Source organism: Equus asinus, chromosome 11 (genome assembly GCF_041296235.1).
Source record: "Equus asinus isolate D_3611 breed Donkey chromosome 11, EquAss-T2T_v2, whole genome shotgun sequence".
In the NCBI taxonomy this organism is placed as follows: Eukaryota; Metazoa; Chordata; class Mammalia; order Perissodactyla; family Equidae; genus Equus; species Equus asinus.
Window position 1 is genome coordinate 18,335,513 of NC_091800.1, and position 144,179 is coordinate 18,479,691.

Sequence of the window (144,179 nt, forward strand, 5' to 3'; positions counted from 1 at the left end):
TGAAGTCCCAGAGAACCTCTTCTTGGATTCAGTATCTTACAGAATCTTTCACCAAAAGAGTTTAATCTTTTTTGGATCCCAATCCACTAATCATAGAGGTTTAAACATGGAACAAAAGGTCTATTTGGAACAGACACCATAGCATCCTTGCCATCCTTCGCCTATCTTAGTATTAGACTCCAACAACAAACTCCCCTCTCCTATTTTACTTACATAACAGAAGCTCCCATGCATATAACTTACTGAAAATGGGTAACGGGGGTGTGGGTGCTGAAGTGAGGGTTGAGGGACGCTGGCCTGGTGATGTAACAAATGAGTTCCATTTTACCCATGTTAAACCATAGATTATGTATTTTTTGTTGTTTCTTTTTAGTGTTCCTCTAAATGCTATTAGATGTTTACTACTATTATATAGAGGAGCAATATCACTATAACTTTATATATATTTTTATTAATGGATACAAAGAAGCATGTCAGTAATTTGATTTTCTATATTTACTCTTTCTTAGCTTGTGTATTTCCATGAAAATTGTCCTATTAAAATGATAACATGTATTTCCTTAACAGATACTTGATTAGAGAACCACAAAGCACATTCTTGCTCTCCCAGGTACAGGTGTTGGGGGCAGCCCAAGCCTCAGATGTTGAGCTCCAGAAAGAATCAGAGACGTAACATTGCCTCCTCTTTTTCCAGTTGGCTGACTTCCTCTAATTCATAAAATTGGTCTCCTGTGAGTCTGAGAACTTGTTTCAAGGTGGAGTGTGTATGCACATGGGAATTAAGGGTGGGAGACAGGAGCAGAGCAATGAAGACATAATGTGACATAAATGGAAACTAGTTTCTAATCCTTGAGTTTTTCTTATCTACAAAAAATAGCTAAAATCGCCATTACAAATTAACCTTACCTCAACCCTCAGCTGCATAAGAATAAAGTAATTTTCAAGTAAAATGAAAAACATAAGAGAGAAAAATCTCACCCTAAAGCATGTCCACATTTTCCAATAGATTTTACGATGGCAACTAAAAGTAGTCTTTTGCAATTGCTTCCACATTTTACGTTGAAAATATGCTGGAAAACAAAATTACTAGAAATAAAAAATACACTAATATGTACTTTAACACATATATAAATAAAACTTCATGGGTCTAACATTTATTTAGCCTTCTCCCATTTTTGGGGGGCCTTGATTTCAGTAGGGACAGTGAAAAGCCCATAGAAATAGAAGTCAGAATATCTCCAGTATTGGAGAGGGGGGAAAAGGCAAACAGCAGTTGATAAATAGGGTTTTGAAGTGATTCTCCCATAAAGTGTCATAAACCAAGTTAGAAATATATCAACACACTATTGATTTTTATTCAGCTGATGTTTGAACTAGTAAATAGGAATTAAATCCCTATTATGAGCAAGTTATTCTGCTGAGCACCATGGTAGATACAAAGATGTTAAAAAGCAGTCCATGTCTGTAAGAAGATCACAATGTAGAACAGATTGTCATGAGTGAGCAGTAAAGATATGCATGTAAGCTGTATTCTATTCTATTATAGACGTATAAGAGTTATTTCAAAGTAGCACATTAGAAATGACAAATAAATAGTGAAGATAACAAGTGCTTAAGAGGAGATTTAAGGAAGAAAGACACCACTGCTTTTTAGAGTGAGTTAAGATAATTCTAATAAGAGCCAACATTATTCAGTACTTAATATGTGCCAGGTAATGTTCTAAGGACTTTACAAGTGTTAACTCATTTTATCCATATGATAACCCTAGAAGGTGGAAGCAATTGTTATCATTCCATTTTGCACATGAGAAAATTGAGGCCAGAGAGGTTGAATAACTTGCCTAATGTAGTGGAGGAGATAGAATTTGAACTCCACTGCCTCGATCCAGATTCTGTGTCCTTCATTATGGCTCAAGACTCTGTATGAGGGATTTTGGTTGCTGATCCTTCAAATTCATGTGACCTGGATACATACAAGCAGCTTGCTTCTAAAACAACTATGAATATGAAATGCATAGGACAAGTCATACATTATCTAAATTGGTTTTAAATATACATTTCTTTTAAAATCAATGGCCAACCAGGGTCATTTGGTCATTTATGACTATTGCCCCCTTCCTTTTCCCTTTATAGTTAAGAGCTTTTAGGGGATAGTGAGACCTTAAGAACATCTCAACAACAAAAGATAATCATGAAATTGTTAAACTTGAGACAAGAAAAAAAAATTTGCTTTTCCTGAGAGGGAAGGGTAAGAAAATGAGAAGAAAATGAGGTCAGTGAGAAGCAAGAGCATCTAGCAGGCAGGTGAGGGGTTGGAGACTAGATGAGGCGCAGGCTAGAGAAGGGACCAAGAAAAGATTCCCCAAATCCCATTCTTGTCAGACAAATTTTGAGAAAAAGGGGCATCTGAAAGATGAATCTTAAAATTTGAGCTATGCACATCCTTCTAATCTTCTGAAATCGTTAAGAAAATTTCGATTTGCTCATAACGACCTGTGCGAGTATGATTTATAAAAACGTAATATTTGTTTTAATTTTTTTGAAACCAGTAAAAGATGTGAGTTCACAATTTGGTTGACACAGTGACCGCTGAGACAGCACATGTGGAAGTAGAAGATGAAGTCAGAAGGGAATCGTGGGAATGTTTAACGCTCCCACAGGCCGTGGGAATTGGGAGTTCACGTCTCATTCACATCTAATAGGGCAGGAAAGTTGCCAGTAATGTCAACTGACACAGTTGGCACAGTTACAAGAGATTATCAGTTGAGGTTGGTTAATGATTCTCTTTTCAGTTACAATCAATTTTCAGATTGTGAGTTTTATTCCCAGATCTTTTTTTGCAGCGCCTGTCAGAACCTCTGTTTTAGCATTGTTTAGTACTAATGATAAAGTGGTTCTCATTTTCTAGTGAATTCCTCAGAGGTTGAAATGATCACTTTTGTGTCCCAGTTCTCCTTTCTCTATCAAAAAATTTCTCTCACAGTTCTAGTTGGAATTGCTAAGTATCTTTTCATGCTCTGTAAGTATCCTTTTAAATCATGTATCTTCTTTTATCATCTCACCAAGAGGAAGGCGTTCTGAGCAGCCTCATCTCTTTCTGTCATGAATTCAGAGCAGCTGTGGTCAAGAGGAAAAAGCTTTGTGATGAGGATCAGAGGCTCAGATTCAGGTTCTGGCTTCAGTCTCTGCATCTACAAAATAGTGGTCTGAACACCTCTTCTGCTGAGGATTAAACAAAATAAAGTAGGCTGGTACTTTGTAAACCATAAGCGGCCATGTAAGTTTTAGGAATTATTATAAAAGAAAAAGATAAAAATATTTCAGTCAAACATTTTCTGGATTGAACACAATAACCTCTCTCTTCCATCTTAAACCTTTTGCCATTGGAAAATGGATATTGGGGGAAATCTTAGCTTCTTGGCAAGTGAATTGACTTGGGGTGCAGTCTTTCATTCACCCTTCTTTGCCACTTGTGAGAAGGATTGGAATCTTTGAGTTTTTGCTGAGATGACTGAAAAAATAGAGTTGCAAAGTGGGATGAGGTAGAATTTCGAGAAAGCATGGAGAAACACAGCAGAAGATAAGTGATCTTTTCTAGAGTTATCAGCTTGTTCTTTGCACAATGAAATGTAAATAAACTGTCATCTTATTTAAATGAATGTGAATATGTTTATTTGTAAAAACTATGCTTATTTATAATTATTATTATTAAGTTACAAGAATTGATCTATCAGGAAATATGTATCTTTTTGGAAATTGGATATTAATAGCCATTGTTAGTCATAGAAATATTAGTGCATGTGATAGAATTAATCTGATTTATATTTCTGCACAATCCTTTGAAGTTCACAGAACTTTAAAAATAAATCTTTCATTCCACATTTAGGAATCTTCTGACATCTTCAACTGCTCTGTGAAATCTACTGTAAAATGCTGTGAGTAAAGTGATTTCCTACCTTATTTGGGAGAATATTTTGTTCCACATTTGCCACATACATGCAGCTCTGTGCTTTCTAGTTTTAGACGTAATGGGTAAATGTCACATACTTTCAAAGTGAATACACAAACAACTCTCAATTATTCGTGCCAATGAAGAGAAGTCATATGGAAGTTGTGGCAAGTGAAGGTTTATTAGCTATGATGGGTCAATTTGTCCTCTTCTTAATGAAAGTTTTCTTATTGGAGGCACAATGTCAAGAGGTGCCACCACAGCACTTTCTAAAGATTTTAAAATAAATTAATAAAAGTAGATGTAGTGATTACATCTGTGAATAAGTAGTCAATAGTTTGAGTTAGGAATAGTCTACTTGTCATGATGCAAGATGTATAGAAACACTGTTCCTAACTAGTGAATTGCAGTTAAGGAATAAAAAAGTTGAAGAGAGATGGCAGAATCTAGTAAGATATATTTGTGATTTAAGCAAAGTTTTCTCTCTCTTTTAAATTTTTTTCACTTCGTAGAGATGTGAAAACAAGATTTCTTCTCTCTTAGCATCAAAATGAAAATATTTAGACATATGGGTCACAGAAGCCATTTATACTCAAAATATTTCCTCAAAGCCATGATCAAAATATCTCTGGCATTATGAGGTCCTCCTGGAAAAACTCAGAGAGTAGTCTTTGAATTAGGCCTGGGACAGTGTCCCAGTGGCCCTGTCATCTTCCCCACCTGGCCAAGGCACGCTCTCTGTACAGTACGTGCGGTACTGTTTGGCTGCTGCTCCATTACTAACTAGAGTCAGTTGCTCATGTGGGCTGGCTGCAGGGGGCCTGGGCCCAAGGAACACCGTCTGAGGGGAGTTTTCCACTGGATGTTTGGTTTGGCCTGGTCCATGTGATGTCTTGCCAGACCTGCAAACTCCCGTCAGAAGTCACTCATGCCTGGATGGGAAATATTCCTCATACTGTTGTCAGAGAACTCCAATCTTCCACTCTAAACCTGGCGGGATGTCCTTTGGCCAGAACAAAGTATCAAGAAGCCAGATTTTTCCCTGTGAACAACGTGTCTGCAGAGGATGGTACTTATACTAGTAAAAATATTTAGAGTTGTGGTGTTGGCCAGGTTTAGCCACTTAAAAAATGAGAAACTCATAAATGTAGCACTGAAAAGTTCTCCATTTAAAAATATTGGAGACAATGACTATTCCAGTTCGGCAGCCAAAGTAAAACATAAGGTATGGTACAGGATGTTATCTTAGAAACAGAATTTTGTGTTTATGTCTACAGCCTTAGAGAGTTAGCAAAATGTTCTTGTATAAAGCAAGCATGGCACATGAGCATACACAGCTGTGCCAAGGGTGTGGTGATCTTGGCACAGTCATCAGGGCCTGACTCTCCATTCCCTTCCCTTGCACCTGTGAGGATGGAGTGGTTTGTGCATTTTATTTCTGTGCCCAGATCTTCCATTCATTTGATGCACTGTGTATATGGAAAGTGAAGCTCACCAATGAAATCGATAGATATCTAAGTTTCCTTTTATGTAGCATTGTACAGGGCATGTAACTTATTATTGCTTAAAGTAGGTACACAGATCATATATATACAGCTCAATAAATTTTCACTGAGTGAACACACTACTACCCATGTCAAGAAATAGAACAATTATCAATATCCCAGAAACTCCTCTTGTGCCCCTCACAGTCATTACCCGCTCCTCCTCACTACCCACTCCTCCTCTCCTTAATAAGCTCCATTCAGACTTTCGAAGTTTATGTAAACGGAATCATATGGTATGATGATTTCTTTGGGGGTCTAGTTTTGTTCAAAATTAAGTTTCTGGGATGGATCCATTTTATTGTAAATACTAGTAGTTTGTCATGTTTCATCATTGATAGCCTTCCATTGTATACATCTAGCAACATTATTGATCCATTCCACTGTAAAGGGATATTTGGATTGTCCCAGTTTTGAACTACTAAACTAATGCTGCTGTGATCACGTGTGTATAGTTTTTTAGTGAACATTTATGTTAGGTATCAAACTAAAAGTATAATTACTGGGTCATAGGATACGTGTTTTTCAGCTGTGGAAGATATTACTGAAAAGTTTTCCAAAGTGGTTGTATTACTTTGTGCTAATCAGAACTATATGAAAATTCCAGTTTCTCTAGGTCCTTGCTTACACTTACTATTATCAGTCTTCCCAATTTTAGCCATTCCTAGTTGTGAATGATGTATTGTTGTATTTCCCTAATGATTAATGTGGTTGTACACTTTTTCGTATGTTTAGTGGTCGTTTGTATGTGCCCTCATCTCCTTTTTAATGATTTTTCAAGTTTTCTATGGGTTTGTCTTTTCTTATTGATTTATAGATATTCTTTGATTATTTGGAATCAAATATTTTGTTGATTATATCTTCTCCCACTCTGTGCATTTCTACTGTCATAATTGTATCTTTTGATGAAGAGATGATTAGGGGTGTGTATGTGTGTTTGTGTGTGTATGTGTATGCATCTTGTTTAAGAAATCTTTGCCTGTTCCAAGGTCATAAATATATTCTTCTATATTATCTTCTAGAAGCTTTACTCTCTTATCTTTTATATTTATATCTATAGGCCACTTAGTATTGATTTTTAAACATGAGATGAGATAGGTGTTAAGATGAATTTTTTTCCATATGGAATCCAATCGATTCAAAACCATATATTGAGATGACCTTCCTTTCCTCCACTGCTGTTCAGCATCACCTTGTCATAAATCAAGCATTTACACATGCATTTTTGAATTCTATTCTATTCCATTGGTCTATTTTTTTTTTTTTGCCATTACTGCATTCTCTTAATTACTGTGGCTTTATAATTTACGATTTCCTGAATTATGGTTCTCCACATTTGTTCTTCTTCATTTTGAGGGGGCTGTTTTTGTCCTTTTGAATTTTCTTATAAATGTTAGAATCAACTTGTCAATTTTCACAAATAAAACTTGCTGAGATATTTGTTGGAATTGCATTACATTTATGGATCAAGTAGGAAAGAACGGACATCTGTCCAAAATTGACTTTTAATCCATGAACATGAATTATTCCTCCACTTATTTAATCTTCCTTACTTTATTTTAATAACATTTTTTTATTTTCTGCAAAGTCACACATCTTTTGTTAGAATTATTCCTGGATATATGGTGTTTTTTGATGATTGCCATAGATTGGGTCTTTCAGAAGCAGACAAAAAAAAGTTTGGTGCACAGGCTATTTATAGAGGATCAACACCCCCGTGGAAGGGAGGAAAATGAAGAAGGATTGGGCAGAGAAAGAAATCAAACTGCAATGCAAGCCTGCCAAAGCCTTGGCCACCCCGACAAGGTGCTCAGGAGCAAATATTGCCTATCACAGATGTCTCTCGGTGGGCAGAAATGTTCAGACCTTTACACTCTTGCGCAATCAGTCACTGGGTGTGGACTGCCCCAGGAAGGTATACCCTTGTGTGAAGTGGCTCTTTGCAGCTGAGGCAAACTGAAGGAGCTCACAAAACTACAAAAAGCTGGAGCAATAAATTCTTCCTTGGAGCAGGATCTGGGTGGTGCAGCTCTATGTCCGTCTCAGTCTACCCGCTGTTGCGTGCCTGTCACAGACTACCTCTTATGCTGCTCAGATCCACTTCTTCATGTACATTTCAGCAGCAGGTCTTCCAGGACTGGGGTTTACCTGTCTTCCTGGGAAAACTTAGCAGAGGAATGTTAGTAGGAAGATATATGGCCCCCATCACTGCAGGTTATATTGGGCTGCAAATGATAGTCATTGTCTCTCTCTTCCACTGTCTGTTCTAGATTTCCCTCAATATCAGTACTACTTCAGCTCACTTTAATGACTTACCCTGAGGGGTTTGAGCTCCTAGTCTCCATGCTCTTGTCAGGCCAAGGTTGCTATACGCGTCACAATTGGGCAAGAGAGTACCAGAGGTACCCAGAAGCATCCAACATTGCCACTGTAACATAGCAGTGCTACTTCTTTCTGATGATCAGGACCAATTATTTCTGTCAAGATGGTGACTCCTCTTGTCTGATAGTCCCTGTTACTGCTATCGTTTGGAGTTGAAAGGGACTATTGTTTTGTTCTGTGGCAAAAGTGTGCTCTCTTTAGTGATCAGAACCTCTCACCCTGCAGAGCTCAGAGTTGTGGAGATGGGAATTCCAAAGTCCTCCGGTGGGTCATGGGGAGTGATGATAAGCAGGCCATCACATGCTTTGGTTCCCATACTCATGTGTTCTTCCTATTAAGTGCACGTTACCGTATAAAGTTCTTTAGTTCAATATATATACTGCTTCACAGAACATAGAATTCTATCCTCGTAGAGGATTGCCTTTAAACTGGCATATCGATTGTGACCTTTAGCAACAATAGCAGTCTTTTTGATGGTATAATATGTAATCCTACCTGTGGCTCCTAGCTATCTATTGTCATTGGCCCACTTTTATACCTCCTTTGCTGTAAAAATGGGTCTTCTGGTCTGATACAATATTACGTGGGTCCCATGCTGGTGGAGTAAACATTGCGTAAGCACTTAGATAGTGGTATTAACTGAGGCCCGAAGGGCAGGAAAAACAAACCCATACATAGAATATGTGTCTATTTCTCTGAGATCAAGTTTTTGGTCCTCTTAGGATATACAAGGCCCATGTAGTAAACTTGGCCCCATACTGTCGGCAGAACTTGAGGAAGAGTGCTGCATTAGGGGCTCAGCCTTGGTCTCTGCTGCTGTCAGGTTGGGCATTCAGTGGTAGCAGTAGCTAAATCAGCCTCAGTCAGTGGGAGCTCCCGCTGTTGGCCCCATGTACAGCCTCCATATCTTTCACCTTGGCCTCTCCATTCATGTGCCAAGTGTGGCTCTGGGGTGACTGATGACTGAGACTGGCTGATGTCAACAGACTGGATCATTTTTTTATTTGGTTGTTTAGTGCTTCTCCTGTAGTAGATGCTATTTGATATGCTTTAATATGTGACACAAAGATCTTCACACTTTGTGCCTGCTCTCTGGAGAATTTGAAATGTTCTGCTTCTACTGGAGAAGTAGAACAGTGTAACATATTTTGTTAGGGCCACATACTACCACAAGCACTATCCTAATTCCTCCACTTGCTAGATCTATAAACGTGGGAGAGTGACTTAATCTTTTTCTGTCTCAGTTTCTTCATGTGAAAATTGGGATAACAATGGTATGTTGGAATTGGCTTATTATGAAGATTAAATGAGATAATATCTGTAAAATAATTACCACATTATCTGTCATATATTAAGCATGTAACAGATCTCAACAAATTAGGAAAAAAATTGGAAATTAAATCTAAATAGAAGGAAAGAAATAGTAAATACAATAGCATTTCTGCTCTTGCTTTAGTGATTGCTATAGAGATTATACATATATCCTTGACATATTAGATCTACTCTAAAATAGTACTTTTATCATTTCCTGGACCATGCCGGGACCATGCATCTTCATCCTTTCTTCTCTGCTTCTAGGATATATATTTTAAACCCCAAGAAATTCATGTCTTTGTTTTATATATTTATTATATTACTTATATAGTAAATAATTGTTTAGGTTTATTCATATATTTATCCATTTTACTGTTATTTATTTCTCTCTCAATTTCTATGCTTTCATCTGGGATATTTTTCCTTCTGCCTGAAGAATTCTCTTTAGTATATTTTTTAGTACAGTTCTATGGGAGACAGATTTTTTCTCAGTGTTTGTTCCTCTGAAGACATCTTTATGTTATTTTCCTTTTTGAAAAATATTTTCTTCGGGTATAGAATTTTAGCTTATCAGTTACTTCAAGCATGTCATTCTATCGTCTTATGGTTTCCATTGTTTCTGTCGAAGGTTAACCCAGTTATTTGAAGGTGCTAAATCTTTTTTTCTGGAAGCTTAAAAAATTTTCTTTTGGTCTTTGTCTTTTAGCAGTTTTACTATGATTTTTATTTAGCCTGCTTGGGTTTCATAGAGCTTCTTGAATTTGTGGATTAATGTCATTGTTGTTTCTGTAATGTTCTCAGGCAACATCATATAAGATACTCATTTTGTCTCTCTATCTCCTCTCCTTCTAGTCTTCAATAACTTGTCCGATAGATCTTTTACACAGCTTTTCTTTATTTTTCATCTTTCTTCCCCTCTGTTATTTAGTCTGGATGACTTAACTTCCAGTTCTAACACTCTCTTCTCCTGTTTAATCTGCCTATAAATTTCTTATTGGTAGTAATTGTTTTTTTCAGTCTAGAATCTTTGATTGACTTCAGTTTCTGGTCAATTTCTCCACTTTCCCTTCTATTTTCTGAAAAAATTAATCACAGTTATTTTAACATCCTTGTGTGAGAACTTCAAAGTCTACATCATCTGAAGTCTGTTTCTAATTTTTAAATTTTTTTTTCTTGATTTCTGAGCCTTTAATTCTCCCTCTTGATATGCCTAAGAATTTTTTAAAAAAATTAAATGACGGATATTTTGTGTGAAACCTTAGAGAGATAATTTGTGAAGTTCTACCTGATGCTATCTTTCTCCAGAGAGGATTTGATATTAACTTATCCTGCAACTTAGATTAGGAACAGATCACCTTTACCAGGTCTTGGGTTGAGCTGGTTCAACACTGGATTTTTATGAGAGTTTTGCCCTTTAATCCTAAAGTCAGGTCCTTTCAAATTCTTTTCTGGAGGTCTGGGTTGTTTATCAGGGGCTGTCTTCTTTGGGGGCCTTTGAACTCTAACTTTTGTCTCTCCAGTCTCCTTAGACTGGTCAAAACTCAACTCAGGTTCCCAGCATTTCGGCCATTGTTTTCTACTTTGTTTCTCAGCCTCTTAATCCTGTCCTTCATATAACCTAACAAATATCTTGAAAGAAAAAGCATTACAACGTACTTTCCTCCTCCTCAGGATCTTGGATACTCAAATTATTCTATCTTTAAACAAATACATTTTTTATTCTCTCCAGCTTTTCTAACTGTTTCAGACTAACCCTGTGAAAATATTACTCTGCCACAAGCCGCTCTACCAACACCAGGAGCAGGAAATCCTGTAGGCTTTTTCAATGAGAGGAATGTGCTAGGTTTATTGTTGCATTCCCAATGCCTTCCACAATCCTTGATACATGAAGGCGCTCAGAAATTTTTTCAATGAATAAAAATATGCAAGAGAAGCATAAAACAAGCCTATAGTCAAGGACATTTTTGATCTAATGAAATAGCTGAGACAGTCAAGAATTCTTTAATGCTTAGTGTAATTCCAACATATTTCATAGAATTTTTCTTCGTGGTTCAAATTCTCTTTTATCTTTTTCTTCCTCTGTGAAACATTTGGAACCCGTTCTACAATTTATCCCTTAGTCTTATGTGTCTTAATAGTATGTTTGATGTTATAAGCTTGGAAATACATTTGTGATATTAGCATAAGGTAAGCTCTAGGAGACAGGCTCTGTTATATTTCTGCTACATTCTTCAAGATATCTCAAGCAGTGCTAAGTACATCGATGACATGTGCTAATTCCTTCTTTAAAATATCAGGCACTCAAAATTGAAGCGGTCTATATTCTAAACTTGAGGGATTCAAACAAAGTATATGCCAGAACATATTTTTTAAGTTAAAAAATTTTTTTGATGTGTATATTCTGATGTATACTAGATTTTGATGTGTAGTTTTTTGGGATAAGCTGCATGCAAAACAACACATTTATGAGAAAGTATCCCAATACTCCATCAGTGTCATTCATAGTTGCCACCACGGCCTGGTGAGAGGAGGGCAGAATCGTTGTGATTAAAAGGTAAGGAGATCTGTTTATTTTATATTTAATATATGACAGATACCATGGTAAATATTTTATATAGATTATCTCATTTAATCTTCATAACAACCCAATTCCAACATGCTATTGTTATCCCAAGTTTTAGGTGAAGAAATTAAGGCAGAAAAAGGTTAAGTCACTTTCCCAAGTTTATAGAGCTAGCAAGTGGAATAACTGGGATAGTGGTTGTGGCAGTATGTGGCCCTAACAAAATATGTTACAATGTTCTACTTCTCTGGTAGAACATTTAAAATTCTCCAGTTCCTGGTCCCAGTAATGAAGGGGAAGCAGAGAGAGATGTATGATTCAATTTATTGTCTTGTTGCCCTCAGCATAGCAACACTGAGAGGAAGGGAAGGAATGCTTATTTGAAAGTTTTCTTTCACCTTAGGCATATACAGTTATCTGTAGGAAAAGATGTTTTACAATAAACATGAGAATTTAGTTCAACAATTATTTTTTCATTTCTCGGTTCGTTTCTTCATTTTTCACTGGAAAATTTAGTTATACTCAAGAAATATATAACACAATGTTGAAAGTGACAAAAAAGAACTAAAAGTATTAAATGGGATAAAAATATTGTTCTGTAAGGACAGACTGAAACATTAGGCTTCTTTAGTTGGGAAGAATAAATGCTAAGTGGATATCTTCAAAGTCTAGAAAATCACAAAGATTATTTTTTGGACAAAAAGAGAACAGAATATCTGAAAGAATAATGTTGGTAATATTTGAACTGTTTAGAGAGGGAAAAAAATCATGGGTTTTCCTTAGGAAGAATTGAGAACCAGTGAGCCAGACGGAGGTGACAGAGAAGTCTGTTTTCACAGAAATTTGAAATTGGAAAAATGAAGATTATGATGGTTCTGTTTTTGTTGGATTAGTTATGAGAAGAGGGGGAGAGAGAGTGGAAGGACATCTCTCTTTCAGAATTTTGAGATTAGTAATGTCTTGAGGATAACTGGGAACGTAAAAGCAAATTAAATTATTGCATACAGAATTTGGGTGTTGCAACTAGGAAAAGAGGTTTTTTTTGTGCTCCAAATAGGGTAATGCACACATTCATGCTATTGCTGGTTATGAAGTCTGGGAATTTCAGGAGCATGGATTCTAAGAGAAGATTCTGGGTTGATGTGCTTAAGCTAGGATAACACTGGTATTCAGTTAAATCAAGTGATGGTGAATGGCAGGTTAGGACAGTGAAGAGGAACAGAAAACCATGCTGGGGGATTATTATATCTGTTAACTTTCCTTTATTCTATATGTGAACATAAGTATATGGCAGAACATATTTTTTAAGTTAAAAAATTTTTTTGATGTGTATATTCTGATGTATACTAGATTTTGATGTGTAGTAAATTTTGCAAATGATTACTTGTCAAAAGGAAATTTTAGAATTTCACTTTAATGAAATTTACTGACACACACACATTTTTTTTTATTATTTATTTATTGTTTTAAAGATTTTATTTTTTCCTTTTTCTCCCCAAAGCCCCCCGTACATAGTTGTTTTGTATATTCTTCGTTGTGGGTCCTTCTAGTTGTGGCATGTGGGATGCTGCCTCAGCGTGGTCTGATGAGCAGTGCCATGTCCGCGCCCAGGATTCGAACCAACGAAACACTGGGCCGCCTGCAGCGGAGCGCGCGAACTTAACCACTCGGCCACGGGGCCAGCCCCCACACACACATTTTTATTCAACAAAACTTTTGTTTTTGTTGTCAACAAAATTTTTTCCAGAGTACTACATGAGATGAGTTCAAGCATTATAGAATACTGGAGGGAGAAGAAGGGAGCAAGATAGATAAAAACAATTAAAAACCTTCCAGTTGTCATAATTACTTAGAACAAAGCTACACAGTTTTAAAAATTACTGCATTTTACTAGTCACATAATTCATTAGTAAAACTCACATCCTTACTTTTCAGTCCTTTATTTTTTAGTCATTGCTTTACCTCTTTTTTTTTTTTTTTGAGGAAGATTAGCTGTGAGCTAACTGCTGCCAATCCTCCTCTTTTTGCTGAGGAAGACTGGCCCTGAGCTAACATCCATGCCCATCTTCCTCTACTTTTTTGTACATGGGACGCCTGCCACAGCATGGCTTGCCAAGCGGTGCCATGTCCGCACCCAGGATCCGAACCAGTGAACACAGGCCGCCAAAGTGGAACGTGTGCACTTAACCACTGCACCACCAGGCCGGGCCCTGCTTTACCTCTTTTAATTGCAACAGCATTTGCCAGGTGATGTGTATTTCCTCATGGTTAAATTTGGTATTAATATAAAGCGAATGAAATTTGTTAGCCTTCTGCTGTTTCAAGAATATGATTCAGTATGTACTGTAACTATTATACTTTATTTGAAATATTTTATTAATAAAGCAATTTTTGATATATGCTTAATAATTCTTATGTTTTGGTGATTTACTTATTTTTACTTATAGATCATATTTTTAAGATAAGTAATAGCACAGACTGAAGCATTTGAAATATCCTATTCTTCATGGTCACACTAGATTTTAGTCTAAGTGCTCAGAAATAGGAGTAATTATTTGTCAGAGACACAGATAACTCTTGGAATGACTACCAGTAGGAAGAGAGAAAAACTCTTGACAGTCTAAAATTCTTTGAAGACTATACTGTGGTGTTCATCATGTTACAAATGTATTCTACTCTGACTCGCTTTCCCTCTATCAACACTGTAATTTTATTTCTGGGTTTAATATGGAACATGTAGGAAGATATTACTTAGAGATCAAGAGAGATGTTAATGAGAGAAAAATCACACTGTTCCACCATTGCTCTTTCCCTCTTTTCTCTCCTTGGCATGGGGCACACATGCTAGTTTATTTCTCTCTTTAGCAAGAGACTCATTCGGAGCCTCTCTCCTGGTCTTTCATCCTGTAATTTGGTTCTCTCGTGTCACAGCACTTCTCTCAAACTGCCCATCCAGTATTTTGGTTTTCGTCCAGAGTTTATAATCTCTATCTTGTTCTCATTACTTTAGTTCATCAGAGAGGGAGATAGGGACATTTCTGAGTTATCAATGGAAGCTTAGTTTATGTATGGGTGAATACTATCATGATTATTAATCATAAAATTTGGAATATCAAGGATGTGCACTTATATTTATTGCTACAGATTAAGTAAACTGGCCAGAAATTGTAGGCATCCAGTATTGCTTTTCTGTACTTGCACACACAGTTCCTTTTTTCTCTTCCTTCTAACTTCTCTTAACAAGTGTCAACCTTCAATGACTTTGCATATCCTTTACTCCCATAATCTCTTAATTAATTTAGCCCAATAAATAATGTTGGTGTATTGGTGATGACTGGAGTGATGTTACATAAAAATCTCAGAGTTTTGAGTTTGAGGTAACTTTAGAAGTGTAGCAGTTAAGTCTCTCAAACTAAGATAGAGTTTTACAACAACTTGACAGATGGCCACCCCATTCTCTTTGAAAACTTCCACATTATTCGATTTTCTAAAGGCTTTTGTATTTTGAACTATATTCCATAAATTGAAATGAGATCTGTCTCCATATTTACTATTATCCATTACACAACTTCTGTTATGGCACTCTCCAGGATAAATTTTAACTCTTTGTTATAGGGAATCATTAGTTTTGAATTCAGCTCATGTGAATCTAGGTTAATCTATTCTCCTAAAATGTTCTTTTCATTTGACACAGTTGTGGTAAGGTTCAACAGTGAGTATGAAAATAAAAATTACTTTAAGAAATTAAGAAGTGATTTCCCTCTTGTGCACAAATTGGTAGGTAAGTAGATCAGGCATGTTATCATTGCTTTGCTTCACAGGGCATTTAGGACTCAAGGCTTCTTCTAGCTTATTATTTTTCTGTGATAGCCTCCATTTCTAAGGTAACCTCATGGTCCAAAATGGCTTCTTCCCCTTTAGCCATCATGTTCATATTCTAGCTAGCAGGTAAGAGAGAAGGACAAAGAAAGGAGAGAAGATCATGCACCAGCTGCCTTTTAAGGAAAATTTTCAGAAGCTGCTTCAAGAAACTCCTGCGCATATCTTATTGACCTGAAGAACTAGGTAATTTGGTCAATTTACTTGTAAAGGAATCTTTATTCTGGGTGATCAAATGCCCAGTTAAAATCAAATGTTTTGTTACTGTAGGAGAGAAACAGAATAAGTTTTGGATAACAGCATTCTCAGGCATGTAGTGTTTCTAGACTCATAAATATTCTGGTTGCCCTTTTATAGGCAAATTTAGTTTTCAATTGCCTTATGGTTCTCCCAACAAACACACAAGTCTGGGCTGCGCACAGTGGAAATGTTCCATGCCCTGATTTTCAACATAGCCTAAGATATAGCTAACTATTTTAGAATCAACACCTTCACCATGAGTTGCAGTTAAGGGTAGGTAAAAAGTTGACTTCTGCCGCCCTGACCTCCCTGTTTTGTGAAGTGTAAGAAGTTTAGGATGCTTTCAGGTCACTTAAAAAATTTTCAAATATTCTCTGGAAACATTTGAGTTGATTCTCTTAAGATTCCACGAGAAACCCGTGAAGGAATGTGGTTTTTTTCTTCCGAATTGGTTTCAAGGTAGATATTTGATCAACATCATCGTTCTAATTACCTGCTGTGTTATAGTCACTGTGTTAAGTGCTTTACACACATTGTATCTTTCAGCACTCGCCAGAATCCTGTAAGGTAGGTATTCTTGCGTCCATGTTAGAGCTGTGCATACTGATACTCAGAGATTTAAGAAACTTACCCCGAATCTCAGTGGCAGAGCTGGGATTCAAATTCAACTTAAAATCTGTGCCTTTAGTTACTATGCTGTATTGATTTTAGTATTCTGCCCTCTTCTCCTAAAATAAATTAACGTTGGTGAAAAAGAAAAGAGGTAGAGGTTTCCCTTAGGGACAAATTTATATTTTTACTTGAAATATTACACTACTGCCTACATGTACACACACCCACCACACACACACACACACACACACACACACACACACACAATAGTGTTATGGAGGTATAAATATTATATTTTCTGAGCATCTGAATTACTGTCAAAACTGCCTTTGGGATATGTTTATAAGGCCAGATTTATAAGTTTTGGAGATGTAAACTTTTAGATTTTCGGTTATTATCCATGGATTTTTTGGGCTTTGTGAAAATATACAGTACAGAAAATTTTTGCAAGTCCAGCAGAAATCAGCTTTATGGGGACAGACTGGGTAGAAAAATTAATGGAGAGTACAAAGCCACTGCAGACTCCTTAGATTACTAGTGGATTTGAAAATGAGCAGGTATTTGCATGAACGATAGTTTGACTGCTTATTATGCTTTCTCTCTCCTCTGGTCACATTACATGATGTAACCCAATGACTCAGAAATTGGATCTGTATGGGGAAATGTGGATGACCACAATTCCCTACTAGTCACTGCTTCTACAGACAAGATATATTCCATCATCCCCTAGAATCATTTTGGAAATCAACTGGAACTCAAGATTTGTTAGGGAAGTTTGCTAAAATGCTTACAGATAGAGCAAACAGTGCTGATTGATGGCTGTTCCAGAGACTTCTACCCCTCACCTCCAAGTAACCTTCTGGATGAAAGCCCTTTGTTTTACACAGTCCTGCTCGCAGTCCTCACTTCAAAAGTGCACCATAATCTATGATGTTAGTGTTTGTTCTCAGGGGCATCATTATCTTCAATTCTGCTGTCTGTATGCCTCTAAGAACTGTTCTTTATGCATGCTGTTTTATGTAAGCCTGTATTTATGAAACAGAACTGATCAAGTCGGTGGGATTTACCCATGAATCTGGGATGGGACTGACACATCCACTCTCCCTAGTCTTACAATACATGGTAGTTTTAAAAGTTTGGATTTTACTAGAAATAGAAGTTTTTGATTTAGCCATAAAGTAATTTTCTCTTAGTGTGATCTTTGGAGCACTAGCATCAGAATCACCCAAGGTGCTCATTAGAAAGGTGGGATATTAGGCCCCACTCAAAACTTACAGAATCAGAATATCTGGGAGTAGAGCTCAAGAATCTATATTTTAAATAAGTTTCCCAGGAGATTTAATGCACATTAGAGTTTGTAAATTGCTACCGAAAGCACTTTGGGTCAAGGTGTTTGACATAAGATGCTTAAAATTGACTTTCTTCCTTCTTATTTTGTATGAATTCCTTTCCTTTCTCCTTATCTCTGTCTTCTCTCTCCCTAAATGTAACAGAAATATTTGGAAAAATCTGTGATTTATAGGAAATTTCAAGTTCTATTCTGCAGGTGTCTTTGACATTCAATACGTATTGGATCTGGGGCTGATCATATATATTGAGGATCCTTAAATGATTTCAGACATAGGTCGCTGCAAAGTTTCTTCTGTCCCAAAGGATCTGCCTTTGTAGTTAGTCTTCCATGGCATCACCATCTCCTTCCTCTTAGACAGATATTAAAAAATAAATGTCATGTCTTTGGGTTACATGGTGGCTTTCACACTTGTCCAGTTAGAGGGCACATGGCCTGCGTAAGGTTCTAAAAATACTTAGTGCCACAAAATATAACAAACTTAAAATATTTAAATAATACTTTATGTTAAATATTAATTATCTGCTTTGGTGAAGAACCCAGTTCTTGTGTAACAGCATTTTGACTGTAGAATGCTTCATTTAAACTCTTGTGGTTTGAGGTTCAAAGGTGAGAAAGAAGGAAAAAGATAGCAGTTGTCAATAAATTTCCAATAAGATGCATCACTGTTACCAAGGGAAGAAGAACAGGTTCAGGAAGGTATTCATACCCTTTTACAATGCTCAATAACAACACTGACACATCGATATCTAAGTCTAGGTCTAACAAAAATAATTGTGGGTACTTTGGCTGAATCTAACATAATGTGGTAGCGGTTTCCATGAGATAGTTGCCATAAATATTGGCCTAGACAATCAGCATATCACATTTCCCAGGTTGTGATCATTGGCTCTGAGTGAGTATATGATCAAAGTTGATACAATCAGAGTGAATCTCAGAGCTCTCAGGGAACTATTAGAAAAGTGGCTCTCTTTTTCTGCTGTTTCTGTGAAGATGTGAGAGGATAATTCCTTTAAATGTGTGGTCCCCACAAGGTTAGAGCCAGTTGGATAATGCAACCAACACAGAGAAGGGAGCCAAATGATGGTGAGGAAGAAACCAGTTTTGGGTGACATCATTTAGACCTCTGCATCAAAAATAGCTTGAAAGTAAGTGTATGCCTGACATTTTCAGTTGTATGAGCCAATCCATTTTTTTATTGTTTAAGCCAGGTTGTGATTGAGTATGTATGTTTTCCTCACTGGCAGCTGAAAGAGTCCTAACCGATTTACCATCTAGCAATGCTTGTCACACTTCATTATTATTGCTTAGGAAAGGTCTGACTGGCCTGCCCTGGTGGTCTAGTGGTTAAGATTTGGTGTGGTCTGGTTCATTTCCCAGTCAGGGAACCACATCACCCAACTACTGGTTGCCATACTGTGGAGGCTGTGTGTTGCTGTGATGCTGAAGGCTATGCCATTGGTATTTCCAATATGAGCAGCAGGGTCATCCAAGGTGGACAGGTTTAAGCAGAGCTTCCAGACTGAGACAGACTAGGAAGAAGGACCTGACCCCTGACCTCCAAAGAAATTGACCATGAAAACCATATGAATAGCAGCAGAACATTGTCTGATATAGCGCCAGAAGGTGAGAGGATGGTGCAAAAAGACAGGGCAGGATTCTGCTCTGCTGTCCACAGTGTTTCTTGGAGTTGGAATGAACTCCACAGCACTAGCAACAAGATCTGACTTCCTTGCTAGGCTATAACTTCCATGAGGGCAGGACCATGTCTCTTTTGCCCATTGTTGCATCCCTAGTACCTACCATAATTTTAGCACAGAGTTGGTGTGTAAATAAACATTTTTGAATGTGAATATATTATTATGCTTCTTGATAAACCTAATATTACAGCATTTTTGTGTTATAAACAATTTGTTCCTCTGTAGTCTTTGAAGAAAAAATTCCCTCCTACATCCCAGATCTAATTTCCCTATTTCCTATACTGATCTTGATACAACATCTTGCCACTCACGTTGTTTTCTTTTCTACTTTACTACTTTTTCTACTTTAGCATTAAATTGAATCAAAACAACTCTTTTTTGTCTGTTGATTTCTTACCAGTCACTCCCTGTTTTTCTAGCCATTGCCTTGTCTGTGTTCACATAACACTTTTTTTCCCTAAAATCAGCTTTTTTCAATTGGAAATGCATTTCTTTTTTTTTCCCCCTTTTTTTGTGAGGAAAATTGGCCCTGAGCTAACATCTGTGCCAATCTTGCTCTTTTTGTTTGAGGAAGGTTGTCCCTGAGCTAACATCTGTGCCAGTCTTCCTCTATTTTGTATGTGGGATGCTGCCACAGCATGGCTTGACAAGTGGTGTGAAGTCCACAGCCAGGATCTGAACTTGCAAACCCCAGGCTGCTAAAGTGGAGCACATGAAGTTAATCACTACACCACTGGGCCAGTCTCACAAGTAACGCTTTATTTCTACTTCAATTGCAGCAGTTTTCATAGTGTATTATAATTAATAGTGCATGCTTCACTTTATCCCCAAAACTGTGTATTCTTTGAAAATGGCAATTAAATCTTTTTTTTACCTTTTTATTGTCAGTGAGTATTAAAGTGTTTTCCATTTGTGTTTTAAAAATGGAAAATATTTGCAGACATTTTTCTTTAGTTTCTCGTTCTACTCTCCCCAGTGTTACACACCATCATAAACATACCTCAACTGAATATCCCCAGAGTTTCATTATTCTCATTTGAGGGTTGTTACTTATGTGGTTAACCCATCAGTTATCATATTGGATATTCACTTCAAAAAGGACTCCAGGGATGGCTGAATTACTGTGGAGGGAGGCTTGGGAAAATTAGATATTAACAGCAACCATCTATAACCACCAATTTTTGCAATCACTTGGAAGTGGTAATTAACTCATGTGAAAATGGAAATACAAACCCAAGAACTGAACTGTAAAAGCATAGACTTTGCAGAATGTTCATAGTGAGGAAAGAGCCTTTGTGCTAAAGATAGTTTGGATTACCTGGGCTTTCAGAAATGCTTTATTGACAGCGAGGTGCTAGTGGCAGTCACTGTTTTGTTACCCATTGAATGGCCATCTCTAGCCCTTCTTCCTTGACAGAGAACCCACATTTGTTCAGATCCTGGGCAAGTAGTAATGTGCTTAGGAAGGTAGTTTCCTTTTCTAGCAACCGAGGGAGATTGGTTTGAGCCAGTTATGGGAATGTCATTCTTCCCTGACAATGACTGTTCTACAATGAACATATAACCCAGTTCTGACTGAGGAAATGTAAGGAGAATTCTACCTGAGAATTAAGGGAAAAGTTTCCTTTCCTAACATCTGTATTTCTCTCTCTCTATCTATCAAAGGAGACAAGGAGAGAGAACCCACCAAACCTCTGCAATCTGTCATACTTTCCTAGATGAATATTAAATGTTTGGGAAAAAGAGAAACAGGCAAGTATTAGAAGAGGAGTTACCAAAAAAGGATTTTTATAAATTTGGAAACTATTCACTGGTGACAGTTGGCTGTAACTCTACAACTAGCCCTAGGAAATAGTAAACCATTGTCCTACATTTTACCAGAAAGTCTTCACCCTGAGGTGGAACCTGTCTGAGAGAATTCTTGAACTTGGATGTTGGTATTAACTGAGTAAGATTACTGAAAGAAGAAAGATATTGTAATAGTAAGTATAAGCAGATTATATACGACCTTTATTTATCAAGATAAAGGTGATGGAAAGTAAAAATATGCCACTGTATGTTCACTATTACACAAGGAAGAGATAACCTGAGCCACTGAGATGAACACCCTGGTTGCTCCAGCACTTACACTCCCTGGAGTGAGTAAGGCAGAATCAAAAATATCCTTCATTTCAGTTTACCCTGAATTGATTGTCATTAAGCAGAAGTCTGATTATGAATTAGACTTTTCAAGTATCTTCATTCTAGGAAGGTGAAACTTTGATTATCTGACTGACTTATATGGTTAATCCAGTGGGTATCGATTGATTGTAAAATGATAGGTCTTCTGGTTGACAAATCCACTTCGTATTGCCTAAGTTATCATGAGCCCATTCCTTAGAATCTGGTTTCCTTTAAAGTGAATTTGATCTTCTCACTCATGTAGCCTTGGAACATAGAAGAGAGCCAACCTGAAAGACCATGTCAACTTTGCATGAAACATCACTAACTCAGCCCTCTTGGAGATGACCAGCAGTGCATTGAGGAGAATCAGACTGCAGCTATATCTTGAGGACAGAGGCATGCTAAGCAGCCATTTAAGATGTCCTCTTTAATGATGAGTGTTTCCTCATTGAATGGAGCTGTAAATTGATGCCCTCCTGTTGGACTCTTTGGTGCTCCTTTTAGCTGTCATTTGCTGATCTCAGGGCTGCAGGACAAACTGTGGGGAATCATGCAGGTGCACGGCTCCTGGCTTTCAGAAGGACTTGGAATATTCTAGTTGCCTCTTGGAACAATTTAAATTGTAAGCCCACAGGGTATGCTCCTATCCAACTTTTCTGTTGGGCATATTAGAATTATTCAACCAACGGTTGGAAAGCAACCTTTATTCTACACACAGGTGTTTTTGTAGATGCTGAGGGAATATCAGTGTCTGCAGGACTAGTTAAAACATGCTCTTTGAACAAAATCCCACAACAGCTTATTCTCCTTTATGAGCAAACCAGTACATGACTGCCTGAAATCAATGCACAGTAATTCTACCCAACATTTTTTAGTGAGCCAGTGTTGAAATTCTTCCCAGCATGTTTGTTGTGATTTTAGATAGCTTCTTATGCATTAACAGGTGTTCTGATGAGGGTAATATGTTTTATTTAATGTTTCTTCTCCCAATGAAAAATCGGATAAATATTTATGTGGCTTTACCTAAATCTGACATCCCACTAGGGAATCAGGAATATAACTTACCTTTGTTGGTGAAAATTGACCTTTCAATTCTATCAATACTACTCTATTTTTTTGTCTTTAAAGTTTCTTAGCCATCCAAAAGCTCCTTTGAGGGAAAAATGCGTAATGTTGATTATAAAAATAGAAATCTTTGTCTAATTTGTTGGACTTTAAGTAAAACTTCAAGCTCTTAAATGGTCTGTTACAGCCTTTCATGGTGACAAACTCGTCATAAAAACTTTCCCAAATATAATCTTTCAATGTTTCTTTTTTGCTGCACAGTTATTTTTTCCTCTTAGTAGAAGATAAGCCTTTATTCTTTCATTGTGTGGCATAGTTATTTCTCTCTTTTGGTATCACTTAACTTACATATTTATAGGACAAGTGTTAACTTGGTCTTCTTCCCCTCCCTATCTCTAATCTATCTCCCTTTCAATATCAGAGATCATTTTCCTATTCTCTATATGCATAACTACGCATAGGGAGTGAGTATGTATAAAGATGACAAGAGGTCAGAAGACCAAGAACTGAACTCTGGCTACAGTGTTAGTGGTTGAGAATAAATTTGTAACAAAGAATTAAGGACCATTGTGAAGGAGATCTGAGGCACAGAGTACCATGTTATATCAGACTAGCAAATGGAAATCAAGTCTAGAATAAAAATTTGTTCTTTTACTTAGGTTACTTACGTTACCATAGGTAAGAAACAAGAACAACATACTTGGTAAAAGAGTTCTCAAGTTTATTTTGTTTTTCAGTTGATTTAAATTTGTTTTTTAATCAAAGTACATATTTGGTAAAAAAAAAATCAGGTACTACTATATGAAACATAAATCAGAATCCTCCTTCTTTGCTACTTTGCATGACTTAGGCTGGCTGTGAAAGGGCAAGTATTTTGAACTTTTTCTCTGACCATTACTTCATATTTCTAAATATTAAGTGCAATATGAATATAATAGCACCTACTTCATAGGGATGTTGGGAAAACTAAAGTAATACATGTAAACTGTGAAGACTAAGTGTGTTAGCTGTTATTGTCACTTTTTATTTTTAATTTCCTGTTATGGAAGAGAGGACTTGGTTTTGATGTTTTCTCTACACATATCCCTTCCCCCAACCTCTCAATATATTTATATCATGATTTTGAAGTAAATCAATATTTAGTGTTAAGATTAGTACAATTCTAAATATACGTATATAAACCATACATTATATTATGATCACTCTTTCTGTATACCATTTGTTTTTCCTGAACTTAATAAATTTCCTCAGTTTTTGGTTGGCTTAGTTTTCTACATTACCCTGTAAACTGCAAACTCTTTTTAACAGAACCCAAGACAGCAGGATATTCATTCATTGTCTGTAAAGAATCTTTTAATAAATAAAAGTTTAAATTTTAGTGCAATCACGTTTGTAATGTTCTTCCAAAAGCACTTTTTTGAAGACATCCTACCTTATCCTTATATCATAAAGATAATGTCCTATGTTTTCTTATAACATTTTAAAATTTTGTTATTTACTGTTAAGTCTATGTAGATGGAGTCTACACTTTGGTCTCATATTAGATAAGGGTTAATTTCTTTTTTATACAAATAAACAACGGTCCCAGCATCATTTATTGCATAATACTGAATTTCCCCTCTAATTTACAATGCTGATTGTCTTATATTAAGCTTTCAAATAGGTGTGTCTGTTTCTCAACTGTCTAGATGCTAATCTAATGAAGTATATGAGATAACTCACTTTCATTTCTTTTTCTTTGTTATATATCCCACTTCTTCCCCCTCCTTCATTGAACCTTCAATCTCTTGCTCCAAACTGGACTAGCTGCTTTTCAGGCCTTATATAGCTGTTGTCCTGGCATCTCTCTTTACCTTCAGCCTTGGAATTTTCTTTCTTTTCTCCTCTATGTTGGATTTCTTGTCTATTAGAGCCTATGTTTTCCTCTTTCTTGTTTTACTCCTTCCTTATGATGAAGCATATATCTTTTTAAGAAAGGTTATATGGAGAGGATGCATTTCAGATCTTGTATGTCTGAAAATGCCTTTAGATCTATCCTCGCACTTGATCGATACTTTAGAATGAATATTATTTTTCCCTCAAAATAATTTTTTTCTAATTTCTACTACTGCTCTTGAGATTTTCAATGCTTTTATGATTCCTGAACATTTCAATCTGAAAAATTATTTCCTGCAATTCTCCACCATCCTGTGTGGTCTCTGTTTTCTTTTTTAGAATACTAATTAGCTTAATCTAGGGTATCTTTAGTGGAATAGCTATCTAAAAAAATCTTTCCAATCCTATTTTCTGTCTCTTTGCCTTTTGTTCTAATTTCTGAAAGATTTCCTCTACTATATTTTACAAAGCTTATCTTGAATTTTTACAATTATACTATCACATTTAAACATTTTTAATAGTTCTTTCTGATTATGTGAATATTTAAACACATTTTTATAGCAAAAAACCTACCTTTCATTTCATGGATGCAGTATCTTATTTGAAGATCTTAATTAAGTTTTGAGAAAATAATTTTTCTTCTGCTTTCTGCAGCATCTTGATTTCGTTATTTTGGTGAATCTCTTCCAAGATGGATGTATCCTTAAATATCTAGTCATTGTAGGCTGTCCATTTATATTTAAGGATGGGACATTTAAAAGCTTATTGGAAGCTATGTGTTTTAGTGCATCTGCTGGTTTGCTTAATTGTAGGGCTATCAAGTGGATACCTAATTCTTTCAATGAGGAACTCTCAAATGTTTGCGTCTGTGATTTTCTTCCCTTGGGTTGCCCATATTTTTTGAATCTTCAAATTTCCTGCCTTGGGAGTATAAAGGCACTCATCCTTTCACTATTTAGTATATTAACTTTTAATTAATCCCTCTGTTTTTAGTTTGACATTTCTTCTTTGATTCTGGCTCCATTGTCCTTTAGCTCGGAGCTTCCCTAGATCAACCTCTCCATAGAGTACATCTCACCTTTTCAGACAGTGTAGCAGAGGGATAGCCACCTGGTTTTTGCAGGATAGTCAAAGGGTTTGGGGATCTTTTTGATTTTTAAACCAGTCTTCTTGGTGTTATACCCAACCCACATACTTCAGAACACCTGATGCTTCCAGAGGTTGCCGCAGTATACATTAGCATCCTTATTCCTTAGACTTTCTTAGATTGGCTAAATTAGGTAACACTTACTCATTAGCTTTTCAACTCCAAACTTTTTTCTGTCACTTGTTTGCTATTTTCTTATCTCCCATTCTTTTCTTTCTTTCTTTTTTTTTTTTTTTTTTTTTACCTTGTGGTCTTCTCCATTTTTAGAATTTCTCAATTCTCTGTTTAGTATGATTTTGGTATTAAGCAGAGGTAAACATGTATGTTTAATCTACTATATTTACTGGGAATCTATTTAAAAAATTTCTTTTAAACTTCTTCCATAAGGTTTTGGGCTCAGGGCTGCATTTCCTCCTTTAGTTCTTTGGTCTATTAAGGCATCAGCCTGACATTGGTATGGCTTCTCTTTTCAATAAGCTGGAATATGACTGTGACCTCTATAGTCCTCTGCTACATCCAGTCACCTACTATGCAAAGTTGCTACTGGGGAGTAATTTTAGGCACTGTGAGAAGTGGACATCTTCATGACCTTATGTAATTTATGCTTAATAATAATCTTAGTTTTCTTTGTGTATTATGTCAATGTGTGATTATGGATATAAACGCTTTTTCAGTCCATTTAATTTCCATTGATACTAGAGAAAAATGCTCTTGACACTTATTTATCATCAAGGCAAAAACTTTCAGCACCAAATGGATTTGACTGCTTGGCAAGTGGACGGATAACACCTAGTTTGCAGTGGGATCTTAATAATGGTTAATTAATAATAGCAGTTGGATAAAAGATAACTACGGATTTGGCTGAAGAAAATGTTGCAAGACTGCTTTCAAGCATAAAAAAACCAACCTTATTTGTTAGGTTTAACAAAATGTACAGCTGGAAAACTCCACTCTTCTCACCAAGGGAAATCAATGGGATATGTTATATATTAAACTACTCCAAAAGGCTGCATATTTGAGAGCTTCAAGGATCCGTTTTGGCATATACTGCAGTTGATTTATCATGAAAGAATGTTTTCTAAAGTTTTCTGGCATTAGTTGCCTTCATTATTCTTCTGCATCTCTCCATGTAACTGTATTGAACTGCAAAGAGCAAGTTAAAAAAAGTCATAAGCATAGCAAACCAACACAGACTTCCCTGTTCACTTAGATTTGCCTTTACAGTTGTAGGATCAGATTTTACCAAGTTTGAAGAACTTGGCCAGTTCAAAATATATTAACGTTGTGTCAGTAAATTTGTGTTTTTTGGTATTCCTTTAGGCAAATCTACTTATGATAGTAATTCTGTTTTAATTACGACATTTGCATTTACCATAGGTGTTGGCAAATGATATCAAATTCAGCTCAGTGGAATTATATTTATTTATTAGGTGCATTCATGTTCCAAACTCAGCCTGATCAAAGGATAAAAGACAGTGATGAGTAGGAATAATAGGAAAGTTCACTCTTTGAATGTCAGTGCCAGGCATTCAGTCTCCTGTGGTTGGTTCAATGGAAGAGGTGCCTTCCCATTTTTGTATGTTTACATCTAGGTGGACATTTACACTCTTTGTACTAATCACAGACTTCAGTGCCCAGAAGCAAAATAGTTCGTATAGCTGACATGTTATTATACTGGACTCTGGGAGATTAGGTTCATGAATTTTGAACGACTCAGTACAGTAGGTAAATATCATACCCTAGATTATCAAACATTTAGCCTCTTGGCCGTCTTGACTGTGGAACCTAATCCCAAATGTCAGCTAAGCAAATAAGGCCACTAAGAAGTCAAAGTTATATTCACAAAGTCCCAGTACTAAACCTCACATTTTTATTCTAAAGGCTGTCATTCATGGATTATATCAATGAATGTGCTTTAGACATGTTCTTAGTATGCTTTGTTATAGGATGCTTCAACCTCCTGCTGGTTAATAAATGAGATGAGAGTGGTATGATGTATTAGAAAAACTTTTAAAGGTTGAAATGATAAGTGATGGATGACAGTTTGTTAGTGAAGGGAGAAAAAATCATGTAAGTTAACAGAAGAACTATAAAGTATAGAAGTTTTGGGCTGTGAAGTGAAAGAGTAAGCGTATCTGTATATCTAAACCGTTGATGCTCTTTTTTAGAACATACTCCTTTTAGAATGTTAATTTATACTCAAATGAGAACTGATAATTATTAGGACACTGCTGTGAATTAGTTCAAGTCCTTAGGCCCAAAAGAATGCTATTTTTTTTACCTCCAGCCACCTTCCCTTCCTCCCTGCAAGAACTGCATACTAGACAAGCTAGACACTTATTATTTCCTGGCCATGCCACATTCTGTCATGCTTTCGTGGGTTTGCTCATTCTGAATTCCTTGTTTGGAATCTGGTCTCTCTATTTGCTGAACTCCTGCACATCTCTTAGAGATCAACACAAATAATCTCCTCTGACACTCTGCAACCTTACTCTCCTCTGTCAAAATGTGTGTCTGACATCAAACTTCAAAACCAAAGAAAAAATATACATGCACATTTATATACATTTATATATTATGTTGAACTAATGAAATTGCACCTGTGTAGGTCTTTACAAAATCAAATATTATAAAATCAAATATCGGCAATTTCATGTAGTTCTTTGCCCTTTGGCCATCCTGATTTTGGAAGGTAAATGACAATGTTTCATTAATAAATGAACAAATAAATCTACTTTGCCAACTTTAATATGATATGTTTTACTAATTTACTATATTATATTGAAATTTCAGAATCAAAACAAGAAAGTGATGATCATTGGTAAACAATTTCTCAGATGAAATACACCCTAGCTTGAAATCCCACCACTTGGAAGACAAACGTTATTTGTAATACGTAAGAAGATCTAGGAAGCCATATCTTTAAATAGACAATGGGAAATAGAATGTGAAGGAAAAAACACATACATATGCCTATATATGCAGTAATATTGTTATAAATCAATAATTTCCATCAGACCATGTATCCCAGTGCATTATGATTATTTATGCATCTGTTTCTCCCCTTATGTTATGAATTCCTTAAGGGAAATTTCTATATCCTATTCATTTTTGTAAGATCTTTCAATTAAAATAATAAACTTCAAATGTCAGAAAATAGTGCTGAGATAGTAATTATATCGATTATGGCATTATATTGGTACAATCTATTTGGGCAAAATATTTACCAAGAGCTGCAAAAGTTTTCTTTAAATCTCTCTGACCCATAATCTTACTTCTTCTTCTTGGATGCTAGTGTAATAAAGTCATCTGAAATATGGAGAAAATACAAGTGCTTGAAAATATTTATGGCACTGTTACTTAAAACCATGCATACTGAAAGCAATATAAGGGTTTAATAGTAGAGCAATATTTAAGTAAATTATAATTTATGTCTTCAATAATATATCATGAAATGCCCAAAATGATTGTTAGGAACATTGTGGAATGTAGCAGAAAAATGATAACAAAGAAAAAATGTAAGGTATAAAATTTTATAATGTGTTAAATTAACACATATGCATATTTTAAAAAAGACCTGGAGAACATACATAAATATGGTCTTTGTTGCTTTCTTTGGAATTGGGACAACAGTTTTTATGAAATGTTGTTTATTTTGTAAAGAAAATTTGAAATTATTTTTATAATTAAAATATGTATAATTTTAAAAACCCTAAAATTTGGGATCTAAATTCTATAAATGTAAAACTAATGTAATAAAATGTTGTTTATTGCATTTCTATTAACAGTTTATCTTTTTTTTTTCTTTCATGATGATCTATATAAATGAGCACTCTCTGTATCCTTACTGGACTTAATTTTTTTCTTAGCACTTACTATCACCTGACAATTATTATTAGTTTTAAAAACTTTATTTTTTTTATGACACTTTTAGGTTCACAGCAAAATTAAGAGGAAGGAACAAATTTCCCATATAGCCCCTGCCCTCACATAGGCACAGCCTCCCCCATTATCAACATCCTCTGCCAGAGTGGTATGTTTGTTATTATTTATGAACTCACATAGAACATTGACACGTCATGATCACTCAAAGTCTATGTTTACTTTAGGATTCACTCTTGGTGTTGTACATTCTATGGGTTTGGACAAATGTATAATGGCATATATCCATCATCGTATCATACAGAGTATTTTCATTACCCTAAATATCCTCTGTGCTCCTATTTGTCCCTTTCACCCTACCCCACCTCCCTCCCTGGCAACCACTGATCTTTTTACTGTCTCCATAGTTTTGTCTTTTCCAGAATGTCGTATAAGTGGAATTATGTGATGTATAGCTCAATTTCTTCATATGTGTTTTATGAATATGTAATAGGAACTTGTCACAATGATAATCCTCATGAATTTCTTTGTGGATAATCTTGTTCTTTACCTTATCTCTTTTCCAATGTCATTTGATGGATAAATCTTGACATGAAAAGGAGTATTTTAGCTCTTTAGTTTGAAATTCTTGTACTATAAAACAATTGCTGTTAATGTACATTAATCAATACTCTCTCTTGATAAAATATTATTTGTAGTTTTCCTTTTACCATATTGAAATAAAATTCATAGGCAATATAACTTGCCTACACACATAATTTGCAAAGTATCAATAAATTCTGTGGGTTTAACTTTAACATAAAGAAAAGTAGAACGAAACTAATTTATGATAAAGCAATGTGCATTTTAATTTAAATGTTTGGTCATAACTACACAGGAAGAGATGATAAAATGTCAGATAGTTCTGATATTTAAAATGGATATGTTTAAGATAAATGAGATCACAGCCAATCTGTGTAATAAGTACAGGAAAACAAAAGAACAAAGGTATGAATACACACTAGAAGAAAAACTGTTACAATAGTATTACATACTTATTTGTATATGATAGGAACAAAAGAGAAATGACCTTCACTGCGTTATTGGTAGCATACCAAGACTAACTAGAAACTATAGAACCAGAGTAAATAATGAGATATGATATTCTTGAAAGTAAGCTGGGCCTTCTTTATAGGTATAGTGTCAAAATCTCTCATATTATGGCATAGGAGAGAGTAGCGACTTTCTCAGATAACATTTCTTCTAACAAACTCCCACTTGGAAGGCATACATTTAGTCACTGGTACTTGAAAGATCATGGAGGATATGTCCTTTGATACACAACTGGAGATAGAGGATGCATTGGAAAAATAAACAGCAATACCAGAGGCTATTAAAAGTTATATGGTAAACCCTGAAAGAGTATCAAAAATAAAAACAGTAGGCAACCCAACATAGATTTCTACCCATTGTAAGTTTTGTAAGCAAATTTTAAAACACTGTAAAAATATAAGGTGGCTACAATGTTACATATTTTTAAGCTGCATTTGCTAATGAAATTCAACAAAATCCCTGTATTTCATGTGCTTTGCTAATTTAATAGTGTTGGTCCTATGTCTGTTAAAAGAGATCTTGTCTCCCTTGATACATACATGCAGTTGTTTCATTGTTTTGCAGTCACTGCACCACTGCTCTGAAACCCCTCCCTATCTAGATCATTTCAGCAGGGTGTGGTTCTGTGTGGATGTGTGTGTACATGTGGGTGGCAGCACCAGCATTTTCAGCACGAACATTTCCTGAAATAATTAAGTTAAAGTATGCATTAAGTAACAATAATGCTGGCTCTGTGATTGGAAATGTATGGAGAGTTCCCCAGCTTTGTGAAGTGTTCCATTCAACAACATGACTAATCCTCAATAAAATCTTCCAATTTGACTTTGATGGGTAACATGAAGGAAGAAAGCCCAGAAATGTGAAATAACAAAACTTCTTTTCATGAAAACCTTATTACAATCCAAAAAAAACTGGTCAAAATCGTTTTGTTCTGTGTGTTTAAAAGCATAAGTTTCTAAATTCTAAGGAAAATATTCATAGTTCTTATACTTCAGAGTTCCCACTTCGATTAGGAAAATGTAGTTTATGATTTTTCAGATGGCACGCTACATGACAAGGCTTTGGAAAGCCTAGTTTTTCTGAGCTGACATGTAGCATTGCTAGACAAGCCCTTAGGTCCCTAGAAGATGTTGCCTGGAGGTAGGGCTCATTGGCAAATATCCTATATATATAATTTATACATAGAATATAAAATGACAAATGTATAATTATTGCTATTGTTAGTAGTAGTGCTATTATTAGGAAGAGAGGAGTCATGCCTGAGAATTAGCCGAGTCTTCATTAGAAGTGAAATAGGAGGGAGAATTATGACACGGAAGAAAACATTGGATAGAATTCAAAAGATAGAGGAAAATTCTTGACTGGGAGGGATTTCATTTCTCCCCCATCTTTATTGAGGTATAATTGATGCACAACGTTGTGTAACTTTAGGGTGTACAAAGTATTGATTTGATTTGACACACCTTTATATTGCAAAACAATTATCACCATAACGTTAGCTAATATCTCCATCATGTCACATAATTACTATTTCCTTTTATGGTGAGAACATTTAAGATCTACCCTGGAAGAGATTTCTTAAACTATCATTTACTCATGAAGCAATTCTTATAGTTTTTCTTTGGCTCAGAATTTTTCGGGCATACATTTAATCTTCAAAAATATTTCCAAATGAGTTATACAAATTATAGTGTTATTGTATTATTTATAGATAGTGTGTCAAAGCTGTTCTATGGTAGGATAGAAAAGTGATTTCCAGTGAAGGGTGTAGCTCGGGGATTTTAACCTGGTTGATAAATCAGCAACTTTTTCTTCAGTGCATAATATCCTATAGGTCTGTACAAATTGTATAGATCTCCAAAACAGAGATTAGGGGAGGGAGTGGGGGCAGCGGCTGGCTGCAGTTGAAATGACTTTGAATGCTATTCCTGCCAAATTTCCACAGCTTGTAGCTAAGGAAGGTACAGACTATAATCTGATTGGTCTAGATCCCTGTTTCCTTCCATATTGCTAACCGTATTTCCCACAGGAACATATTAACACGATTCATAGTTCTTTCAGGTATTATATGGAAAAAATCTGTTAATTTGTTTACATAGGTAGACATACACAGGTATTAGAGCTGATGATTTGGAGTAGATCATTTGCTTCTGAGTCCAGTTAGATGGAATTAATATACATAAATTCTGCATATGTCGAGTTATTATGCCTAAAAGATCTAGAAGAAGCAGACAAAATCAACTAGTTTTTCTTCCTATATGTGTGGTACACATGGCCACTCAATTCTGATTTAATGGCTTTTTCCTTTGTGTGGAAAGGATCTAATCTGATAGGTTACAAATTGTGGATGGCCAACTTGCACTTTTGATTTTTGCTGAGCCAGAAGAAAACTAATAATGTTATTAAATGATTGGTAAGTATCTTTAAGAGATTTGGAATTTTTAAATCTGAAGGAAGGCTTGAGTGATGATTTAAGCAACATTTTATTAAATCTATGGAATTATTCAATTTAAGGTTGGCTCTTAGCAAAACTATTGGTAAGAGATGTTTGCTTCTAGGGAAATAACTCACTGCCTTTCTCCTCCCTTTAGAGTTCCCTGCTCTCCCTCCACCCATTTCAATGCATCAATTCCTACTTATTTTCTGGGTAGCCGCCATCATCAAAATCTGTACTTAGTTTTACACTAAAGTGTGACACACTCATAATGTTCTAAAGTGGACTTCTTTCCAGAGTGATCCCATGTTAATAAGTATAGCCAAATTCCTTTGGGGGCTTCTTTTATGAGCTACAGAATAAGTAAGAGTAGATGAAGCCGGCAATTCTGAAAGACTGTCCATAGAACCTAAGTGCTGAGTAATTTTCTTAAAGAGGATTCCATGATCAAATGTTTGGAAATGTTTATTTAGCCCTTTATTAGAAATTCAGAATTCACATTAGGATAGTAAAGACTCTGAGAAGGTTTGTGAAAAAATTATTTAATTCTGTTTAACACAGCATTTGGGAATTATATTTGACCATGAAAGGCAGCTATTGTTTGTGTGTTTGTTTCTGTATCACCTATTGATGTTTATCAGAATCCTTGGGTCATAGAATGCATTACTAGAAATGCTGGTTTAGGGGCTTTGTCCATTGCCTCTGAACTCACATCACACGAGCAGTTTGTCACTATGACATTCCTGGGGTAGAGGACTATGACCAAGGATCTTTTCCACAGAGGACGGAGAGAATAAATTTAAATTGTTTACTAGTAAGAAGACTTTTCTGACATTGTGCATAATTTATACTTTCAGTGCATGACTGGAGAAGCTCTGATGACTTTAGAATGAAAGACAATTTTTAATCTTTTTAGGCTAATTTAAGCTGTGAGATATTGTGTTGTCCTTATCATGAGGCCCATTAGACATACACGAGCTATCCCAAAGTTTGTTGCAGAAAGAATTTATTTCACTGGACTGTATTCATCTTTTTAATGCTCAGACAAGTACCATCTTCCTCCCTCTGCATTATTTGCACCACATATTTACTGTAATCTAATATATTATATATTTTATTTATTTATTTTGTTTATTGTCGCTTCTCCCTCCCTCAACTGGAATGTAATCTCCATGATAACAAAGGATTTTTTTCTTTTATTCATTGTTGCATCTCCAGCATTTATAATAGTGCCTGGCACATACAAGGTACTCAAAAATGCCATATTTGTTAAATGAATGAAGTAAGCCCTGAAGTAAATATATGTACCTATATTTAGAGGTCTTATCAGCATATAGGTCATAGATATATTCATGACAATAGATAACATCATCTAAGGAAGAGATATGGAATGAGATGGTAAAAATTCTTGTGTTGAAACATTGAGACTCACCAACATTCATAAGGATGCAATGGAAGAGAAGACCAGTAGGCACTGGAGAAAGGAGGAGATAAGTGGAGAACGAAAAGAAAATGGTGTCCTAGAAATAATTGGAGAAGAGACTACCAAGAAGGAAAATATGTTAATACTACAAGGAAACGGGGTATGATAAGCATCTTTCCTCTAAAAAGCCCCACTTTTAGTTATCATATTTTCTTTTATAAGAGGTACTCCATACCTAATTTTATACTATTCACACCAGAGAAATTTTTTAGCAGCTCTTACAACCTAGTAATTATAAAGAGCTTGTTATAGTCGTGTTATAGTATATCTTTTTAAATATATACAAAATACTGTTGATCTTGAAAACAACATGTCATCAAACCTATTTTTGGGGAGTGAACTTGGAAGAGAGAGAGTTAATTTTTAGCATCCTTTCTAGCTCTAGAGTAAGTTCGGGGGCTATATGAAAAATGGAGCAATAGTCCCACTCTGTATAATCTCAAATCGTGTGATATTCTCCTGTGGCCATTCAGATCACGTTTATGGTACCAACTGTCATTTCCCTTGTCCCAGGAGATGGACCCTGTATAAATGATGACAGACATCAGTTTTTAATAATGCAATGGAATTTGAATTCTCTTGACCAAATGCAGGGGATGTCAAACCTCTTGAGGTGACTTTTAAACTCATTGATACATAATTTGTAATATATTAATAAATTGCGGTATTTGAGTTTACTACAGATATTTTTTATTTCTGGATAAGTCTGTTTATACATCCAGAGTTTCTTAGTAGTTGGAATAGTGGCAGTGAAATTATTTATGCTTGGCACTATGTTTAGATTCAAGGTATGGTGGCCTTTTAATCTCAACAAAGAGGATTCTGGGAATATATATTTCTAGTGATCTCTAAAAATATTAAGTCCCTGTCTATATAACCAAGAGCAGCATGCGTGTTTTGGGAGCTGACTTCTGCCATTCTCCTAATGATTGAATTCAGTGATGCTTTAGCTTACGACTCTGTACTTCAGAATTATAAAGCAGAAAAGAAAGGTTGAGTCTTTAATGTGTGTTCTTTAACATCATTAGCTTTTGGTTCCATGTACTATATCTCTGTAGCTGTATATATGTATTATATCAGTTATACTTAATTTAATCAACGTTGGTTAATCTATGATTAATTACAGTATTCTTAGTGATGTAAAATAATTTCAGAATATGATACAAAAATATAAATCTCTCACTACTATTATACTTTACAAAGAATGGGCCAGATTTAATTTTCTAAAAGGAAATGCCTTTGGTTAAAGAGATGTTTTTATTAATTGTAGGTATGCTAACATCAAAGTTGACACAATCAGCATCTTGATGTAGTGAAAACATCATTAGACTCTCAATTAGGAATCCTGGGCTCTAGCCCCTTTTCTGTCATTGACTATGTGTTTACCCATTGACTTCTCTGGGCCTCTATTTATAGGATTTCTTTCTTATTCCTCTGTAACTTTAGTGTCTTATGGTTATGAGTTGTATTGATTGAATGAAAAAGAAACACATGTCCAAATATGGATTATGTCCACATTTGGATAATCTGTTGAAATTGCTTGAAGTTTTTAAGTACAGAAAGATGAATAAGGGCTTTTACTTTTCTTTTAATGCCAGAGAACACTGATAGAATAAAAGATGTTCAACTCCTGTGGTAAAGAATGTTGTAAATTTTGTTCTACCAACAGCCCGATTCTCTTGACATGTGTTTTATTTTTGCTGTTGAGGGGTCTTTTGAAGTTTCTTGAAAGGAGCTTTCATGTTCTATGAAGAGACAAGCCAGGACTAGCAAAGTTAGTAAGAAGGACGTGGCACACGTGCTTAAGGCTGCTGGTGCGCTGTGTCATTCCTTGCAAAAGACTGGCGAAACTTTAGTTGCTGGGAGGTGGCGCCCACAGTTCGTCTGTTCTCTGAAACCAAACATTAAGCCTAGACTAACGAATTGCTGTCATCTTAGCTAATACCTCATTTTGTAGTCTTTAGATTTTTAATTGTCTTTTTCTTAATCACTTTTAAAATCATTTTTGTAACATGATCTGTGTTGTAAAACACTGGGGAAAATAACAAGAATAATCTGAATTCTAGGTCTTTGGGCACAGTTGTAAAACTTTAGGTGTTTTGTGTTTGCTATGCCTTTTTTTACTTAATTAGAAAACAGATCAGGACCAAATAATGTTTCAAAAACATTTGCAGTCCATGATAAATGAGCCAGAAAGGGGTAAGGCTAAGGATAGGTTTGTTTGGTGTGTAAAACTCCATTTTAACATTACATTAAAAAAAAACCCAACTCTTTGATGTAGGCTATCAGAAATCTCACTAAATGTGTTTCTGTTGAAACAGATAAGACAATTATAGCCTCTGGGCTTGGGCTATTATGTGTGTGAGTATAATCATGACCTTTTTCTTCTGAAACTTTTAGAGAATACTTTCCAGATCTGGTCTTTATTCATTTTAGACACTGAAAATATTAAGTGTCTAGTTTATACCCAGAGCTGTGAGAGGAGTCTTGAAGAAGAAAAGTGAACTTCTGACTAAAGTTGCCTTGAAGGAACCTACAATATAATTGGGGGCAATATTAACAAAGATTAAGCAAAGAATGAACTCTGTAAGTTAATTTGTGGACTATAGGAATTCTGGAATATGGAAATTCGGTTAGGCCTCTACTACAATTTCCTTTTAACTTATCTCCATTGTTGGAACATGTAATATCCAATATAGGTAAATTTTTCAAATAATTGAAATTTACCTTCCTGATTATTTTAAGTTATTTTGATTAAGTTTTTATAAAACATATAATACAATCTCTTCCTAAATAAAAATCTTTCCGTGGTATATCAAGATCATTATGGACATAGATACTTTGAGCTAGAAGTAAATTTAGAGATGATCTAGTCTAATCTCTTCATTAGACAGTTGTGGAAACTGAATCTCAGAGAATTTCCCAAAGGAACACAGGGACTCACTTCCATTGTCACCTCCCTGTAATCCATTTCCTACGTAATAGCCAGGGTAATCTTTGAAAAATGTAAATCAAATTACATATCTCCTCTGCTTAAAACCCTCTGGTAGTAAATAGAATAAAAAATTTTTTACTCTGGCTAACATAGCCCTGTAGGATCTGATTCCTGACTACATGTCCACCTCGTTGCGGGTCTTTCTTCTTGGTCAATACATTCCAAGCTCTCTGGCCCATTCTCTGTTCCTCAAACACATCAAGCCTTGTAGTGTTTTTGCTATTTGCTCTGCCTCAAATGTACTTTGGCCCACCAAAATGTAAACAGTAGCAGCTGAGAAACTTTGTCTTGTCCATGGCTCTATTCCCAACCATTTAGGAGTTCAATAAATATTTGTTGAATAAATGAATGAATGCATTTCTTTTTGATTCCTCAAATACACTAGGTTCTTTTCTTTAGTTCATCTCACTTATTTCTCTTTGCCTAAAACGTCTTTCTCTGCTTTTCCCTCACATCCTTTCTCATCTTTGCCTAAAAACATTACGACCTAAATGTTAGTTTGGTTTCATCCTCTGGACAGCTTTCTCTGATCTCGACCCTGTGATCTTCTTGGAGTGATGAGAATAGGGGTCTCTGGTACGTTTCTCTGGATACCCTATAAATACTCTGTTACATCATTATCTTTTCTACTGGACTATGAATTCCATGTGGCAGGGGTTGTTTTTTCTCCGCTATATTTGCAGCACCTAGCACTACATCTTGCTCATGCTGTAATTACTCAACAGTATCTGATGAATGAACAAAGGCGTAAAAGAATGACTAAATTTGTTTTGAATTCCAAGAGGTCCTTTTAGTTTCATTTCTGTCTCTCATCTATGTTCCAGAATACTATTAGTATCTCAAAAATAGTCTCTAGAGAGTAGATTGCTGTATTTCGTTTGCAATAGCTTTTATCCAAGAATCCCAGAGAAGTTTAGAAATATTATCTGAACAATATCTATTTTCTTTCTTTGTGGTTTAACTATCCCTAATGAAGATAGGTTAAGATCTTCATTGTTGTCAATAGGAAAAAAAGAATATTTCTGTGGAATTAAAGTTCTAATCTTTGCTATTATTTTTTTCTAGGCCACACCAGACATTTTAGTGACTCCAGAATGTCCTGACTCAGGAACAAGGAAACATTTTGGACCACAAAGCAATTCTATTGTAGTGAATATCCTCCAGTTTTGAATCTGTTAACATTCTGAATTTGATATCTTTTCTCTAACACCTGAAGATCTTCTCTGATGATTCTGGCTTCTTTCCTTGTGCCTCTGGCTTCCTGTTCTTCTCTCTTGGTTCCCTGAATACGTGTGCTTCTGAATACTTGCTCATCAGTTGACCTTCATTTTGAACCTGGATGCAAGCATTGTGTTCACATGTTGTTTTCCCTTTCTCTCTGATATGCAGACTTCGGACCTACCCATTGTCACTTCTAAGTTCCCCAAAGTGCAACACATTTTCCAAAAGGAAAAAATAAATGTATTGAAAAATCTACATTTACAGAAATTTGATTTCTTAATTGTTAATTGTATGGAGTTGGTTAGAAAGTTACAGTTTTTATAACGTTAGTAGTAAACAATCCTAATTTAAAAGTGGTTCCGCAAAATGAATCATGCTTATCTTTGAGATTTGAATAATAAAATATTACAGATCAAATAAAGATTATCAAAAGTGATTACTTAACCATTAGAAAGGTGCTAAAATCACACCTGTGTGAGAAAAACTTCATTAGCAAACTGTGTACCAAATCAAAGAAAAATTTGATTTTAGTGATGATGATGATGATAAACTAGTCTGGTATCTACTTATACTGATGAAAACAAATTTAGTCCAACTAGAATTCTGCTTACTTAACATTCTCATCTATGGAATATTGGAGTTATTTTTTACCTTGGCTTCAGCTAAAATGATTCCTTCTAGTTTTCAGGAGGAAATCTTTGCCAGGAAACAGATTCTACTGTCCAACTTCTAATGAGTTACTATGAACAGTGAGCCAATTTTTCTTTAGCCTAGGTAATATTTTACCAGTAACATTTTAAAAGCATAAAATATGTTTAAATTACCTCTCTTCCATTTAGCTAGACTTAGTAAATTTACCTTATGTTATAAACTAGTTTAATTTAAGAATAGTTTCAAAACAAGCTTTGCACTTTAAACATTGCTTAGTGGTCAAACATGCACTGGTACTCAATTTTCAGTTAGTGTGAAGACAAGCATCAGAGTAGATGCATTTTGCCTGACACAAAATAGTGCTTTGTAAGTAGTAGTTATCACTATCAATATTAAAATTACCATTATTGCTTTCCTTAATGTGATTGTCTTCCAGTTGACTTTGGGTAAGTGAAAAGTTTCTATTAGAAATTTCATTTGGTAAAGTCCAGCACAATTAATAATTGGATATAAAATCTTGCAAAACTGTGCATATGGTTGCAATGCTGCAACAATTCTGTAGGTCAGAGGTGGGAAGAGAGGTAGAATGGAGAAGGAGAATGGAAATTTTCTTTAGAATGACTATTTCTGCAGTGGCTGAGGGAAAAAAATAATTTCTCTAAAGGGATGTGAAGTAGGTAGCCTAGGGTAGATATTTTTTCTCAAGGTAGAAAATCCCAGAATCCTGGAGAGTCATTGACCTAGTTCTTTTTCCACTGCCACTCTCAATGGCTGAGTGAAGACAATTTTTGTGCTATTTAACTTCAGCATAAATTGAGGTATCTCCCTTTACCTATACTCTGAATTCTGTCACCTATTGTTTTTGAGGGGCATTGCTTTATGTATTATTGTCTCTGTCTTCTATATCTGAAACATCTTTGTTTCTGTAACTTCCTCCAACATCACAGGCATACTCAAAGTGCTCCCATCCAAAATGCAAAACTCCATATCTTCAAATCCTACTCTTTTCTTACTGCACTTCTTTACTTTCAACCTAGCTATATCTTCCTTTCTTTTATTTCTTTCTTCCAAGTCTATATACATTTTATGTACTTTTCTTTTTTTATTGCATTAGCTAGGATTTCCAGTATGATGTTGAATAGGAGTGGTGAGAGAGGACATCCTTCCTTGTTTCTGATTGTAGCAGGAAAGCATCTAATTTCTCACTGTTAAGTGTGATGTCAGCTGTAGGTTTTTTGTAGGTGTTGTTTATCAAGTTGAGGAAGTTCCCCCCTATTCCTAGTTTTCTGAGAATTTTTATCATGAATAAGTGTTCCATTTTATCTAATGATTTTTCTGCATCTATTGATATAATCATATCATTTTTATTCTTTGGTTTATTGATGTGATGGATTACATCTACTGATTTTTGAACATTGAAACAGCCTTGCATACTAGGAATAAATCCCACTTGGTCATGGTGTATAATTCTTTTTATATGTTGTTGGATTTGATTTACTAATATTTTGTTGAGGCTTTTTGTACTTATGTTCATGAGAGATATTGGTTTGTAGTTTTTCTTGTAATGTCTTCAATTTTGGTATTAGAGTAGTGCTGGCCTCTTAGAACTAGTTAAAAAGCATTTCCTTTGCTTCTGTTTTCTGGAAGAGATTGTAGAGAATTGGTATAATTTCTTCCTTAAATGTTTGGTAGAATTCACCTGTGAACACATCAGGGCCTGATGCTTTTTGTTTTAGAAGGTTATGAATGATTCAGTTTCTTCAATAGACATAGGCCTATTCAGATTGTCTATTTCTTCCTATGCAGGTTTTGGTAGATTGCGTCTTTCAAGGAATTAGTCCATTTCATGTAGGTTATTAAATTTGTGTGCATGGAGTTGTTCATAATGTTCCTTTATTGTTCTCTTAATATCCATGAGATCTGCAGTTAGGTCTCCTCTTTCTGATAGTAATAATTTGTGTCTTCTCTCTTTTTTTGTTAATTAACTAGGCTAGAGATTTATCAATTTTATTGATTTTTTCCAAGGAAGCCACTTTTGGTTTTGTTGACTTTCTCTGTTGATTTCCTGTTTTCAGTTTCATTGATTTCTTCTCCAATTTTTATTTATTTTATTCTGCTTACTTTGAATTTGATTTGTTCTTTTTTTTTCTGGTTCTCTAAGGTAGAAGTTTAGATTACTGATTTTGGATCTTTCTTCTTTCTAATATATGCATTCAATGCTATAAATTTTCCTGAAACTCTGCCTTTGCTGCATCCCATAAATTTCAATAAGTCGTATTTTCATTTTCATTTAATTCAAAACATTGTTTAATGTCTCTTGAGACTTTTTCTTTGACCCATGTGTTATTTAGAAGTGTGTTGCTTAATCTCCACATATTTTTGGATTTTCCAGCTGTCTTTTTGTTATTGATTTCTAGTTTAATTCCATTGTGATATGAAAGTATGCTTTGGATGATTCCTATTCTTTTAACTTTGTTGAGGCCTGTATATGAGTCAGAGTAGAGCTTATCTTGGTTGCCTGAAACCAACTTTTCAAACATTGAAAAGAATGTTTATTCTGCTGTTGTTGTATGAAGCATATTATAGATGTCAGTTAGATCCAGTTGAATGATGGTGCTGTTCCGTTCAACTATGTCTTCGCAGAGTTTTTGTCTGCTGGATCTGTCAGTTACTGAGAGAGGATGTCGAAGTCCCCAAGTATAATTGACTAGTCTTTCTCCTTGAAGTTCTATCAGTTTTTGTTGATGCTGTGTTTTTATGTGCATACACAATAAGAATTGGTATGACAGTAATATTATAAGGGATGAAAGAAGGAATCAGAAATATTCTCTTATAAGGTACTTGCACTATCCCTGAAGTAGCATAGTACGATTTGAAAGTGAACTTAGATTAGTTGTAATGTATAAAGAAAACTCAACTTATTGAAAAAGTATTTTATACTTAACTCTCTCTCCTTCTGGGCACATGGAGTAGTATGGAGCTTCCTCAAGCAGTTGACTTTAGATGTGGTCATGTGACTTGCTTTAACCAATGGTTTGCAATATGTAGATGTAAACTTAGAGACAGTGTGTGTTATTATTTATTACTAGGTAATAGATTATCCCAGAACTTACACAACAAACATACATTTTTTGTCTCACAGTTTCTTTAGGTCAGAAGCCTGGGAATTGCTTACCTTGTTGGTTCTGGCTCAGACTCTTTAATAACTCTGTAGCCAAGATTTTGTCCAGAGCTGTAGTCATCTGAAGTCTGAAGATCTTTTAGGTTGGGGCTGGAGCTGTTAGTTTCTGACTGTATGTTGGCAGGAGGCCTCAGTTCCTTACCACATGGGCCCCTCCATAGGACTACTTACAACATGGCAGCTAACTTCTCCCAGAGTCAGTAATCTAAGAGAGAGGGTGGCAGAAGTGATAATATCTTTTATGACCTAGCCTTGGAAATAATATAACATCACTTCTGCAGTATTCTATTGATCACATGGTCCACCTCTGATATAATGTGGAGAGTGTGTGTGAATATAGGAGTCAGGGGTCATTTTAGGTCATCTTGGCTACTACCAGTGATGCTTCCTCACTCCTTTTTTCTTTCTGGCATAGAGATCTGTACCATATGAGGTTAAGGCTTCTCTAGCAGGGTCATCTATCCATGGGTCACTGAAGATGGACAGAGCCCCTCTGCTGACTCATGATGGCTGTATGGCATGAACAAGAAATAAATCATCCTTATCTTAAGGCACTGAGATTTTGAAGTGGTATGTTACTGTTGTATCAGCCAGCCTGTTCTGACAATGTTCATGTCAAAGAGTGTGAGTTGCTTACTTAATATCTATCATCACCTTATTTGGTACTAGAACTGCCATTTTTAAGCTGCTATTTTTAAGCTCATTGCATTTTGGTATAGCCATGTGATTAAGTTCTGGCCAACAGGACGCAAAGTGTTGAATGGCAGTTTTCTCAAACTTTTAAAAGAATAGCCAGCACAGGCCTTTTGTTCCTGTTTTCTTTGTTCCTTCCTCTATTTTGCTGCTTGGAATGTGCTTGTGAAGGTTAGAACTCCAGCAGCCATAGTGGTCTCCAGAATAAGGAACATACCGTAGGTATGATTGAATAGTTAGCTGAATAGATTCAGAGTCCCTAAAGCTTATTGAAGCAAGAAACCAAGATGCTTACCTTTGGACTTCTTTTAGATGAGAGAAAGAGACAAACATCTACCTTGCTTTAAGCCACCACTGTTGTGCGTTATTAACACTTTAATGACTTCCCTCTGTACTCAGAATAAAATTGAAATTGCTTATTATGACCAGCAAAACCCTAACGATCTGGCATCCATCGAAATCCCCCACATCTTCTATCCCTTATTTCTTCTGCACCGTCCACATTGGCCTTCTGCTCTTTTGGTCTCTCCTAGCGTCACTGCAAGCTAACTGGGGCAGCTAATAATATCCCCATTCTCAAGCTCAGCGCTTCTCAACCTTTTTGGACTCATGCTTCCTATAAGTGAATGTAAAAGGTGAAAGGCCCACTTTACTCTTCCAGTTTCTAAAATTTTTCAAGGGGCTGAGATTTGGCTTTAATTCCTATAGTTAGTATTATCCAAACAAAAATATTTTAATCATCTCCCAAATATAACATTATATTCTAGTATTTGTATTATCATAGTTAAGATACGGATTAATGAGAAAAGACCAACACAAACAGCTGCTATAAATTCCTGGTTTATCTTAGCTGAGTATACAGAGTTTAATAGAAACAAAATGACTGCACTGAGCAAACACAGCCAAATCTCTTGGTCTTCGATTCCTAGCTGGTGATAATTTCCAAAACAGTAGCATCCTGCTACAATTGAGAAAGAACTTCTTGCACTGCCACTGTCTGATTTTATCATATAAAACAAGTCCAAGTTATATTACTGCTGCCTGGATACAAGCTTTTTTTCCCTTGCCTATAATATAGACAAATCACTTAAAAAGTTCTAACTTTATGTCGCAATATGTTAGGGGACTTGATTAGAATTAAAACATATCCAATAACTGATTTATAGAAATTTTCATCATGTAATTATTTTAAAAGAGTGATTGTGTAGTAGGGGTGGGTATTTAGTATTTTTTGGAAACATGTGTCACTTATTTCCTCATCAAGTTCATTGAATGACATACAGCAGAACTTCCTTAAACTTTGCTGTACATGCAACTTATGCAATTAGTTATAGATAAAAAAAACTTTACTGTTTTGGGAGTCCAATTAGACAATTCATTTGGTGGATGAGTTTTAAGAAGGATAATTAGAGAAAACAAGGGTGGCACATATTTATTGTGTCCTGCTGTCTGCATTTTTCAGAAATATAAAGAGCACTCCTTTTATAGAGTGTAGAGTGGGTGACTTTCACATTCTAAAAGAAAGGCAGAAGCATGAAAAACATCAATATGAATTTACTTTTTTATGTATTCATAATTTATGAATTTATGAATTCATTTTTTATGTCTGTATATGTCTAGGACTCAGCATGGTACCCCTAAAATAGTAGTAAATCTCTTTATAAGTGAACATAAATATACTTATATTAATCAACAGATATATGAATGTATATGTTGACTATATGGATATATTTGTTGACTGTTGATTTGTTGACTGATATATGGTTATTGAATAAGCTAACAACAAAGAATTTGCAAGAATTAAGAGAAAACTGGTGTACTTAACAGTAAAGTGAATCAGCAGAATTTCTTGAAAATTTCAAATTGTATACTTTAAAATGCACAAGTAACTATAAAATTTAAAAATGGAGTTACTCTGTCTTCGAAATTTACTTTTTATTATTGCATATCACAAATATCTTTCATCCAAATTCATTTGAAATGAACTTATGTTCATTAAGGTCATAGAGGCAACAGGATTGGATCAATGAATTGACTATTTATATTAGGTTATTTTTGGTGTTCTTATGAATAGAAGTATTGGAGAAGTAAATAGGTTCTATTCAAATCTGGTTTTCATTATCTAGCACTAAACTAGAGATAAAATTACCACAGCACAAAATATTTGTGAAGATTAAATAAAAGTATAGGGTCATATAAGTGTAAATGGAGTTTAGTTAATTTATTCAACAAATATTCATTGAGTCATTTACGTTGTACTGGAGATATTACAGTGAAAAAGATGGCAAAGTTCCTGATCTCATAGAGTTTATATTCCAATGTGGCAATTCAAACAATAAAAATGTAAACAAAACTGATAATTTGAAATAGTGAAGAATAATCTACAACTGGAAATTTGATGCTATATATTATATGCAAAAAAAAAACCCACCAAATTTTTCATGAAAACATTATAATTCTAAGTACAAACTTAGAATTTAGTGTGGATTCTTAAATCATTGACTGTAGAATGGAGAATCATCCTGACACGGGACCTCTTATTGCAGTTTTTGCCAACAATTCCGTTAGACTGTTTCCTACAAGTAGACACCATAAGAGTGAATAATTAGTTTACTTTTTCATTCTTCAGCTTTTTATACTTTAAGAAATAATTTTTTTCATTTGGTGTTAATGTTAATAAGTATTCTAACTCAGATAAATAGTATAATATTTTCAAAAATTTTCTTTAGACGATGTGATAGTAAACCCAAGGCACTATGAGATGGAAGATCAGCTAAGCACAGGATCCTGTTTGTGGAAATGAAATGTTCCTGACCAAATTCACATACTTCAGTGGAAACAAGCTAGTGAATGAACTACAGAAACAGAAAGAAAATATGTGCCCCAAGTTTTATCTTTTTTCAGTTTGTTTGTTTTGCGAATCTCTTTTTATTTTCCTTGTAGTCTCACTGTTCTCAGTGAAACGATCATATTTCCTGACAAAGCAGAGTTGCTACTGGGGAGAATTCTTCTGCTTCTTTATGCCAAAACCCTGTGCAAAAAAATGTTCTTGGGAACAGAGAAATGAACTATCCCATCCCCTTTAGCTGGCAGAGAAATTGCCAGATGGGGAGGTTTTACAAGTGGGGACATGTTCAGGATACTTACTGGAAAATACCCCACCTAGTCCCTGAGTTCTTGAGAATTTATCAACAGGTTTAGTCTCCTCTTCTTTGGAAAACAGCTATTCTATACTCTTTGATCTTTGCATATATAAAGAAAAAAAGTCCTGGGGCCAGCCCTGTGGCGTAGTGGTTAGGTCCTGTGCTCTGCTTTGGCAGCCGGGGTTCATGGGTTCAGATCCTGGGCAGGGACCTACACACCTCTCATCAAGACATGCTTTGGCAGAGTCCCACATACAAAATAGAGGAAGATTGGCATGGATGTTAGCTCAGCAACAATCTTCCTCAAGCAAGAAGATGAAGATTGGCAACAGCTGTTAGCTCAGGGCCAATCTTCTTCACTAAAAAAACACTCCCCCAAATTCCTGCTCTATCATTCACATTTTGAGTTTCTTGAGGTTACTCAAGGTTATGTAAATAGAGGTACTCTCGGCTTGTTGTTGTTTATGAGAGGGCTAATGGTAAAGCAAAGGGATCTCCTATATGGGGCTGGAGACTGGCTTTTTCCCCCTGAGGAGTGGGCAATGTGATGCTCTCACTTCGTTTATGTCTGACCTGGAGCAAATAATTATAAATCAAATAATTAGGTCACTCCTAATTATTAGCCTTTTAGGTCAAAAGGCTTTTTGACTTTCTGTGTTACTATTTATTCATGTTTTTGTCCTTGATAAGGTATAAATGAAAGGTTATTTTGATACTAAATTATCAGAGTAATTTTCAGTATAAAATATTTAATAACCTATGTCTCAGCTAGATGATCCGTTAAACATTTTTATGAGAGAAAAATAAGTTGCCTTTTGAATCCCAGCTTTTAAAGTCTTTGAGAATTTTGAGTAAAAGGATAAAAAATGCAGCTAGCAGATGAAGAGCGTAAAAAAAAAAATCAAAACAAAATTGATATTTTCAGACAGTTGCGAAAAATATCCTAGAATACTTTAAAAGTAGAAGGAAAGTACTACAGAGTAAAAAAAAAGAGCTCCCAGAAATTAAAAACGTTAGGGTAGGAATGAAAAATTTAGTAAAACTTGGAAGATGTTAATGAGATTTTCTAATAACTAAAACAAAAAAAGAAAAGAAGAGAGAATATGAGAGAAAGGATAAAGGATAAAAGAAGTAGATGGTCAAGCTAGGAGATCTAATATACAACTATTGCAGTTTAAAAAGGACAGAGATTAAGGAGAAAAGAAAAATAGAGACAGTACAAGAAAATTTCACATAACTGAAGTCATAAGTTCTAGATTGAAAGGTCCTATTAAGTATTCAGCACAATCAATGAGAAACGACATGCTGAGCCTCATTCTTGTGATGGTCCAAAATACCAAGGAGAAATTGAACATCTTGAAAACTTCCAGAGAGGAATAGAACAGAATACATATACAGAGGAACAGGAATCAGAATGACTCAGACTTCTTCACAGCAACAATTGTAACTAGGGGACAAAGGATCAAGTCTGCTGTGGACAATGACTTTTCAACTGGAATGCAATATCCAGTTAAACTATACATCACACATGCAGCTGGAATATGACAATTTGAGATATGGAAGTTCTAAAAATAATATCTTCCAAGGGCTCTTTCTCGTGAAGTGAACAGAGCATTACAAGAAAGGAGGGAGAGGAAGATGCAAGTGGAAGATCTGGGGTCCAGGAAATAGGGAGTTTGCAGGAGAGAGGTTTTGGAGATCCCAGAATGGTGGGAAAGAGAAATGCTATGGCAACAACTGAGCAGCAAGCATAGTGACAACAGACCAGGCTGCAACGGGAGGAGGGCGTGCTCCTGGAGCAATGCAGACGACAAAAGTCAAATGGGACTGATGGATTAGTCAGTCTGATTAATTATATTGGAAGGAGTTTTATAGTTCTGACAGAGAATTTGGGGAAGAATTAGTGATAGGTCTAGAGAAAACAAGGCTAATGAAAAAATTGGCAATTCATTCCAGAAACAAAATGAGTTCATGATGCTGATCAGCTGTGGATAACATTTAAGTGGCACTAATGTGAGCTATGACAATGGATTTAACATTGGCTGTATTGGAAGGGGTGGTGTTGGGACAGGTTGTGGTAGAGCAAGAGAGATAATTTGTGGCAATATAAAATAGCTAAATCCTCGTCTTTCATAGTAGGAAACTGATAGATAATATCTGAAATGTCAAGTCGAGAAAAAGATGTGTAAGCCTGTCATAGAGAACTATAGACACAAACACCGGAAGAAACACCCACAGAGAATTGCAATTGGTTTCCCTTGGAGAGAGCCTGAGAGGTCTGAATGCATGCCCTGGACTCCCTTTTTTCATTATAAGCATTGTAGTGTTACCTTTAAAACTAGGCACATGAATTGTCTTGATAAAAATGCAAAATACCTTTAAAAAGATAATAAAAGAGTGTGTGGTTAACCTCTGAGTCTTTGTTGTGTTTTGTCTTTATCTTTGGCCATCCAGCCCCAGAGCTTGTGCCGTAGTTGAATGAAATACCAGGAAGGAGTGTGATGTAAGGAGACTCCCAAGTTAATGCTGGCTCTGCCATCCTCTTTATGACCTTACTGGTGGACACTGGGATTGCAGGATTTACTCAACCAGCTGCTGGCAGCACTGCTGACAGGGAGCCCTCAGCTGTCAGCCCCCAGTGGGGATGGCCAGGGCTGAAGAGAATCAACCTGAGACACCTTGTCAAGTGGCTTCATTTTCCTGGGCCTCAGTTTCACTCACGGCTTTTTCACTTCACCAGCATGATCTGGAAATCCCATCTCAGACTCACATCCACAGAAAACTGTTGTTGTCTGTATGGGAATAAAAAGACACTGGAAATTATAAATTTTTTATCTGTATGGTTTGCTCCATCTTGTGAAAAGTGTGGTTATACCAACTTTGAAGACTTTCCTTGGAATCCTACAGGTTTAAATGCTTTGGGTAGTTATTTGGTATCAAATAGAACAGGAGAGGAAAGGAGCGAGAGGAAACTGAGCTCCTTTCTACATCCTGCTGTAGAGTTGGAGGGGCCCCTTGAGTTCAATGCATGAAAGCTGTTTTAAATCACTAATTAATAAAACAATGCCCTACTTTTTGTAAGCATGAAAACTGATAAAATTACCACCACATATCTGTAATCTAGAGTTTAGGCATGAAATCCCTTCTAGGTTAGATGCACAAGCCCATGCAATCAAATGGTCAAATTGCCATCTTCCTCAGCATCATGGGATTTCCCGAAAGGGGTAGAAAGTCACAAGGAGAAAGGCTGGAGCTACACATCCTCAGTGAGGTGCTATTTTTGCCAAGCACAGAAAATTAAAAGTTGGATGAGACCTTATAGCTAAGAAATACCAAGTTAAGTCAAATTAATAAAATGTGGTGAGTAACTCTGATTTATGTAGCTGAGCTTCATCACTGATCTGCAGGGAATAAAGAGGCAGCTGAGCTGTCAAAATGAGAAAAGAAGCAGCTGCTAAATTGGCAGCAAGTGAGGGAATGAGGGCTTTCCAGAGCTTAGGCTTCTCGTGGTGGATACAGGAGTAAGCAACTGTGAGCCTCTTCTTTTCTAAAATTAAAGTGAAAATGACTTTAATTTTTTATTTTCAATTAGTAAATTATTACTATATATCTCACTATATATCTCAAACATGAATATAATTTTAAAGATTTTTTTATTATAAAAGTATATTTGAAAAATGCACATAAGCAAAAAAGAAGAAAATCACTTCCAATTCAACTATTCAGACGTAATTGCTAAGAAATCATTGACATTCCATTTCCAATATCAATTCCATTCTTTAAGGACAAACCCAAAACACTGCAAATGTGACAGGTAACAAAAACGTCATCAGTAACTTATTTATGAGGTTATTTGCCCTGTACTGCTTCAAAACTTTTACTTTGTATTTTTATTTTTTAGGAAGGAACATAGTGTTAGCCAAACCTAATATAAGATTTCTTTGTGATTCGTGATACAACTAAGCTAAGAGCAAGCAAAGCCTTTTAATCTATTATTTCAGACATGGGAGACTTTCTGAAGTATTTGTGATATTTATTTTATGCTAATATGATACAAATGGCTTATTATTTATCCAAATTATAAACCTTCCACTCCTTGGAGTGGAATCAATTGGGTAAGAGTATTTTTAATCTGAAAATGAGTTTCACATATGAATATATTATTAAGAACATAGAAGATGTGTGCCTTCTAGACTCCTAACTTATGTTTTACTCTAAGACATAGGTGGTTGCTGTACAGACGTCAACACTCGATGAATGTATTTTTCAAACAGCTCTTTCCTGAATACCAAGGCTCTTGATTGACCATTGCTTTTCTTTGAAATAAAGAGCAATAACTAGGACAATGTATTTTGGGATACTAAAACGCATTGAGGGGCCAGCCTGGTGGCAAAGTGGTTAAGTTCGCACATTCCGCTTTGGTTGGCTGGGGTTCACCGGCTGAGATCCCTGGTGCAGACCTACATACTGCTTGTCAAGCCATGCTGTGGCAGGAGTCCCACATGTAAAGTAGAGGAAGATGGGCATGGATGTTAGCTCAGGGCCAGTCTTCCTCAGCAAGAAGAGGAGGATTGGCGGCAGATGTTAGCCCAGGACTAATCTTTCTCAAAAAAAAAAAAGCATTCACAGAAATCATGCTTTTTACTTATAAAGCTTTTCTCATAATCCACCTTTAGCTTTATCTGAGGGGTGATATAGTTGGGGTTAGTTCATGTGTGTAGCTGAATAAAAAATTAGTTCTTGGGTGATACTCTCTTCTGATTTTCTACTATTTTCTTTCTCTTTTTAAAGAAGGATCCTTGCTCATTGAAAGGAAGTTATTCTTTCATCTCTTTTACTCAAGTTACCTCTCCTCCTCTCTGCATTGATGAGTCAGGATCATATGTGATCATTCATTCAACAAATATTGATTGAGGGCTGTGTGCCAGGTGACCCAACGATCCTTTGAAGAGAAAGAAAAACAGCCAAATAAAAAGACATCACTCTCAGTGCCTACTCTCCTGGGGCGGAGAAAAGAAACAAAGGCTTCATTTATGTGAAAAATAGTGAAGAAATAGACCAAGTGAAAAATTTCTTCATTTTATATTAGTAGCAGCAAGAAGTAATTCAAATAAACTCTTCTTAAATTAATGACATTCCAGACTATAAAAACAGTAGCATATATCGTTGTCCTTTAGTCAATATTGTAAAGTTTTTTGTGTGGTATTGTTTATTAATATTAAATATTAATAGGACGTGTGTTTATTGTTTTTAATCAATTCTTTAAGCATTAATGTTTTCTTAAAAAAGCTTTGTCCTTTAACATGTATTAGAATGACGAAGCCCCATACTCTACCAAAATGCTGTATTGGTTTCAGTTCATATATTATATGACATTTGCTCTAATTCTCTTATTATTATAAAAAAATAATAAAGTCAGCAAGTTATCTGAGAATTTGCAATCCATAGCACACAATTTCTTTGGATAGTTTTGAGTTTCACAACATGAGAACACAGGCCCAGAGGGAGCTAGAAAAATATTAGCCAATGGATGATGGAATATTGGTTTTTGTCTTTGTGTGGATTTCAAATCCTTCTGGTGAAAAAGAAAAATGGGATGCATTTCATATATAGGCTTAATGTGAGATATTAGTGACACAATTTGTTTTGAATAATAAACACATTTTGCATGCCATTCAATGTCTTACCAGTGCTTTTCTCAGAAATGTGAATCATTGCTGGGTGGGTCCCTAATTTGAGAGCAGTTCCAAGCTTCAGCATACCTGCAGGGAAGCCAGTAACCGTGTGGTGTTAATAAAGCTGCTTCCTTAGTCATACCCTTGACTGACTGTGAAAGAGTGATGGGTAGCGAGCAGATGGGGGCTGGCTGCCTTCTGTTAGTACAGGGGGCTGAGGGTGTATATTCTGGCACTGCCTCCTTCCTTGAATGTCCTGCCAACGCATTTCTGCCTGAATCCACTCAGACCAAAAATGCCATGTTAGAGAGAAATTTCTTTGCCAAGCTGGATTAGTCATTGACCTTTTCACTGAATTTCAGCTCTCTGTGTCTGTAGGAGAGGTATTGAGAAAGGGTTGCATGTAGGGGTCGCTTTTGACTCCCGTTCTCTGCTCTTTATCTCCATCTTTAGTCATCTAGTCCTATGAACTCCATTTTCCCCTCTGAGAATCAGACAGCATTAGGCATGACATTCAGATAAAGATGAAAATATTAGCTTTATTATTACTAAAGCTGGATTGGAAAATGCAGCTTGAATCTGTGGTCAAAGTGAGGCTCCCTACTATTTTACCACAGGTCTAGATGTCAGGGCTCAGCTGGGGAAACTACTGTACAGAGTACACTATGCAGCATGCTGCACAGCAATGGCAGTCTGCTCACACCTCTGAAAAGAAACCTGGAAACAGTGATGTACACAACAGGGATATTGGCATGATGACCTACCTCAAAATGGAAGGAAATTCTGCCATTTGTGACAACATAGAGTAACCTGAAGGGAATAAGGCTAAGTGAGATAAGTCAGATAGAGAAAGATAAATACTATGTGATATCACTTATATATGGAATCTAAAAGAGCCTAGCTCATAGAAACCAAGATTAGAATAGTGGCTACCAAGGGCAGTGGGGTGAGGGAGTTGGGAGGTGTTGTTAGAGGGTACAAACTTGCAACTAGAAGATGAATAAGTTCTGGAGGGCTAATGCATGGCATAGTGATTATAGTCAACAATATGGTATTATATACTTCAAAGTTGCCAAGAGACTAAATGTTAAATGTTCTTGTCACAAAAAAGAAATGATAATTATATGATGTGATAGGGATATGAGCTAAAGCTAAGGTGGTAATCATATTGCAATATATAAAGGTATCAACTCAACACTTTGTACACCTTCAACTTAAACAATGTTGTATGTCATTTATATCTCAACAACCACAACCACAAAAAGGCAGACCGAGGGCTCTGACATAGTTTGCTTATTGTGTCAGCACTTGGATGGGAGAAGGGCAATGACTTCTCCTATGTGCAGGCCTGTCCCCAAACTCAGTTCTTTTCTTCAATGTCACCAATTGGAAACCACCTTCCGATATATATATAGTGATGTTTTAATTTTTATGGATTATTGGTGGGAAACATGGAAAGATGGAAAAAAGTATACTCCTATATAATTTTCCTCAATCATCAACTTAGATCAGTCTTTCAAAATATCTACCTTGAATTTATGGCTATTCTGAATGCACTTAATATTACCCACCAGAATAAGTGTTCTTTTATAAATGTGATCATGTCACCTCCCAGTTAAAATTTCCCAATTATTTTTCCATAGTTGCTTGGATAGAACCCAAAATTCTTGCTATCTTTCCATGGCATTCTAGGCTTCTTATAATCAGGTCCCTGATAAACTATTCAGTCTCATTTTTCATCACACTCTCCTGGTCAACTTTTGCCTCTACTTTATCAAACTCTCTGAAGTTTCCCAAACATCCACCTTTCTCTACCTCTTTGCTTTCATTTTTGCTGCTCCCTTTCCCAGAAATACCTTCCCCCACCTTCTTTACCTGGATAGATCTTATTGAATCTTCAGAACTCAGCCTAGGCATAATTAGCTCCTATTGGACACCCTCACTGAATTATTGAACCATGTTACCCTCAAGTTGGGTTAGGTTCATTCCAATGTTCCTCATAGCATTCTGTGCTTGTTCATTGAGAATAGGGAGCAGTTCTTTCATATCTGCACACTCATATTGAATGCAGTGCCTGGCATATAGGAGGCAATCAATAAATATTGCTGGCATCTCTCATATTGTTTCCTTCCTTAAACAGAGCTTTCATGGATTTGAGCTCTCAAGTGTGCTTTTCAAAAATAACTGCCTTGATTTTGATAGAAATGGGCAAGCAGATGATTTATAAAAATCTTGATGGTTTTAAGACATTGGAAGTAGGCTTTTCTCACTAAATAATATATATATATATTTAATTGCAGTAACATTATATACCTTTCGGATGCACATCGTAATATATTTCGAATTCTGTGTAGAGTACAACATGTTCACCACCTAAAAACTAGTTATAGTCTATCCTCTCACATTTGAGCCTAATCACCCCTTTTGCCCTCCCCCCCTTTCCCTGTGGTAACCACCAATCCAATCTCCATTGCTATGTGTTTGTGTGTCATTGTTTTTATCTTCTACTTATGAGTGAGATCATATGATATTTGAGTTTCTCCCTCTGACTAATTTCACTCAGCATAATACCCTCAAGGACCATCCATGTTGTCACAAATGACCAGATTTCATCATTTCTTATGGCTGAGTAGTACTGCATTGTGTATATATACCACATCTTCTTTATCCATTCGTCCCTTGATGGGCACCTAGGTTGCTTCCAAGTCTTGGCTATTGTGTATAATGCTGCAATGAACATAGGGGTGCATGTATCTTTATGCCTTTGCGTTTTCAAGTTCTTTGGAGAAATACCTAGCAGTGGGATAGCTGGATCATATGGTAGATCTATTCTAAATTTTCTGAGGATACTCCATACTGCTTTACATAGTGGCTACACCAGTTTGCACTGCCACCAGCAGTGAACAAGGGTTCCCTTCTCCCCACATCCTCTCTAACATTTGTTGTTTCCTGTCTTGTTATTTATAGCCATTCTGACCGGAGTGAGGTGATACCTCATTGTAGTTTTGATTTGCAGTTCCCTGATAGCTAATGATATGATGGAGAAAGGAGAGTTTCTTCAATAAATGGTGTTCAGAAATCTGGACAGCCACATGCAAAAGAATGAAAGTAGACCATTATCTCACACCATGCACAAAAATCAACTCAAAATGGATTAAAGACTTGAATGTAAGACCCGAAACTGTGAAACTTCTAGAAGTAAACATAGGTAGTACGCTCTTTGACATTGGTCTTAGTAGCATATTTTCAAGTACCATGTCTGACCTGGCAAGGGAAACAAAAGCAAAAATGAACAAGTGGGACTAGATCAAACTAAAAAGCTTCTGCACAGCAAAGGAAACCATCAACAAAATGAAAAGACAACCTAATAATTAGGAGAAGATGTTTGCAAACCATATATAAGATAAGGGGTTAATATCCAAAATATACAAAGAACTCATACAGCTCAACAACAAAAAAACCAATAATCCAATTAAAAAGTGGGCAAAAGATCTGAACAGAAATTTCTCCAAAGAAGATATACGGATGGCCAACAGGCATGTAAATAATATTTTTGTTTTTCTGTAATTATTCTTTCAAAATACAAGCAAACTGATTTTAATAAACTTGTCCGAGTGTTTGTGAAATAGTCCTCAAAATGGTAATAAAAATTATGTTTTTGTTATTCAAATTCTGAGATATTCGTTGTTATTGATTTCAAAACCCTCATGAAGACAAACATGTACCCTGGCCCAAGTGGTTTGGATGGTGTGATTGTGAACTGAGTTTCTTACCGATGTAGTTACATGGTGCATCAAGAGATAAAAATGAAGAAATATCATATAGTAAATAGAGAATATGTTACATTAAATTATTGTGAAAGGCATCCTTAAACCTTTTTGAGAAGATGTTAAATATTTAACGTAGAAGAAAAATTGCACAACATGTGAGAGACAGTTAAGAGCCAATTGTTCTGTTCAGGTTGAAGTAGAAATTGACTACTTGTTTAGCCTTTTGACCTAACGATAAATCCGCTGGGGGAAAAGTCAAAATGATTTTGGGGATAACTTGACTTGTATATCTTTGTGCTCAATTTTTTCCAATCAGGTAAAAATATTTGCAGGCTGTGTATTATGATATGATTATCTGGGGACTGAAAAATGTAGTATGAATTATAAAGACTGGATTTCCAATTTTTAATAAAACTTTCACTATTTCACAACTTAAAAAGATCTTTTATATTCATAAGAAAATAGTTTTATTTATCCACCCTTTAATAAATACATACTGCATACCTGTTATGTGGTAGGCATTCTTTTGTGCCTGAGAAAAATCATGAATATATAAAAATATTCTATGTTTGTTTTGTGCTTTTAAATTTGATTTATTTTACAGTTTGATATGCAAACTTAGAGAAAAGTTGCTAGTACAGTAGCAGGAACTCTGGGTATTCTTTAATCTGTGTTCTTTGTTTACATTTGCCCCATTTGCGTTATTGTCATTTATATTTGAATGGATATAAACACAAATGTTAATACTATAAATTTTTATATATAAATTTTGTATGTAACAAAAAAATAATGTAATAATGTAATGTAATGTAAAATAATGTAATAAAAATGTATATATATTCCACATTCTATATATAAAGTGTATATGTATTCTACATTTTATAATACAAGTATTACTTATATTTATATTTGCATGTATGTTTACATACATATATGCATATATATTTATATATGTTTATATTTTATTTTCTGAATAAGTATAAATTGGAGATATTTGGTCCTTTTACAATAATTTTATGGTATGTACTTGCTAAAATTAAGTTTTCTTACATTATCATGGTACAATTATTGAAATCATGTAGTTTGACATTGATGCAACACTATTATCTAATCCATAGTCCTTAGTCAAATTCCATCAATTGTCCCGATAGTTTCCTGTACAGGTACTTTCTCCCTGTTCTAGGATCCACCCAGTAATGGATTAGTAACGGATTAATCCAACCATGCAGTGCACTCAGTCTTCAGTCAGTTTTAACCTAAAACAACTTATTAGGCTTCTTTGTCTTGGCTAACATTTTTGAAGAATATGGATCAGTTATTTTGTAGAATGACTCTCAGTTTGGGTTTGTCTGATAGTTTCTCATGATTACATTCAAGCCATCCATTTTAGGCAGAAATGCCACAGTAGTGATATTGTGTCATTATCAGTGCCTTGTGTCAAGAATTACATAATGTGGATTTGTTCCAATACTGCTGATCATTAAGGTGGTTCCAGTCAGGTTTCTCTATTGTAAAGTTATTATTTTCCTTTTGATGTAATAAGCATTTGTGGGGAGATCAACTGAAACCATGTGAATGCCATTCCTTAAAACTTTCATCCATTAGTTTTGTCATCTATTGATGATTTTCTTTCTTCTACCTTTGTTAGAGTAGCATTCTACTCTAAAGAAGAGCTTTTTCTTCTCCCCTATTCATTTATTCATTGTCCCAGAATTTATTCATTGTCTAGTAGGAGTGCCTTCAAGCTGGTTCCTCTGTCCTTCAGTTATGTTCATGTGACTTTTTTAGGACTTTCTCAAGCCATTAAGATATTCTAGGCTCAGTTTGTGATCTCTTTTCCCAAGCCCTGGAATCAGCATTTTCTCCAGGAAGCCCTTTTGCTTTTTAGTGTAGAATGGTATTTAGAAAGTAAAATCTGAGTGCTAGGTATGTTCATTGCTACTGGTCTGTCATTGCTTCTTGTCTCTCTCAGCAGACAGAGCTAGGAAATGTATGTGTGCATATGTGTATGTAAGTATATATGCAGCTATATCTATACTTATATCTATGTCCATATCTATTTATTAAAAACCATGTGTTCATACTGATACTTCCAATTCCATCCAATATCACAGATAGATTTAAAACTTTCCCCTTGTCACAGTTGTTACTCCCTTTATGATGGTTAATTTTATGTGTCAACTTGACTAGGCTATAGTGCCCAGTTGTTTGGTCAAACACCAATTTTTTAGATGTGACTAACATTCAAATCAGTAGACTTTGAGTAAAGCAGATTACCCTCCATAATAATGTGTGTGGGCCTCTTCCAATCAATTGAAGGCCTTAAGAGAAAATACTGAGGTCCCCCAAAGAAGAAGGAATTCTGGCTCTACACTTCCTTTGTGCTCAAGACTGCAACATCAGTTCTTCCCTGGATCTCCAGCCTGCCAGCTTGCACACACATTGTATTGTTTCTGTTTCTCTGGAGAACCCAGACTAGTATATTCTTCTAGGCTAGAATACCAGAAAATAGTTTCAGAATTGCTAACCCCACTACTGTGAAAAGTTAATCTCCTAACTAGAGTTCGTTATTGGTTTAAAGTGTTTTTTTTTTTTTTGAGGTAAAATTACATGCAGTAATATAAAAGGTAAAAATCTTGAGTGTACAGAAAAATAAATTTATGCAAATGCACACACCGATGTGAAACATATACATATACCTGCCAATATATAGACTATTTCCATCACCTCAGAAAGTTCCCTCAAGCTCTTTCGGAGTCACTATGCTTGCTTCTCATGCAACATTTTTCTGATTTTATTCACCAAAGATTAATTTTACCTGTTCTAGAATTTCATATATGTCTACTCTTTCATATTCAGCTTCTTTAGCACAGCATAATATCTGTAAGATTCATTTATGTTTTGTAATCAATAGTTCTGTTTTGTTGCTAAATAGTATTCCATTCTGTGAGTATACCATAATTTGTTTATCCATTCTCCTGTTAATGGGCACTTGGGTTTTTCCATTTTAGGGCTATAATGATAGTGTTACTATAAATATTTGTGTACAAGTCTTCGAGTGGACAGATGTTCTCATTTCTCTTGAATAAATATCTAGGAGTGGAAATGCTAAGTTGTAGTGGAGTGGGTATTTAACTTTACAGAAAACTGAGAAACACTTCTTCAGAGGGATTGTACAATTTACATTCTTATCTGCAATGTAGAAGAATTCCAGTTGTATCTGCATCCTATGCATCACTTGGTATTTTCAGTTTATTTAACGTTAGCCATTCTAGTAGGTGTAAAATTGTATCTTATTGTGGCTTTAATGTGACTATCCTAATGGTTAATGATGTTGAGCACTTTTTCATGTGCTTGTTGGCTATTTTACATCTTTCTTTGAAAGCGTTTGTTCATATTTTGCTCATTTAAAAAATTCAATTGTTTGTCTTTTTTATTGGGTTGTAGGAATTCTTTATATATTCTGGATACAAGTCTTTTATAAGATATATGGTTTGTGAATATTTTCTCCCATTGTGTGGTTTCCTGTTCATTTCTTAACAATATCCTTTGATGAACAGTGTTTTAATATTGATGAAATCAAATATGCTAATACTTTCCTTTATTGTTATTGTTTTCTGCGTCCAGCTCTAAATATTTTTCTACTCTCAGGTAGTAAAGTTATTCTTTCATCTTTTCTTCTAAAGGCTTTACGAACAGTAGGATTTTCACTTAGATCTATGATCCATCTCAAATTGGTTTTTATATATGGTGCAAGTAGGAGCTGCATTTCTTCTGTTTCTTGGGTTGAAAATTTCTATTTCTCCATTTAATTGTTTTCATTACTTTAGGTTTGTAATAAGTCTTGAAGTCAATGAGTACAAGTCCTCCAAATATGTTCTTTTTCAAGATTGTTTTGGCTATGCATTTCCAAATAAATTTTAGGAGCAGCTTATCAGTGTATATAAAAAAATCCTTCCTATTATTGAGATTGTATTGAGTTTATAAATCAATTTGAGAAGTGAAGTCCTAACAATATTGTGTTTCTCTGTCAATGAACATGGTATACCTCTTCTTTTATGTAAGTCTTCGATTTCTCTCAAAAATGCTTTGCAGTTTTTTAGAAGTCTTGTGTATATTTTGTTAAATTTATTCTCAAATATTTTATGTTTTTGATCATGTGGTAAATAAAATTTAAAAAGAATTTTTCTCCCAAACATTTGCTTTTGGAATATAGGAATATAATTATATTTATTATGTAAATCTTGTATCTTGCAAACTTTCTAACTCACTTATTAGTTTCAGCACTGACTTTTTAAGCCTGTAGGTATTTTCTTGTCATCTTTAAATTGAGGCAGTTTTACTTCTTTTTTTGCAATCTTTATGCCTTTAAATTTGTTGGCATAATGTCATCTATAATACTCACTTATTACATTTGTAATACTTATGGAAGCTATAGGGGTAACCTCTCTTTCATTCTTGATATTAGTAATTTGTATTCTCTCTACTTTTTTTCTTTATTAGGTTTTCAGAGGGCTTATAATCTTTTCAAAGAGCTGACGTTTAGCTTTGTGAATTTTCTTCATAGTTTGTCTGTTTTCTGTTTCATTAATTCCTCTCTTGTTACCTTCCTTCTGCTTAATTTGGGCTTAATTTGCTTATTTTTTCTAATTTGTGTAGAGAGACACCTACATAATTGATTTTTAAACCTCTCTTCTTTAGAAAACAAGAACTTAAAGCTATTAGTTTTTTTCTAACCACTGCTTTAGCAGTATCTTACAAATTTACACACACACAATTTTTTTCATTGTCATTCAGTTCAAAATATTTCTTATTTCCCATGTGATTTCTTTTTTGATCTATGAGCTGCTAGAAATTAGTTGTTTAAATTCTGAATGTTTGGAGATTTTCCAGGTATATTCTTATTAACAATTTCTAGTTAAAATCTGTTGTGATCAGAGAACATGCTCTGTAAAATTTCAATCTTTTAAAATTTATTAAGAATATTTTGTAGCCCAATACAGTTCCATTTTGGTGAACAATCCGTGTGCACTTGAAAAGAATGTGTATTCTGAGTTGTTGGATTATAAACGTGTCATTATGTAAAAGTGGTAGATACAGATATTTTATATCTTTGTCTTTTTTTATCTCTTTGTTCAATGAATTACTGAGAATATTTTTAAAGATTTCAACTATTATTGTGAATTTTTCTATTCTGTGGATTAAAGCTTTTTTTGTATGACAATTAAAATAATTACCTTGTGACAATGGATGACAGCTTTAACGTCTTTCATACAATAGACAGTAGACAGCAATTACAAGTATTAAACAGTAATGAAATACTCTATGGTTATGCCAGTTAAAGTCACTATATTCATTTATACATCAAACCTTTTTAGAACATACTTTGTGCTGGGTTACATGGTAGATACAGATAATAGACACATTTCCTACCCTTGAGAATTTCTCATTCCAGGTATATAAGTAAATGATATAAGCTTTTAAAATATAATATTATATTGTCTACAACAAAGTAATCATTACAAAAGATAATTATTATGTCATTAAGTGAACTCTATTTAAGTAAATCCACATTTATTAACACCTAAAATTGTATTTAGACATTACTGATTGGCACAGTGAGACATATTTTAGTATTGTGAAAATACTATTGGACTTGGTGCTAGAAGTGAGTTTGAATCCAGACTCTATCTCTAACTGGTTGTTTAACCTTGGACAATTCCCCAGCTGAGTCTCAGTTTCCTCAATTATAAAATGAAATAAATATTAACACATATATGAAGTAGTCTTTAACATTAAGAGAAGAATATTTTTAAAAGATCTCTGTAAAGTGCTACCAAATGTAAGACATTATTAATAATCCTCATGTAGGTTGCTTCATGGTTGTTCCAGTTCACAACATGTGAATTGATTTATGCATTGATAACATTTTGCTTATCACTCAAATGTTTTTACTTTGACTTTTAAAAGCAGTCAATTCAGTAATATACTCAGATAAAACGTGTACTATATTGCAGAGATTAGAATTTGACTGAACTGGTTATGAACTTAGCAGTTTGTCTGCTGAGAGCTGAGGCCTCTGTAGCTAAGAGGAACATTAGAAATAATGTATTCCAGCTCCCTTGGTATCAATAATTAAACAGACTCAATGCACTTAAGTGATTCTCCCAAGTTTGCACAGTTAGGTAGCGTAAGATCTAGGTAGGACTATAATCCAGATGTCTGGGCTCTAAGACCAATGGGATTTTCAATATACAATTCTGCCTTGCTGGTTTGTCTCTTGTTGGAAAGCATCATCATAATACTGTGACTTACCATATGAAAAGAAGTCTAAAACTCTGTTTACAAGAAAGTCTACTTTCATATGAAGTATCACAATAAGGTGATATGGATAAGCTTGGAAATATACTAACGGAAATGAACTGATGAGAAATGTCAAAATATTTGCTCTACTACACATGAAATGAAATGGTAATGATCTTAATTGTTTTGAATAAGATTTCCAATTTAATTGAAAATATATAGATGAGGGATAGATGATGATAATGACTAAAGAGAAAAATAAAGCAAGAGAAAGAGGGTGGAGATTATGTATGTGGTAATTTTAGATAGTAGGTCAAGGGAAGATCTTTCCTCACTGAGGAAGGTAAAGACTTGAAGGAGGCGACGGAGCAAACTGAAACGATATCTTGGAGAATGTTGAAAGCAAAGAGAATAGTGGTGTAAAAGCCCTAGACTGAAGCATGCCTACTATGCTCAAGGAAGAGTAAGGAGCACCATGCAGCTGTAGTAGAGTGAGCAAGGGGAAAACCAGTAGGGGATAAGGTCAGAGAGTGACCGGAAGCCAGATCCATGTAGGTGAAACACACTTCTCAGTTTGCCTGGAAGATTCTCAGTTTACGCATATTGCCCTGGTATAGTTATCAATGGTGCCTCTTTTTACTCTACTCTTAGGTCATCGCAGGGCTTGGCTCCTATGCTGAGCACAATGAGAGGTCATGAAAGAGTGGTTTTTCGTCAGAGTAATGACATGATTTGATTTACACTCTAAGCGGATCAATCTAGCTGCTCTTTGAGAAGAGAATAAAGGGCTGCTTCTACTTTTTCAGGGAAAAAGAAGCAAGGTCATCAATTGAGTGTGAAGATAAGCAATAAGATGTTGGAGGTTTGAGGAAAAAGGGGAGCAATGGCTGATTGAGATTTGTTAGGTCTGCAAACATCGGTAATGACAAATTCTAGGCTATGACCATGAGAGTGAGCGTGAAGGCTAAAGTCATTGGAGAAGAGGATCAAGCATTGAGAGCCAGGGTGTTGGAAGCACATCTGTAGCCACACAAATATAATTAGAATCATAATAGAACATCTGTATGGTAAAAGTAATTGTAATTAATAATAAATGCTCTCCAATACAGAATATAATTTCAAATGTGATTTTCTGATATGCTATTCACACACCATCTGCAGATAAATAGAAGAGAATTAAAGAGTTTTAAGTTACAAATGAAGGGTCAAGGGAGGCAGTGTGGTGCAGGATCCATTTTTCTGTCAGCACAATAAAGTCAGTCAATAAAATGTCCCCTCTGCAATTAAAATTCAGCTGTAATGATTCACCACACTTCTCATCTTTTGAAAAATCTGGCAGCAAAAGCAAAGGAGATATTGGGTTTAGTTTTTCCAGTCTAATTGCACACTATGATTTAATTTCCAGGCAATTTGTTCTGAAAACTTGGAAAAATAAGCATGGCATTGATAAATGTGTGGGATCTGGGAATCACGGTCATAGTAAAGATCAGCATCAGCCTCTATAAGTTAGTGAATTGCCATATGCATGGTTTGTGTGTTCTTCATGGCATTATGTTGTTACAGACATAAACAACCTTACAAGTAGGTGTGTGTATCCTCATTTTAGGTGAGAAACTAAACTTTAGAGAGGTTAAGTAACTTTCCCAAGATTCTCCACCACTTCTGTCTGATTCTAAATTTATTCATTTGTTTAATCAACAAATATTCATTATCCATTATGTGGTTATGCTAAACACCAGGGTAGGCCCCCCCAAAGAAGACTCAGACCCTGACCTCATATAGGTTACGGTCTATCAGGAGAAAATGTTTATGAAACATTCAAATATTGTAGATTTATACAGGAATGTATTACATTCAGGCTATCAGAGAAGAGGATGTGATAAATTAATTGATTTACTTAGCTCTTATCTAAGAGTTTCTGTTGCTTTAATCCTTGCTGCATTCTGAGGCAGTGTCGTTCTCCTGCTATTGGCCGTGGTATAACTTATTGAGAAAGCTTTGCGGCATTTGGAGGCCATTGCCTTTTGTTTGAGGCATTTGAGGATATTATGGAAGAGATGTGGAGAAATGTCTCCCTGGGGCCTTAAGAGTGTCAAGAACAGAGTAAATGTTTAGGGAGTGGGTTGCACTGTGTCAGGGTTAGGTGCCTATTCTAGTGACAGAAGCTCCCATGTGTTTCTAAATATCTTTCGTATGTGCACATGTATGTATGCGTGTGCATGTATGAGTGTGTGTGTGTGTGTGAGAGAGAGAGATATAGAAAAATGTCTAAAATAAGGGGCCCAGCAGAGGTCCCTCTCACCTGGGCCTATGGGTAGCACTGATAGAAAATATGTCTGGAGAGGTATGTAGGACCAGGTCTTGTTGTAACCACATCTAAAATTTTGGTTTTCATCATAAAAACAGTGGGAAGCCATTGACATTTGTTAAGATACTTTTTTTGCACTGTGAAGAAGAGACTAGAGGAGGAATAAGAGTGATTTGCAGAGAAACTATCTACTAAGCTATTGCAAGAGAAAGTAGCGTGGACCAGGAGAATGGTGATTAAGATACAGTAGAGTATTGATCCAATATTTAGGTGTTGAAATAGACAGACTCCCTGATAGAATGCATGTGAGAGGATAAAGGAACAGGAGAAATCCATGGCCACTGTGCAACTGGATGCACAGTGGTGCCATATTTGAGATGCAAAGGCCTAGGAGAAGACCAGGTTAGTGTTCAGGTCGGAGCTGTGTTAAACCTTGGGGGAGAAAACTATGACTTTAACTTTCGAAATGTTGATTTTCAGAAAATTGAGTGGAGATGCCAAGTAGTTCATTGGTTATAAAGGTCTGAATTTCAAAGGAGAGACATTGGTGGGGAATACAAATGTAAATGTGAGTCATCCATTTGTAGGTGGTTACCGAAGTCATGGACATGGATGAGCTTGCCTAAGGAGAAGGCACGGTGTTCAAAGAGAACGTAGCACTGAGTCTTCAGGAGCACTGATAGGTCATGGATAAGAACTTCTCACTACCCCCCACACTACAAATTCCAACCTAAATTACCACCCTCTCTCACCTGGCTTATAGCATCAGCCTCCCTATTGGTCTGGAAGTGACAGTGGAGAGCCAGTAGGACACCAACTGTTTAGTCAGACTGGGTGGCTTAAACAGTAAAAATTTTTTCCTCACAGGTCTGGAGGCTGAGAAGTCCAAGATCGAGGTACTGGCCAGTTTGCTTCCTGGTGAGGACCCTCTTCCTGTCTTACAAAAGACCATCTTCTTGCTTTATCCTCACATGGCGGCGGGGGGGGCGGGGGGGGGGGGCAAAAGCTCTTGTGTCTCTTTTTATAAAGGCACTAATCCCAACACAAGGGCTCCTTCCTCACGACCCAATTACCTCCCGAAGTCTCCATCTCCAGATAACAACACACTGGGCTTTAATTTATGAATTTTGGGATGACACAAGCATTCAGTCTGTAATAGCAACCTTCCCTCTGCACCCTTAGGTACTTTGTGTGAGCCATCACTTGAGAGGGTTGTGGGGAAATGAGTATCTTCAGACAAGTTAAAGCTAGGATGGAGAGGGGAAAGCTAGGAAAAGAGATAGAATATTCGAAGAAATTTTCTTATTATACAAAGGCAGCTCCTGAGGGCCCAGTGACAGGGCTTGGGAGATGGAGCAGGTATGATTTAAATTTTTGGCATTAACAAATGAAAACAAGAATGAAAATACAATGATTTAGTATCATCAGTCTCTTCGAGGAACAAGACTGGGCCTAGTGCCCAGATAACATTTCTTCCAATGGTAAGTTTGAATGTGATTCTTCTGCATTCTACACATTGGTGTCCCAAAGTCACCAAACAATTATTAAGTAAATTTTTATGTTAAAAGTTATCAGGGGGCCGGCCTGGTGGCACAGTGATTAAGTTCGCACGTTGCACTTCTCGCTGGCCTGGGGTTCGCTTGTTCAGATCCCAGGTGCGGACATGGCCCCACTTGGCATGCCATGCTGTGGTAGGCGTCCCACGTATAAAGTAGAGGAAGATGGGCACGGATGTGAGCTCAGGGCCAGTCTTCCTCAGCAAAAAGAGGAGAATTGGCAGTAGTTAGCTCAGGGCTAGTCTTCCTCAAAAAATGTTATCAAACTTCAATGTGCGTAATAAGCATCTGGAGAACTTGTTAAAAGTGCAGGTTTCCACGATCCACCCAGAAGTTTCTGTTTTGGAGAATGAGGAGTGAGGCCTTACCTGAACTCCCTACCTGGTTTGCCTTGCTCTGTGAGGCAGGCACTGTGCAATGTCTAGTGACACACACAAATAAGAAATGTTCCTTGCTCTCAGAAGACTTAAATAATTTCAATATAATGTGGTAAAAAAAATCGTTCTAGCATTTCATGTGGCCCCAAGCAGAATATTTATTTTAAATTAAATATAATTAAAATACACTATATGTAATTCAAATGCTTTTTTGCACCTGTGTAAACTTTCCTGCTAGACCTTTATTTTAAATGATTTTACCAATATTTTCAGTTGTTACTATATTATGCAGATGTGAAATTATATCACCATCTGATTTTTGGAGTTTCTGAATGTTAGCACAAAATGAATTTGGCATTCCACATTTGGTAACCGATCCACTTTTGTGCCTTTTAAAATAGTAATTTATGATCTGTGTTTACTTTCTGGTGAGTTTCTGATTGATTGTTATCTCAAACATTCAAATATTTTGAGACGTGTCATTCAGACCTGGCTGTGTTACAAAGAGAGGCTGACGAAGACACGGAATAGTTTAACAATTGTATATTTGACTTTTTTCTCCAGTAAAGTAATTAGTTACTTGACTACCTGAAATCTAGGTCACGTTCATTCTGAAGGAATGGTCTGCACATGTTGATGGAGGAAATATTTTTTTCTGTCATGAGTCACCCAGATTGGAAGTTTACAGCGTGAGAAATTTGAGACTAAATTCAGTTTTGAATGTTATTCATTTAAAATTCTGTGGAAAAATAACTCTATTCATTAAATACAAATAATTATCTCATCATCAAGAAAACAATTTCCCCACTGGGAAGAAAAAAATCGATTTCTAGTTCTGAAGAACTCTTCATTCAAGTGTCTCTAGAGAGGACCCCACAAACTGCTGGAATTTCCACAAAGTGAAGTTTGGTTAGTGGGCAAGAGTGGGTGATGGAAACAAACATCCAAACATCTGGATAAATGTATCTGAGGAATGAGAGAACAGTAAAATAAAATAGTAATTCAACCACTCTAAGAAAGGAAAGTTGAAAGAGAGAGTAAACCTTTTTAAAGTGATTAACCTCATTTTGATGAAAATTGTGGTGTTACTTTCAGACATAATGGGCTTACTTCTCACGGCAGGGCTGTCCAGAGATGAGAAGAGAGCATGGGCGGCATTGCAGGAAGGACTGTGGTCTTCCTCTGGTGGCAGGGGTGGTCTACAGCCTAGTGAGGTGTGGATGAGCACGTCTACCATTCAGGAACACACCTTACATAGCTAATCTGCAGGTGATGACAGCATGAACCAGTTATAAATAGTCTCAACTAAAATTCAATGCAATATATTTCTAAGTAAGACCTATTTAATAAATTGGAAAATTTGTTATTAAATTGTCAATCCTTTACTATTTGATTGACAAATTCACTATTAAACATGGAATGTTGTGGGTATTTGACATATTGAGCTCCAATCCTCTCTCCTGCACCCCCTGTGTTGATTCTAAGACCCATTAGCCACAGAGAACAGCTCCATTATTGCCCTTGCTTTGAGCTCCCCAACTGAACGTGTTACTTGCTTCAGGGATCAGTGAAAATGATGTAACAAGTGTGTGGGGTTAACTAGTCTCCTGCAACATTATTGTTAGCCTGACTGTTTCCTTTTCATTTTTAATTTGTGGGAAGCTTGGCATCTTTTAGGTAATTCTATGGCGGAAACTTCTAATTACTTTTTAAATTCAAGAAAGGTGGTTAAAAACATGCTGAATTATTAATTTATTTTAGGCTGTGTTTTACATCAATATGAGATTGTCTCTTTGAGGACGGGAAAGTTATATAACTTTTCAACTCTATTTTAGTCATTTTCGTAGTGTGATTTCATTATTGTTTTCCAGCTAGTGAAAATTAAAAAGTGTCAAACAGACATACAAGGTAAGTACAAAACGACATTCCAAATTACAGTGGAATATCTGGCCTATTGGATTTTTGATGCCATGGTTTTTCTCTAACAGTGTTTGAAATCTAGTCTTGGCTATAAATGCATATATGCAAACTTTATATTTTCATATCCTTTAATATATATTACAGTGGAAACATATCAACAGTTAATATATATTATGCAGTTAAATAACCTTGCACAAGTCACCTAAGTCTTTTGACAGAAAAATTAAAAAAAATATCTGTTAGTCATTCAGCTATTTCTTCAAATTGTTTGAGAATGCCTGTACTTGGCTCTTTGGTGTGACACAGATTTTGGAATTATAAATTTAGAGTGGACTTTGAGAGGTTTTCAAATATGGTAGAATTAAGTCATATAAAAAAAAATGCTTTTATGAGATTATCCTAAGGGAAACTGAGGCTCAGAGAGGTTAACATACTGAAGTTAAACACTGACAGTCTGAGACTTTGAGCCCTTTATTTCTGAATCCAAATGCTGTATTCTTGTCTACTTCTATGTCTTGGGACTCTCAAGAATTTTATGAGAAGTCAAATACTCAGTTAATACTCATGATATGGTGCCTATGTAACTTTAGACTTAAGTAAAAAAGCTTGTTGCTTTATAGGAAAAACATTATTGATTATGGTCATGCGCCACATAACAGTGTTTCAGTCAACGACAGATTGCATATACGATGATGGTCCCATTGGATTAGTACCATATAGCCTAGGTGTGTAGCAGGATATACCATCTAGGTTTGTGTAAGTACACTCTGATGCCTGCACAATGATGAAATTGCCTAATGACACATTTCTCAGAACGTATCCTTGTTGCTGAGTGACGCATGGCTGTATTTAGGTCACCATTCCAATCATTCTCTGTACACTGATCTCCTTCTAATAGTAGCTTACTATGGAGGAAAGAACATGGGATTTGGAGGAAGACAGATTTTGGCTTGGAACCTCTCAAACCTCATTTACTCTTCCGTGAAATGCAAATAAAATGCACTTTGCTGAATTTTTGTGAAAATTATAGACAATGTTTTTAAAATTATTGAATCCAACACCCCATTTGCCTCCCTCTACCACTGGTTTCCATCCCAGGGTCTTTTCTCATTGCTCATTTAGCTCATTGCTCCATGGAGCCTGAATTTCTCTTGTTAGGGCAAAAAGAAATCCATTGATCCCCAAGGAAGTATTACGGGGAGTAATTTTTTGTGCTTTCAAAAATATTTACATTTTAAAAGAGGACAGAATGGGGGGGGCAGTTTTTTTTAAAGCAATTGGTAATAGTGGAATACCAGGAACATGAGATGAAGAAAACTAATAGGGCAGTTTTTCCTTTCTAGTGTTCTCCAGATTACACCCAGCCAGCAAGGGAGTCAACTGCCAGTGCACGAGTCAACCCTGCTTGGGGTGTCATGATTTTGATCAGGAAAGCAGCAACAAATTGCTAGCATTATATCTTCAGTTTAAAGAAACAAGAAGTTTAAATTACCCTTCAAATTGCCTAAATCAGTGGCCCCAAATAGCAGTGATATAGCAATTCCTTCATGAGCTATATTCTTAGAAAATAGATTGGATGTATAATTCATTAGCTATTCAACCCTTATGAGAACATAGAATCAGAGAAATAAGCTACATTCCTTCCCCATCTGTGAGTGTTGGCACTGTCTCAGTCTATGAAGTTTGCTGGTGGTTTTGCTTGGGCTACATTTCTGATAAATACTAAGCCATTATTCTTTTTTTTTTTTTTATTGAGTTAATGATAGGTTACAATCTTGTGAAATTTCAGTTGTACCTTAGTGTTTGTCATTCGTGTTGTAGGTGCACCACTTCACCCTTTGTGCCCACCCCCCACCCCACCTTTCCCCTGGTAGCCACTAAACTGTTCTTAGTCCATAATTTTAAATTCCTCATATGAGTGGAGTCATACACAGATTATCCTTCTCTCGCTGGCTTATTTCACTTAACATAATTCTCTCAAGGTCCGTCCATGTTATTGCAAATGGAATGATTTTGTTCTGTTTTGCAGCTGAGTAGTATTCCATTGTATATATGTACCACATCTTCTTTATCCATTCGTCTGTTGCTGGGCACTTAGGTTGCTTGCATGTCTTGGCTATTGTAAATAATGCTGCAATAAACATTGGGGTGCATAGGACTTTTGGGATTGCTGACTTCAAGCTCTTTGGATAAATACCCAGTAGTGGGATGGCTGGATCGTATGGTAGTTCTATTTTTAATTTTTTGAGGAATCTCCATACTGTTTTCCATAGTGGCTGCACCAGTTTGCATTCCCACCAGCAGTGTATGAGGGTTCCTTTTTCTCTGCAACCTCTCCAACATTTGTTACTATTAGTTTTAGATATTTTTGTCATTCTAATGGGTGTAAGGTGATATCTTAGTGTAGTTTTGATTTGCATTTCCCTGATGATCAGCGATGATGAGCATCTTTTCATGTGCCTATCAGTATATCTTTGACCATCAGTATATCTTCTTTGGAGAAATGTCTGTTCATGTCTCCAGCCCATTTTTTGATTGGGTTGTTTGATGTTTTGTTGTTGAGTTGCGAGAGTTCTTTATATATTATGGATATTAAGCCTTTGTCAGACATATGACTTGCAAATATTTTTTCCCAGTTAGTGGGTTGTTTTTTTGTTTCAATCCTGTTTTCCCTTGAAGAAGCTCTTTAGTCTGATGAAGTCCCATTTATTTATTCTTTCTATTGTTTCCCTTCTCTGAGAAGGCATGGTGTCCGAAAAGATCCTTTTAATACTGATGTCAAAGAGTGTACTGCCTACGTTTTCTTCCAGAAGCCTTATGGTTTCAGGTCTCACCTTTAGGTCTTTGATCCATTTTGAGTTTATTTTGGCGAATGGTGAAAAAGAATGGTCAATTTTCATTCTTTTACATGTGGCTTTCCAGTTTTCCCAGCACCATTTGTTGAAAAGACTTTCTTTTCTCCATTGTATGCCCTCAGCTCCTTTGTCAAAGATAAGCTGTCCATAGATGTGTGGTTTTATTTCTGGGCTTTCAATTCTGTTCCATTGATCTGTGTACCTGTTTTTGTACCAGTACCATGCTGTTTTGATTACTGTAGCTTTGTAGTATGTTTTGAAGTCAGGGATTGTGATGCCTCCCGTTTTGTTCTTTTTTCTCAGGATTGCTTTAGAAATTTGGGGTCTTTTGTTGCCCCATATGAATTTTAGGATTCTTTGTTCTAATTCTGTAAAGAATGTCATTGGGATTCTGATTGGGATGGTTTTGAATCTGTAGATTGCTTTAGGTAGAATGGACATTTTAACTCTGTTTATTCTTCCAATCCATATACATGGAATGTCCTTCCATCTCCTTATGTTGTCATCCAATTCTCTCAGAAAGGCCTTGTAATTTTCATTATATAGGTCCTTCACTTCCTTAGTTAAATTTACCTCAAGGTATTTTATTCTTTTTGTTGCGATTGTGAATGGTATTGTGTTCTTGAGTTCTTTTTCTGTTGGTTCATTACTGGAGTATAGAAATGCTACTGATTTATGCAAATTGATTTTATACCCTGCAACTTTGCTGTAGTTGTTGATTACTTCTAACAGTTTTCCAATGGATTCTTTGGGGTTTTCTATATATAAGATCATGTCGTCTGCAAAAAGTGAGAGTTTCACTTCTTCCCTCCCTATTTGGATTCCTTTTATTCCTTTTTCTTGCCTGATTGCTCTGGCCAGGACCTCCAGTACTATGTTAAATAAGAGTGGTGATAGAGGGCATCCTTGTCTCGTTCCTGTTTTCAGGGGGATGGCGTTCAGTTTTTGCCCATTGAGTATGATATTGGCTATGGGTTTGTCATATATGGCCTTTATTATGTTGAGGTAGTTTCCTTCTATGCCCATTTTGTTCAGAGTTTTTATCATAAATGTAAGCCGTTATTCTTAAACGTTGGCGTTTATTTTGGATGCAAAGCTTTGTGTACCAAACAGGCTGTTTGTTGATGTTGAAAAATCCTTAAACTTTTTGACTTTTCTTTCCAAATGTCTGGTGTCCCTTTGTGTGTTTGGTGGTGTGGTTTACTGTTCTTAAAGAGGAGTTCAGTAGTTTGGGGCACAAGTAAAGTTGGAATATAACAGTTTGGTATAGATCTGGGTTCTAGGGCTGCAAATAAACTGTTTTTATGTCATCCAGACATTGAATGTAATGGCAATTTTATGGAGGCAGATAAATCTGGAAACCAGAACAAGCTCTAAAACTCATGAATACATGAGATAAGATTTTAGATGATAGTATCTATTGGAGAGAGGTGCTTATTTTAACTGGAAGCATTTCTTTTTCTTTTGCATGAAACATTTTGAAAAGTACACGAGTGACCATTTTTTCCGAAAATTTGTGTAAAAGTTCTACCAAGAACTTGTACGTACATTACAGATATTCTCATGATGTGATGGGAAGGCACACAATGGGCTTGAAAGCCAAAGCTAATGGAAATGATTGGAAAAACTTGATTTGGGTCAGACAAATGTGGGCTTACTTAGGAAACTTGTACTTTTCCTGAAAGGTTTGTTTATAAAATCTTCCTACTATAATTCTGTTCTTTGAGTTAGAAGATTTCTAGGTAATCCAATCTGGCATTCTCCAAAATTTTACCTTGTACATAGCTCTCAGTAGAAGTAATAGTATCCTTTCCTCCCCGTAATTAGAGTCAAGTGTTTCGTCTTATTTTAGTTGTGTTTTGTGATTAGTGGAATCTTAGAAATAACAGAGGCAGCATATTCACGACTCAAGGCCTTTGAAGCCAGGCAGCCTGAGACTGAGCCCAGCTCTGTCTCTGATAAGCTGTGTTGCCACAGGCAAGTTATTTCATCTTGGCAAGCCTCAGTTTGCTCATCTGCAACATGGAGATAATAACATTTTGTACCTCGCAGGGTTTTTGTGAGAAGTAAATGAGATATTCCATGTATACAGCATGTAGTGACTGGCACATATTAATGCAGCGTATGATGATAGTGGTGATGATGATCCAAATTAATATATTAACACTGTAGACTGTTTTCAAGTTTGTGGGAGCCATAAGTCAATACACGTTCTCATCTCCCAAAACATAGAATTGACTTAGAATGGTAACAGTGAATGATTTATGAATGAAAGGTGACACATGGTAAAATATACCACAATCAATTTTTTTCCTATTTTTATATTTATAATAAAGGGCCAAACTCAAGCTTTATTTATAAATATTTGATATTTGGGATTCTCAGAATCCGAGATTTAGTAAGCAGTGTACATCATCTCCTTTATCACTATGCAGAAGTTAAAAGTTTCAGGGAGTCAAAAATGTTAAGAAATCATATGAAGGCTTAAATGAATAATTATTCTTTTACGGAATTAAACTTACATACTTGGTTAACAGCTTCAATTTAAAGAGGTAAGGCTAAGGGAAAGAGCGAAATAATGACCCTTGAAAACAAGATCAAGTTGCTTGTTCATGTTCCCAAACTGCATTCATTACTTTTGCAACGCTACAGAAGCACACAATACCATTTGCCTCTGTAAATCAGGAAAGCACTTGTTTTCTTTGCTTTATTTCCTTTGTGTTGAAGAACCTCAATTAAACAACGAAGTTCCTGTTTAAGATTTCAGTCAGAGACCCTTGGAGGGGATGTGTGTCCATGTCCCTGGCACTGCCATTTTGCACTAAGTGCCAGACATTTAGTGTGGGTTGAATGAATTATAGAGTGGGGTCTAGATTTTCTAAAAAATATTAATTAAAGCGCTGGTTTGGCAAAAGTGGTTGAGATAATTTTGGGCAAACAGAGATTAAGATACACGCTTGCCATCTGTCTAAATTACGTGACAAGCCAATGCCTCCAGCGTTTCTTAGGAAATTGACTATTAAATCTGCATTGAATAAATGATTGCAAAATGATTGTATTTTGGTAACTAGAGCTCATGTATACAAACTGTAATTGCAGTTGAGACATAAATACTTTCTTAGGTAATCTATAATCTTTTAAAAATACTTTATCCTAATACTCTGCTTTATTTTTGACAACAGGAAAATTATTTCCTTTGTGTAGTTACTGATAATACATTGGGTAGATCTGATGTGCTAAGGTAAATTTTTGTTCCTTAAAACCAAAGAATGTATATTCTCATAACTATGATTATTAGCATTTTGCTTGATTCAGATGTTGAAAGCCTGTTCTGTGAGACAAATGATAAATCCATAGTTTCATAGTTTACAAGTCTCTGTGACAGACATGGAAAATTTTTATTTTTTATCTCAAAGCACGGTGCAGATCTCTGAAAGTCTTCATTTCTACTGTTGACCTGCCTGTCCTTTACCGAGACTCAAAACAATTAGATGGGTTTTTCCGCTCCTCCCTCTCCCCTTAAACCCAGGAACCTGAGCCTGTTGAGAGATGAGGCGTCTGAGTCCTGTGCTTTCCTGCCCCTCCACAATATGAGTGTCTCATGCACTAAAGTGTCTAATGCACTCACCTCCTGCCCATTTTGCCTCCCACTTTGCACTCACGGCAGGCAGACCAAGCTTCCCAGGCATGAATGCACATCCACCTCTGCTCAAGGGCCCTGGGGCCTTCCTATTTCCTGAAGAAAACTTTCAAATTTCAAACTCATGAATGTTGTAATTTGTACCTATCTTCTCCTTTAATGATTCTCACACAGCCCCTTGCTCTTGGCAAAGTGGTCGCCTGCACTGCAGTTCTTGCTCTGTGCCTTCTCTTGAGACACAATTCCTCCCCTCGTTTCCAGAATGTTGACATCCTCCCAACATTCAGGATCCCATTCAAGGTTGCCTCTTCCAAGAAACCTTCCAAACTTCCTTAGTCCAGGGTGATTCATCTTTCCTGATTCCCTCCTTTTCTAAATACCAGAAACCTTGTTGTCTCTGCCACTAAATTGGTAACTAACATTTGAGTGGTAGATGGAGAACAAACATCTGTTGAGCATCTGTCATGAAGCACTGCACTGGAGACTTACATAAGTCAGCTAATTGTCACCACCTATGGAAGCAGAGGCTCAGGGAAGCCAAATTGCTTTCATATGGACATATAGCTGAAGTCGTTGATTCAGGGTTTAAATTCAAATCATCTGACCAAAGTTCATATTTTTTTTATTTACCATCTTAGCCAATCAACCCAAATATGGTAAATAGACGATAGGCACTGTGTCTTTGACTCAGAATTTCATCATTTATTTGACCAATACATATTTGACCAATACACAATGCACACTTATTATGTGATAGACACCATTGTACATGCTTTGGGGAGATTCAGTTGATGCTGCTGCTGATGATAGTGGTAGTAGTAGTTAACATTTATATAGGAGTGACTATGTGTCAGGCACTATTCTAAATACTTTACACATTATATCTAATTTCTTCTTTGCAGCAATTCTCTGAGGAAGGTTTTAGCATTATTCTCTCTGTACATGAGGAAACAGGAATAGAGAGGTTAAGGGCCTTCTTCAACATCATGCAACTGGTTTTAAACCCTGGAGCGTGGCTCCTAAGCACAACAACACACTGCTCCTCAGACAGAGGAGACCTAATCCCTGTCCTCCAGGTGCTGAGAGAAGCATGCCGCAGCACTTTATTCTTACTTTGATGCATGCATGACTATTTAGGACAACGAGTAATATGCATAATATGTTTTATTATTTTTTCTGTAAGATTTGGATTCCAGACTTTCTTCCTTCTTCTGTGTATTTTAAATAAATGATAGTTTAAGCAGGTGGCTAGTCTCTCAACCTATAAAAGGCCAAACTCCAGATTTGAATTTCAGGTGCAAACCTTTCCTAGGACATCATTCGTCCCATGGCTCTGGCTGGGCTAGAGTAAACATTTATTCATTGGCTAACATCAATTTGCCTCAAGTTGGCAAAAGCAGCAAATAATGTCAGAAGTAAGCAGTTTTTCCATCTAATTTGGATTGGATCAATGATTTTCATGAAGACTTTTTTGAGTATGAATATATATATTCTCCAAATTGTTCGCTTGTGTCATCCAGTCCCAACCAAAATAAAGATTGACTAAAAAAGCACTTGGCAAAATGCTGTAAAATAATGAATAGCCATATTTAGTAACATTTGTAGAGGTTACATGCCTGGTGAGTTCTTTCTTTCATAGCTTGAAAGCTATTGTTAAGGAAGAGCAGAGAGATTTTCTGGCTCCTGGCTGGAGGAAAGTCTGTCCACACTTGGATAACATGGTAGCCAGAGCACACAATCTCAAAGGATTGTTGGCTTTACCCAAATACTGTGACAAATGTGAAAAGGACATTTTTGTCTTTCCAAACGGCTTCAAAACCCCTTTCCCAATTCAGACTGTCTGTATCTACTCGGATTCTGTAGCTACTTGGAGTCTCTGACTCATATGTTTGGGTGAACTTTTTTTTTCTCATCTATATAGTAATAACAAAAATATATTTCCGGGAGAAAAATGAGCATTCTTGTGGGTGCATTGTTTTGTTTGGAAGTCATTTTATTCTCTGGGTTCTAGAGTTATGAGCACATTTTGAAAGATAGCCTGGTTGGGCTTTGGTTAGACTTAAGCAGTTGGGCACAACACAGCACTCTTGGTAGATAACTGTCCTCATCCATTTTTTTTCCTAGAAAGAACAGTCCTACCAGGAGTGCAATTTTTATTTCCATATCTACCTTCAGGCTCAGTAAATGAAAGGGGAAAGTAACATTTATTAAGCCTAAGGACCTGCAATAAATTACACCAGCTCTTGATGAAAGTGACTTTATTTAATTATTCATAGGACCTTATTAGATAGGTATATTATTGTATTCATTTTATAAAAAAAACAAAATGAGGCTCAGAAAGTTAAAGTTGCGTAAGGATCAGCATATTTGGGGAAGTACAAACCTAATCCAAATTAATAAAAAAATGAGAGTCTGGGGCACCTGTATCTGGGGAGGATGGGGATGGAACTGAAAACAAATACATTTATTCAGGGTGATGAATGTTTTCTCTCACTCTCACTCCCACTCTCCCTCCTTCTTCCTGTGCAGTCTATATCTCAGCTGTGTTTTCCTCTGTGAGTCAGCCTCATTCTTTTTAACAGCACATGGGCATCCTTCATAAAAGGCAATTTGACAAGGGGGCTGAAGGCTGAGATGCCATTAACTCTCTGAGACCTTGGTTGAGAGTCCTGTGTTCTCTCAGGAGCCTCATCTGTAAGTTGAAGGGCTGGAATCATTCTTAGATGCCCACCCAGGGACCATACACAGCCTTCTTTCTCATCTCAGCTTGCTTTCATATATTTCCCCTAATCATTCTCAATTTATAACTCGAGGAACTGATGCCAGCAGAGAGAACGGAACTGTGGTAGCCTTTCTGAGTTTTTCTGTTTGAAATCAGAGAGCTAAGCTCCAAACCTGAAAGGGAAACCAAAATCTCAAATACAAAACACTACTGTCAAAGAATTACAGATCATTGTCCCATTACATCTGTAAGGAGGAAATGTTGAAAGAATGAAGATAACTCATAAAATTGAGCTTCAATTTAAATTCACTGCTTATTCATGTGCCTGTTGGCCATCTGTATATCTTCTTTGGACAAATGTTTGTTCATATCCTCTGCCCATTGTTTTGATGAGGTTCTTCATTTTTTGTTGTTGAATTTTATGAGTTCTTGATATATTTTGGAAATTAACCCCTTGTGAGATATATGATTTGCAAGTATTTTCTCCCAGTTGGTGGGTTGTCTTTTCATTCTTTTTGTGATTTCTTTGCTGTGCAGAAGCTTTTTACTCTGATGTAGTCCCATTTGTTTATTTTTCTTTTGTTTCCTTTGTTTGAGTAGACATGGTATTTGAAAAGATACTGCTAAGACCAATTTCAAAGAGTGTACCACCTATATTTTCTTCTAGGTGTTCAACATCACTAATTGTTAGGGAAATGTAAATCAAAACTACAATGAGATATCACCTCACACCCATTAGAATGGCTATAATTAACAGGAGAAGAAATGACAAATGTTAGAGAGCATGTGGAGAAAAGGGAACCCTCATACACTGCTGGTGGGAATGCAAACTGGTATAGCCACTATGGAAAACATTATGGAGATTTCTCAAAAAATTAAAAATAGAAATATCACTTGATCCAGCTATTCCACTACTGGATATTATCCACATAGCATGAAATCAATAGTTCAAAAAGATTTATGTATCCTTATGTTCGTAGCAGCATTATTCACAATAGCCAAGACATGGAAGCAACCCAAATGCCTGTCAATGGATGAATGGATAAAGAAGACATATATACACAATGAAATACTACTTAGCCATAAAAAAGACAAAATCGTCCCATTTGCAACAACATGGATGAATCTTGAGGGTATTATGGTAAGCGAAGTAAGTCCAACAGAGAAAGACAAATACGTTATGGTTTCACTCATATGTGGAAGATAAACAAATAAACACATAGATAAGGAGAACAGATTAGTGGTTACCAGAGGGGAAGGGGGTAGGGGTAAGGATGAAAGGAGTATAGGGGCTCATATGTATGCTGATGGATAAAAACTAAACTATTTATGGTGAACACGATGCACTCTATAACCAAAATGAAATATAATAATATACACCTGAAATTTACATACTGTTATAAGCTAATATGACCTCAATAAAACAGTTTTAAAAAATTACTGCTTATTTACAGATGGCTTTGGCATTGTTCTTTGATAAGTGGAAATGAGAATTTCTAGGATTATTTCAGGTTGAGAAGGTGTCAACTATTATCACCTCAGTGGCCCTGCTTCTACCTTCTCCAACTCATGCAGTTTGGGCAGGTGGCTCATTTCAGCTTAGCCACTCCAGGATAGTGTGTTTCTCTTTTAATGTCTGCAAAAGCCACTTCAAGGAAAGGACTCTGATTGACCTGCTTGGATTACATGCCTATTTTAGGACCCATCCCCATTCAGGGTCATAGAACACTGTGATTGGTCAGGCCTGGGTCAGGTCACAGGTCCCTTCTGGTGGGCTACCCATGCACACGGGCACAGGTGTGCATGTGGCTTCATTGCACATCAAAAGATTTGGGGGAAAGTGTATATAAAATTAAGGATGAAGATGAATGTTTTCAGCCCCATTGACTCTTTTAAAAATAGTTTTGACATATTTTAATAGTAATGGATAACTATCACGAAGTGTACATTAATTTGTTATAAAAATGACTCTTTAATTCTAGTCATATGACTTATTGATTAAGGGAATTTTTAGAGTAAATAAGATGCCTTCTCCAGCAAATGTGCTTTGGGATGTAGCATAGAGCACAGGAAAAATGAAAACTCAAAAATTCTCCTGAGAGGTAATCTCACTTGATTTGTAAAGAGAAAATGTCATTCTGTGGATCATTAATTACAGTAAAGCAAAATAAATTTAAAATAGAGTCATCATACAAATATTTTCACAGAAATTTATTTTTCCATTGACATTTAATTTTTAGATAGCAGGAGGACCTAAAACACATTTTTTTTGGCGTGTGTGTGAGAAAGATTGACCTTGAGCTAATATCCATTGCCAATCTTCCTCTTTGGCTTGAGGAAGATTGTTGCTGAGCTATCATCTGTGGTAAACTTCCTCTATTTTATGTGGGATGCCTCCACATTGTGGCTTGATGAGCTATGCTATGTCCGTGCCTGGGATCTGAACCTGTGAACCCCAGGCCACCAAAGCAGAGCATGCAAACTTAACCACTATGCAACCAGGCCAACCCCTAGAACACTTTTTTTTGAGGGAGGGAAAGTAATTTTCTAACTGCCACTATTATTGATGCTTCTTCAGTGCAAGCTGTTTTTAAAAATGAAAGCTTTTTCCTAAGAATTGTTGCTCAGACTGTGTAACTGAGCATGAAAAGAGAAGAAAGAGACTGGTCAGCATCCTAGACACTCATGTGTACCTTGAAAATAGAATTTGGTGGCTTCTTAAGTTTTTTCGTTAATGCACTTCTTGTTTCAGATGAATGTCATAAATGACCAATTTGACGTACTTTGAGGAGATCTCAGTAAGAGTGCGGCATGACCTTCACATGCAGGAAAGTAGTAGGTAATGTGAAGTAACTAAAACTTTCCACCACTTTTTGTCAAGCCAGGATATTTTTCCATGAAAAATGACTCTTCAGCCATGGTCAGGAGGATGCTAGCAAACCAGACTCCGAAAACTCGGACTGTTATGGAGAAATCATTAACCCACCATGATTGCGGTCAGATTGAAGACAAACTGACAGCACAGCTTTGCTCAAAACATATATCTGAGTCATCTGACATATATTGGCAAGGGAGGGAGCTGTTCTCTCAGAGCTAAGATTTAGAATGGGTCTTGATTCTAAGCTATCTACATGTACAAGCAAGAGCAGGATGGACACTTTGACTTCGCTTTGGGGGGGATCTCATCTGGTCCTATTACTTTAACTGCCTCCCTAGTAGACTTATTTCTAAAATAAATTTGTTCATTCATTTAACAGAGCTGTACCAAGTAACTGTACCAAATCCAAACATGGGATATTCAAAGATGCATAAGAAAGAGTGCCTTGGATCTTGTTCAATTCACGGAGTACTATCAGGCACTTTTCTAGAAAAAATAGCTGCACTCACAAAGCTTATCTTCTGGTGCACAGAAGCAAAAATCAACCAAACAAATAATACATATACAAATATGACAATATTTCAAGTGGTGGAAAGTGAAAGAATTGAAATCAGGCAGTGTAAAATGATTGAGAATGACTTGAGGCACTGCTGTTTTAGATAGGGTGATCCGAGAAGGTGAGATCTGAATTCAGTGAAAAGAGCCACATTAACACCCGAGTGAAGATCATCCAGCCATAGGAGGGAGACAGTATGGCAGCCATGAGGCAAGAACATTTTTGGTGGATTTGAAAAGCAGTAGAAGGACAGTATGATTGTAGTAGAATGAGTGAAAAAGCATGAGAAGAGCACTTAATCTCATACTACTTTTAAGCCATGTATATCAAATCAAGGATTCATTCATTTATCTATTCATTCACTCGTATTTATTTAATAAATGTATATTTAGTGCCTAGCCAAGCACAGTACCAAGCACCAAGGACACAGTGAGGGAAAATAGCGATACACTTTCTTGGATGATTCTATACTATCAAACCCACCTATAGTGTGCTTCTAAGTACCAAGACTATCATGATACCAATGATTAGCTTTTAAGAGACATTTTCACTTCAAGTTCCTACTTCTTCTTATTAAGCTATTTGTCCCTAAAGAATAATGATAAATCCCATGTTGTTAGAGTTATCTAACATGTGGCTATAAATGCTTGTTTTGGTTATATAATAGATATAGTCCTAATAATTTGAATAAGATTTTGAAAATTTAAATTTTAAAGCTCTGAAGGGAGTTTAGCTTTTAAAAATTAATCCTGGCACTTTCACATCTTAGAAAATAGTATATACGTTTTTTAGCCTTCCAGATATAGAATGCTGAGTTTGGAATCCTTGGCTGTCTTTACTGAAATAAAATTCAGGGGGAAAAATGAATTCATTGTAGTATAGACCAGGAGTGTCTCAAAATAAGTTAACTGCACATTTTCCATATAGTTTGTAAAATATGGTTTCATGACTCATGAGACGAGGTAAGCTTTAGTAAATCCACGGGGTTGAATAAACATGAGTTTCTAGAAGTGATGGAGTTGTGAAGATGCTGCAGGAGGTAACATGAAGGAAATGTGAATGATGATGTTTATTTATAGTGTAAAAACCTGCCAGGGTCTGAGATTGACCCATAGGCTGATCTTTTTCTCCTATAATTTAGATTGTTTCCCAAGAGATACCCAAGCTTCATACCAGAGTCTCTCCAGCCAGACATTTTCTTTCCTGGCTCGGAGAGGCTGCCATACACTCTGGTCCGGAAAGTGAAACATTAATGACTCTTCATTTGAAACGTTATGAAATTACTGGAAAGAGAAATTGGACAGATGCTCCGGCCCTTTTGAGATATTTGCAAAACTGAAGTCAGGTTAAGACTTTTCCAGCAATAGGTCGTAATGGATAGGTCAGAAACCACTTCTACCTGATTTTGGGTACAGGCTGTGTATCCCTAATTATTTGTGATTTTCATCAGTTGAGGCAACCAACCAGTCATTTCAGTGAGAGGAGAGAAACACAGCACACACACAAATACACAAAGCAAACAACAATGGTTAAGACTGTTTTCGATTTGTTTGCTTGGACGTTCATTTAAGAGCACCTGTATGCTGCAGGAGGTTACCTGTCTGCCCCTGTGGGCTCTGTTGTGGGGAATAGGTCTCTAGCCTTTCTCCCATCCAGGTGATTCTGCACCACTCTGCCAAAATAATTATCCCAGCAAGTTATAAACCTAAGAGATACAAGCTAAGAAATCCTTAGTGCCTCCCCATTGCCCACATAATAAAGTTACACTTTCCAACTTGGCACTCAAAATCCTTCACAAGATGGCCTATAAGGACCTTTTATTTACTTAACAATTTAGTTTTTAAGCCCCTGTTATACACTAGGCATTGTGCTTGGAGCTGGGTATAGAGCAATGAACTAGGGTGACATGTCCTCATAATCTACTAGGGGAAGATAAGCATTAAACAGATAGTCACACAAATGATTAATTACAAAGTGAAAACAAGAACATGTAATGAAAATTGAAAGGGGCTTTTGGCTTTGGTAATTAGGTCATTGACATCAGTCTCTTAAGAGAGCTGTTTCAGGAGCAGAAGATTGGTTTAGGAGTGTAAGGGGAATCTAGAAAACACACAGGCTTTGGAGGGAGGCAAAGGAGCATGAATTCCGGATGCACCAATGCCTCACTGATCTTTGGCTTAATTCTAGTTGTTGCTTTCCATTTGCTTTCATATAGTGTATGCCTTTCTGTCATTGTTTAGCAGTTACGTTGAAAGATACCCCTATTCCACAAAATGTTCACAACATGGAACAAACATAAATCTAAAGTTCTGCTGTTCAAGCTGGGATGGGGTGGGATTGTTATCTCCCGGCAACCGCCAGTGCCTAGAATACTTGATCCCCAGTGTCTTCCTACATGTTAGAATGTACAGGCCTGTTGTCAGAATATTGGGTATGTACATTCTTAAGTCAACACCTCAAGTACTTTTGCTCGTAAGTAAGGAATACACTTGAATTACTCTAATATAACCTACCAGCTAGAAGATGTATACTTTCATGTTTTTATAATAATTTTGAACAGATTTTCTGGCTCCTTAACACAATCATCAATATAATCTTGCCAGTTTGGCAACAGAGACTCTATACATCTATGGTGGGGCTGTTGGACCTCATAGTTCCTACTCTTTCTCCACTCTGATTCACCTTCTCTGGGGATTTCATCCTGGTTAATGCCATTATGACCTTAGGGGACATGGGTTTCTACCCCTTTAAACTTCTGGGCTAACTAAACAATACCCAGGTGAGACCAGGCTAGAACGTTAAAATAAGATGTTATTCAGTGCTTAGTGCAAACAAAATGGAAATAACCAGAGAGCGGCGTACACCTAGAGAAAATGCTTTACAAGGCAGATTCTGTTCATCCTCACTTGTAGTTTCCCCTCAGTTAGTTACCTGAGTGTGTAAGGCAGAGGGTGCTTGTGATCCTTAATGCTACCAGTTTATTGAACAAGTTGGATTCTAGGTACAAGAAGACAACGTTGTTCTTTTTCACCTTTCTCCATTAAACTTGCTTTGTCAAATAGCTGTCACTGTGTCTGGATCTTGGCCAAGTGTCATGATGTTTCTGGTTGTTGTTAAAGAATATAAGGTCCATTTCAGTGAAATTACATTACCCCATGCTCTAATGCAGTTTCAAGCTTTTCTCTTCCCCCAGCTCAGGCGTGTTTCAGGCTCAGAGGACTGCAGTTGAAGGGGGTTACTAAGGTCAGTGTCTTGACTCTTTTGCCATCTTCTTCTGCTCTATTCATTCTCCATCATTCTGTATGACATCTGGCTCTTCTGGGTTCAGAGCAGGTGAGGGAGGAGATAGAAGGTGTAGAAAAGTCTTACTTGATGTGGTGAATCTGGTGTTGATGCCCTCTGCATGTCACAGATTCAAAATGATGATTTTTGTTGTTGTTGTTGTTATGGAGTCTTCAGTGATTCTTTTGGAGGACCTCCTCTCAGTTCCTTTAACATGCTAGATACATCCTGTTGTTAATTGCCTGCAATCTTCCTCCAAGGCCCCTGAATTCTGATGGGTGGCTCTGAGGATCCCTGCTGCATCCTCTCATGCCTCCAGGGGAGGCCCTCTTCAGCAGAATCCCACTTGGTCCAACTTCTTTCTATGCAGTCCACATCCAACCCAGGAAAATTCACACAGCCTCGAAAGTCTGGCTATTCCCAGCTCAGCCACCACTCCTTGCTCTAATGCCCCAGGACAATGGGCAAATCTAATGCCTTTCTTTATAGGAAGGAGTCCAATATCAGCCCCCTTGTCCCTCAAATTTCAGGGAACACATATCAATCTATCTAAAGTTGTTCTGTTCCGTGGCTTGAGAGGAGAGGGAGGCATCCCATTTCCTCTCCCTTGGAAGAGGAAAAAAATGCACAGCACCCTGACAAATCTCCGTAAAGGAATCCTTACTACTGCCGTACTCGAACTCTTTGAAACTTCTCAAATAAATTCCTCTTTTCTATTTATTTAGCTTGGAGACGGCTGATGGCTGAGGCTAGAAGAATCTGCTTTAAAACCTTGTAGGCCTCCCAGAATAGGTGGTCCAACACTTTGTTCTAAGATATGAATGTACTTCATGTTTAGTTTTTTACTTCTCTGTTATTAGGCCCTCATCTGAAACTGAGGAAACAGAAAATGTTACACTTAATTTCCTGTTCCATTGTCCAGGGATGTTTCAGCTAGATTTCATGAAGTCCAAAGTTGAGCCTAGGCAGGCCTTAGGGGAGATGGGATGCTCCTCTTCTGCCTACTTAAAGTCTGCCTCTGAAGTTCTGGTAGTTTGTCTGTGGATCTGCTTCTCCATTGAGTCACATCAGGAATGCCTTCCATTCTAGGAGACCCTGGTGTCTTTCTCCATTGATGTTTCCTTTAAAGTCTGATTAGGACATCAGTGTCAGAATACAATGCAGTAAAACTCACAGGCCTGCCAAAGCACAATAGCAATAGTTTCTCTTGTCAGGATGCTTCTTCTCTCGCCTGTTGGTTTGTTCATCTTCATGATGTTTGGCTATGGTTAAGGCTGTAGTGTATTGTCTCAGAATAGCATGAACAAACCCAACCTGTTCACAAGGGTATTGCAGCTGGCCTCATAATTCTCTGACAGATGGAGCCAGCCAAAAAAGGCCTCCCTGTAAGGGAATACGCTATCCTTAATCTTTGGATTCAAGACAAAAAAAAAAATCTTTTTAATCTAATTTCTAGTTTCTAACAAATTGCCAACAATTTTTAATAACTTAAAAGATTAATGCTTTTGGATATGTTTTCCAAGCATCAAAAGATTAATATTTTGGGAGATGCTTTTCAAGATAGTGGACATAGAAAGTACTGTTGTGGAGCAAATTGTTTCATATTCTATAGTATTTAACCAGTATCTTACATTCCAGATGAATGAAGGAATTAATCCTTCTACCTGTTTCTACACAAATTTCCCAAGATATTATTTTTCCATTGGCACTTTCAAATATTGAGTAACTGCCATATTGAGACAATATTTTGGGAAATTTTGTCCCTAAATCTTGAAATTTCTGAAATCAGTTGTAATCTTTCTATTAGTCAAAGTGAATGCCTCTAAATTCTGGAGACAGAAAATTATACGTCTTCCTAGTGCCCATAAGCATGGATTTAACTGAGAAATTTTATGTTGCAATGCTTTAAGAATTATTTGTGTCTATGTTCATGCTAACAACAAATTTTCATTTGTCTCATTTAGAGAAGAAAAGAAAAAAACAGGCAGATTCCACTGTGACTGTAAAGTTTAGCATTATTTTTCCTGCCTTTCTCACCCAGGGACTCCCACAATGGAGTCACAGTGCCCCTCACCTGCAAGATCAGTCTCAGCTGAATTCCCAAGTCAGTCCAATCATGTGATAGGGCTGGATCCAGAATCCAGAGTTCTAGTGATGAGCCTGGTCACCTCTGTGGTTCCATTGCAATTCTCCTTACTCCTCCTGTTTTTGTCCAGTTGATGAATAGGTGCCTAGGTGGCTCATCAGGGGCTTTTCCAGTGAGCCCTGCCTTCTACCATTATCCTTTTTATTGGACTAGTGTCCTTCACGACCTTACTAACTGCCTGGAACTAAGGCCCTCCCTACTCCCTATGTTGAGACTTGCCTACGGAACCTCTAAGATGTCCTAGAATGAATTAGATCCATTGATATTAATCACTTGCAAACTACATCTGAATTAAACTTGTCCTAAAAAGCTATTATTGGAGAACTTACTCTCTACTCCTTCCCTTTCTTCTTTGACCCACATTTCTAAGATTCCAGAACACCTGTGTTGAAGCCCTGGCAATTAAAAGAGGCAGTACAAAATTCATTATCATAGCATATCTGGCATTTCTAAGGATACAGAAGATGTGGCCGGGAAAATCTCATTGACAAAAGGGAGTAAAATAGATTGAGAAAAAGTATTATTTGATGGTCAGTGTGTTTTGGTAGAAAGAACAAAAGCTTTGATGTCAGACAGATCTGGGTTTGAATTTCAACACTACCAATTTCTAGTTTTGTGACTTTGGGAAAGTTACTTTGCTACATTGAGCTCCAATTTCTTCATCTATCAAAAGGAGGCTTATAATAGCTAGCTACCACGACTAGTATGAGAATAAGATAACATATGACACAAGCTCATCACTTTCAGTGATCACATACAAGCTGTCTAATAAATATTTGTTCTAATGCAACCTGGAGAGCAGTCCCTAGTGGTGTCCTGGGGACTCAGATTTTGGTTCTAGCCTGCTCAATATTTTCACCAATGACTCAAATGAAGAGATACTTATAAAATATTTAGTTGACATGGAAATAGGAATAGACAATATAGTTAACACAGTTAGACTGGAATAATTAGAGAGAACTTTGAAGGAATAGAGGTCTTGGTTCACAGTGGAAGGAGAGCTGGAGCAGTTTATATGAAAGTGACTCAGTAAACTAATGCATTTAATATTACTGGTTTATTGAAGTTTTTCATTATGCTATTTGCGTACATTAGCATGAAATGGCTTTATTTCTTCCAAGACTGGCCCCCAACTCTGTTATTCAACCAGTTTTCCCCCTGCTGAATGGTAGGTCTTATGAGAGTGTCTTGGACACCAGCACAGAAGTATGAAAGTAATTACTCATTTGGAGAAAGCCAAGTAGTTTCAGTAGGCAGGATCAAGGAGGTTCTCTGGCAGAAGATGTTGAGACGTGTTATACAAATGAGGCAAAAAATGGCCTCTGTGTTTTGGCCCCTAGGTTGTTTATTTCCTCCCTGCAGGTTGAGACCTGTTAATTCAAAAGCCCACTGGCACCAAACTCAAGTTTTCCACATCCAATTATTTAAAAAATAGCCCATGCAAGGAGATTTCTAACCATTTAAAGCCTGCCTGTTTTGCCCTCCCTGCAAAACCTCAGCCCACACAATAAGATGGCTAGCTAGAGAGAGTCTCCAGGCCATGAAGACCCGGAACTGCTTCTGCCCTTTGGACTCTCTGATCCAGAGACCTTCCACTTTGTGAGCAGATATCACCTAGACATAAGCTCTCTCTCTCTGATCCCCTTCTTCCTGAGGAGTTCCTTTGCCCCACTCCCATTCTGCATATGGACCCCTGCACCATGGCGTCTGGACAGACTCATACATGAGGGATTTCCCTCACATGCAAACCTGTTCAAATGTCACCCAATAAAGCTTGTCGTGTATTACTGCCTCTCATGGTCATACCATTTTTTCTTCATCTGCTCCCTAATCCTCCAAACCCCCTTATCTCTGAAGGAAGATTTGAAAAGAAACAGAAGTTAGCTTGTGAAGGAACTTGTATGTTAAGCTGAGATGTTGGGGTATTGTCCATAAAGACTGCAAGCAAGAGAGGCCATGCACCCCATTATACTTTAGGAAGTTCGCTCTGGCTGTGGTATGGAGAATGGGTAGAAAGGGGCAGAAGGGGAGGCAGGGATACTGATGTTATAATCAGGAAAATTAGTGCTAAAGGCCAGAGTTAAGGAGCAGCAGTGCATAGGGTTCTGCGGCCAACTGGAGGTTGGATGTGGATAGGGAAAAGAAAATCAAGAGTCAAAGTGACTCCAAGTGACTCCAAAGTGACTGGCTCGGCTATCTAAAGACTGATGCTAACCTGAAAGAGACAGTAAGAGAAAGAGCAGTTGAGGTATGAAAGATGATACGTTCAGCTTAGGGTCAGTTGTTTTTCACAGGAAGAGGGAAGTTGAATCTTTTGGAGAGGATGAATCCTCCCAGAAGAGCAGGCAAAGTGAGATGTTAAGGGGACCAAAGACAGAAACTTCAGAAATGCTAGGATTTAAAAAATCTGCAGAACAAGATCAAGAATCCACCATTGAGGCTGGGAAGGAAGGATGTGAGAGGAAGAGGGAAACTCAGGATACAGTGCTCTTGCAGAGGCCCATGGTGGAATAGTTCAAAAAGGAGCAACGATCAGTCACAGGTCAAATGCCGCAGAGTTCAAATCACAGAAGGACTGGAAATTGTCCATGGAATTTTGGCAACGCTGAGGATATCTGGACTTCTTTGAGAGAGAGAGAATTTGTATCTCTGATTACTTCACCGAGAAATAGACATTACGTGATTAACATTCAAGAATAATGATGAGAGATGTGAATGATTGTTAATACAATGAGTAATTGAAATGATTACATCAACCATGTGAAGTAAATATCACATGGTCATAAGTTAATTGAAATGTATAATTTACTGCATCTGAGAAAACAGTACTCATGTATTGATTCATCTGAACTTGGGATTTGACCTGGTAAATTTAAACCCCCTTGGTGATACTAGGCAATATGGAAAATATGTGCTACTTTCTTTCACATTAACATATGTACCTAATTATGGTTATTGTCATAGAATGTGTTTGAAAGAAGAATTTTCCAAAAGAGTTTGTAATGTTTTATGTAAATACACATATAATTGTTGCTATAGACCTTTCATTTGTTTTACTAAGGTGATGTTCAACCTTTATGTTTAAGTAATAAAAATTACAGTAATGAATTTTCTTCCTAATGCTCTCCTGTATTAAAATGTTTAGATATAGTATAATCATATTATGTCAAATGATATTATAGTATGTGTTGTCCTCCCAAAGAACAGTATGTAGGTACTATCCCCAGATAATACCTTATCATATTTCCAATTATTTTCTTTCACTCTGAGTTTTGGTTACAGTAAATATTTCCCTTCACTTGAAAAAGTGTTCTGCATTGTATCTGTATTTCAGTTACAAACGACTTCTAAATTCTTATTTTTCTTTGGGGAGGAGAGAAGGAATCATATAAATTAGAAAAATCAAACTGCCTAAGTAAATAAGAGGAGATTAATAGGTATGCAGTGTTACTGTGGCAAGTATTTCCAATCTCTGCCTGGAATATCTTTCTTCTCTCCTCCCAGCCCCCGTTCCTCATTCTTTAACTTGCAAATCTTTATTTGTTCTTTAAAACAACACTACTAATCTGATTTCTCAGTAGCATCTGTCTGTTTCACCCAGGCAGTACTGGTTGCCCCTTTCTTATACTCCTGTATTAGTTTGCTCACCACATTGTTTTGCTGACATCTATTTGCATATTTGTATGTTTCTCTAAACCATAAACACTTTGAGTATCTTTTCAAAATATAGGGGCCGGCTCCGTGGCCGAGTGGTTAAGTTTGCGCGTTCCACTGTGGCGGCCCAGGGTTTGGATCCTGGGCGCGGACGTGGCGCCGCTCTTCAGGCCACGTTGAGGTGGTGTCCCACATCCCACAACTAGAAGGACCTGCAACTAAGATATACAACTATGTACGGGGCGGGGAGGGCGAGGGGGGAGGGGTGGGGAATAAAGCAAAAAAAAAAAAACCCAAAATATATGTCAACATCTGCAAAAAGCAAAAGAAAGAGAAAAATCAACCTAATTATTTTAAGTAAAATCTTTTCATCTTAATTGCTTTTGTTACCCTTTACAATGACCCTTGTAAATAGCAAGGAATGAAACTAAAGTTTTAAATTCTAGTGTAACAGATGGACCGAGTTATGTATGACTTAAAGATGCAGTTTGTGACCCTTATTCTAAGTCTGAAGAACAATCACTACTTAGTATTTCCTTTAATTATGTTTTTGGTAATACTTATTTCTAGAAGGCATTTTTAATGAGTTTCTATGTTCAACTTGGTATGTGGAAATAAAAAACACTGAACTCATTATACTGTTTTTAAAAATTTTGATAGGTGGTTTTTGGAACTAAAAGAGACAAGATATCAGAGTCACATTTATAACTCTTCTAGTACTGTTTAGCCTATGACAGTGTATTCCGTATCCCAATGTAGTTGTATTTATGTAAATGTGTTTTCTTGGTCCAGAAATGACCTCAGGTGTTAACTTCTTACCTGATAGGTGTCAGGACTCAACTGAGGAGAATTCTTCCAGTCAGCACCTTAGGGGACAGCATAATCTATTCTTGTTTCAGTTGAGAGGTTATAACTTTCTTTGTCGTTCTTAAAGATAAACAAAAGCACTTGGTAAATGTATTCAGGTTTCTAGGAGTGGGAGATTTCAATAGGAATTGCATGCTATCAAAAATCAATAAGCTTGGGCTACACAGAGTTGCTAAATGTTCCTCAAGATCCATTTTCAGAGAGGATAATGATCTTGGCCAATATGCTTTATGTTTTACAAACTAATACTTTATAGTAAACCATGCCAAATAGAACTTTCTGTTATGTCAATCTATGCAGCCTATGTTCAAAATAAGAACTTTATGCATCTATTCTCCATGTGTGTGGAGATTCATAACACATATTTCCCTTCCTTAAGCATTATGATTAGTAGCAAAAGACTTTTCTATTATAAGATAACAATATGGGAGTTTATGTAAATTCTGAAGCATGAAAAAGAACGAATCTACAAATTGTGTTTTGAAAGGCATGTGGAGTGTACTCATCAGTTAAGCGTGGATAAGATTTGGATCATAAAGTGAACCTTTTAATCTTTTCAAGTCAATACCTAAGATATATTTATTATAAGTGTGAGAGACAAATTCTTTCTTTTGGTACATTACAGTGAGATATCTGATAACGTATTTGATTCTGATGGAAGCAACAACAATTTAAACCAGAAACAGTGGATGTAACTAAAGATTGAATTGAACTTAAAAAAAAATAGTGAGGGATATAGAAGAGATTCCTTCTTGCCTCAGTGAAGAAGAGGATCCCCAGTGTCAGATGTGGTAGAATGCATTCTTTTTAGGTGCCTGCACTGTGGAGACCTGGCTTCCAGGCAAAACTCCTTGTCTGGTGCATAGGGCTTGAATGGGAGTCAGAGTGCGTCCTGTACTTGCGTCAAAGGAGGTTCCCCACAAAGCTTTTAAGGTCCAGGGTGAAAAAATGAGTATCTTATATAGAGAGATCAATTAATGTTAAGAACAATCCTTCTACTGAGATTAAGATCTCTTTAGTATTTGGTGCAATATATGGCTTCTTTTATGAAATGAGAGTTATAGCAGATGCTAAGGTATTTTGTGTTTCTTTCTTCTCCTCTTTTTCTCCTTCTTCTTTGTTTTAATTTGTTTGTTTTTGTATGTCTTAACCTGGAAAAATAAAAAATTTGTACCTCATGTTAGCTCACTATTTTTCTTCCAATACTTTACTGGGTTATGAATTTAAAAGCCTGGGAATCTCTGATCTACTGTAACAGCACGTGTTTCTGAAAAAATCTCTGCTGGAATTATTGTTCTCCATCCAATTGGATGTGTGGACATATAGGCTTATTACCTAGTTGACAATAAGCTGTCTGTGAAAAAGTAAAAATATATACCTCCCTCTCAGGAATGACAGGAGAAACAGATAAGATCGTATGATAAAGCACTTAGCAAGGTGCTCAGCTCGAAGGAAATTATCAGGGATGTTAGTTTCCCTTCTTTTTTCCAATGGCATAGGAAACAATACATTTCCTAACCTGGTCAGCATGAGTCAGTACACCTGTGCTACACAGAGAGATTCATAATATAAACTGCCTAATGGTTAAGAGCTTGCCCATTGTTTTCAGATGACCCGGTTCAGCTTAGGTCCTGGCACAGCAACTTTTTTGCTGCATAGACTCGAATAAGTTACTTAACTTCTCAGAGCCTGAGTTAGCTCACTGGTAAAATGGGACAATACTAGCACTCATTTATGGGAAAAACAAATAATTGAGTCTATCCAGATCAGAACTGACTCTGTCATCTTCCCAACCCACACTTTCTTTTGAGGAAACGACTTTCTGCTCCACTAGTGTGGTTGTGGTGAGTAGAGCTAACCAGAACCTCATCCCCAAGCTTAGGAGTGGACATTTGGCACAGGCTGTCTGTGAAATTATACCACTCTGGCCACAGGGATGTCCTGGAGACCTAAGCAGGGGACCAATCCTACATCTTTCTAGGGCATTTTTTATGTAAAGCTGGAGGGAAAAGGTCCTCTGGTCAAGTTACTTAAGAATGTGAATCTAGAGAAAGCCTGTGTCTATGTTCTTTATAATATGGAGAAAGTAAAAGAAAGTAAAAGAAAAGAAAAAGAAAGTAATCCTCAGAAATAGAAGGCAAGAGAGGGTGAACTGACAACAATGGAGTCCCTCTTCTGGTCCCTGAGTTCTCCAGCCCTGCTCTTGTTCCTATGGCTCTTCCTTCAGTTCTAAGGTATGACGACATCCTCCCAGCAAGACCCCATGTTGTTTAAGCTAGTGTTCCCTGAGTTTGGGGCACTTGCCCTGAAAGTATCCAAACTGATACACTGCTTCATATCCTAGTTTTGAGGATTACATGATGTAATGCATCCACAGGATGGTAGATGCCACGTGCTGGGAAAACGGGAGGACAGGGTATGGTTAAGAGCAGTGACTTGGGTTCAAACCTCAGCTTCGCCACTTACTATGTTGTGACCTCAGCCTAGTTACTGTGCCTCACTTTCTGCATTTGTAAAAGGGGTTGAATGATAGTACCTACCTCATGGTTCTGTTATGTGAATTAAATATACTAATATTTATAAAGTGCTTAGGCCAGTGACTGGCAAATAATAATCATATAAGTGAATGTTAAGTAAATTACTAAAAATAAATAATGATATAAAAGCAATCAGCCAAGTGGCCAGCTCAACACAGACACTCCAGGCATTATTACATATATTTTACTTACAGAAATAATTGAGTGATTTCATTTCAATATGAGGGCTAATTTAGAGGTGAAAGTGACAAAACGATGAAAGGCTCTACAATTATGAAACTTCTTTTTCACTTTCACTTTGAGCATTGTGTAAAACAAATCCCTTTTCAAGTTTCTAGTCTAAGAAAAGGGGAGAGTGGTGAGAAACTACTCTCATCCCCTAAACAAATAGACCTGACATAGGTTTTTGAGAGAGAAACGGCTGTAAAGTGAACACAGCTTTTAGAAACGAGGTCTTATAACTTAGAAAAGAGGAAGGGTCCACCCTTATGATGGACATGAAGGCAAGGATGGAGAGACAAAGGAACTGCTTAGAGAAGCTGGAAGGTGATTTTGTGAGAGTAGGTGAAGTTGACAAAAAACTCTCCCTGTCATTTTAGTTTATTTAAAATATAGCATTATGGTAGCTAAATGCAAAATGGGAGGAGTGTCTTCTCACATTCCTGTGGGGGCTGACTGCCCATCTTTCTATGCAGTTTTCCACATTTGTGGTCCTGGCAATTACTCTACAGCTACTTTAAGCCACCACTCCACAGCAGGAGTCTCCAAAGAGTACGGGTCACTGGAATAAGTATCACTGATTAAGTAAAGTAGAATTCGAAAATTTGGAATGCCCAAATAGTTAGATTTATGAATATACTCAACTCTCACTTAATAATTTTGTTTTCAAAAACCCTGTAGGTAGATAAAAAACTGTAAAATGAAAATAAAATCCGTTTATTTTAGTGTGAAAAGTGATGATGCATTCCATCTCAACCCGACTAAACAAAACAAAATAAGAGAAAATGAAAGTAAGTATATATATGAAAGAAACAACAATTTGTAAGTCAATGGAGACTGTACTCTCCAAAAAAGGAGAAGAAAAATGAGAGTGGTGGTTGGGGTTGTGTTGGAGTGAGAGGCATGGCTTTTTGGAAGGTGCCAGGCTATACCATCATCTCCATTAATTTTTCATCTTTTGGGGAGTCATTGAATTAGTTTTCTTTTGCTGCTATAATAGATTATCACAAAGTTAGTGGTTTTAAGCAAAACAAAGTTATTCTCTTACAGTTCTGGAAGTTAGAGGTCCAAACTCAAGGTATTGAAAAGGCTGCATTCCCTGTGGAGGCTTCAGAGGGAGAATCTGTTTCCTTGACTGTTCCAGCTTCTAGAGGTTGCCTGCATTGCTTGGTTTGTGGCCCCTGCTGCATCTTCAAAGCCAGCAACAGCTTGTCAAGTCTTTCTCACTCTGCTTCACTCTAACACTCCTTTTCTGTAGTAAAATCTCCCTCTGCTTCCCTTTTATAAAGACCCATGTGATTACATTGGGCCCACTCAGATAATCCAAGATAATTTTCTCATCTCAAGATCCTTACCTTAATCACACCAGTAAAGTCCCTGTTAACATGTAAGCTAATATATTCACGGATTCTAGGGGTCAGGATGTGGACCTCTTTGGGCAACCATTATTCAGCTTACCACACTCATGGTTATCTTGCACTCATATCTCTTAAAAATAAAATTGTAGAATAGGAAAACAACTTTAGGTTAAAAATGAAGACTAAACATGAACATTCTTTGAAACATGTAATGTCAGATCAGACTGAAGAGTCAAAGAAGATATGGCCTTGTCTCCTCTCTCACTTGGTGTATGTATGCAAGGCAAATGTTTAGGATTTATCCAAACATAATATGTGATTCACTTTTTTTGCATGAGATCTTTACTAACTAGATACACTTGTTGAGTAAATTAGTTAGTCTCTACTCAAAACTATAATGTTGAAATATCACTTCTTATGGTATATTTCTTTAATATACTTTGGGGTAAAAATTCATTATACTGAAAAACACAAGTCATTGACTAAAAAGTAGTATGACTTTACTGTTTTGGCACAAAGATCTAAGTTGAACAGTCGTTAAGAGGACAGTCTCTATTTATCAGGAAGTTTATATTAGTTAACACAAAATGTTAAATTAAGTACAGAGAACAATCCGAACAAATCACGGAAGAAATCATATTGATCCCTACATCCAGCATTTTAAAGTACTTAAATAGCTTTTCACACCACTGTTGCATCTGTGATCTCCATTTACGACTGCTCCATCTTTAAGGGTTCTAGAGAAGAATCCTAGAGATGTAAATTTTTTTCCTCCACCAGTCAATTCCTTTTTAACCCATATTGCTTTCTTAGCAAAAAGTGTCTCAGAGAGCCTTCTCCCCAGTCCCAGCTGAATATACTCTATTCCCAAGACTCCATCCCTTCCTGTTCTTTGCTTACAACTGGTTGAACCTAAGAGAGAAACATGACTTACATTAGGCCATTATATTTTCTCTCCCAGGAGCTTGAATTGGAGTGTGGAGAGACTTGCTCATTTAGCTGTGGATATGGGATCTATCAGGATATTGAGTGAGGGTGGCCATATTTGGGCCATGTGCTGATAAATAAACCAGTGGAGCCAAGATGGAGGGAGAGAGAAGAAAAATCAGACAGAAAAGAAGCAGAGTAAGACATTTGGCTACAGAGAGAGAAAAGTGGCAAGCAAATGTTTTAGTCTCTCAACAGTTTTATTTCCTGATTCTAGTTCCTCAGTTCTTGGGGCATTTTACTTCTTTGGGTTTTATAAGGTACCCATTTCATTTTCTAATAAACTTATTTTTTACATAGATTTAACTTATTCGCGTTCAACTGTATCCTGACTAATATACAGGAAAAATCTAAAGCATGGATGGATCAAGTATTTGGAAGGTACAAGAGCAGATTATCAGAAGAGCTGGGAATAGAACCCATGACTTGATGTGTGTAGTCTTTAAATTCCATTCCAAGGGAGCAATAGGCCAGATTAGAGGCAGGGAAAACTAATCTCTCTGAGGATCCTTCTGGACACTTACATAAGGGCTCTATGTTTCCTTGAGAATTCTGTGAGTGGCCTTTAATTTTCTTTATACATTTTCTCACAAGCTAGTATTTGGTAGCAAGGTTATCCAGGCTATTGATTCTTGAGACTGATTCTCTTTTGGGGATTAACTTTATTATCAGAAGTGGAAATGGCATCCCTTTCTTAAGTGTTTAAAGTGCATACATTCCTAAAATTAGGAAATTGGGTAAATGAACATCATAAAACTCAACATCTCTATCATAACAGAAAAGTTCTAATGATATAAATACCATATATTCTGATTTATGTGAGAGACTTAGTACAGTAGAAGTAGTTTATTTTTATATATGAAATATTTGCAGTTTCGCTAATATACATTCCTGAGATTTTCCATATTAAAATAAATATTAAAGGAGGCAAAGATCAATTCCCCTATTTTCCTACCAACTATTTCTGCAAATAAACTCTACTGAGTCTAATTCAGAAAATATGGTTACCGCTTGAATTCCTATTTTGGAAATTTAATAGTACTTTGAAAATAAAGTGCAAAAAAATTACAGTTAGATCTGAAAAATAGCCACGGAGAAAAAAATATTCAAAAATATTTCTTAGGACTAATCAGAAACATACTTTTAAAAGTGAAAATTATAATCATTCTTTAAGACAATTTTGATCATTTCCTTTTTCTGGAATTAGAAGTTTAAATAATTGTTTATTTTCATTTGTTTGCAGTTGCCAATTGATTTAGGCTGGCTCCCCATGCATAATAATAATAATAATAATAATAATAATGTCCTTTTTCAACGGCATTACAGACTTCTATTTCAGTCATGGAACTGAAGATGCACATACACATATACGTATACAGATAATGATATATACAAATATATATTAATGAAATTTGAACAAAATTTGATTTGATATTAAAATGTTAAGTAGGGAAAAGTTTTTATATTATCCATTTTGCTTTCAAGTTATTAAAAAAATGTAACAGCTAATGAGTTTTTTTACTGTAACTTAGTGAAGTATTAAGAAGAAAACAAAAAATTTTTTGCATAATTCTGTTTTGGTTAAGCATACTGACATGAAAAAAAAAAGCATTTTAAGTTTATGGCCAAACACTTTAAATAGTTCAGAGTTTATTTATTTATCTTTTTTTGAGGAAGATTAGCCCTGAGCTAACTACTGCCAATCCTTCTCTCTTTGTTGAGGAAGACTGGCCCTGAGCTAACATCCATGCCTATCTTCCTCTACTTTATACGTGGGATGCCTACCACAGCATGGCTTTTGCCAAGCCGTGCCATGTCCACACCCAGGATCCAAACCGGCGAACCCCGGGCCGCTGAGAAGCAGAACGTGCCAACTTAACCGCTGCGCCACCCGGCCAGCCCAGAGTTTATTTATTTAAAACCCAAAGAAAGTTCTTGACTTAGCCATGGTTTGCCAAAAATGTAATTAACAAAGGTAAAAACAAAACCGACAAATGAATGTAAAAGAGGATGAAAAAAATCCTGGCTAAAGTCAATTTTGAGAAGGAATTGAGGGAATTCCTTTAATTTTATTGAGGTCATATTGGCTTATAACACTGTGCAAATTTCAGATGTACATTGCTATATTTCAGTTTCTGTATACTCTATATTGTGTTCACCACCAAAAGTCTAGTGTTTTATCTGTCACCATACATGTGTGCCACTTTATCCCTTTGCCACCCCCTCCTCACCTCTCCTCCCCCTGGGTAGTCACTAATCTATTCTCCTTATCTGTGTGTTTATCTTCCACACATGAGTGAAATCATATGGTGTTTGTCTTTCTCTGTCTGGCTTATTTCACTTAGCATAATACCCTCAAGTTCCATCCATATTGTTGCAAATGGCATGATTTTGTCTTTTTTAATGGCTGAATAGCATTCTATTGTATATGTATACCACATCTTTATCCGTTCCTCTGTTGATGGGCACTTGGGTTGCATCCATGTCTTGACTATTGTGAATAATGCTGCGATGAATATAGGGGTGCATAAATCTCTTTGAATTGTTGATTTCATGTTCTTTGGATAAATGCCCAATAGTGGGATAGCTGGATCAATTGGTGTTTCTATTTTTAATTTTTTGAGAAATCTCCATACTGTTTTCCATAGTGGCTACACCAGTTTGCATTCCCATCAGTAGTGTATGAGGGTTCTTTTTTCTCCACATCTTCTCCAACAGTTATTTCTTCTCTTGTTAATTATAGTCCTTCTAGTGGGTGTGAGGTGAAATCTCACTGTAGTTTTGATTTGCATTTCCCTAATAATTAGTGATGTTGAACATCTTTTCTTGTGCCTGTTGGCCATCTGTATATCTTCTTTGGAAAAATGTCTGTTTGGATCCTCTGCCCATTTTTTGATCAGGTTGTTCATTTTTTTGTTGTTGAGTCCTGTGAGTTCTTTATATATATTTTGGACATTAACCTCTTGTTGGATGTGTGGTTTGCAAATATTTTCTCCCAGTTGGTGGGTTGTCTTTTCATTGTGTTTATGGTTTCCTTTGCTGTGCAGAAGCTGTTTAGTCTGATATAGTCCCATTTGTTCACTTTTTCTTTTGTTTCCCTTGCCTGAGGAGACATGGTATTCAAAAAGATAATGCTAAAACTGGTGTCAAAAAGTGTACTGCCTATATTTTCTTCTAAGAGTTTTATGGTTTCAGGTCTTACAGCCAAATCTTTAATCCATTTTGAGTTAATTTTTGTGTATGGTGAAAGATAGTGGTCTACTTTCCTTCTTTTGCACGTGGCTGTCCAGTCTTCCCAACACCGCTTATTGAAGAGACTGTCCTTTCTCCATTGTGTATTCCCGGCCCCTTTGTCAAAGATTAGCTGTCCATTGATGCGTGGTTTTATTTCTGGGCTCTCAATTCTGTTCCATTGATCTGTGTGTCTGTTTTTCTGCCAGAGCCATGCTGTTTTGATTACTATAGGTTTGTAGTATGTTTTGAAGTTAGAGATTGTAATGCCTCCAGCTTTGTTCTTTTTCCTCAGGATTGCTTTAGCTATTCAAGGTCTTTTGTTACCACATATGAATTTTAGGGTTCTTTGTTCTCTTTCCATGAAGAATGTCATTGGGATTCTGATTGAGATTGCGTCAAATCTATAGATTGCTTTAGGTAATATAGACGTTTTAACTATTGTTTATTCTTCCAATCCATGAGTATGTAATATATTTCCATTTCTGTATGTCTTCTTCAATTACTTTCAATAGGTCTTATAGTTTTCAGTATACAGGTCTTTGACCTCCTAGGCTATATTCATTCCTAGATATTTTATTCTTTTTATTGTGATTGTAAATGGATTTGTATTCCTGACTTCACTTTCTGCCAGCTCATTATTAGTGTATGGAAATGCAACTGTGATTTTTGTATGTTGATTTTGTATCCTGCAACTTTACTATTTTTTCTTATTATTTCTAGTAGTTTTTTGGTGGATTCTTTAGGGTTTCATATATATAGAATCACGTCATCTGAAAATAGTGGAGTTTTACTTCTTCCTTTCCAATTTGGATCCCTTTTATTTATTTTTCTTACCTAATTGCTCTGTCTACAGCTTCCAGTACTATGTTGCATAAGAATGGCAGGAGTGGGCATCCTGGTCTTGTTCCTGTTCTCAGGAATGGCTTTCAATTTTTTTCTGTTGAGTATGATGTTGGCTGTCGGTTTGTCATATATGGCCTTTATTATGTTGAGGTTTTTTCCTTCTATACCCATTTTATTGAGTTTTTATTGATTTTATTTTGTCTATACCCATTTATTCATTTTATCATAAATGGATGTTGGATCTTGTCAAATGCTTTCTCTGCATCTATTGAGATAATCATGTGATTTTTATTCTTCATCTTATTAATGTGGTGTATCACATTGCTTGATTTGCAGATGTTGAACCATCTCTGCATCCATGGAATAAATTCCGCTTGATCATGGTATATGATCCTTTTAACGTATTGCTGTATTCAATTTGCAAAAATTTTGTTGAGGAGTTTTACATCTCTTTCATCAGCAATATTAGCCTGTAACTTTCTTTTTTTGTGTTGTCCTTGTCTGGTTTTGGTATCAGGGTAATGTTGGCCTCATAGAACGAGTTAGGAAGATTCCCCTCCTCTTCAAGTTTTTGGAATAGTTTGAGAAGGATAGGTATTAAGTCTTCTTCTTTGAATGCTTGATAGAATTCACCAGGGAAGCTGTCTGGTCCTGGACTTTTGTTTTCTGGGAGGTGTTTGATTACTGTTTCAATTTCTTTGCTTGTGACTGGTCTGTTCAGATTATCTTTTTCTTTTAGATTCAGTTTTGGGAAGTTGTATGATTCTAAGAATTTATCCATTTCTTCTAGGTTATCTATTTTGTTCACGTATAGCTTTTCATAGTATTCCCTTATAATCCTTTGTATTTCTGTGGTATCCATTGTAATTTCTCCTCTTTCATTTTTGATTTTATTTATTTGAGTCTTCTCTCTTTTTTTCTTAGTAAGTCTGGCAAAGGGCTTGTCAATTTTGTTTATATTCTCAAAGAACCAGCTCTTAGTTTCATTGATTCTTTCTACATTTTTTTAAGTCTCTATTTCATTCATTTCTGCTCTGATTTTTATTTCCTTCCTTCTACTGACTCTGGACATTGTTCTTTTTCTAGTTCTTTTAGGTATACAGTGAGCTTGTTTTTTTGAGATTTTTCTTGTTTGTTAAGGTAGGCTGAATTGCTCTAAATTTCCTTCTTGGTATTGTTTTTGTTGCATCCTGCAAGAGTTGGTATGATGTGTTTTCATTTTCACTTGTCTCTAGGTATTTTTTGATTTCTCCTTTGATTTATTCATTGTTCCACTAGTTGTCCAGTAGTATGTTATTTAGTCTCCACATATTTGTGACTTTCCCAGCTTTTTTCTTGTAGTTGATTTCTAGTCTCATAGCATTGTGATTAGAAAATGGATGATATGATTTAAATCTTCTTAAATTTATTGAGGCTTGCTTTGTTTCCAAAAATATAGTCTATCTTTGAGAATGTTCCATGTGCACTTGAGAAGAATGTGCATTCTGCTGTTTTTGGATGGAACATGATATCTATCTGTTAAGTCCCACTGGTTCAGTGCTTCATTTTTGGCCACTTTTGTTTCCTTGTTGACTTTCTCTCTAGATGATTTATTCATTGATGTAAGTGGGGTGTTGAGATACCCTACTATTATTGTGTTGCTGTCAATTTCTCCCTTTAGGTTTGTTAATAATTGCTTTATGCACTTTGGTGCTCCTGTTTTAGGTGCATATATGTTAATAATTGTTGTGTCTTCTTTTGGAATTTCCCTTTTATCATTATATCATGCCCATCTTTGCCTCTTATCATGTTTAAATCTGTTTTGTCTGATATAAGTATGACTACACCTGCTTTCTTTTGCTTTCCATTTGCTTGAGGTATCATCTACCATCCCTTCACTCTGAGCCTGTGTTTGTCTTTAGAGTTAAGATGTGTTTCCTGGAGGCTACATATTGTTGGGTCTTGTTTTTTAATCCATTGAGCTGCTCTGTGTCTTTTGATTGCTGAATTCAATTCATTTACATCTAGAGTGTTTATTGATATATGAGGGATAATACTGTCATTTTCATACTTAATACAGTCATTTTATCTTTTATTTTCTGGTTGTTCTATATTTCCATTGTTCCTTTACCCTTGTACTTCTGATTGTCATTTCAGTTTGGTGATTTTCTGTGATGGTTTTCTCAGTTTTCTTTTTATTTGTTATTAGTGACTCTGCCCTGAGTTTTTGTTTTGTGGTTACCATAAGGTTTGTATAAAAGATATCATAGATGAGATAACCCACTTTCTGATAGCCTCTTATCTCTATTAGCCTAAGCAGTTTCCATCCTTTTCCTCTTCCCCTTCTGACTTATTGTTGTCACAAATTATTCTATTTGCCTTTTTGTTTAGGTAGGAGGGCTCTCTTCATCATTTCTTGTAAGACAGATTTAGTGGTAATGAACTCTTTCAGCTTTTGTTTATCTGAGAAAGCTTTACTTTTTCTGTCATATTTGAAGGATAATTTCACAGGATAGAGTATTCTTGTCTGATAGTTTTTGTCTTTTAGTATTTTGAATATCTCATTCCATTCTCTCTTAGCCTGTAAGGTTTCTGCTGAGAAATTCACTGAAAGCCTTTGTAGGTTATTTTCTTCTCTGTTGCTGCTCTTAATATTTTTTCTTTGTCATTGATTTTTGACAGTTTTAACGTTATATGCCTTGGAGGAGGTCTTTTTGCATTGATGTAATTAGGAGTTCTATTGGTCACATATTTGTATGTCCAGTTCTTTCCCCAGGTTTGAGAAGTTCTCAGCTATTATTTCTTTGAATAAGCTCTCTGCTCCTCTTTCCCTCTGGGATACCTATAATCCTTATGTTACTTTTCCTAATTGAGTCAGATATTTCTTGAAGAATTTCTTCATATTTTAAAAACCTTAGTTCTCTCTCCTCCTCTACCTGAAGCATTTCTAGGTTTCTATCTTTGAGTCACTAATTCTCTCCTCCATAAGGTCTGCTCTATTTTTATGCTTTCTACATTATTTTTTATCTCATTGATTGTGTTCTTCATATCCCAAATTTCTGTTTGGTTTTTCTTCTAGAGCTTCAATCTCTTTGGTGAGGTATTTCTTCTGTTCATTAATTTTATTCCTGAGCTCATTGAACTGTCTTTCTGAGTATTCTTGTACCTCACTGAGTATCTTTATGACAGCTATTTTGAATTCTCTTTCAGTTAGATTGTAATCTTCTGTGACTTCAGATTTGGTTTCTGGAGAGTTGTCATTTTCCTTGTGTTCTGCAGTGTTACTGTAGTTCTTCATGGTGTTTAATGAATTGATCTCCTGCCAGCTCCTTTGTTGTAGTAATCACCTTTTCTTATTTGGGTACAGCTTTTGTTACTTTGGTTCTGGTCACCTGGGTCTCATGTTCCTTCACTGGCTTTCTGCAGGCTCGGATGCTGCTGTCCCACCACCTGCGCTACTCTTCCTGTGTTGTCTTGGGGCTTGCAGTGGTGCTGGGTTCACAAGAGTCACTTCACTGGTGGGGGCCTAGGGAGCTGGGGACTTGTATACAGCCCCCACTGCTGGTGGGGCTGGCGTTGGGGTTGCTGCCACTGGGGGCTGGGTCACTGGTTCCCCTGTGGTTCCTGTTGCTTCTTGTTGCAGATTCCACTTGCCACCACTGGGGTGGGGAGGCAGGGGCGTTTTTCTGTTCCTGCTCCATCTGCTCATAGTTGTGCCAGTCAGGCTGCTCTGCATTCATGTGGACCGGGTTGCAGCCCTTCAGCGGGAGTCCTTTGCACAGGCTGGACACTGCCTCTTGGCAGGTCTCACTCATGTAGGTGGGGCCATGTGGTACAGTGGGTGCTCCCATGGGCTGGGCTGCTGCCACTCTGCATGCATTTTTGTGTGGCTGAGCTGCCCCTGCCTCCATTCACAATTGCTCTGGCCACTGGGTGAGGATCCATGACCTGGATTGCTGTCACCAGGAAAGGGGAGGGAGATATTACTGTAGTTTCTCTGCTTCTGCAGGGGTCCAGTCCACCCACTTTCCAGATGTACAGTTGCACGGATCTCCCAGTCATCCTGTTATGCTGTGTAAGGAATCCTCTGTTGGCTAATGGATGTCTGTTTAGTTCTAACTTAGAGGGGAGGGACAAAGGGAACAACTCATTCCATCATGATGCTGACATCACCCCAGGAATATTTTTATTACTAGATATCAAAATATCAGTCTTGATTGGATCATTTCCATCAGCATACTTACATACTTTTAAAAAAACTAACAAACTTTTTATTTCCCATTAAAACTGTAGTAGCAGCCACAATAAAACTCTTTCCTTTCCTCATATATTCCCCTAGGACTTGCCCTCTATCTGCTCCCTTTATGTTTCTCCACTCCTCTGGTCTCTACTTCCTAGCCATCCATTCACTCTTCACCCACTCCAGTATTACCTCCATGCCTGTTGCTCCATCAAAAATGCTTTTATCAGGGTTTGCAGTGACTTTCCCAATGAGCACTCTTCAGTCCTTATCTTACTTGACTTCTCAACATCATTCAATACAATTGATGAGGCCCTTCTTTTTGAAAATCTCTTCTCTTACTTTCAGGGGCACTAAATTTCCTGGTATTTACTTTTTAATCACTAGTATCTCCTTCATAATCTTTTTTCCCAGCATTTCCTCTTCTACCAAATGCTAAATGCTAAAGTTCATAAGGGCTTGGCTCTGGTGTGTCTTCCTAACCTCCCTCTGTGAGATGCCATTCATTTACATATCTTTGACTATCATTTATATTTAAACATCTCCAAAATTTTATAAATGCCAGCATCACATATTTTTCTATGCTTTTTTTGGTGAGGAAGATTGGTCCTGGGCTAACATCTGTTGCCAATCTTCCTGCTTGTTTTTTCTTTTATTTTCTCCCCAAAGCCCCAATACGTAGTTGTATATCCTAGTTGTAGGCCATTCTAGTTCTTCTATGTGGGATTCTACCACAACATGGCTTGATAAGTGGTGTGCAAGTCCATGCCCAGGATCCAAACTGGCAAACTCTAGGCCACCGAAGTGGAACATGTGAACCCAACCACTCGGCCATGGGGCTGGCCCTCACTATCGCTTTTGGTCTGAGGTCCAAATTCTCATATTCAGCTGCTTGTCTGACAGCTTCATGTGGGAGTTTCAAACTTAACTTATCCAAAACAGAATTTTTGACTTTCCCTTCACCATACTTGTCTGAAATTACTTTTTCCTGTCTCAGTAAAGGGCACCATTTACTAAAGCCAGAAACAAGACTTTGACACCTCCCTTCCTCACTCCATACATTTAAATGCTAAACCTGACCTGTCAGACAGAAACATACACTGGATCTGTCAACTTCTCTACTTCACTGCTATTATCTTGCTCAAGCACAGCCCTCTCTAACTAGACTACTGAAATAGCCTCTTGCATTCAGCCAAGGTAGGCTAGGTTATGCTCTACTAATGGCCCCAATAATCCTGTCACTATATATCAAATCACCACAGTGTACACTTTAAATATCTTACAATTGTATTTGTCAAGTATACCTCAATACAGCCAGAAAAAAGTAATGGTCCCTAAAGCTCAGTGGTCTGTAACAATAGAGATTTTCTGAGGACATGCTTCTTATGCATCATGAATAGGCTGAGGTTCTGCTGCACATCTCTGGACTCTAGGTCCCAGACAAATGTATCAGACATCATATCTAACATTGCCAATTGTGTAGAGTAAATAACAGAGAACCTTGGATGGTCTTACATTGCAATTAAATGCTTCAGCCTGGAATTTACAACGGTTATTTCTTTTTATGACTCAGTGACTAGAACTACTTACGTGATCTATCCACACCATAAGAGGGCCAGGAAATGTAATCATCCCACGTATGTAGCTGACAGCATTAATAACTGCCACACTTCCTAACCAGACTCCCTACTTCCAAGCTTGCCCTTTTAATCAATTCTCTGAATAGTAGCCAAAAGGACACCTTTCAATTCCTTTTTATTGCAATTAGAATTAGATCCAAAGTTTCTGTAGCCTACCAGCCCCTACATATTCCAGCACTATCTATCCTCCAGCCAAACTCTAGCCACTCCCTGCCTCCCACATGGTGCTCTCATCACCCTGAAATTATGCCCAGTATTTCTCTCCTAGGACACGTAGAACAGGCTGTTCTCTGCCTGGCTCCTTCATCACGGCTGCCTTCTCATCCTTTGGTTCTCAGCTTAAATGTCCCATTCTCAAAGAGATCGCCCCTGAATTTGCTATTCATGTTAATGTTCTCTGTATTGTCTTTTTATTTTTTAGATCACTGCACCCAATTTATTTCCTGTGATGTACTACTTTACTATTTGAAATTATTTTACTTGCTTATTTATTAACTATTTACATCACTAGAACATGATGATAAAGATATGTTCTCATTATCCTTATCACCTAAGACTGTAACTAACTTGTATAACATTTTTTCCTGAATGAATGAATGATTAAAAATCTATACCTACAAAAATGATGATATTGACTCAATAGATATAGCAGAAGTGTTGGAATAGAAAAGTGTATAAGGTTAGAGCATGACCAGATCCCAAAATACATTCCAGATAGAATAAAACACTTAAAAATTATATCATTAAGAAAAAACATATTTAAAAAATGCTGGACATAAAATGTTGTATAAAATAATGTATAAAAGGATCCAAAGGGAAAATATCAGGTATTATCATATAAATAATTTAAATCTTAGAAGAAAAAGTCAAAAGAGGGAAAAAACAAACAAAAATCTTTACAACCAATATGATAAAAAGAGTTGACATTATATATATATGTTTTTATTTTATAATATATGCATATATTATATGTATCCTTTGGGAGTCCTTCCTAGTGCTGCCTGGGAGCAAAGAAAACATGAGCTGTGTATAGTAGAGGGAGTTATAAATTATATGCTCCTCTGACCAGTTGTAGTACTGAAGATGAAGGTATATTTTTCCTTCCTCATCTGTCATATAGTTATACATGTTAAAAATTTCCCTCTTTTCCCTGTGTGGGAAAAGATGATCTTAACAATTATAGGATATATAGTTACAGGATAGGGAAAGAAGAATACAACTCAATTTGAGGAGGGCTGATCATCCAGAATGGATGCAATGTTTGATGAAATTTTGGATCTCCTACATTGAGGAGGAGGTCTGTACATTTTCATTTATGTGAGGGAAGTTGCGTTATAGTTAGAAGAGAACATTGCTATTGTTATTTGGAAGTTTAAGTGTGGGAGTTAGTGACTCTATTGATGTTGAGTAGCCAAGAGGGTGGGTTGTGATACATAATGCAATTGACTTACTTCCACTCCCTTGGAGCACATCACCCTGGAAGGATCCAAGATAATAGACTGAAAAGATAAAATTTACATTCATCAGATGGCCCTTCAGCTATAGTTGTCCTTATGACCTAGGTTTTGACGAAGTGGGCATTTCCATGGCTGTCATCAGGAATGAAGGGATGGGCTATTCTGGCTAGAATGGTGACAAGAGGATTTGGTTATTCTTGGGCTCAGACAGTGACAACAATTTCCTTACTTGGTTGCTTTCTGATCATGGGGCAGGGTAATGGCAGTGGCTCCTCTTTTAGCTGGAAAATTTTACCATGTGGTTCTGGGAATTATCAAAAGGTCTCTCTATTCTTTTACTTCAGTTGTATCAAAGATAAAGCGAGCTATCTAATAATTTCCTCACATTAGCTACAGTGGATTCTATTGTATTTAAGAATGCTGATCAATATAGATGTTCTTGCCGCATTCACTGAACAAATATTTATTAAGTCTCTAGCATGTGCCAATAGACAATAAACATAATAATAAACTAGATAGTACGTCAGAAAGTGTCAAATTATATGGAAAAAATTTTAAATAGTAAAGCAAAGAAAGTAGAAAGGAAAATGCAGAGAAGGTAAGAGTGTGGAGAGCAAATTATAATTTTAAATTGGGTCATCAGAGTAAGTTTCACTGCAAAGGAGGAATACACCAAGGGCTTGAAAGAAATAAGAAATTAAAACATTCCAAGCAAAAGAAAAGAGTCTGTGTAAAGGCCCTGAAGTGGGCACATGGTGATGTACTGGAGAAATAGTGAAAAGGCCAATGTGAAGTGAGCATGGCAATGAGATAAGAGAGATAACAGTACACCATTGAAGGAATTTGGCTATTTTTCTGGTGAAATTGGAAGCCTCTGGAGATGTTTGAGAAGTGTGATATCATCTTACTTAATCTTTTAAAAGAATCCATCGGGTTGCTCTGTTGAGAATAGACTGAAGGAGGGAAAGGACAGAAGCGGGAGATCAGTTAGGAGCTATTGTAGTAATCCAAGTGTGGTGGTGTTGGCCTGTGGAGGTGTGAGAGTTGGTGGAGTCCAGATGTATTTTGAAGTTAGGGCCAATAGTATTTTCTGAGAGATTGGATATAAGGTGTGAGAGAAGGAGAGGATACAAGAATGACTTTAAGAGTTTCAGGCCTGAGGAAACTTAAGTAGAGAATCACCCTCAGTTGAGATGAGTGGAGTAGTTTATGTTCAACATCTCTGTCAAGGAGGCAATCATTGGAATACAGGTGGCATTTAAAGTCTTGATGTTGGATGAGACCACCAAAGGAGGGAGTGAAGATGGAGAAGGGGTCCAAGAAGAAAGCCCTGGGAGACTCTGCTGTAAGCATTGGGAGAAGAGGAGCTCACCAAGGAGATAGAAGGAGCACTGTGTGCGGTAGGTGGGGTATTCCTGAGAAGCAAGTGAAGAAAGTGTACTTAGGAGGAGGGGGTTAGTACCTGTGTCAAATGCTACTGAAGAAAGAGGAAACTTGAGAAATAACTATTATATTTAACAACTGGGAAGTCATTGGCAACCTTAAAAGAGCATTCACAGTGGAGCAGTGGGGATGAATGAGTGTAAGAGAAAATGGATTTGAGGAATTGGTGGCACTGAATAGAGACAATTCATCAAGGACTTTTCATGCAAAAGGGAAAAAAAGAAACAGAGTAATAACCTGCAGGCAAAGAGGATTAGTTAGGAAAAGACCAGTGGTCAGGGTTGGAAACTAGATTATGGGGTAAGTCTTCTGCCTTAGAGATTTAGCAGGGCTGCTACAGAGTGGTTATACAAGATCCTGAGCAATGCTGGATGTGGGTACAGGTGAGATGATCTGGAGATGCTAAACAGCTGCATGAGACCCAAGATCACCCTCAGACGGTGGTCAACTTAGTGCCCCAACAGAGAGAGACTGGAGAAACCATTTTTGAAGTGGGTCGTACAAAAATCTGATTAAAAAAATATCTGACAAATACAAAGCTATTTAAAAGAAAGAAAAACATGATGGTGTAAAGCTATGTATTTGAACTCAAATTTAATTCAGAGTTTCATCCCAGTAGCTGGCATGTTATAAAGCTCTCATTATCCCAAAATGGAAAGCTTAGAAATTTGTCAAGTATATTTATACTTTTAATCCAGCCCTGAGATTTGAGAGGAATTTTTTACACGGATTTTCTTATAAAGGACAAAATGAGCACTATACTTGATAATATTTTTAAAGTTGGAGACAGGTTATGTGAAAGCTGTGGGCATAATGTGAGGTCAAGTATAGCATGTTCCAATTTTGTGGTTTTACGAATATCTGGTTTAATGTACGAATCAAGCCTGGAGACTTTAGAGGAATACAGAGCTGCTGCAATGATCAGATATTTGGGTCAGGCATTTACCAGAAGCAGAGTGAGGTAATCTGAGAAAGAATTTGCTGGTAAGAAGCTACAACAGGTAGACTAGAGGTTCATTTTGGCTGTATAGATGACAGAGATGATATTTTGATGTGGAAATTCCAGACCTGTTTTCTTATCTTTATAGAGAGCTAGCCCATGTTTTCATGAAAGCGGGCCAGAAGAATGCCTGCAATCACATAGTGCTTTCCCCAATAGCTGTCATAGAGGCTTGTAAGTCGTTGAAGAAAAGCCACAAAATTTTACATCTAAATAATCTCAAATGCCTACATCTACCATAGCAGAAACTTAATATGGCTCTTGTAACGCCTAGGAATATAGGTGGCATTTATTTCTAGCTGTGACTGTGTACCAGTGAGCAGAATTGCAAAGGAGTCCCCTAAATAATGAATGTGTTAACATTTAAACAATACATGGTTTTCTAAGTAGTTGCCATAGTGAATCTGCTAAAAACCACGACCACCACCAACAAACTTATCGCATGATTTGTGACTAGATATTTTTCCAGACTAGACTTTAGTATCTAACATTAGTTGACTGATTACTGTGGACCATACATGATGCGAAAAGCTTTATAGAAACTATGTAATTAGATCCTCATAACAATTGTAAATTGTTTCATTCCCCCATTTTACAGGTGAAATTAATAAAAACTTGCCCGATGTCTAACAAATAGTAATTAGAGGCCAGACACTGACTCTGGAGCCTAAATTCTTAGTCACTAAACCATCGTCCTGTTTCATCTACTTCTTGGATGGTTCTGGAAACATGAAATTTCAGATACAAGTGGTATCTTTATCTTCCTATTTGCTGTGGCTGAAGAACGTATGAAGAACTGGCCTAACAGTGATACTAAATAGATAAGATTAAAAAGTGGTATGTGTGTGTGTGGGGGGGGTGTGTGTGTTGTGGAGTGCTTTGGGTGGGTGTTGGAGAGAGGAAGAAGAAGGAGGAACTGCATTTTGTCCCTGTTTTACTCTCTCTTAAAATAAGAATTAACTCTAAAAAAAATCTTAAAGTATATGAATACTTATTAAATCAAGGGTTCCTCAAAGTGGAGATCTGTTGTTGTGATTAATTGTACTGTGAATTCGCTCTGAAGAAAATTGCTTATATTACAGCACAGGGAAGCAAAGAGTACAATAGCGATGTGAGTGGACTCTGCAGTCAGATTTCCCAGGGTCAAATCCTGTTTCTCCCCTTTCCTTAGCCCCTATAAACCTTTGTTTCCTTTTTGCTTCCTAGGTTACAGGATCGTGAGGATTAAATGAAATGATCCACATTAGCATTTATCACAGCATCAGTCACTTTTAGCTTTTATCATAATGGGGAACTTTGATTTAATATTGGGAAGTCATTTCTGGTGACTTTTTAAAAGTAGAATTTCTTAGGAAGGATGGTTGTGAAGCCTCTTGCTGGATTTCTTTAAAGGCAAAATGCACACCATCGTCTGAAATGATTGATGTGTGATTTTGCTTGGATCCAGGTGCAGAGATCAGACGAGCTTCGGAGGTCCTCTTTAACTCTGTGGGTCTAGTTACCCCTTTCTCCATTCTATTTCTAATAGCTAAAAAGGGATAGTTATTTATTTATGCCCTCGTAGACTTCCTATGGACCAGTTTCAGTTTTGGCTACAACCACACACACACACTCCAGTCAAGCAAACAAAAGGAAGACCTTCCTTTGTAAACAAAATAACATATTTAAATAACTTTAAATAAATTTAAATAATAATATTTTAAAAACTAAATAATAGTGAGGAAATTGCCGAAAGGCTAGGTAAAAAATGACAGGCCATTGCATTTAGTTATTCTCCTGTATCTGCATTCACTCACTAACTGATGTATACATTTGCTCCTAGAGACAATGATCACAAGTGACCACTGCCTGCTATGCTGGCTGCCTGGGAGGATGCAGATGTCCCCAGTCCATGATTCCTGCCCTGGGGGAGCTTGGAAAACTTTGAACATGAAAGCAGCACACAAGACAATACAAAAGTTAAATAAAATTTAACTGAAGATGTTTTAAGACAGCATATAATTTTTCTCATTTTTCTTTCAAAATAATAGGAATAAACATAAGAATAACTACAGCTCATTTAGCTGAGGCGGACTTAGGTCATCCTCCCCTCCTTTGCTTCCTAAACACATGGAACTCTTTATGACACAGATTTAATTTGATAGAATAATTCTTAAAAGACCTAATCCTGTTGCTTTCAAACTGAAGTCATTGTACTTAGGCTGTTTGGATGAATTAACTAGGGGCGAAGACCAGAATATTAGTTAATGTCAAAAGTGAAGACACATACATAGAAAATATATGAACTGTGATTTGGAGCTTATTAAGACTTTCTTTCTTATCAGTGGTCATGCTGAGTAAAGTTTTTGATAAAGCTGGTTATCTCCATGAGATATGAGAAAGTAAAATGTCATGAATGCATAGGAACATAAAATTGCTCATTTTTAAAGCTCACTTGCTAGACTAAATGTATGCCACTATATGCTAAGTCCTGTGTCAGATATTACTAAAAAAAATAAAGGTGATATAATCCTTATCCTTAAGGAAGTCGTACTTCAGTGTGACATACAAAGAAACAATTATATGTGTTGAGTAGGATGGGGGCAAGGAGATGACCAACTTTCAGGGAGATTGACAGAATATTTCACAGAAAATGAGATATTATGCTATGCCTTTAAGAAATGTTTCGGGACTTTATCGTTTTTGTCCATGTTTAAGCCTCATCAATCCCTCCTCTAACAAGGTAACATAGTCTAAGGTGTTTATGTTATTCACGAGTAGGATTAAAATATTAACTTCAGAACTCATTAAATAATAAATATGCAGGGTAAAAGTCTGAGAGTGACCACTTAAAAAAAAAGAAAGGAAGAAAGAGAAAGAATAAGTTGTATATTTCCCAGAAGGAAAAAAAAGTGGAATAAGAAGAAAACAATAAAAAACTCAGTTAACCCTAAAATAGTAAAGAAAGGAGATAAAGGTAACAATAGAAAGCAAGTAAGAAGATGGTAAAACTTACTTAATCACAATATACATGAATGGACTAAATTCAGCAGTTAAAAGACAAAAAATATTAGATAAGATAAAGTGCAAATTTCTATGACATGCTGTTATCAAGAAATACACCTAAAACAAAAATAAATTGAAAAATTGGGTGTAAAAAAGATTTCTTGGGTTGGCCTGGTGGCGCAGCAGTTAAGTGTGCACATTCCGTTTCAGCGGCCCGGGGTTCACCGGTTTGGATCCCGAGTGTGGACATGGCACCGCTTGGCAAGCCATGCTGTGGCAGGCATCCCACATACAAAGTAGAGCAAGATGGGCACGGATGTTAGCTCAGGGCCAGGCTTCCTCAGCAAAAAGAGGAGGATTGGCAGTAGTTAGCTTAGGGCTAATCTTCCTCAAAAAAAAAAAAAAACAAACAAAAAAACAAAATGACGCAGCCACTTTGGGAAGTAGTTTGGTAGTTTCCTGTAAAGCTAAACATACAATTATGCTATTGCTCAGCAATTCTGCTCCTAGATATTTACGTAAGAGAAACGGACTTGTAGTCAATGCTCATAGCAGGTTATTCATCATAGCCCCCAATGGAAACAACCCAAATCTCCATCAACTGATAAATGAGTAAACAAATTGTAGTATACCCATACGATGGAACACTACTCAGCAGTAAAAAGGCACTGCTGATACACACAACGACACGGGTGAATCTCAAGATCATCAAGCTAAGTGGAAGAAATCAGATGCAAAAGGCTATATACTGTAAATTCCATTTATATGAAGTTCTAGAAAAGGCAAAACAATAGCAGAAAACAGGTTGGTGGTTGCCAGCTTCCAGAGAGTCAGGGCAGGAGACTGACTTCAAAGGGACAGAGGGACTGTCTCAGGGTGATGGGAAGTGTTATCACGACTGTGGTGGTGGTTAAACATTGGTCAAAACTCAATGAATTACATGGATACATTTTATTGCATATAAAAATTACTCAATAAAGCTAGCAAAAGAAAGAAAAAAATGGAATGTCAAACACAAAATTCAGAATAGGAAGGGGAAGGTGGGAGAGGAAAGAAATAGGGATAAGCATTTAGATACAATATCCCAGATCTTAAGTTGAGTGACGAGTTCACAGGAATTCATTTCCTTATTTATTATGTCATAAAAAATTTTAATAAAAGAATTAATTTTATCTATATAGAATGAATTGGAGGGGATTATGTAGAAAAGGACACACCAGATGATAAGCAGGTACATTCGTTTAGTAAACTGTGACCCAATAAGTAGTTAAGTTCTTAAACTAGAGCAGGAATTTAGATACAGACACTTTCAATAGTCTACAAAATACATCTTGTTCTTTGGAATTATTTCACATAATTCGTCTACAAATAATACACAAATAAAGAGTCAGACAGACTGTAGACAGTTTACACAGAGATGAGCTCATGAACTATTTCCCATGATTTGTGCCAGGTGTTTTAACCATTGTTTCCATAAAACTCACAGATAATGTTGACTAGGTCTGGATTTACCCTGACACTTTGACATTAAAAGGAAGAAATTTGAGAAGAATTACTTTAGGATTAAAGTGATGTTGATGTCAAGTTAAAAACTTTCCTTGTATCATCTAGACTCAGGTCATGAAAGAGGAGAGTCGGGAATATATTGACAAAAGAATGAGGAAATAAACATGTATCTCTGCTTAAGTTTTTCCATGAAAGAAAAAACATTCCTTGAGTCAACGATTTAATATACAACTAAATTTTTATTTATGCATAAATTTAACAGAAAGACGTCCTCAGACATGGATGACATAAAACAGCTTATTACCCATATATACTAAAAGGTGAATAAATTCAGCATCTCAAGAATTGGGGGTTTGCAGAATTACAGGACTTAGATGTGAACATTGAAACCAGTTAAATATACACTTATGCTTAATTAGTAGTTAAAGAATATTTACAACTCTGAATACAAATAGCAAAGCTTTGATGGCTGAATAACATTTAACACAAAAAATTTCAGTTGAAAATTCCAGATAATGCTAATAAATATTGCACAGTAAGATTATTTTATCAGTCAGGGTTCAATCAAAGAAGCAGAGCCAATAAGAGACACTCTGTCTTTCTATCTATCTGTCTATCTGTCCATCTATCTGTCTATTATCTATATATCTATTATTTACCTATCTTAAGGTAGGTAAGGATTTTAACCTTATGCAATTTGGGGAGCTGCTTAAACAAGTCTCTGCAACACTGTTGTTTTATTGTCTGATGCTAGTGCTTGACGCCCACAGCACAGGCATTCAGGAAACAAAGATTGGCGTAAAGTGAGAGGGAAGCAGAACAGGCTAGAACAGAGATGCCAAGGAAATTCCGTGGTGAAAAGGACAGATTTTGCAAGTGGTCTGGTGACAACTGGATATCTATTTGCAAAAAAGAAAAAAGAACTTAGATTCTTACCTCACACCATAAACAAAAAATAACTCATAACGAATCATGGAGATAAATGTAAGAGCTAAAACTTCCGGATGAACATTTTGTAGGAGAAAATCTATATGACTTAGATTAGTCACAAAATTCTTAAAAATGACACCAAAAGCACAGACCAAAGAGAAATGTATACTATAAAAATTTAAAACTTTTATGCTTCCCAAAATTCTTCAGCTACAGACTGGAGACAATATTTGCAAATCATGTATCTGATAAAGGAATTTTATCTGAAATATGTAAAGAGCTTTTACAAATCAATCGTAATAAGAGAAACAACCCAATTTAAATAATGAGCAGTACAAGGTCAATCTTCCTCACCAAAAAAGCGTACCTTTAAAAAAAAAGCAAACTAAGGGGCTGGCCCCGTGGCCCATTCGTTAAGTTCGTGCACTCCGCTGCAGGCGGCCCGGTGTTTTGTTGATTCCAATCCGGGGCATGGACATGACACCGCTCATCAAACCACGCTGAGGCAGCATCCCACATGCCACAACTAGAAGGACCCACAACGAAGAATGTACAACTATTTACCGGGGACCTTTGGGGAGAAAAAGGAAAAAAATTAAATCTTTAAAAAAAAAAAAGCAAACTAAAATGGGATTTCCTTTAAAAAAAAAATGAGCAAGAGACTTGAATAGACTTTTCCTCAAACAAGACATATAAATGGGTAAAAAAACAAGAAGAGGTGCTCAATGATCATAAGTCATTAGAGAAATGAAAATCAAAACCACAAGACACCAATCCACATCCACTAGAATGGCTATAATAAAAAAGACAGTCAATAACAAATATTGGTTAGATGTGGAGAAACAAGAGCCCTCATACATTGTTGGTGGGAATGTAAGACGGTACAGCCACTTTGGAAAATAGTTTAGCAATTTCATAAATAGTTATATATAAACTACCATAGAATCCAATATCCATTCCTATGAGTCTAATGAAAACATATGTTCACCCAAAGACTTGAACAGAAATGTTTATAGCAGTGTTTTTCAACAGACAGAAACTGGAAACATTTCAAATGTCTACCAACTCACGAATGTATAAACAAAATGTAGTATCTCCATACAGTAAAAAAGGACAAAATATCGATACATATTACAGTATGAATAAACCTCAAAACCGCTATGCTGGGGTCGCCCAGTGGCTGAGTGTTTAAGTTTGCATGCTCCGCTTGTTGGTCCAGGGTTCTCTGGTTTGGATCTAGCACCGCTCATCAAGCCATGCTGTGGCGGCAGCCCACATAGAGGAACTAGAATGACTTACAGCTAGGATATACAACTACGTGCTGGGGCCTTGGGGGGCCCAAGGGGGAGAGGAAGATTGGCAACAGATATCAGCTCAGGGCCAATCTTCAAAAAAGAAAAAAAAACATGCTTAAACTGAGAGGGAGCAAATAATATTGAAAAAAAAACCCCCAAAACCACTATGCTACGTGAAAGGTGTCAGATGCAATTGATTATATTTGCATGATGTCATTTATATGAAACATCCAGAAAACGGACATTTATGGAGAGAGAAAACAGATAAGTGGCGGCCTAGGGCTGGTGGTGGGAACAGGGATTGGGGGCAAATATACTGAAGGAAATTTTGGGGGGTGATGGAAATATCAAATTATGGTTTTGGATTATGCTGATGGATGCACAATTGTGTAAATTAATTAAAAACCAGTGAATTGTACATTTACTATGAGTGAATTTTATGGAATATAACTTATACTTCAATAGAGCTGTTTTAAAAAAGAACAACCTGGAATCCATAAGCATGAGTTGGAGCTGCGAGGAGGGGCTGAAACTTCTTAGTTTTTGTGCCTCTGAACTTGATGGTGTGGGTGTCCTGCAGAAGCCAGGACCCTTCGTCACAGAGCGAGTCACACACAGCTGGCCTAGAAGTTGGAGAAACTAAAGGAGGATCTAGGGCAAGGTGGAGCAGTTAGTTGCAGGCTCAGCGGCTGCCTCACTCCAATGAGATGAGTCAGCTAGTAAATGTCAAAGTTTGTAAGCTACTCGGTGGCTCCTGCTTTCAGTCTACCCAGCACATCTCACACAAGAATCCTGTGACCCACCTTAGCCAGAAACATATAGCAAAGGGAATTCCAGGAAATACACTTCAATCTTGCCAAGCTGACACTTTATGAGGACACCACAATAGGAAGGGACAGAGGGAGCCTAAACTTTCTAATTTTTTTTTATCGTATAAGGGAGTGACTTAAAAGATGTCCATTTATTCTTTATTTTGATAAAGCAGCACTACAATGAAATAATTTTAGAAGAATCTTTAAATTAACCAGTACTGCCAGAGGATTTTTTGCAAGACTCTTACGAAGTTAAAGCCAGATAAAATATAGTCCATGTTGCAAAAGAGAATGCAATGAAGCATGAAGGAAAACAGAAAGTGTCCTAAAACATGGAAAAATGCTTTTGATAAAATTTAAAATATAAAATGGGATATAGTAAATTAAATATGTTACAATTTAATAATTTGATTAATAAATTTATAATTTAAAATGAATTAATAAATTAAATTAAATATAAAATGGGATATATTAAAATTTTATAAGATGTACCAGAATATTCTTTTTGTAAAAATTTCTATGATGAGATTAAAGTGAGTTTTATTTCTTCTTTACACTTACTGGTGTTTTACTCGTTTTTTAAACATTTTCTTAACTGAGATATAATTGACATGTAGCATTATATTAACTTCAGGCGCACAACAAAATGATTTGATATTTACATGTACTGTAAAATGATCACCACAATAAGTCTAATTCATCTCCAACAACACATGTACTTATGACTTTTTTCTTTACACATCTTTTATAATAAGAAAATATTATCAGGAAGAAAAATCATAAAATACTTGGTCTTTAACTTCAACCAAATGATTATATTTAGAGTGCTTATTAAATGAGTAAATTTTATCATGCTTAAAGATTAATATTACTTTCCTTACAATACAGAAATAACAGCAAGTAACAGATATAATTAATATAGAAATACATACTTGAATAGTTGTATTTTTTGTAAGCTGGGCCATATTTACTGAAAGTTATTCTAAGTTTAGCTCTTCCAAAGGAGTAAAATACGGTTGATGGGTGATAACAGCACTGTTTGTGGGCTCATGACCAATGGAGAATGCAAGTCAAACAAAACCTTCCAAGTAGTCCAGCTTTTGCTCTTTTTACAAAAATACATTTTGTAACAGCTTATACAGCTTATATCCCCTTCAGTGGAACATATAGATCATATCTTAAAAAACATAAAAAAAGTCAAGTCCTTGGAAAAACAATTATGTTAGATGAAGAGAACTGAATTCTCAATAGATTTTAGAGCATCTTTTAAGTTGGCCTTTTATAATCAGTTTTTGAGGATATTTTCAGGAAGACGGAGAGGAAAGCTTGCTATGGTGCTGCAGGGCTGGTGCAGGTCTCTGGGCTCTGGGGTGAGGGGCTGAATTGATCCAAGAGTCAAGGAGAAAGATGCCTGATGCTCACAAGACAGCCTCTTCTCCTCTTCCCATCCCTGCCCCTTGAGGAACAGAAAGGAGTAACATCCCTTAGCATTCTTGGAATCTCTCTGCCTAATGCCCAAGTACTACAATTTCTCAGGCCTCTGGGCAGACGCTGTGTAACACCGCTTAGGGGCATGGTATTGAATTTTCTGCAACTTTAGGCATTAGCAACATGTCAGCATCTTTGATTTTCCGTTTTCCTTCCGAACAGTTGGCAGGAACAGGAGAATAAACCACAATGTCACTTTGTACAGCAACAATGACCTCATTGTCAACTTGTCTGCATGACCATGCAAATTCAACTCTTATAATACACATATTTTAAAAACCGTAATGAGTCTCATGTAATCTGGTCTTGCTTTGCGTGAAGCAAGTCATTGACGATGTGCAATTAGGGATGTGTGGGAGAAAATCCCTCTCCAAGTCCCTAAGATTTGAGCCAGAGTATTCTGAATTAGATGAACTAAATAAATTCATTAGATATAGCCCTGAGTAGTAAATTTATGGGAGCATCTGATGATGTTCTTCTTTTGATTAATATCCCTCTTTGAGCCTCCACAGTGACTCCTGCAGTTTTGTCCATCCTGCATCATCTCATGGAGAGCCAGCACATTTTAAGCTCCCATCAGTGCCTTGCAAGTACTTGACCCAGGTAATGCTACATTAACTCATGGAGGCGGCTCTGACAACTATCAATACTTTACACTTTATTTTGGATACAACTAATCCAGCATATGTGTTTATAGTTTGCCTGTGACTTGACTTTGCTAAATTTGGAAAGTGGGTTTTAGGGTCACCTCTGTGGATAGATTAGATGACTGTTAATATCCTTCTCAACTCTGAAATTCCATAATTCTATGGGTTGATATTTAACTCACAAATTCCTCAAAATATATTTCGATCATTACCGTATTTCTTCTCTAGCTTTCCCTTACTCATCAGCAAATAATTAAGAAATAAGTGTTGCGATAGTTTGTCTGTATGTAATAGAGAACCAAAATAACAGTGGTTTAAATAGAAATATACTTTTTCTCATGTAGAAGTTAGATTGAGAGAGTTCAGAGCTGGTGGGGTAGATCAGCAGCTGTCTGAGACTCAGCCTACTTTGAGATTTCCACAATGTCAGTCCTAGGGAAAGATCTTCATTCTCTTGGTGTGAATTGTACCTCCAGCCACTATATCCCTGTTTCAAGCAGAGTGGAGGAGAAGGAGAAGTGGCCTGCACTTGCCTTTAACATCTTGGAACTTATTTTCATCATTTCTCTTAACATCCCATTGTTTAGAATTTTCCATAGGGTCATAGCGAGCTTCAGAGAAAGCAGGAAACGTTCCCCACACTCCTACCCCTTTACCTCTCCCCTGCTCCCCTAGTAGCCATGTGCTCAGCTTAAACTGAGGATTTCTATTACTGTTGGAAGAACATTAGAATGCTCATTGACTTATACATAGCACACTCAGACACTACACACACATACACACGCACAGTTTTTTAGAAAATCTCATTATTTTGCAATTTTTAGCAGAAGAAGTAAGATATATTTTCCAGATGCCAATTAAAATTTGATTCGATAGACATGAACGCATGCCTATTTTGCGTCGCAGCTTAAGCTAGCATGTAAGCACATCAGCTTTTGCCTTAGTTGGCTATGGTGTTGTCAACTACCACTGTGTGATGTGAGCAAGTTAATCTCTGTCATTCTCCATTTCTTTCCCCGAAAATGGGTGTGATATATAACTTGCAGAGGTATTGTCTTATTTAAATGATATAATTTATATAAATCTCTTAAAACAGTGTCAGACACCTAACAAATACTCAATAAAGTTGGTTTAAAAATTCTTAAGTACTGTGAGAACAAAACATTAGTGAGTTCCAATCCCTTCACTAAAGGACTCCATATGGCATCAGGTCAGCTGTAGTGTAGAGAAGAAAAGAGTAAAAGTAAGAAATAGTCAAGAAATTTTCGTAATTTTTATCTGATTATATGATCTTGAGCAAGTTACGTCTCTTGAGTCTGAGTTTTTTCATTTGAAAATGACATCAATTATCATATATGTCAGAGCTTCTTGACTATCAAATGACAATGTATGTGACATACTTTGAAAACTCAAAAACGCCATTTAAGCTTAGTCATGATATAATAGCTGCAATTAACTAGTATTAGTTCACACCAAAATTGTGCTGGATCTTTATACCTATTATCTCACTTAACCCGTATAATGCTTCTGTAACATGAGTATCATTATCTCCATTTTACCATGAGAAAAAGGAGACTTAAAGGCCCAAGATCATACCACAGTTTGTTGGAGGAGCGAAGAATTCAAACCCAGATCTGCTTATCTCTAAAGCCAATATTGTAAAATATATTTTATGGTTTTGTGGTGCTTCTAGCAACGGAATGGTTCAGTGTACGGGAAAAATAAGCTGGTAAGAGTGGATGGTTTAATTTAGCTGCGTCATAGAGAACAGACTGGAATAGGGGAAGTCAAGACTGGAGGGTGGGCTGGAGACACTGTGTGGAGAGCTTTGAAGTAACAGTGAGGATTTAATACTTAATTGAGAAAGAAATTAGGAGCTATGGAGAATTTTATAAATATGCAAGCTGTGATTTAGAAGAGGGAATAGACGAATTAAAGAATGGAGAAAGAAAAAGCAAAGAGATGATTAAGAGGCTATTTTAACATTCTGTTATGGACTAGAACTGGGGCACTGGCCATGGAAATGCTACATAGTGTGTCTAGGAATGTTCAAGTGCTCACATGCCATTTATTAAGCAGTGTGTTCCAGAGGAAATTGTTAACGTGCCGTTTTAAGGCAACCCTCCTATATTAGCAGGAGGGCACCGAAGTTAGCAATCAGAATTCTGGGTTTGCATGAGCTCTACTTAAGCCAGACCTTTTTCACATTCTCCCTATTTGTGATTTACCTCATTTCCTCTTGCTTGCTTTAAATCCGTCTCTGATTTTGGCACTTTTAGTTTTCCTGGACTTTGACCTCTGTGTTATAAAATGTATTTTATTATTATTCAGACATGGTGAAGCCAACAGATAAAGAGATTTCCCAGGAATGGGGAAGCACATGAGGCTGTGAAGGGCCACACAGGAGAAGCACCAGGTTGGTCAGGAGGCAGAGACAGTGAGGGGAAAATATGGGCAAGATCCTTTATTGTGGTTTCCACAGGAAGTAATGGGCAAGACAGGGAAAGCAGGTTTAGGATTGGCTGGTTTGAATAATTTCAGTGGGCTCTGGGGTAGAGGGGCTGTCCTTAGTTGTTTGGTTCCTGGCTCTGGTGTGATTAAGGCAGGGGAATAGTGGCCCACAGTGCAAGAACCAAAAAAAGAGATGGCTGGAGTGTGAGCTCTTGATTGATTACTTTGTATAGGAGAGTTGCACTTGCTGGCCAGTGTTTTCCTATCTCTAGGAATTGGCTGATCCTGGGGGAGGAAGTCCCTCTACTCTTCTAGGTTCTTGGTTGAGACCCACCTGTAATAAAAGACAGATTAACAGGAGAAAAACAAACAAAAATTTAATAACATGTATAACTCTTGTGTACATGGGAGATACCCAGGAAAACTGAGTAACTCCCAGAAACGACCCAAGCTACTAGCTTAAATACCATCTCTAGGTAAAGACAAAAGAGGTTTGGGAGTAGAAGGGGGACACTTATGGGATGTTTTCAGGCAAGGGTAAGGTTCTTATGCAGATTTAAGTCATGCCTTCTCTGTTGATAAGAGTTTCTGGAGATAGTCATCCTCCTCTTGCTGGTACAGTGAGGGAGATACCCTGACAAATGGACATGCCCCCTATAAGTGTAAATGTCTCTTACAAAAGAGTAACTCCTACTTGGTTTTCAGAGCTTTCCCATGTCTGCCGTTTCTTAAAAATAATCAGCCTAAAATAACAGTTATGCCAAAGAGGCATATTTTTGGGTGGCCTATTTTGTTCCCTTTCAACCCCAAGATATCAAAGCATCAAATACAGAAACTAGAAAATGTGATTATGACTCTCTGACCCAGTGCTATTCCTTCTAGTTCACAATTAATCTTTTAATTCTTGACTCAGCAACGTCAGACTCGCTAACAAGTATTTTCTGAGCTTTCTGACTTAGTCAAAGACATTCCCTAATGGGCAGGAGGAAGTGGGGTAAAGTAGTTCCAGTGAGCAAAGTCCCAGATAAGCATAATGGGTAGGTACTTGGCTCTACAATGGTGAAGACAGTGAGAAGTAGAACTCAGATGTATACAAAATGATGCGTCACAATCTGTATGATACATGGCACTGATTAGTAGTTAACGTACAGAATCGATGTATGTAGTAAAGTAAGGCTGTATTAGAAGTTGCAGAATTCAGCCTAATCTTTTTGTTGACACTATGTGATGCTGAGTAATTCACTTGGCTTCAGTGGCTTTCAATTTTCCCTTTTGTAAAGAAGGAATTGGATTAGTTAACTGCTAAGGTCCTTCTACCTTTAGCATTCTACAATGTTAAGACTTAAAAATAAAATCATGTCATACATATGGTGCAGTACTTATAGGGATTTATTTTCGTTTTTAACTTGATATGCCCACTAGACAGACTCTTTTGGCTTTTAGCTCAAAATATTCTATTACATCCCTCATCCTTTCCATCAAAAGAAGTGCAATGTTAGGGAATTTATTACACATAACATGTGTTTATGGTTCAATATGAGAGAACCCGCTGTTCCCCCCCCACACACACACACCAATGTTGGGTAAAAAACAGCAGCTTAATCAGTGATTATGAATTCTGAGCTCAGTTTCCATTTACAAACAGTGAGGCTGAAAGCCATAAACATTCTGACTTCTGCCTGGGGAGAGTTGAATGTTCCTGCAAATGTACATTACACTGGAAAATCCAGGATTAATTTTCAATGTCTCCATAACATGCTGTTTCCACAATTACACCTCAATTTAGCAGACTGTTCTCAGGATTTTGAGTGGCACCGTGCCTGGGAGGACTCGAGCTGCATCCTCAGAGTGGGACACACTGAAATAAAGCTCTCAGGGAGTTAAGAACTTGTTTAACGTTCCTCCCTCTTTTTTTTTTAACCTTCTTGGGTTGAAAAGAGGTGGGCAAAACAGTTTGTTGGCTTGTAAAAGCCTAAGAGATTGATTTTTTTTTAACACTTATGTACATCTTTGCATCTTGGAAGAGGAGAGGCAGAGTTGCGTGTTCATACTAGCTGAATAGCAATCTTTAAATTCATATCAAAATTTTAATGGCAAAAACAGGAGAAGGAAAGTAGCTGGGTTTGTGGATGATGGCGATAAAAAGTAGAAGGAGGGATGAAGGGAGCCTAGCTGACTTCTTAAGGAACACTTATTCAATAGTGTTTTCTCTATATTAATTATAGGAAAGCTCAATAATAGTACTCATTTACTTGTAAATTAAGAGAATATCTTGAAGTCAAGTGCTCAGAAATGCAAATTAACAGACTTCTAATGGTAGATGTTTCTTTTTGAATAGTCTGGTCCTCTGTTTCTCAAGGCCTCGAGGACAAGGATGATGTTCCAAGGATTGCTTGAAGCTAGAGAATAAGAAGGCCCATCTTCCTGGAACATCAGTTTTTACATGAGGATCATTTTTATGTTAAAATAATCATGAAAATAAAACAGTGCCTCTATTTAAAATGAAACAAAAAACTTGAGTAAAATTTCTGAAACACAGTTTCCCCCACCCCTTAAGGCTAATTATTTAGTCTTCTCTGTTGATAGTTTAAGATTTACTGATCTAGACCATCCCTTTTACTTTAAAGTTTAGGAAATTGTGCCACAGAGACGTTAAGTTGCCGTGGCAATCCAGATCTGCAAACTCTGATGATGGTCATTCATTTGCCCAATACATATTTAGTGTTCACTCATAATGTTCAAGGAACTCTTCCTTGCTTTTACTATCAGAAGAGCTCCACCCTCATGGTCCGTGATGACAAGAACAAGGCTCCAGACCTTAAAACATCTCATTTTTACTTCCACCATAAGAACAAAAATCTATTTTCCAAAAATCTACTTTCCACAAATAACAGAAAGAGTCTATTGCATCTTATTAGGTCTGATTGAGTCACGTGCTTGTTACAAAACCTGTCACACTTTACAGGGAATTATAGTGCTTTGATTGGCTTATGCCAGGTCAAATGCTGGATCTCTTCCTGGGAGACGGGGATCCACTTAACACACATGGTCAGAAAATAGGGGACAGATTGGTTGCCCCAAAGGAAAAATGGGTTATGATTATGAAGGGAAGAGTGACTAGATTCTAGGTGGCAAAAATAAGAGGTGTGCAATAATAAAGCTTCTATGACCAATAACAGTAATGGTTATTACTTTCATATTTCAAGAGCTTAGTTTTTCATAATACTATGGCAAAAGTTGTAATCTGGCAGCCTTTTGGCTGAATTTAGCCTGCATAGTATTCTTAAAAAATAAGTTTGAATGGCTTTAGAGGGAGTATGCTTCCACAGTTCACTCCTTATTGTCTTCTTTCACCAGCAGCTTCATTCATGGACATTACTTATGACCTCTGACTCCATTCAAGAGAAACTCTAGGGACTCCTCAAGATCACAATTAACTAGTAATAATTTTAAGAATGACTATCATCCTACAGGGGTAAATATGATATTCTCTGTACCTTAAGAAATTTGCTAATATCCTCTCCCCTCTCCGTGATGTTTTATCTATCATGGGTCAATTCTGTTTTGAAATTTAGCACAAGTTAACAAATGGCCTATGGAAAAGACCCAAATTTTATACCAGAACATTCTCTCATCACCCATATGTTCACTCCCCTGTAACTTTGACAGCTTTCCCAGCACTCTGTCTCTTTCTGCCACATTCCATTATCCTTGAGTAAACGTAGACTGTGCCTGGAATAGCTCTAAGCAATATCCTTCAGTGTCACACAGAAAATAACCCTAGTATAATGTCAACTCCATGTGAGTAGGGTCTTTCTTTTGTACATCATTCTTCTTCAGCTCCTAGAACAGCACCAAGCATACAGCAAGTGCTCAATATTTGTTAAGATGAATGAATGAGGGACATGTGCCTAGTAGATGACCCAAGAATAAATGATGTGGAGACAGTTTTCTTTATTGCTTTGTCTCAATGTGAAAACTTGGCATTGTTGTCTTTCTTGCTCATTTTCTTCTCCTGCAAGCATGAGTCTCAGAGAGAACCGACCCTTGTCCTTGTTCCATAGCACTGATTCCCAGCATACACTTGGGCCAATCTGGGTTAGTCTGGGGAGGTTGAGTGTCATCAAAGAGTGTTCATCAAAGTTGTGTTCATGACTAAGGATATCGTCCCGCACTGCCATTACAATCTTTATTGCAAAATTCTGATATTTATTAGGTACACTAGGCCCAAGACCAAATGAAGTGGTCTGTTGTACATATTTACAGTTGCATATGTATTGAATATCTTTACCAAATTGTAAAAAAGGATACATGTTTATGAAGCTGGACCTTCTATCCTGGAAGCTGGACTTGCAGATAAAGTAAAGACCTTATTCTTTCAGACACTTTATTCCTGTCCGTACAATCCTAATGTGGGTTTTGGGGTTCAGAAGCTTACACTTCTCTCTATCTTAGACTGTGTAACTTCTCTCTCTGCCCTGTAGCCTGGTGGTACTGTCTTTGTTTTATGACTTTTATGTCAGTAAACTCCGTCCAATTTAACTAAGTTGTGCTACGTTTGGTAAGTCTATCAATCCATGCTTACAACTGACATTTCTAATGCAGTGGCTGTATAGTCTGGCTTTGGTGGTATGCTTAGGTGGTGATAGCTTTTCCCTTTCTTATATTCAAACAAATAATGTAATAGTTGATCTTGATTGAAATAAAGAGTACTTTGTATGAGTGTCTCATTTAGGAACCAAGGTTAAGTAGGGGAAGAAATTCAAACTTACTCTTCTAATTTTCAAATAATAATGTAGTCAAAGTAGCATATTCATATGTACTTTTTTTTCCTGAGGAAGATTAGCCCTGAGCTAACATCTGCCACCAATCCTCCTCTTTTTTGCTGAGGAAGACTGGCCGTGAGCTAACATCTGTGCCCATCTTCCTATACTTTATACGTGGGATGCCTGCCACAGCATGGCTTCATAAGCGGTGCAGAGGTCCACACCTGGGTTCCAAACTGGTGAGCCCTGGGCTGCTGAAGCAGAACATGCAAACTTAACTGCTGCGCCACCAGGCTGGCCCTCATATATACTTTTAATACTATAGGTTGATTATTCAATTTTATTTTGGCAATTAACATAAAGTTACTGCTCATAGAAAATACCTTTTCTTCTAAAGATACTAAAATGCTTTTGATATTTTAGTGGTAACCTTAAAAAAAAAAAAAAAAGAAGGACTTTTTTTTAGTTTGATTATAGCCACAATATCTAAGTAATGATATTTTAAAGGAAACAAAGACAAAGATAATAGACCATAAAATTGAATACAGAATTCCTTTCTGACAAAACTAAGCCACTTTTTTTGGGTTAGTGGAAAAATAAGTAACAAAACAGTTTGTGTCTCTGGCTATTATATTCTTTTAACTTAACCCTGCAGTGAGAGAACTAGCACCATGTGGAGGTTCTTGCTCTGTTAGCTGTATAATGAGTCACATTCTGCAGAAACCAAGAAGGAGGGGATTGTTTAGGTCAATCACGTGTGGATATAAAATATGGTATAAAAATAGCTTTTAAGATAAATATTTGATAACAAGTATAACAGATGTTCATAAAACTGAGTTTCAAACTCAAGCACACTTTTATTCCTTTCCAAAAAACAAAAGCTTCCCCTCCAAGTTGAAGTTCTAATTATGTGTTTACAAGGAGGAGATGTAATTCAGGTTTCTGAGTAATGTGCTTTTAAATCCAACTCATAGAAATAAGTATGAAAACCAATTAACAATTGACTGAGCTCCCACGATGTGCAAAGAAATGATCTACATTTCTGGGCATCTTGCGCTGGTTGTTATTTCCCTCTAGTTTAAAAAGCTTATCAAAAAAAGGAAACAAATATGGTTACTTCTGTGACGAGCCACCGCTAACTTCAGCAGGAGTTTTCTTTCAAGCTAATCATGTGTTCTGCCAGCAGTGGCTTGGGAGGGGAGTGAGGAAGGTTTGTGGGTTGTGGAAACTGTGGAGATTGTGGGAAGAGAACTGCACAGAAAGGCAAGAAAGAGTTCCACAAAATTAGATAGGGCAATGACATGAGTTGGTAAAATGGGGGCAATCCCTTTGGCATGAGTGTTTTCTTCCACCATGCCTTGGTCTGGCCTTTGTGTTCTCATGATTCCCACACAACCTTGGATGCATGTCCCTCACTTTATGAAAAGGCCTGAGTCAAGGGAAATTCTAGATGAGCTCTGATGTTCAGAGTACGTTGCTCATACTTTTTGTCCCAAGATCCTTCATTTCATGTTGAGTATTTTCGTTGCATGTAGGTGTGGTTGACAAGCCAGATATCCAACTAAGCACAAAATGTGCGTGGCTGCAGATGCTATCAACCTCAGGGCTGATTTTAAGTAACGTCTTTTCAACTTGGTGTACAAAGGCATGTAACAGTTTGACAAAAAGTGAAACGTTTTATCAGTATTCTTATTATTTTGAAATATCTAAGTGTGTTTTATCTTATAGCCCAAATACCTGTCTGGTGGGCTGTTTTTGTTCCCTTTCCTCTCCATATCTTTTGGAGTTCAGTATATATAGCTTCAGATTCACGATTGCCTTTTAAGTCTTTGCCTTAATCATTCAGTGTAGAGTAGATACTCTCCAATTTTACCATTCACATCCAAGTAATGTAAGCACTTGTTAGTACTTATTGTAAAAATTTAAAAGTATATATTGAACCTTATTTCACTTGCTTAACTTGACCCCAGTTTAACTCTCACCCAAGGCAGAAACTAGGTCCTTCCTCAAGGATTAGTATCTTGTGCAGTTGCTGATAGCTGAACCTCAAATTTGACTGTGGACTCAGAAAGTCAGAGAAATTTGGATGTTAATAATGGGAAAAAATTGGGAGCCAGCCCTGAGGTCCTAGTGGTTAAAGTTTGGAGCACTCTACTTCTGCGGCCCTGGTTCCATTCCTGGACATGGAACCACACCACTTGTCTGTCAGTAGCCATGCTGTGGAGGCAGCTCACATAGAAGAGCTAGAAGAACTTACAACTCAAAGATACAACTATGTACTGGCTTTGAGGAGGGGGGAAAAAAAGAGAGGAAAATTGGCAACAGATGTTAACTCAGGGCAAATATTTCCCAGCAAGCAAAGAAATCCCTTTATTAAAAAAAAAAAAGTTCAGGTAACATTTATTCAACACTCTCAGCACATCATAACCAAGAAAGAAATCTCTTGGTTCTCTTGGAAGAATTTCTCGACTTCCCTTCCAAATTCACAAAGTTATGAGTCAAAGCACAGAAGAATATTCCAACTTTGCTCCACCTGTGACCCTTGCCTATGTCCCCAGCTTTCTCTACACTGAGATTAAGATGTCATTCTAAGAATTATGCTTGTTGAAGATATTATTTTTCTCTCATCAAGAACTACCCATAAACCTTCTATTTTAGCTCTGCCATCTGTATTTTCCTCTTAATATCACCACTTTATAATAATGCTCAAAAACATAGAAATTACTATTTGATTGGAAATATACTGGTTTTTGCATGAGTAGAACTACAGCTGTGTGTAGCAGCCAGTTCTGACCTCATTTCCTCCTAGAAACTTCGGCCTACACAGAGAGCTGTTCTTTTGGTGCACTTAATACATACCAGAAAAAATGGAATATTTTCATGTGAACACACCAGAATATTAATACATAGCACATCACTTAAAATAGTACTAACATAATAGTTTAAGCCAGAACATAATTAATGATGCAATAAATTTTAGAAAAGCAAAGAAACGAGATGATTTCAGTTGAGAAGTCTTCTCTGAAAGATAGGATTTCTAACTGGGCATTGAAAAGTAAATAGCATTTTGCCAGAAAGAGGAGTGGAAGGAACTTCTGGGCATAGTGCATACAAATGCTTGGCTTTTTAGAGAGTTGGGTAAATTGCAGTGAGCCTGAGAATAAAACAGTGATAGGGAGTGATGTGGATAATGGGAGAGGAAGGGTGGGCGACTTTGGAAGTCTGTAGAAGACTTTGAATGCCAGGCTACTGAGTTTTGAACTTAGACAATGGAAAAAACTTCAGGATTTTGTTAGGTAAGTAACATGATTTATTGTTTCGGGTTAGTGCATCAATTAAGAAACAGATGACGCATTCAAATCAGGTAATTCAAGAAGAGTTTAATAAAGGGATTTTGCAAAAGATGTGGGGAGAATGTATGGAAATCAAGAGAAATACAGCCTCTAGGACTTGAAACTGGAGCTGGGGGCAGGGTTTTACCGTCCACATCTCTAAATGATAAAATCTGGAGAGAGAGTTGTGTAAAGAGGGCCACCTGATAGAATGAAAGACAGCAGGGCAATAAATAAACTGAGTTCACGCTGCTTACCCTTGGAACTCCAGCCAGTATTTCCCACTGATCAGAACCAAGGGGAAGCTAGAGGACAAGGACTCTTGTTGATGTATTCCACATACGTCAGCTTCCAGAGGGACAGATCAATGTGGAGAAGGGTAGAGAGTAGATTTGCAGGGACAAAAGGGAGAGATTCAGCACAGTTGCAATTTGAAAAATCATTTGAGATGGCAAGAAAATCAGGAGGGCAAAGAGAATTATTGTAGTAGTTCAGGCAAAGATACTGAGGGTCTGAAACAGATCAGCATTAATAACAAAGGAAGGGAAGAAGAGGGTACGTGGCATATGAAGATAAATTATCAAGACTTAGCAATGTTTTGGGTGTAGGAGGGGAAAGAGAGGAACAAAACAAAGATGACTGGTGGATACTCTTTCATATCTCCAAAACACAGGTTACAGAATAAAGAATTGATGTTTTTAGGGATGATAATGAGTTCAAGTATGGGTAAGTGAGAATTGGACATTTGTCCCCGGGCTTGAGAAAAGAGATTAGAGCTGGATAAGTATATTTAAACATGATCTACTTTGGAATTGACAGTTGAAATGTTTCCAGGGAAGTAATGCAGAAGATGTGAAACAGGCCAAGCATAGAACCTTTGGAAATGCCATCCTGTAAGGGGAGGGCAGAAACACGAATAGGTAAAGGAAGCCAGGAAATAGCCATCAGAAAGTAGGGGAGAAGAGCAGACAGATACCAAGGCAGGAGCCAAGGGGTGACACAACTTTCAGTAATGAAAAGTCATAACTTTTATATATGCTTTAGGGTTAGAGAAGGCTTGGGAGTAGATTCAATCTTGTTTTCTTCAACATAGAATTCTGGATGACTTTTCCAGTTATGATTATTTGATATTTCTCTTTGGAGAGTAGTTAATAATTTAATTCCTTAAACAAGTTTCTATTCAGCATGTGTTTTGCATTAAGCTCTGAGATAAGCAATACTGAGGATATAAAATTGATATGGAATGTACTGTTGCTCTCTAGAGATTTATAATCTTGTTGAGATTACTGGAACATAGCACAAGGCAATATATATAATACAAAGCTAAATCGAATGTTTTTAAATGAAAAAATATATGGCCTAGAGAATTCTATTGTCAGTCAGGGAAAGGGAGAGGCTAGTTTTACTTGGAGATAAAACAAAATGAGAATCAAGATCTCGCGCTGACAGTTGACTAGAATATATTAAGGCCACCTCAAAGAAAAATACTGCTAACATTCCTTTTGTGTGACAGTGGTTTCTTTTCCATTACAAAATTTAAATGGTAAACTGAAGTGTGAGTTCACAGTGGAGCTGCTTGTAATGAATGATATGTGAAGGAGAAATTTGGACAGAGACATGGGCATGAGGAGAACTTGGTGTGAAGATTGAAGTTATGCAGCCACAAGCCAAGGCACTACCACAAGCTAGGAGGGAGGCATTGGGCAGATCCTTCTTTAGAGCCTTCACAGGGAGCTGCCCCTGCCGACATCTTGACCTGAGACTTCTAGGATTGTGAGACTAGACTCCAGGATTGTGAGACATTAAATTTCTGTTGTGTAAGGTACTCAGTTTGTAGTACTTTGTTAGGTAGCCCCAGCAAACCAGTACACCATCTTATCCACATGTAGATTTTTGGCTACCATTATAGCCTACTGTTTTCCAGGAAAGAGATTTCCAAATTGTGCTTCTGAATATTGTTCCTGAAGAGTCTCCACAAAGAAGGGTGTTATAGCCAAAACCTGGAGCTCTACAACACACTGTAAAAAATTGTCTTTCAGGAGTCCCACAGCCAAGAGTGCAGAGTTTCTCCCATGTGTGACCTTGAACACTTTTTCATTATGACACATCTTGAGAATTTTGTTCTGGGGATATGCAGCTCTAGTGCAATGAACTGCACCCTTACCAATTTTTATTGTCGTTTGAGTAAAGAAATCTCCCAATACAAAGCAGTTGATGTCATAAATAAATGTTTTAAGTGTACGTATTTTAAAAATTTGGCAATTTTAACAGCCTTTGCAATAACTTGTGCTTTTGCGTTTCCTTAAACACATTTTGCTAATTGCTACTCTGGAGACATCTTAACAAACATGATTTCGAATGTGGCATGCTGTGTTCTAAAATACAGAATTATATCTTTTGGATATCCAAAAGCACAATAACTTTTACTTAAAGAGTGATGTTGTATTTTGTTTTTACAAATATATTGGAGAATTGAAATAATTTGGGGTATACGCATTTGCCTAATAGTTACAGTTCTCCACCTAATTTTGTTTTACAAGCACTGCTTTAAAATAAACATATTATTTGGAGGGACCTCAAATGCCCAGTTTTCCTCTCTGCAGTATAGCACCAACCTCTGGCCAGTGTTTGTCCATCGTGATTCTGAATATTAATGGAGTAAAACACGTTTTTTCTTGGGAACATTTCCTTTTATTTTCAATAAGAGGAAGTTTTCCCAAATCAGCATCTAGGAAGACATTCAGTTCTACTTAGAGGTAATTGGTGATCATTTCATTTTACAGTTACATTTTTCTGTCTTGTTTATTTTCATTGTTTTTGTGTTTTTTAATGTTTAGGTGAAATATTTTATATTCTATCTGCTTAAACTTCTTGCTGATGTGCCCCGTTGCCCTGCGTTGATTATGTGGCAGCTGAATTGACTGCTCTACAAATGTTTCTAAAGTCCCATTGATGCAACTTTAGGACAGAATAAACAGGCAGACATGACCACATAGACGCCGAGGACGTACAACAATAACCAGTCCTTAAATCAACCAGTGTTTGCTGCTTTAGGACATATCATTTTCATTGTGTCACAAGAATCATTTGTAAGAAATGTTTGTACCAGAAATGTAAGAAGACACCCACAGCTTTAACTGCTTTGTACTTCATACGGAGGCTTTGACTCATGAACTCAGCAAATTTGAGTTTACTGAAGGAAAATGGCTAATCATCATCCCATTTTTTTCTTAGATGAACGAGGTAACTTTAAAAGAAGTTTAGCATTCCTCACACATAGCGAAAGAAAGCCAACATGGACAGAAGATAATGTCTAACTCTAAATGACCCTGTGGGTCCCGTGTCTATAAATATGGATGTCTCAAAGCAATAAAAATAATCATGAAACTCTTGACCTTTTATGCATTAGTACTATTGACTATTATTAGAGAAGAAGGAGCAAACTAAGCTTATGGTAAACTTAGTTTACTTTATCACTGAAGGTTCTCACTCCAAGGTCTAGTATTTTCTTAACCAAACCCCTTTATATTACATAGCCCTTCCTAATCATTATGATCTGCCCACAATGAGGTTGCTTTTTCCCTTCCCAATCTAGATATCATTCAAGGTCTGTAGAGTGTAAGAGGCGTGCCTGAGCATTGATCATTCTGTTCTTTCATCACAGAGGTTACTTTAACAATATCTGTCTTACATAGGGATTTAACTGTGTGTGTTTGGCTCGCTCTTGAGTCTATTGCATTCTTTAATTAGCTCTTTGTTTGCTTTGCTACTGTGGCAAACTTTTAAACTGCAACCGTTTCTAACACAGTAGATCGGGGCTTGGCAGTGTTTGAAGGTCAAACTTCTCAACCTCCAAATGACCTTCAAATACTTTTCGCAGATTCTCCCATGGAGTGGCCAAAGGTTTGGGGCTGCTCGTGATGGACTGAGAAAGCAGGAACCTCGACTTGCCTATGAATTCATGTCACAGTCTTTGTTGATAAGGATGAATTCAGACTCTTCTTCACCTTGCCAACCTAACTCCTTTCAAAGAAATATGCAGGACCCTGTTATAATGCAGCTACTGGGCAGGTTACCTAGCTTTTGTTCTGTAGAGGGCAGTGGGCAGTCTGGATGGATTTTATAAGGATGTGTGTTTAGTGGTGTGCGTGTGTCCGTCTGCAGGTGCTTGATGGAATGAATGAATGGATGAATGATGGAGGGAGTGAGAGAGGAGGAGAGAAAATCAGAGGCAGAAGGTGGTAGCTGCAATAGGGAGTTGAAATTGAGTGAAAGAGCAGAAATGCATAAGGGCATATTTGGGAAGTTTGTTCATTCACAATATATTTCCCCAAAACAATTATAGTAGAAATACGAGCTTATTTCCCTCAATTTTTTGTTTTGAAATCCAAAAAATTTAACACCTGTATACCCTTTATATGGATTCACTGATTTTCATGATTTTGCCACGTTTGCTTCTCTCTCTCCATACACACACATTATTTGGTGAATCATTTGAAAGTAAATTGCAGACATCATGACATCTCGACCCCAAATACTTTAGCATGTAACTTCTGAGAATAAAGATTCTCCTACTTAACCTTTAATAAACGTAAGAAAATTAACAATAATTCAATAATATAAAAGGAAACACATTTCATATTCAAATTTCTCCAATGCTTTCAAAAATTTCTTTGATAACTAGTTCTTTTCTATTTTGTTTAAATCCAAGATCTAATCAAGATTCATATCCTGCATCAGAATCGTGATGTGTCTATAGTATCTTTCCACCTAGAACATTGTCTTGCCCTTCCCCATTCTTTTTTCTTCTGACATTGACTTTTAGAGGCATTCAGGCCAGTTGTCATGTAGAATGTCTCACATTTTTGGTTTATCTGATCATTCCTTCACGATTAGATTAAAACTAAACATTTTTGGCAAGATTTCTAGATGATGCTATATAATTTTTATTGTATCACATGTGGACCAGATGTCCAACTGTCGTTTGGTTAAGTTGTTGAATGCCAGACCTCTCCATTATAAAAGCATATTCTCCTCTTTCTAATTATAAGTAATTTATGGGGCGGTTCATCAACTCCATGTAAAACTACTGTCTTCAAGGACCTTTTAGCCAACAGCCTTACATCCTGGGTGAGTTCATTATTACATTGGAGATTGTAAGACTCATTAAAAAAATTCCATCAATCTTTCTACAGTTATTAGAGTTTCCTGCTGCTCTCAACTGTCTCTATTGACTCATGGCTTCTCTGTGTTGTTATCTGTAACCTTTAGGATTTTTGATGATCATATTATGGAAAACTTTTCAGTTAGAGCCTTCAAATCGCAATACTTTTTTGTTGTGGTAAAAAACGTATTACATAAAATTTACCATCTTAACCATTTTTAGGTGTACAGTATAACAGTCTAGCTATATCCACACTATCGTGCAACAGATCACTAGAACCCTTTTTTTTTTTTAAGAGATGTTAGCCCTGAGCTAACATCTGCCGCCAATCCTCCTCTTTTTTTCTGAGAAAGACTGGCCCTGAGCTAACATCCGTGCCCATCTTCCTCTACTTTATATGTGGGACACCTGCCACAGCATGGCTTGACAAGCAGTACATAGGTCTGCACATAGGATCTGAACTAGCGAACCCCCCGGCCACTGAAGCAGAACGTGTGAACTCAACTGAGGCACCACCGGGCCAGCCCCACTAGAACTTTTTCATCTGGCAAAAGCGAACTCTATACTCATTGAACAACAACTCCTCTTTTTTCTCTACCTTCAGCCCCTAGTAACTACCCTGTTTTTAAGAGTTTGAGTACTTAGATATTCCACATAAGTAGAATCATGCAGTGTTTGTCTTTTTGTGATTGGCTTATTTCACTCAACATAATGTCTTCAAAGTTCATCCATGTTGTAGCATTTTACGGGATTTTCTTCTTTTGGAGGCTGAAAAACATTCCATTGTATGTATATACCACATTTCCTTTATCCATTCATTCATCAGTGGACATCTAGGTCACTTCCATCTCTTGACTACTGTGAATAATGATGCAATAAATATGGGTATGGAAATATCTTCTTGAGATTCTATTTTTAATTCCTTTGGATACATGCCAGGAAGTGGAATTGCCGGATCAATGGCAATCCTGCTTTCAATTTTTTGAGGAATCATCATACTGTTTTCCATAGTGGCTGCATCATTTTACATTCCCACCAAGAGTGCACATGGGTTCCAATTTTTTGGCATCCTTGCCAACATTTCTTATTTTCTGTTTTTGGTAGTGACCATCCTAACAGGTGTGAAGTGATATGTCACCATTTTGATTTGCATTTCCATGATGATTAGTGATGCTGAGTATCTTTTCACATGCTTCTTGGCCTTTTGTATATCTTTTTGGAGAAATATTATTCAAGTCCTGTGCTCAGTTTTTGAGTTATTTGGTTTTATGTTGTTGAGTTGTAGGACTACTTTTTATATTCTTGACATTAACCTTTTATCAGATATAAGGTTTACAAATATTTTTTCCCACTCCATAGGTTGCCTTTTCATTTTGTGATAGTTTCCTTGCTATGCAGAAACTTTTTAGTTTTATGTAGTCCACTTACTTATTTTTGCTTTTGTTGTCCATGCTTTTTGTGTTATATCTAGGAAATCATTGCTAGATGCAATGTCACGAAGCTTTTTTTCTAAGAGTTTTATGACTCCAGGTCTTACAATTAGATACTTCATCCATTTTGAGTTAATTTTGGAGTTAGATGGTATAAAGTAAGGGTCTTGCTTTCTTCCTTTGCATGTGGATATCCAGTTTTCCCAACACCATTTGTGAAAAACACTATCTTTTCTCCATTCTGCAGTCTTAGCATCCTTGTTGAGGACCATTTGACCATAGACACAGAGATTTATTTCTGGGCTGTCTATTCTGTTCCATTGGTTTTCATGTCTGTCTTTATGCCAGCACCACATTTTTTGTTTACTGTAGCTTTGCAATATGTCTTGAAATCAGAAAGTGTGAGACCTCCAGTTTGTTCTTCTTTCTCAAGATTGTTTGGGCTATTTGGAGTCCTTTGAGATTCTATATGAATTTTGGTTAGTTTGTTTTTAATTTCTGTAGAAAATTCCGTTGAGAGTTTGACAGGAATTGCATTGAATCTGTAGATTGCTTTGAGTAGTATTGACATTTTAATAATATTAAATCTTCTGATCCATGAACACAGTATGTCCTTCCATTTAGTTGTGTCTTCTTTTTTTATCAGTGTTTTTTAGTTTTCGTTTTTAAAATCTTTTGTATACTTAAGTGTATTCCTAAAAATTTTATTCTTTTGGATTCTATTGTAAATTAGATTGTTTTCTTAATTTCCTTTTTGGAATGTTCATTGTTAGTGTATAGAAACGACATGGATTTTTGTGTGCTAATATTTTATCCTGAAACTTTGCTGAATTCATTTATTAGTTCTAACAGGGATTTTTTTTGGTGAAATCTTTAGGATTTTCTACATATAGTATCATGTCATCTGTGACCAGAGATAATTTTACCTCTTGCTTTACAAATTGGATGTCTTTTATTCTTTTTCTTGCCTAATTGCTCTGATGAGGACTTTCAGTACTATTTTGAATAGAAATGGTAAGAGTAGGCATCCTTGCCTTGTTCCTGACCTTAGAGGAAAGGCTATCAATTTTTCACTGTGGAGTATGATGTCAGCTGTGGGCTTTTTATATATGGTCTTTATTATGCTGAGGTAATTTCCTCCTATTCCTGAAAGAAGAATATTTTTCGTCATGAAAGAATACTGAATTTTGTCAGATGCTTTTTCTACATCAATTGAGATGATCAGGTGACTTTCGTCTTTCGTTCTATTAATGTGGTGTATTACATTGATTGATTTTTGTGTGTTGAAACATTCTTGCATTCCAGGAATAAATCTGACTTCTTCATGGTATATGATCCCTTTAACCTGCTCTTGAATTCAGTTTGCTAGTATTTTGTTGAAAATTTTTGCATCAATATTCATCAAGGTTATTGGTCTATAGTTTTCTTTTCTTGTAGTGTCTCTGTCTGTTTTTGGTATAAGGATAATACTGGCCTCATAAAATGAGTTTGAACGTGTTTCCTCCTCTGCAATTTTTTGAAAGAGTTTGAGAAGGATTGTCTTTAATTTCACTTTTAAGTATTTGTTAGAATTCTCCAGTGAAGCCATCTGGTCCTGGGCATTTCTTTGTTGGAAGGTTTTTGATTACTGATCCAATCTTCTTCTTACTTTTAGGTCTGTACAGAGTTTTAATTTAGTCATGATTCAGTCTCAGTAGATTGTATGTTTCTAAAAATTTATCCATTTCTTCTAGGTTATCCAATCTGTTGTTGTATAATTGTTCATAGTAATCTTTATGGTCCTATTTATTTCTGTCCCATCAATTGTGTCTCCTCTTTAATTTCTGATTTTTGTTATTTGAGCCTTCTCTCTTTTTTTCTTAGTCTAGCTAAGAGTTTGAGCTTTTCAAAAAGCCAACTCAAATCTCAACATTTTTACAATTAAGTGTGCATATGTGTGGGTATTTTGAAGCCATATCGTGGAAGAAGACTGGGTGGAATCCAGTTTTTCAATTACATTTGGATCATGCTTTTAAAAATATTCTCTCTCATTTTTCTTGAGACCAGACCATATGAATAGAACATGATATCATAATAGAAAGATGTTAATGTAAAAATGTTGAAAAGTAAGTAAATGACCAAAACCAAGGTGATAAAGAATATGTTGCAGGGGTGTATGATCAGGTAAGTATTAACATAGCATCTGGAACTTCAGAAAACTGAGCTATTTTGTAAATAATTTTGATGGATATTTTATGTTGTGCTTTCCCAACCTTATCTCAATCTGCTTCTTCTTATCCTGTGGTGACTGGCTTTATCTGAATCTAAGCCATCATATTCAAATACTGCCAGTTCTGTTCCAAAGTTGCTGCCATCACCAACACCCGTTACCATTGGTGCTTCTTTCCACGTGTTTTCTATGCTCAGTGCTTAGACTATGCTATCTCTATAAGGCATCATAAAATGACTTCATCTACTTAGGAGACTACTTCACAGTCCATTTGTGGCAACCTGCCTCCCAGATTTCTTTCCTAGTTTCTTATGTATCTTATTTTCCTCTTAGTTATCTCACACCCTTCTTTTAGCCTTCTCTCAGCACAAACCTTGTTCCTGTTCTATTCCCAGTGTTTGCTTATAACTTAGAAGTTCTGGAGGAATAACCAGGAGCTACATTGTGTGGGGCCTTGAAAGACCTGGGTAAATTGGGCTATGTATGGCAATTTAGTATTCAAAGCTTTCCCAGTCAGATGGGATGGAGTGAATAAAGGGGTTGAGAAAGGTCAGTAATTGTGGTAATTGAAGACAAAAGCTGGAGTGGAGAAGAAGCCTTCCTCCAACAGTGCAGGAGACAAATAGAGTAGGGGACCTCAGATGGTAATGCTAGAGTCTGTCTGTCCCCCGTTTCCCATTAACCTCCCTGGAGGAGAACAAGTTCAGGCCTGGGCTTTCACTTATTCTGCCAGGTGCATATTGCAGCCAAGGTAGCATTTAAGGAAAAGCAACAAGACATATGAGACAGCAAACCTTACAAAAGAAGAACAGTAAAATAGATCTCAGAAGGAACAGATTTAATAGGCTAGAAAGAAAAAGAATGTTCAATAAGCAAAATAAGTACTTTCAGAAACAAAGGAAGATGTTAGAGATGTGAAGCAGAACAAAACGACAACTAAGAAGAAAAAATTGGAAGAATTGCATATGAAAATATAAACTTTAAATAGAAAACTCATTAGGAGATTAAATAGAATGAATCTCATCCAAGGATGAATGTGTGTGCTAGTAGATCAGATTATGCGAGCGTGCTGAGGCATCACAGAGGTACACAGAGGTGGGAAGAATGAGAAAGCATTAAGATGAATAGGTGATAAAATGAAACATTTAGCAGATTTTCAAAAGTGTGAAAAAAATTGTGGTTAAAAATATTTTGGAAAATAATACAAGAATTACAAAAAATAAGATAATACATAGGCCCAAGATTGAGTATCAATAAGGATAGGTAAGAACATATTATTGTAAAATTCAGGACTATTGAAAAGAAATAGAAGTGCAGGCAATTTCCCTTCCCCTCTTCCTTAAAAATACTTTTTGCAAGAAATGCTCTAGGAAGAAGATAAATAAATCTAGGGAAATTACAAGATATGGGAAATAAGGCATAACGTAATGGAGTTTACTGTCATGTACATAAGGAATCATGGAAAAAAAAAGAAGAGGAGGAGGAGTATACGAATAACAAGAAATGTTCATGATACCAATGAGATGTCAAATGTGGGACAGATAGGAGGAACAGATATGGATGAGAACACGTTATGATGCTTGTCTGTTCAGGAGCAATACAAAAATATCAATAAACTCAAGAAATTGGAAAAATAAACCTAAGGGTGGTCCTTAGTGAAAATGTATTAGATCACAAAAGATTACAAGTAATATTCAAAACTGTCTAAAAAATGAATTTAAATTTCCATATTTAAAAATATGGAAAGCAGAAAATATGAAATAAGATGGTAAAATAAATCTTATCATAGCGTAATTGCCCTCAAGGAAAATGTTAAACCTAATGATTTGGTTTTTAAGACAGATCCAGAAATATGTTGTATTTAAAAGGAATTTAAAGGATCCTGAGAAGTTGAAAATAAAGGCATGGAAAATATGTGCTTACTACCAATATAATACCCAAAATAAAGGTAGCAAAGGAGTTTTGTCCTTTTTTTTCTTAGGAAAAATAGACTTTATAGGGGAAAATATCATAAGGGAAAAAAGAAACGTCATACTTTTGCAAAAGGCACCATAGAATAGGATGCGATATCAAGGTCAAGGTTGGGATAGGCAGAATTCTAAGATGCTCCTCCTCTCAATGATGCACCTTTGCAGAAACCCCCCTCCTTGAGTGCGGTCAGGCCTGTAACTTGCTTCTAATTAATAGAAGATGGCAAAGGTGAAGAAATTAAGGCCTTAAAATTGACTTTAAGTTAAACAAAAGGGAGATAATTTTGGGTGGGTCACCTAATCAGATGAGCTCATTCAAAGAAAGCTGCCAGCAGCCTCTCTTTTTCTCTGTTAGTTTCTCTCTCTCTTTCTCCTTTGATGGTTTGAAGAGATAAGTTGCCATGAAGTCTACAGCTACAAGAAAATGAATTCTGCCCACATTCTGAGGGAGCTTGGAAGTGGATCGTTCTCTAGTTGAACCTCCAGATAAGAGCACAGCCTGGCTGACACCTGGATTTCAGTCCTGTGAAACCCTGAGTAGAGAATACGGTTAAATTATACTCAGACTCCTGACCCATATAATAAATATGCATTGTTTTAAGCCAATGAGTATGTGATATTTTGTAATGCAGCAATACAAAATGAAAATAAAAGTTGAATATATATGCAGAAAATATTATAGCTGCAAAATATATAATTCAATAATCGACAGAATAGGGAGAAGAGATGAGTCAAAAGTTGATGTAAAGAGTTTGACACACTTTTCTCAGAAAACGAACAAAAAAACTTTTAAAAAATAAGCAAAGAGATAAAAGATTTAAATATGATCAATAAATTAACATATATTTAGGGCTTTTATCTGAAACCGAGATGGCCAGATGAATTTCAGAATTTAAATTTATTTATAATAGAGAAAAATAATATAATCCCTATGCCATATATTATATAACATTCCTAGAGGGATCGAGCACAGGACTCCATAATCAAATATTAATATTTCTGCTGCTAAAGAAATAAATAACAAATAAAGGCACTAAGTACCTGCCTATCAGTTCCGGATAGGTTTTTGTCACTGAATCTATTCAGGTCAAGTTAGATTTCCCCACCAAATAAGTTAAAAATATCTTAACTTTAGAGCCTTTTGGGTTTTAGAATCGCAAATAAAGGATTATAGGCCTGTATTTTGTAATGTAAGTTTATATCCAAAATATGAGAATCCACATTTCTGAGCACACACAAAATGTTTACAAAAATTGACCATGTGTTAGGCTTTTAAAAAGTTCTCAATACATTCTAAGGAATCAGCACCAAATAGACCATGTTTTCCGACCTCAGTTAAATAAATGTTAAAGTTGGCAACAATAGGATAGCTTTAAAAAAACAACTCACATGTCTGGAAATAAACTATTAAATAACCTTTCAGTAAAATAGGAAATTATAAGATATTTATGGAATGCAACATAGCAATACTTTAGGAGATTATTTATTACTTCAAATGTGTTTATAAGAATATAAATATATTGAAAAACAAGCTTAGAATTGCAGTACAAAACAGAAGAAATGGAAACAGACAAAAAAGGAGAGGACAGTACAGCTGATGGCTGAGCACTTGAGGTACTGCCTGCTTTTGCTGAGTGGGGGATGGAAAATCAACACTGCTGTATGATGCGTAGTCACGTGCCACATGACAAAGTTTTGGTCAATGATGGACTGCATTATGATGGTGGTCCCATAAGATTATGATGGAGCTGAAAAATTTGTATTGCCTAGTGATGTTGTAGTCATCATAGTGTCATAGCACAATGCATTACTCATGTGTTTGTGGTGATGCTGGTGTGGATAAGCTTACTGTGCTGCCAGTCATATAAAAGTATAGCATAGCACATATAATTACGTACAGTACATAGTACTTGATAATGAAAATGAATGACCGTATCACTGGTTTATGTATTTACTATACTATACTTTTTATTATTATTTTAGAGTGTACTCTTTCTACTTATAAAAAATGGTCTACCGTAAAACATTCCATGTCATAGCAGCAGAAGACTCATACATCTCATGTTTACTGTGTCTCTTGATGGCATCATTTTCTCTTGTACTTGATTTAATTTCATGTTATTTTGTTCATTGCGGCCCCTAAGCATACAAAATCCACTGCTTATGTTGCCAGTAAAAGGCCATGGTCCAGTGATTGACCTGGAAATGAAATTAAAAGTGATTAAGGACTACAAATGTGGAAAATCAGTGATGAGAGGGGCTGGCCCAGTGGCTCAGGAGTTAAGTTCACGCACTTCACTTCAGTGGCCCAGCATTCACAGGTTCGGATCCCAGGCGTGGACCTACCCACCACTTATTGAGATATGCTGTGGCAGGCATCCCATGTATAAAGTAGAGGAAGATGGGCATGGATGTTAGCTCAGGGCCAATCTTCCTTAGCAAAAAGAGAAGGATTTGTGGCAGTTGTTAGCTCAGGGCTAATCTTCCTCAAAAAAAAAAAAAAAAAAGAAGAAAATCAGTGATGAGAATTGCTCATGAGTCAAGTGTGTCCCATGCCACCATAACTAAGATCTTGAAGAACAAGAACAAAGTGATGGAAGCTGTTAAAAGATCTGCTTCATTGGAGGCAACAAGATTAACGAAAATTTGAGAAGGGCCTATATCAGACATGGAAAAGCTTCTAATGACCTGGACTGAAGACCGGACACAAGAAGCGTAGTCCTCTCAGCACCTTGACGATCACGACCAAAGCAAAAAGTTTGTGTGTGACATTGAAACAAAAGGCTGGACCCAACTAGGATGTTGAATTTACGCTAATTCTGGGTGGTTTAAATGATTCAGGAATCAAATCATTATTCACTACATATTGTAACGTGAAAGTGAGTGGTGAGTGCTGATGTGAAGGCAGCTGAAGAAGTTTGGAAACTAGATAAGCTGATTGTGGAGGAAAATTACCAGAGCAAACATTCAATATGGATGAAACCTCCCTATTCTGGAAAGAGATGCTTGAAAAGACTTTCACCCATAAGGAGGCCAAGTCAATGTCAGGTTTCAAGGCTTTTAAGAACAAAATAATAGTCTTGCTTGGGGACAATGTTGCAGGCTACAAATTGAAATTCTTTGTGATCTGGCACAGTGAGAACCCCAGGGCCTTCAAGCATATCAATAAGCATGCACTGCCTGTGTACTGCA